Below are 140,322 nucleotides of genomic sequence, written 5' to 3'. Positions count from 1 at the left end.
AAAAATTCCTGCTCTACTCTCTCTGTTGCTGCTCAGCAGAGAGCGGGCACAGAGATGGTGGATTCAGCTGGTCTTTCAGGCAAAAAGGGAGGAGTGACAGCAATGTGTGTTGCAGAGTTGCAAAGCTCGCTGTGCGCTGAAGATGATCAGTGGGAACTTTCTGGACTGTCTCTTCTGCTCTTTTAGCATTGGCTAAAGGTTCCTGCTCTACTCTGCTTCTGCCCAGCAGGGAAAGGGCACAGAGATTTTGGATTCAATTGGACTTTGAGGTAGGAAAGTGCGGAGCGAGAGCAATATATGTGTCACAGTTGCAAAGCTGACTGCGTGCTGAAGATGCCCTGCCGGAGCTTTCACTCCGGGCTCTTCGGCTGTGGGAGCAGAGGCCAAGAGATCGTGTTCACCTGTCACTGCTGCTGTTCAAACGAGAGAGGGCAGGAGAGACCATGGATTCAAACGGATTATTAGGAGATGAAGTGAGGAGTGACAGCAATGTGTGTTTCAGAGTTGCAAAGCTCACTGTGCGCTGAAGATGATCTGCAAGGACTTTCCCTCCCTGCCCTTCGGAACTGGGAGCGGATTCCAAGCGCTCGTGCTCACCTGCCTCTGCTGCACTGGAAACGAGAGTGGAGACCAGAAACGCTGGATTCAAATGCACTTTTAGGAGCTACAATGAGGAGTGACAACAGTGTGTGTGTCAAAGTTGTAAAGCTCAGTGTGTTGAAGAAGCACAAGAGCAGCCTTCAGCCTGTCTCTTCCACTGCCTTACAGATTGCAGACATTCCTGCTCACTCTGCTGCTCAGCAGAGTGCTGGCAACGGAGTTCTTGGATTGAAATGGTCTTTTAGGAGAAAGAGTGAAGAGTGACAGCAATGTTTGTGTCACAGTTTAAAGCTCACTGTGTGCTAAACATGATCAGGAGGAGCTTTTTTGCAAGGCTCTTCTGCTGTTTTAGCCCAGTCTAAACATTCCTGCTCTACTCTCTCTGATGCTGCTCAGCAGAGAGTGGGCACAGAGATGTTGGAATCAATTGGTCTTCCAGGCAGGAGAAGGAGGAGTTACAGCAATGTGTTTTGCAGAGTTGCAAAGCTCACTGTGTGCTGAAGATGCCCTGCAGGAGTTTCCCTGCTGGCCCTTCGTCTGTGGGATTAGAGTCCAAGCGCTGCTCCTCCCCTGTCACAACTCCTCTCGAAACGAGAGAGCGCACCAGAAACTTTGGATTCAAATGCACTTTTAGGAGATAAAGTGAGGAGTGACAGCAATGTTTGTGTCACAGTTTAAAGCTCACTGTGTGCAAAACATGATCAAGCAGGAGATTTTTTTCAAGGCTCTTCTGCTGTTTTAGGCAGGTCTAAAAATTCCTGCTCTACTCTCTCTGTTGCTGCTCAGCAGAGAGCGGGCACAGAGATGGTGGATTCAGCTGGTCTTTCAGGCAAAAAGGGAGGAGTGACAGCAATGTGTGTTGCAGAGTTGCAAAGCTCGCTGTGTGCTGAAGATGATCAGTGGGAACTTTCTGGACTGTCTCTTCTGCTCTTTTAGCATTGGCTAAAGGTTCCTGCTCTACTCTGCTTCTGCCCAGCAGAGAAAGGGCACAGAGATTTTGGATTCAATTGGACTTTGAGGTAGGAAAGTGCGGAGCGAGAGCAATATATGTGTCACAGTTGCAAAGCTGACTGCGTGCTGAAGATGCCCTGCCGGAGCTTTCACTCCGGGCTCTTCGGCTGTGGGAGCAGAGGCCAAGAGATCGTGTTCACCTGTCACTGCTGCTGTTCAAACGAGAGAGGGCGGGAGAGACCATGGATTCAAACGGATTATTAGGAGATGAAGTGAGGAGTGACAGCAATGTGTGTTTCAGAGTTGCAAAGCTCACTGTGCGCTGAAGATGATCTGCAAGGACTTTCCCTCCCTGCCCTTCGGAACTGGGAGCGGATTCCAAGCGCTCGTGCTCACCTGCCTCTGCTGCTCTTGAAACGAGAGTGGAGACCAGAAACGCTGGATTCAAATGCACTTTTAGGAGCTACAATGAGGAGTGACAACAGTGTGTGTGTCACAGTTGTAAAGCTCAGTGTGTTGAAGAAGCACAAGAGCAGCCTTCAGGCCTGTCTCTTCCACTGCCTTATAGATTGCAGACATTCCTGCTCACTCTGCTGCTCAGCAGAGTGCTGGCAACGGAGTTCTTGGATTGAAATGGTCTTTTAGGAGAAAGAGTGAAGAGTGACAGCAATGTTTGTGTCACAGTTTAAAGCTCACTGTGTGCTAAACATGATCAGGAGGAGCTTTTTTGCAAGGCTCTTCTGCTGTTTTAGCCCAGTCTAAACATTCCTGCTCTACTCTCTCTGTTGCTGCTCAGCAGAGAGTGGGCACAGAGATGTTGGAATCCATTGGTCTTCCAGGCAGGAAAAGGAGGAGTTACAGCAATGTGTGTTGCAGAATTGCAAAGCTCACTGTGTGCTGAAGATGCCCTGCAGGCGTTTCCCTGCTGGCCCTTCGTCTGTGGGATTAGAGTCCAAGCGCTGCTCCTCCCCTGTCACAACTCCTCTCGAAACGTGAGAGCGCACCAGAAACTTTGGATTCAAATGCACTTTTAGGAGATAAAGTGAGGAGTGACAGCAATGTTTGTGTCACAGTTTAAAGCTCACTGTGTGCAAAACATGATCAAGCAGGAGATTTTTTGCAAGGCTCTTCTGCTGTTTTAGCCCAGGCTAAACATTCCTGCTCTACTCTCTCTGTTGCTGCTCAGCAGAGAGCGGGCACAGAGGTGTTGGAATCAATTGGTCTTTCAGGCAGGAAAAGAAGAGACAGCAATGTGTGTTGCAGAGTTGCAAAGCTCACTGTGTGCTGAAGATGATCAGTGGGAACTTTCTGGACTGTCTCTTCTGCTGTTTCAGCAGAGTCCAAACGTAAGTGCTATATTCTGCTACTGCTCACAAAGAGCAAGCACAGGAGATGTATTATTCAATTGGACTTTCAGGTAGGAAAGTGAGAGGTGACAGCAATATGTGTTTCAGAGTTGTGAATCTCAATGTGTGCTGAAGATGCCCAGCAGTAGTTTCCATGCTGGCCCTTCGGCTGTGAAATTAGAATCCAAGCGCTCGTCCTCCCCTGTCACAACTGCTCTCGAAGCGAGAGAGCGCACCAGAAACGTTGGCTTGAAATGCACTTTTGGGAGATAAAGTGAGGAGTGACAGCAATGTGTGTTTCAGAGTTGCAAAGCTCACTGTGCGCTGAAGATGATCTGCAAGGACTTTCCCTCCCTGCCCTTCGGAACTGGGAGCGGATTCCAAGCGCTCGTGCTCACCTTCCTCTGCTGCTCTTGAAACGAGAGTGGAGACCAGAAACACTGGATTCAAATGCACTTTTAGGAGCTACAATGAGGAGTGACAACAGTGTGTGTGTCACAGTTGTAAAGCTCAGTGTGTTGAAGAAGCACAAGAGCAGCCTTCAGGCCTGTCTCTTCCACTGCCTTACAGATTGCAGACATTCCTGCTCACTCTGCTGCTCAGCAGAGTGCTGGCAACGGAGTTCTTGGATTGAAATGGTCTTTTAGGAGAAAGAGTGAAGAGTGACAGCAATGTTTGTGTCACAGTTTAAAGCTCACTGTGTGCTAAACATGATCAGGAGGAGCTTTTTTGCAAGGCTCTTCTGCTGTTTTAGCCCAGTCTAAACATTCCTGCTCTACTCTCTCTGATGCTGCTCAGCAGAGAGTGGGCACAGAGATGTTGGAATCAATTGGTCTTCCAGGCAGGAGAAGGAGGAGTTACAGCAATGTGTTTTGCAGAGTTGCAAAGCTCACTGTGTGCTGAAGATGCCCTGCAGGAGTTTCCCTGCTGGCCCTTCGTCTGTGGTATTAGAGTCCAAGCGCTGCTCCTCCCCTGTCACAACTCCTCTCGAAACGAGAGAGCGCACACGAAACTTTGGATTCAAATGCACTTTTAGGAGATAAAGTGAGGAGTGACAGCAATGTTTGTGTCACAGTTTAAAGCTCACTGTGTGCAAAACATGATCAAGCAGGAGATTTTTTTCAAGGCTCTTCTGCTGTTTTAGGCAGGTCTAAAAATTCCTGCTCTACTATCTCTGTTGCTGCTCAGCAGAGAGCGGGCACAGAGATGGTGGATTCAGCTGGTCTTTCAGGCAAAAAGGGAGGAGTGACAGCAATGTGTGTTGCAGAGTTGCAAAGCTCGCTGTGCGCTGAAGATGATCAGTGGGAACTTTCTGGACTGTCTCTTCTGCTCTTTTAGCATTGGCTAAAGGTTCCTGCTCTACTCTGCTTCTGCCCAGCAGAGAAAGGGCACAGAGATTTTGGATTCAATTGGACTTTGAGGTAGGAAAGTGCGGAGCGAGAGCAATATATGTGTCACAGTTGCAAAGCTGACTGCGTGCTGAAGATGCCCTGCCGGAGCTTTCACTCCGGGCTCTTCGGCTGTGGGAGCAGAGGCCAAGAGATCGTGTTCACCTGTCACTGCTGCTGTTCAAACGAGAGAGGGCGGGAGAGACCATGGATTCAAACGGATTATTAGGAGATGAAGTGAGGAGTGACAGCAATGTGTGTTTCAGAGTTGCAAAGCTCACTGTGCGCTGAAGATGATCTGCAAGGACTTTCCCTCCCTGCCCTTCGGAACTGGGAGCGGATTCCAAGCGCTCGTGCTCACCTGCCTCTGCTGCACTGGAAACGAGAGTGGAGACCAGAAACGCTGGATTCAAATGCACTTTTAGGAGCTACAATGAGGAGTGACAACAGTGTGTGTGTGTCAAAGTTGTAAAGCTCAGTGTGTTGAAGAAGCACAAGAGCAGCCTTCAGCCTGTCTCTTCCACTGCCTTACAGATTGCAGACATTCCTGCTCACTCTGCTGCTCAGCAGAGTGCTGGCAACGGAGTTCTTGGATTGAAATGGTCTTTTAGGAGAAAGAGTGAAGAGTGACAGCAATGTTTGTGTCACAGTTTAAAGCTCACTGTGTGCTAAACATGATCAGGAGGAGCTTTTTTGCAAGGCTCTTCTGCTGTTTTAGCCCAGTCTAAACATTCCTTCTCGCTGTTGCTGCTCAGCAGAGAGTGGGCACAGAGATGTTGGAATCAATTGGTCTTCCAGGCAGGAAAAGGAGGAGTTACAGCAATGTGTGTTGCAGAATTGCAAAGCTCACTGTGTGCTGAAGATGCCCTGCAGGAGTTTCCCTGCTGGCCCTTCGTCTGTGGGATTAGAGTCCAAGCGCTGCTCCTCCCCTGTCACAACTCCTCTCGAAACGAGAGAGCGCACCAGAAACTTTGGATTCAAATGCACTTTTAGGAGATTAAGTGAGGAGTGACAGCAATGTTTGTGTCACAGTTTAAAGCTCACTGTGTGCAAAACATGATCAAGCAGGAGATTTTTTTCAAGGCTCTTCTGCTGTTTTAGGCAGGTCTAAAAATTCCTGCTCTACTATCTCTGTTGCTGCTCAGCAGAGAGCGGGCACAGAGATGGTGGATTCAGCTGGTCTTTCAGGCAAAAAGGGAGGAGTGACAGCAATGTGTGTTGCAGAGTTGCAAAGCTCGCTGTGCGCTGAAGATGATCAGTGGGAACTTTCTGGACTGTCTCTTCTGCTCTTTTAGCATTGGCTAAAGGTTCCTGCTCTACTCTGCTTCTGCCCAGCAGAGAAAGGGCACAGAGATTTTGGATTCAATTGGACTTTGAGGTAGGAAAGTGCGGAGCGAGAGCAATATATGTGTCACAGTTGCAAAGCTGACTGCGTGCTGAAGATGCCCTGCCGGAGCTTTCACTCCGGGCTCTTCGGCTGTGGGAGCAGAGGCCAAGAGATCGTGTTCACCTGTCACTGCTGCTGTTCAAACGAGAGAGGGCGGGAGAGACCATGGATTCAAACGGATTATTAGGAGATGAAGTGAGGAGTGACAGCAATGTGTGTTTCAGAGTTGCAAAGCTCACTGTGCGCTGAAGATGATCTGCAAGGACTTTCCCTCCCTGCCCTTCGGAACTGGGAGCGGATTCCAAGCGCTCGTGCTCACCTGCCTCTGCTGCTCTTGAAACGAGAGTGGAGACCAGAAACGCTGGATTCAAATGCACTTTTAGGAGCTACAATGAGGAGTGACAACAGTGTGTGTGTGTCAAAGTTGTAAAGCTCAGTGTGTTGAAGAAGCACAAGAGCAGCCTTCAGCCTGTCTCTTCCACTGCCTTACAGATTGCAGACATTCCTGCTCACTCTGCTGCTCAGCAGAGTGCTGGCAACGGAGTTCTTGGATTGAAATGCTCTTTTAGGAGAAAGAGTGAAGAGTGACAGCAATGTTTGTGTCACAGTTTAAAACTCACTGTGTGCTAAACATGATCAGGAGGAGCTTTTTTGCAAGGCTCTTCTGCTGTTTTAGCCCAGTCTAAACATTCCTGCTCTACTCTCTCTGATGCTGCTCAGCAGAGAGTGGGCACAGAGATGTTGAAATCAATTGGTCTTCCAGGCAGGAGAAGGAGGAGTTACAGCAATGTGTTTTGCAGAGTTGCAAAGCTCACTGTGTGCTGAAGATGCCCTGCAGGAGTTTCCCTGCTGGCCCTTCGTCTGTGGTATTAGAGTCCAAGCGCTGCTCCTCCCCTGTCACAACTCCTCTCGAAACGAGAGAGCGCACCAGAAACTTTGGATTCAAATGCACTTTTAGGAGATAAAGTGAGGAGTGACAGCAATGTTTGTGTCACAGTTTAAAGCTCACTGTGTGCAAAACATGATCAAGCAGGAGATTTTTTTCAAGGCTCTTCTGCTGTTTTAGGCAGGTCTAAAAATTCCTGCTCTACTATCTCTGTTGCTGCTCAGCAGAGAGCGGGCACAGAGATGGTGGATTCAGCTGGTCTTTCAGGCAAAAAGGGAGGAGTGACAGCAATGTGTGTTGCAGAGTTGCAAAGCTCGCTGTGCGCTGAAGATGATCAGTGGGAACTTTCTGGACTGTCTCTTCTGCTCTTTTAGCATTGGCTAAAGGTTCCTGCTCTACTCTGCTTCTGCCCAGCAGAGAAAGGGCACAGAGATTTTGGATTCAATTGGACTTTGAGGTAGGAAAGTGCGGAGCGAGAGCAATATATGTGTCACAGTTGCAAAGCTGACTGCGTGCTGAAGATGCCCTGCCGGAGCTTTCACTCCGGGCTCTTCGGCTGTGGGAGCAGAGGCCAAGAGATCGTGTTCACCTGTCACTGCTGCTGTTCAAACGAGAGAGGGCGGGAGAGACCATGGATTCAAACGGATTATTAGGAGATGAAGTGAGGAGTGACAGCAATGTGTGTTTCAGAGTTGCAAAGCTCACTGTGCGCTGAAGATGATCTGCAAGGACTTTCCCTCCCTGCCCTTCGGAACTGGGAGCGGATTCCAAGCGCTCGTGCTCACCTGCCTCTGCTGCACTGGAAACGAGAGTGGAGACCAGAAACGCTGGATTCAAATGCACTTTTAGGAGCTACAATGAGGAGTGACAACAGTGTGTGTGTGTCAAAGTTGTAAAGCTCAGTGTGTTGAAGAAGCACAAGAGCAGCCTTCAGGCCTGTCTCTTCCACTGCCTTACAGATTGCAGACATTCCTGCTCACTCTGCTGCTCAGCAGAGTGCTGGCAACGGAGTTCTTGGATTGAACTGGTCTTTTAGGAGAAAGAGTGAAGAGTGACAGCAATGTTTGTGTCACAGTTTAAAGCTCACTGTGTGCTAAACATGATCAGGAGGAGCTTTTTTGCAAGGCTCTTCTGCTGTTTTAGCCCAGTCTAAACATTCCTGCTCTACTCTCTCTGATGCTGCTCAGCAGAGAGTGGGCACAGAGATGTTGAAATCAATTGGTCTTCCAGGCAGGAGAAGGAGGAGTTACAGCAATGTGTTTTGCAGAGTTGCAAAGCTCACTGTGTGCTGAAGATGCCCTGCAGGAGTTTCCCTGCTGGCCCTTCGTCTGTGGTATTAGAGTCCAAGCGCTGCTCCTCCCCTGTCACAACTCCTCTCGAAACGAGAGAGCGCACCAGAAACTTTGGATTCAAATGCACTTTTAGGAGATAAAGTGAGGAGTGACAGCAATGTTTGTGTCACAGTTTAAAGCTCACTGTGTGCAAAACATGATCAAGCAGGAGATTTTTTTCAAGGCTCTTCTGCTGTTTTAGGCAGGTCTAAAAATTCCTGCTCTACTATCTCTGTTGCTGCTCAGCAGAGAGCGGGCACAGAGATGGTGGATTCAGCTGGTCTTTCAGGCAAAAAGGGAGGAGTGACAGCAATGTGTGTTGCAGAGTTGCAAAGCTCGCTGTGCGCTGAAGATGATCAGTGGGAACTTTCTGGACTGTCTCTTCTGCTCTTTTAGCATTGGCTAAAGGTTCCTGCTCTACTCTGCTTCTGCCCAGCAGAGAAAGGGCACAGAGATTTTGGATTCAATTGGACTTTGAGGTAGGAAAGTGCGGAGCGAGAGCAATATATGTGTCACAGTTGCAAAGCTGACTGCGTGCTGAAGATGCCCTGCTGGAGCTTTCACTCCGGGCTCTTCGGCTGTGGGAGCAGAGGCCAAGAGATCGTGTTCACCTGTCACTGCTGCTGTTCAAACGAGAGAGGGCGGGAGAGACCATGGATTCAAACGGATTATTAGGAGATGAAGTGAGGAGTGACAGCAATGTGTGTTTCAGAGTTGCAAAGCTCACTGTGCGCTGAAGATGATCTGCAAGGACTTTCCCTCCCTGCCCTTCGGAACTGGGAGCGGATTCCAAGCGCTCGTGCTCACCTGCCTCTGCTGCACTGGAAACGAGAGTGGAGACCAGAAACGCTGGATTCAAATGCACTTTTAGGAGCTACAATGAGGAGTGACAACAGTGTGTGTGTGTCAAAGTTGTAAAGCTCAGTGTGTTGAAGAAGCACAAGAGCAGCCTTCAGGCCTGTCTCTTCCACTGCCTTACAGATTGCAGACATTCCTGCTCACTCTGCTGCTCAGCAGAGTGCTGGCAACGGAGTTCTTGGATTGAACTGGTCTTTTAGGAGAAAGAGTGAAGAGTGACAGCAATGTTTGTGTCACAGTTTAAAGCTCACTGTGTGCTAAACATGATCAGGAGGAGCTTTTTTGCAAGGCTCTTCTGCTGTTTTAGCCCAGTCTAAACATTCCTGCTCTACTCTCTCTGATGCTGCTCAGCAGAGAGTGGGCACAGAGATGTTGGAATCAATTGGTCTTCCAGGCAGGAGAAGGAGGAGTTACAGCAATGTGTTTTGCAGAGTTGCAAAGCTCACTGTGTGCTGAAGATGCCCTGCAGGAGTTTCCCTGCTGGCCCTTCGTCTGTGGGATTAGAGTCCAAGCGCTGCTCCTCCCCTGTCACAACTCCTCTCGAAACGAGAGAGCGCACCAGAAACTTTGGATTCAAATGCACTTTTAGGAGATAAAGTGAGGAGTGACAGCAATGTTTGTGTCACAGTTTAAAGCTCACTGTGTGCAAAACATGATCAAGCAGGAGATTTTTTTCAAGGCTCTTCTGCTGTTTTAGGCAGGTCTAAAAATTCCTGCTCTACTCTCTCTGTTGCTGCTCAGCAGAGAGCGGGCACAGAGATGGTGGATTCAGCTGGTCTTTCAGGCAAAAAGGGAGGAGTGACAGCAATGTGTGTTGCAGAGTTGCAAAGCTCGCTGTGCGCTGAAGATGATCAGTGGGAACTTTCTGGACTGTCTCTTCTGCTCTTTTAGCATTGGCTAAAGGTTCCTGCTCTACTCTGCTTCTGCCCAGCAGAGAAAGGGCACAGAGATTTTGGATTCAATTGGACTTTGAGGTAGGAAAGTGCGGAGCGAGAGCAATATATGTGTCACAGTTGCAAAGCTGACTGCGTGCTGAAGATGCCCTGCCGGAGCTTTCACTCCGGGCTCTTCGGATGTGGGACCAGAGGCCAAGAGATCGTGTTCACCTGTCACTGCTGCTGTTCAAACGAGAGAGGGCGGGAGAGACCATGGATTCAAACGGATTATTAGGAGATGAAGTGAGGAGTGACAGCAATGTGTGTTTCAGAGTTGCAAAGCTCACTGTGCGCTGAAGATGATCTGCAAGGACTTTCCCTCCCTGCCCTTCGGAACTGGGAGCGGATTCCAAGCGCTCGTGCTCACCTGCCTCTGCTGCTCTTGAAACGAGAGTGGAGACCAGAAACGCTGGATTCAAATGCACTTTTAGGAGCTACAATGAGGAGTGACAACAGTGTGTGTGTGTCAAAGTTGTAAAGCTCAGTGTGTTGAAGAAGCACAAGAGCAGCCTTCAGCCTGTCTCTTCCACTGCCTTACAGATTGCAGACATTCCTGCTCACTCTGCTGCTCAGCAGAGTGCTGGCAACGGAGTTCTTGGATTGAAATGCTCTTTTAGGAGAAAGAGTGAAGAGTGACAGCAATGTTTGTGTCACAGTTTAAAACTCACTGTGTGCTAAACATGATCAGGAGGAGCTTTTTTGCAAGGCTCTTCTGCTGTTTTAGCCCAGTCTAAACATTCCTGCTCTACTCTCTCTGATGCTGCTCAGCAGAGAGTGGGCACAGAGATGTTGAAATCAATTGGTCTTCCAGGCAGGAGAAGGAGGAGTTACAGCAATGTGTTTTGCAGAGTTGCAAAGCTCACTGTGTGCTGAAGATGCCCTGCAGGAGTTTCCCTGCTGGCCCTTCGTCTGTGGTATTAGAGTCCAAGCGCTGCTCCTCCCCTGTCACAACTCCTCTCGAAACGAGAGAGCGCACCAGAAACTTTGGATTCAAATGCACTTTTAGGAGATAAAGTGAGGAGTGACAGCAATGTTTGTGTCACAGTTTAAAGCTCACTGTGTGCAAAACATGATCAAGCAGGAGATTTTTTTCAAGGCTCTTCTGCTGTTTTAGGCAGGTCTAAAAATTCCTGCTCTACTATCTCTGTTGCTGCTCAGCAGAGAGCGGGCACAGAGATGGTGGATTCAGCTGGTCTTTCAGGCAAAAAGGGAGGAGTGACAGCAATGTGTGTTGCAGAGTTGCAAAGCTCGCTGTGCGCTGAAGATGATCAGTGGGAACTTTCTGGACTGTCTCTTCTGCTCTTTTAGCATTGGCTAAAGGTTCCTGCTCTACTCTGCTTCTGCCCAGCAGAGAAAGGGCACAGAGATTTTGGATTCAATTGGACTTTGAGGTAGGAAAGTGCGGAGCGAGAGCAATATATGTGTCACAGTTGCAAAGCTGACTGCGTGCTGAAGATGCCCTGCCGGAGCTTTCACTCCGGGCTCTTCGGCTGTGGGAGCAGAGGCCAAGAGATCGTGTTCACCTCTCACTGCTGCTGTTCAAACGAGAGAGGGCGGGAGAGACCATGGATTCAAACGGATTATTAGGAGATGAAGTGAGGAGTGACAGCAATGTGTGTTTCAGAGTTGCAAAGCTCACTGTGCGCTGAAGATGATCTGCAAGGACTTTCCCTCCCTGCCCTTCGGAACTGGGAGCGGATTCCAAGCGCTCGTGCTCACCTGCCTCTGCTGCACTGGAAACGAGAGTGGAGACCAGAAACGCTGGATTCAAATGCACTTTTAGGAGCTACAATGAGGAGTGACAACAGTGTGTGTGTGTCAAAGTTGTAAAGCTCAGTGTGTTGAAGAAGCACAAGAGCAGCCTTCAGGCCTGTCTCTTCCACTGCCTTACAGATTGCAGACATTCCTGCTCACTCTGCTGCTCAGCAGAGTGCTGGCAACGGAGTTCTTGGATTGAACTGGTCTTTTAGGAGAAAGAGTGAAGAGTGACAGCAATGTTTGTGTCACAGTTTAAAGCTCACTGTGTGCTAAACATGATCAGGAGGAGCTTTTTTGCAAGGCTCTTCTGCTGTTTTAGCCCAGTCTAAACATTCCTGCTCTACTCTCTCTGATGCTGCTCAGCAGAGAGTGGGCACAGAGATGTTGGAATCAATTGGTCTTCCAGGCAGGAGAAGGAGGAGTTACAGCAATGTGTTTTGCAGAGTTGCAAAGCTCACTGTGTGCTGAAGATGCCCTGCAGGAGTTTCCCTGCTGGCCCTTCGTCTGTGGGATTAGAGTCCAAGCGCTGCTCCTCCCCTGTCACAACTCCTCTCGAAACGAGAGAGCGCACCAGAAACTTTGGATTCAAATGCACTTTTAGGAGATAAAGTGAGGAGTGACAGCAATGTTTGTGTCACAGTTTAAAGCTCACTGTGTGCAAAACATGATCAAGCAGGAGATTTTTTTCAAGGCTCTTCTGCTGTTTTAGGCAGGTCTAAAAATTCCTGCTCTACTCTCTCTGTTGCTGCTCAGCAGAGAGCGGGCACAGAGATGGTGGATTCAGCTGGTCTTTCAGGCAAAAAGGGAGGAGTGACAGCAATGTGTGTTGCAGAGTTGCAAAGCTCGCTGTGCGCTGAAGATGATCAGTGGGAACTTTCTGGACTGTCTCTTCTGCTCTTTTAGCATTGGCTAAAGGTTCCTGCTCTACTCTGCTTCTGCCCAGCAGAGAAAGGGCACAGAGATTTTGGATTCAATTGGACTTTGAGGTAGGAAAGTGCGGAGCGAGAGCAATATATGTGTCACAGTTGCAAAGCTGACTGCGTGCTGAAGATGCCCTGCCGGAGCTTTCACTCCGGGCTCTTCGGCTGTGGGAGCAGAGGCCAAGAGATCGTGTTCACCTGTCACTGCTGCTGTTCAAACGAGAGAGGGCGGGAGAGACCATGGATTCAAACGGATTATTAGGAGATGAAGTGAGGAGTGACAGCAATGTGTGTTTCAGAGTTGCAAAGCTCACTGTGCGCTGAAGATGATCTGCAAGGACTTTCCCTCCCTGCCCTTCGGAACTGGGAGCGGATTCCAAGCGCTCGTGCTCACCTGCCTCTGCTGCTCTTGAAACGAGAGTGGAGACCAGAAACGCTGGATTCAAATGCACTTTTAGGAGCTACAATGAGGAGTGACAACAGTGTGTGTGTCACAGTTGTAAAGCTCAGTGTGTTGAAGAAGCACAAGAGCAGCCTTCAGGCCTGTCTCTTCCACTGCCTTACAGATTGCAGACATTCCTGCTCACTCTGTTGCTCAGCAGAGTGCTGGCAACGGAGTTCTTGGATTGAAATGGTCTTTTAGGAGAAAGAGTGAAGAGTGACAGCAATGTTTGTGTCACAGTTTAAAGCTCACTGTGTGCTAAACATGATCAGGAGGAGCTTTTTTGCAAGGCTCTTCTGCTGTTTTAGCCCAGTCTAAACATTCCTTCTCTCTGTTGCTGCTCAGCAGAGAGTGGGCACAGAGATGTTGGAATCAATTGGTCTTCCAGGCAGGAAAAGGAGGAGTTACAGCAATGTGTGTTGCAGAATTGCAAAGCTCACTGTGTGCTGAAGATGCCCTGCAGGAGTTTCCCTGCTGGCCCTTCGTCTGTGGGATTAGAGTCCAAGCGCTGCTCCTCCCCTGTCACAACTCCTCTCGAAACGAGAGAGCGCACCAGAAACTTTGGATTCAAATGCACTTTTAGGAGATAAAGTGAGGAGTGACAGCAATGTTTGTGTCACAGTTTAAAGCTCACTGTGTGCAAAACATGATCAAGCAGGAGATTTTTTTCAAGGCTCTTCTGCTGTTTTAGGCAGGTCTAAAAATTCCTGCTCTACTATCTCTGTTGCTGCTCAGCAGAGAGCGGGCACAGAGATGGTGGATTCAGCTGGTCTTTCAGGCAAAAAGGGAGGAGTGACAGCAATGTGTGTTTCAGAGTTGCAAAGCTCACTGTGCGCTGAAGATGATCTGCAAGGACTTTCCCTCCCTGCCCTTCGGAACTGGGAGCGGATTCCAAGCGCTCGTGCTCACCTGCCTCTGCTGCACTGGAAACGAGAGTGGAGACCAGAAACGCTGGATTCAAATGCACTTTTAGGAGCTACAATGAGGAGTGACAACAGTGTGTGTGTGTCAAAGTTGTAAAGCTCAGTGTGTTGAAGAAGCACAAGAGCAGCCTTCAGGCCTGTCTCTTCCACTGCCTTACAGATTGCAGACATTCCTGCTCACTCTGCTGCTCAGCAGAGTGCTGGCAACGGAGTTCTTGGATTGAACTGGTCTTTTAGGAGAAAGAGTGAAGAGTGACAGCAATGTTTGTGTCACAGTTTAAAGCTCACTGTGTGCTAAACATGATCAGGAGGAGCTTTTTTGCAAGGCTCTTCTGCTGTTTTAGCCCAGTCTAAACATTCCTGCTCTACTCTCTCTGATGCTGCTCAGCAGAGAGTGGGCACAGAGATGTTGGAATCAATTGGTCTTCCAGGCAGGAGAAGGAGGAGTTACAGCAATGTGTTTTGCAGAGTTGCAAAGCTCACTGTGTGCTGAAGATGCCCTGCAGGAGTTTCCCTGCTGGCCCTTCGTCTGTGGGATTAGAGTCCAAGCGCTGCTCCTCCCCTGTCACAACTCCTCTCGAAACGAGAGAGCGCACCAGAAACTTTGGATTCAAATGCACTTTTAGGAGATAAAGTGAGGAGTGACAGCAATGTTTGTGTCACAGTTTAAAGCTCACTGTGTGCAAAACATGATCAAGCAGGAGATTTTTTTCAAGGCTCTTCTGCTGTTTTAGGCAGGTCTAAAAATTCCTGCTCTACTCTCTCTGTTGCTGCTCAGCAGAGAGCGGGCACAGAGATGGTGGATTCAGCTGGTCTTTCAGGCAAAAAGGGAGGAGTGACAGCAATGTGTGTTGCAGAGTTGCAAAGCTCGCTGTGCGCTGAAGATGATCAGTGGGAACTTTCTGGACTGTCTCTTCTGCTCTTTTAGCATTGGCTAAAGGTTCCTGCTCTACTCTGCTTCTGCCCAGCAGAGAAAGGGCACAGAGATTTTGGATTCAATTGGACTTTGAGGTAGGAAAGTGCGGAGCGAGAGCAATATATGTGTCACAGTTGCAAAGCTGACTGCGTGCTGAAGATGCCCTGCCGGAGCTTTCACTCCGGGCTCTTCGGCTGTGGGAGCAGAGGCCAAGAGATCGTGTTCACCTGTCACTGCTGCTGTTCAAACGAGAGAGGGCGGGAGAGACCATGGATTCAAACGGATTATTAGGAGATGAAGTGAGGAGTGACAGCAATGTGTGTTTCAGAGTTGCAAAGCTCACTGTGCGCTGAAGATGATCTGCAAGGACTTTCCCTCCCTGCCCTTCGGAACTGGGAGCGGATTCCAAGCGCTCGTGCTCACCTGCCTCTGCTGCTCTTGAAACGAGAGTGGAGACCAGAAACGCTGGATTCAAATGCACTTTTAGGAGCTACAATGAGGAGTGACAACAGTGTGTGTGTGTCAAAGTTGTAAAGCTCAGTGTGTTGAAGAAGCACAAGAGCAGCCTTCAGGCCTGTCTCTTCCACTGCCTTACAGATTGCAGACATTCCTGCTCACTCTGCTGCTCAGCAGAGTGCTGGCAACGGAGTTCTTGGATTGAACTGGTCTTTTAGGAGAAAGAGTGAAGAGTGACAGCAATGTTTGTGTCACAGTTTAAAGCTCACTGTGTGCTAAACATGATCAGGAGGAGCTTTTTTGCAAGGCTCTTCTGCTGTTTTAGCCCAGTCTAAACATTCCTTCTCTCTGTTGCTGCTCAGCAGAGAGTGGGCACAGAGATGTTGGAATCAATTGGTCTTCCAGGCAGGAAAAGGAGGAGTTACAGCAATGTGTGTTGCAGAATTGCAAAGCTCACTGTGTGCTGAAGATGCCCTGCAGGAGTTTCCCTGCTGGCCCTTCGTCTGTGGGATTAGAGTCCAAGCGCTGCTCCTCCCCTGTCACAACTCCTCTCGAAACGAGAGAGCGCACCAGAAACTTTGGATTCAAATGCACTTTTAGGAGATAAAGTGAGGAGTGACAGCAATGTTTGTGTCACAGTTTAAAGCTCACTGTGTGCAAAACATGATCAAGCAGGAGATTTTTTTCAAGGCTCTTCTGCTGTTTTAGGCAGGTCTAAAAATTCCTGCTCTACTATCTCTGTTGCTGCTCAGCAGAGAGCGGGCACAGAGATGGTGGATTCAGCTGGTCTTTCAGGCAAAAAGGGAGGAGTGACAGCAATGTGTGTTTCAGAGTTGCAAAGCTCACTGTGCGCTGAAGATGATCTGCAAGGACTTTCCCTCCCTGCCCTTCGGAACTGGGAGCGGATTCCAAGCGCTCGTGCTCACCTGCCTCTGCTGCACTGGAAACGAGAGTGGAGACCAGAAACGCTGGATTCAAATGCACTTTTAGGAGCTACAATGAGGAGTGACAACAGTGTGTGTGTGTCAAAGTTGTAAAGCTCAGTGTGTTGAAGAAGCACAAGAGCAGCCTTCAGGCCTGTCTCTTCCACTGCCTTACAGATTGCAGACATCCCTGCTCACTCTGCTGATCAGCAGAGTGCTGACAACGGAGTTCTTGGATTGAAATGGTCTTTTAGGAGAAAGAGTGAAGAGTGACAGCAATGTTTGTGTCACAGTTTAAAGCTCACTGTGTGCTAAACATGATCAGGAGGAGCTTTTTTGCAAGGCTCTTCTGCTGTTTTAGCCCAGTCTAAACATTCCTGCTCTACTCTCTCTGATGCTGCTCAGCAGAGAGTGGGCACAGAGATGTTGGAATCAATTGGTCTTCCAGGCAGGAGAAGGAGGAGTTACAGCAATGTGTTTTGCAGAGTTGCAAAGCTCACTGTGTGCTGAAGATGCCCTGCAGGAGTTTCCCTGCTGGCCCTTCGTCTGTGGGATTAGAGTCCAAGCGCTGCTCCTCCCCTGTCACAACTCCTCTCGAAACGAGAGAGCGCACCAGAAACTTTGGATTCAAATGCACTTTTAGGAGATAAAGTGAGGAGTGACAGCAATGTTTGTGTCACAGTTTAAAGCTCACTGTGTGCAAAACATGATCAAGCAGGAGATTTTTTTCAAGGCTCTTCTGCTGTTTTAGGCAGGTCTAAAAATTCCTGCTCTACTCTCTCTGTTGCTGCTCAGCAGAGAGCGGGCACAGAGATGGTGGATTCAGCTGGTCTTTCAGGCAAAAAGGGAGGAGTGACAGCAATGTGTGTTGCAGAGTTGCAAAGCTCGCTGTGCGCTGAAGATGATCAGTGGGAACTTTCTGGACTGTCTCTTCTGCTCTTTTAGCATTGGCTAAAGGTTCCTGCTCTACTCTGCTTCTGCCCAGCAGAGAAAGGGCACAGAGATTTTGGATTCAATTGGACTTTGAGGTAGGAAAGTGCGGAGCGAGAGCAATATATGTGTCACAGTTGCAAAGCTGACTGCGTGCTGAAGATGCCCTGCCGGAGCTTTCACTCCGGGCTCTTCGGCTGTGGGAGCAGAGGCCAAGAGATCGTGTTCACCTGTCACTGCTGCTGTTCAAACGAGAGAGGGCGGGAGAGACCATGGATTCAAACGGATTATTAGGAGATGAAGTGAGGAGTGACAGCAATGTGTGTTTCAGAGTTGCAAAGCTCACTGTGCGCTGAAGATGATCTGCAAGGACTTTCCCTCCCTGCCCTTCGGAACTGGGAGCGGATTCCAAGCGCTCGTGCTCACCTGCCTCTGCTGCTCTTGAAACGAGAGTGGAGACCAGAAACGCTGGATTCAAATGCACTTTTAGGAGCTACAATGAGGAGTGACAACAGTGTGTGTGTCACAGTTGTAAAGCTCAGTGTGTTGAAGAAGCACAAGAGCAGCCTTCAGGCCTGTCTCTTCCACTGCCTTACAGATTGCAGACATTCCTGCTCACTCTGTTGCTCAGCAGAGTGCTGGCAACGGAGTTCTTGGATTGAAATGGTCTTTTAGGAGAAAGAGTGAAGAGTGACAGCAATGTTTGTGTCACAGTTTAAAGCTCACTGTGTGCTAAACATGATCAGGAGGAGCTTTTTTGCAAGGCTCTTCTGCTGTTTTAGCCCAGTCTAAACATTCCTTCTCTCTGTTGCTGCTCAGCAGAGAGTGGGCACAGAGATGTTGGAATCAATTGGTCTTCCAGGCAGGAAAAGGAGGAGTTACAGCAATGTGTGTTGCAGAATTGCAAAGCTCACTGTGTGCTGAAGATGCCCTGCAGGAGTTTCCCTGCTGGCCCTTCGTCTGTGGGATTAGAGTCCAAGCGCTGCTCCTCCCCTGTCACAACTCCTCTCGAAACGAGAGAGCGCACCAGAAACTTTGGATTCAAATGCACTTTTAGGAGATAAAGTGAGGAGTGACAGCAATGTTTGTGTCACAGTTTAAAGCTCACTGTGTGCAAAACATGATCAAGCAGGAGATTTTTTTCAAGGCTCTTCTGCTGTTTTAGGCAGGTCTAAAAATTCCTGCTCTACTATCTCTGTTGCTGCTCAGCAGAGAGCGGGCACAGAGATGGTGGATTCAGCTGGTCTTTCAGGCAAAAAGGGAGGAGTGACAGCAATGTGTGTTGCAGAGTTGCAAAGCTCGCTGTGCGCTGAAGATGATCAGTGGGAACTTTCTGGACTGTCTCTTCTGCTCTTTTAGCATTGGCTAAAGGTTCCTGCTCTACTCTGCTTCTGCCCAGCAGGGAAAGGGCACAGAGATTTTGGATTCAATTGGACTTTGAGGTAGGAAAGTGCGGAGCGAGAGCAATATATGTGTCACAGTTGCAAAGCTGACTGCGTGCTGAAGATGCCCTGCCGGAGCTTTCACTCCGGGCTCTTCGGCTGTGGGAGCAGAGGCCAAGAGATCGTGTTCACCTGTCACTGCTGCTGTTCAAACGAGAGAGGGCGGGAGAGACCATGGATTCAAACGGATTATTAGGAGATGAAGTGAGGAGTGACAGCAATGTGTGTTTCAGAGTTGCAAAGCTCACTGTGCGCTGAAGATGATCTGCAAGGACTTTCCCTCCCTGCCCTTCGGAACTGGGAGCGGATTCCAAGCGCTCGTGCTCACCTGCCTCTGCTGCACTGGAAACGAGAGTGGAGACCAGAAACGCTGGATTCAAATGCACTTTTAGGAGCTACAATGAGGAGTGACAACAGTGTGTGTGTCACAGTTGTAAAGCTCAGTGTGTTGAAGAAGCACAAGAGCAGCCTTCAGGCCTGTCTCTTCCACTGCCTTACAGATTGCAGACATTCCTGCTCACTCTGCTGCTCAGCAGAGTGCTGGCAACGGAGTTCTTGGATTGAAATGGTCTTTTAGGAGAAAGAGTGAAGAGTGACAGCAATGTTTGTGTCACAGTTTAAAGCTCACTGTGTGCTAAACATGATCAGGAGGAGCTTTTTTGCAAGGCTCTTCTGCTGTTTTAGCCCAGTCTAAACATTCCTGCTCTACTCTCTCTGATGCTGCTCAGCAGAGAGTGGGCACAGAGATGTTGGAATCAATTGGTCTTCCAGGCAGGAAAAGGAGGAGTTACAGCAATGTGTTTTGCAGAGTTGCAAAGCTCACTGTGTGCTGAAGATGCCCTGCAGGAGTTTCCCTGCTGGCCCTTCGGCTGTGGTATTAGAGTCCAAGCGCTGCTCCTCCCCTGTCACAACTCCTCTCGAAACGAGAGAGCGCACACGAAACTTTGGATTCAAATGCACTTTTAGGAGATAAAGTGAGGAGTGACAGCAATGTTTGTGTCACAGTTTAAAGCTCACTGTGTGCAAAACATGATCAAGCAGGAGATTTTTTTCAAGGCTCTTCTGCTGTTTTAGGCAGGTCTAAAAATTCCTGCTCTACTATCTCTGTTGCTGCTCAGCAGAGAGCGGGCACAGAGATGGTGGATTCAGCTGGTCTTTCAGGCAAAAAGGGAGGAGTGACAGCAATGTGTGTTGCAGAGTTGCAAAGCTCGCTGTGCGCTGAAGATGATCAGTGGGAACTTTCTGGACTGTCTCTTCTGCTCTTTTAGCATTGGCTAAAGGTTCCTGCTCTACTCTGCTTCTGCCCAGCAGAGAAAGGGCACAGAGATTTTGGATTCAATTGGACTTTGAGGTAGGAAAGTGCGGAGCGAGAGCAATATATGTGTCACAGTTGCAAAGCTGACTGCGTGCTGAAGATGCCCTGCCGGAGCTTTCACTCCGGGCTCTTCGGCTGTGGGAGCAGAGGCCAAGAGATCGTGTTCACCTGTCACTGCTGCTGTTCAAACGAGAGAGGGCGGGAGAGACCATGGATTCAAACGGATTATTAGGAGATGAAGTGAGGAGTGACAGCAATGTGTGTTTCAGAGTTGCAAAGCTCACTGTGCGCTGAAGATGATATGCAAGGACTTTCCCTCCCTGCCCTTCGGAACTGGGAGCGGATTCCAAGCGCTCGTGCTCACCTGCCTCTGCTGCACTGGAAACGAGAGTGGAGACCAGAAACGCTGGATTCAAATGCACTTTTAGGAGCTACAATGAGGAGTGACAACAGTGTGTGTGTGTCAAAGTTGTAAAGCTCAGTGTGTTGAAGAAGCACAAGAGCAGCCTTCAGCCTGTCTCTTCCACTGCCTTACAGATTGCAGACATTCCTGCTCACTCTGCTGCTCAGCAGAGTGCTGGCAACGGAGTTCTTGGATTGAAATGGTCTTTTAGGAGAAAGAGTGAAGAGTGACAGCAATGTTTGTGTCACAGTTTAAAGCTCACTGTGTGCTAAACATGATCAGGAGGAGCTTTTTTGCAAGGCTCTTCTGCTGTTTTAGCCCAGTCTAAACATTCCTTCTCTCTGTTGCTGCTCAGCAGAGAGTGGGCACAGAGATGTTGGAATCCATTGGTCTTCCAGGCAGGAAAAGGAGGAGTTACAGCAATGTGTGTTGCAGAATTGCAAAGCTCACTGTGTGCTGAAGATGCCCTGCAGGAGTTTCCCTGCTGGCCCTTCGTCTGTGGGATTAGAGTCCAAGCGCTGCTCCTCCCCTGTCACAACTCCTCTCGAAACGAGAGAGCGCACCAGAAACTTTGGATTCAAATGCACTTTTAGGAGATAAAGTGAGGAGTGACAGCAATGTTTGTGTCACAGTTTAAAGCTCACTGTGTGCAAAACATGATCAAGCAGGAGATTTTTTTCAAGGCTCTTCTGCTGTTTTAGGCAGGTCTAAAAATTCCTGCTCTACTATCTCTGTTGCTGCTCAGCAGAGAGCGGGCACAGAGATGGTGGATTCAGCTGGTCTTTCAGGCAAAAAGGGAGGAGTGACAGCAATGTGTGTTGCAGAGTTGCAAAGCTCGCTGTGCGCTGAAGATGATCAGTGGGAACTTTCTGGACTGTCTCTTCTGCTCTTTTAGCATTGGCTAAAGGTTCCTGCTCTACTCTGCTTCTGCCCAGCAGAGAAAGGGCACAGAGATTTTGGATTCAATTGGACTTTGAGGTAGGAAAGTGCGGAGCGAGAGCAATATATGTGTCACAGTTGCAAAGCTGACTGCGTGCTGAAGATGCCCTGCCGGAGCTTTCACTCCGGGCTCTTCGGCTGTGGGAGCAGAGGCCAAGAGATCGTGTTCACCTGTCACTGCTGCTGTTCAAACGAGAGAGGGCGGGAGAGACCATGGATTCAAACGGATTATTAGGAGATGAAGTGAGGAGTGACAGCAATGTGTGTTTCAGAGTTGCAAAGCTCACTGTGCGCTGAAGATGATCTGCAAGGACTTTCCCTCCCTGCCCTTCGGAACTGGGAGCGGATTCCAAGCGCTCGTGCTCACCTGCCTCTGCTGCACTGGAAACGAGAGTGGAGACCAGAAACGCTGGATTCAAATGCACTTTTAGGAGCTACAATGAGGAGTGACAACAGTGTGTGTGTGTCAAAGTTGTAAAGCTCAGTGTGTTGAAGAAGCACAAGAGCAGCCTTCAGGCCTGTCTCTTCCACTGCCTTACAGATTGCAGACATTCCTGCTCACTCTGCTGCTCAGCAGAGTGCTGGCAACGGAGTTCTTGGATTGAAATGGTCTTTTAGGAGAAAGAGTGAAGAGTGACAGCAATGTTTGTGTCACAGTTTAAAGCTCACTGTGTGCTAAACATGATCAGGAGGAGCTTTTTTGCAAGGCTCTTCTGCTGTTTTAGCCCAGTCTAAACATTCCTGCTCTACTCTCTCTGATGCTGCTCAGCAGAGAGTGGGCACAGAGATGTTGGAATCAATTGGTCTTCCAGGCAGGAGAAGGAGGAGTTACAGCAATGTGTTTTGCAGAGTTGCAAAGCTCACTGTGTGCTGAAGATGCCCTGCAGGAGTTTCCCTGCTGGCCCTTCGTCTGTGGGATTAGAGTCCAAGCGCTGCTCCTCCCCTGTCACAACTCCTCTCCAAACGAGAGAGCGCACCAGAAACTTTGGATTCAAATGCACTTTTAGGAGATAAAGTGAGGAGTGACAGCAATGTTTGTGTCACAGTTTAAAGCTCACTGTGTGCAAAACATGATCAAGCAGGAGATTTTTTTCAAGGCTCTTCTGCTGTTTTAGGCAGGTCTAAAAATTCCTGCTCTACTCTCTCTGTTGCTGCTCAGCAGAGAGCGGGCACAGAGATGGTGGATTCAGCTGGTCTTTCAGGCAAAAAGGGAGGAGTGACAGCAATGTGTGTTGCAGAGTTGCAAAGCTCGCTGTGCGCTGAAGATGATCAGTGGGAACTTTCTGGACTGTCTCTTCTGCTCTTTTAGCATTGGCTAAAGGTTCCTGCTCTACTCTGCTTCTGCCCAGCAGAGAAAGGGCACAGAGATTTTGGATTCAATTGGACTTTGAGGTAGGAAAGTGCGGAGCGAGAGCAATATATGTGTCACAGTTGCAAAGCTGACTGCGTGCTGAAGATGCCCTGCCGGAGCTTTCACTCCGGGCTCTTCGGCTGTGGGAGCAGAGGCCAAGAGATCGTGTTCACCTGTCACTGCTGCTGTTCAAACGAGAGAGGGCGGGAGAGACCATGGATTCAAACGGATTATTAGGAGATGAAGTGAGGAGTGACAGCAATGTGTGTTTCAGAGTTGCAAAGCTCACTGTGCGCTGAAGATGATCTGCAAGGACTTTCCCTCCCTGCCCTTCGGAACTGGGAGCGGATTCCAAGCGCTCGTGCTCACCTGCCTCTGCTGCTCTTGAAACGAGAGTGGAGACCAGAAACGCTGGATTCAAATGCACTTTTAGGAGCTACAATGAGGAGTGACAACAGTGTGTGTGTCACAGTTGTAAAGCTCAGTGTGTTGAAGAAGCACAAGAGCAGCCTTCAGGCCTGTCTCTTCCACTGCCTTACAGATTGCAGACATTCCTGCTCACTCTGCTGCTCAGCAGAGTGCTGGCAACGGAGTTCTTGGATTGAAATGGTCTTTTAGGAGAAAGAGTGAAGAGTGACAGCAATGTTTGTGTCACAGTTTAAAGCTCACTGTGTGCTAAACATGATCAGGAGGAGCTTTTTTGCAAGGCTCTTCTGCTGTTTTAGCCCAGTCTAAACATTCCTGCTCTACTCTCTCTGTTGCTGCTCAGCAGAGAGTGGGCACAGAGATGTTGGAATCAATAGGTCTTCCAGGCAGGAAAAGGAGGAGTTACAGCAATGTGTTTTGCAGAGTTGCAAAGCTCATTGTGTGCTGAAGATGCCCTGCAGGAGTTTCCCTGCTGGCCCTTCGTCTGTGGGATTACAGTCCAAGCGCTGCTCCTCCCCTGTCACAACTCCTCTCCAAACGAGAGAGCGCACCAGAAACTTTGGATTCAAATGCACTTTTAGGAGATAAAGTGAGGAGTGACAGCAATGTTTGTGTCACAGTTTAAAGCTCACTGTGTGCAAAACATGATCAAGCAGGAGATTTTTTTCAAGGCTCTTCTGCTGTTTTAGGCAGGTCTAAAAATTCCTGCTCTACTCTCTCTGTTGCTGCTCAGCAGAGAGCGGGCACAGAGATGGTGGATTCAGCTGGTCTTTCAGGCAAAAAGGGAGGAGTGACAGCAATGTGTGTTGCAGAGTTGCAAAGCTCGCTGTGCGCTGAAGATGATCAGTGGGAACTTTCTGGACTGTCTCTTCTGCTCTTTTAGCATTGGCTAAAGGTTCCTGCTCTACTCTGCTTCTGCCCAGCAGAGAAAGGGCACAGAGATTTTGGATTCAATTGGACTTTGAGGTAGGAAAGTGCGGAGCGAGAGCAATATATGTGTCACAGTTGCAAAGCTGACTGCGTGCTGAAGATGCCCTGCCGGAGCTTTCACTCCGGGCTCTTCGGCTGTGGGAGCAGAGGCCAAGAGATCGTGTTCACCTGTCACTGCTGCTGTTCAAACGAGAGAGGGCAGGAGAGACCATGGATTCAAACGGATTATTAGGAGATGAAGTGAGGAGTGACAGCAATGTGTGTTTCAGAGTTGCAAAGCTCACTGTGCGCTGAAGATGATCTGCAAGGACTTTCCCTCCCTGCCCTTCGGAACTGGGAGCGGATTCCAAGCGCTCGTGCTCACCTGCCTCTGCTGCACTGGAAACGAGAGTGGAGACCAGAAACGCTGGATTCAAATGCACTTTTAGGAGCTACAATGAGGAGTGACAACAGTGTGTGTGTCAAAGTTGTAAAGCTCAGTGTGTTGAAGAAGCACAAGAGCAGCCTTCAGGCCTGTCTCTTCCACTGCCTTACAGATTGCAGACATTCCTGCTCACTCTGCTGCTCAGCAGAGTGCTGGCAACGGAGTTCTTGGATTGAAATGGTCTTTTAGGAGAAAGAGTGAAGAGTGACAGCAATGTTTGTGTCACAGTTTAAAGCTCACTGTGTGCTAAACATGATCAGGAGGAGCTTTTTTGCAAGGCTCTTCTGCTGTTTTAGCCCAGTCTAAACATTCCTGCTCTACTCTCTCTGATGCTGCTCAGCAGAGAGTGGGCACAGAGATGTTGGAATCAATTGGTCTTCCAGGCAGGAGAAGGAGGAGTTACAGCAATGTGTTTTGCAGAGTTGCAAAGCTCACTGTGTGCTGAAGATGCCCTGCAGGAGTTTCCCTGCTGGCCCTTCGTCTGTGGGATTAGAGTCCAAGCGCTGCTCCTCCCCTGTCACAACTCCTCTCGAAACGAGAGAGCGCACCAGAAACTTTGGATTCAAATGCACTTTTAGGAGATAAAGTGAGGAGTGACAGCAATGTTTGTGTCACAGTTTAAAGCTCACTGTGTGCAAAACATGATCAAGCAGGAGATTTTTTGCAAGGCTCTTCTGCTGTTTTAGCCCAGGCTAAATATTCCTGCTCAACTCTCTGTTGCTGCTCAGCAGAGAGTGGGCACAGAGATGTTGGAATCAATTGGTCTTTCAGGCAGGAAAAGAAGTGACAGCAATGTGTGTTGCAGAGTTGCAAAGCTCGCTGTTCGCTGAAGATGATCAGTGGGAACTTTCTGGACTGTCTCTTCTGCTGTTTCTTCAGAGTCCAAACGTAAGTGCTATATTCTGCTACTGCTCACAAAGAGCAAGCACAGGAGATGTAGGATTCAATTGGACTTTGAGGTAGGAAAGTGAGAGGTGACAGCTATTTGTGTTTCAGAGTTGCAAAGCTCACTGGGTGCTGAAGATGCCCTGCAGGAGTTTCCATGCTGGCAATTCGTCTGTGAAATTTGAGTCCAAACACTCGTCCTCCCCTGTGACATCTGCTCTCGAAACGAGAGAGCGCACCATAAACTTTGGATTCAAATGCACTTTTAGGAGATAAAGTGAGGAGTGACAGCAATGTTTGTGTCACAGTTTAAAGCTCACTGAGTGCAAAACATGATCAAGCAGGAGATTTTTTGCAAGGCTCTTCTGCTGTTTTAGCCCAGTCCAAACATTCCTGCTCTGCTCTCTCTGTTGTTGCTCAGCAGAGAGCGGGCACAGAGGTGTTGGAATCAATTGGTCTTTCAGGCAGGAAAAGAAGTGACAGCAATGTGTGTTGCAGAGTTGCAAAGCTCACTGTGTGCTGAAGATGATCAGTGGGAACTTTCTGGACTGTCTCTTCTGCTGTTTCAGCAGAGTCCAAACGTAAGTGCTATATTCTGCTACTGCTCACAAAGAGCAAGCACGGGAGATGTATTATTCAATTGGACTTTCAGGTAGTAAAGTGAGAGGTGACAGCAATATGTGTTTCAGAGTTGCGAATCTCAATGTGTGCTGAAGATGCCCAGCAGTAGTTTCCATGCTGGCCCTTCGGCTGTGAAATTAGAATCCAAGCGCTCGTCCTCCCCTGTCACAACTGCTCTCGAAGCGAGAGAGCGCACCAGAAACGTTGGCTTGAAATGCACTTTTAGGAGATAAAGTGAGGAGTGACAGCAATGTGTGTTTCAGAGTTGCAAAGCTCACTGTGCGCTGAAGATGATCTGCAAGGACTTTCCCTCCCCTGCCCTTCGGAACTGGGAGCGGATTCCAAGCGCTCGTGCTCACCTGCCTCTGCTGCACTGGAAACGAGAGTGGAGACCAGAAACGCTGGATTCAAATGCACTTTTAGGAGCTACAATGAGGAGTGACAACAGTGTGTGTGTCAAAGTTGTAAAGCTCAGTGTGTTGAAGAAGCACAAGAGCAGCCTTCAGGCCTGTCTCTTCCACTGCCTTACAGATTGCAGACATCCCTGCTCACTCTGCTGCTCAGCAGAGTGCTGGCAACGGAGTTCTTGGATTGAAATGGTCTTTTAGGAGAAAGAGTGAAGAGTGACTGCAATGTTTGTGTCACAGTTTAAAGCTCACTGTGTGCTAAACATGATCAGGAGGAGCTTTTTTGCAAGGCTCTTCTGCTGTTTTAGCCCAGTCTAAACATTCCTGCTCTACTCTCTCTGTTGCTGCTCAGCAGAGAGTGGGCACAGAGATGTTGGAATCAATTGGTCTTTCAGGCAAGAAAAGGAGGAGTGACAGCAATGTGTGTTGCAGAATTGCAAAGCTCACTGTGTGCTGAAGATGCTCTGCAGGAGTTTCCCTGCTGGCCCTTCGTCTGTGGGATTAGAGTCCAAGCGCTGCTCCTCCCCTGTCACAACTCCTCTCGAAACGAGAGAGCGCGCCAGAAACTTTGGATTCAAATGCACTTTTAGGAGATAAAGTGAGGAGTGACAGCAATGTTTGTGTCACAGTTTAAAGCTCACTGTGTGCAAAACATGATCAAGCAGGAGATTTTTTTCAAGGCTGTTCTGCTGTTTTAGGCAGGTCTAAACATTCCTGCTCTACTCTCTCTGTTGCTGCTCAGCAGAGAGCGGGCACAGAGATGGTGGATTCAGCTGGTCTTTCAGGCAAAAAGGGAGGAGTGACAGCAATGTGCGTTGCAGAGTTGCAAAGCTCGCTGTGCGCTGAAGATGATCAGTGGGAACTTTCTGGACTGTCTCTTCTGCTCTTTTAGCATTGGCTAAAGGTTCCTGCTCTACTCTGCTTCTGCCCAGCAGAGAAAGGGCACAGAGATTTTGGATTCAATTGGACTTTGAGGTAGGAAAGTGCGGAGCGAGAGAAATATATGTGTCACAGTTGCAAAGCTGACTGCGTGCTGAAGATGCCCTGCCGGAGCTTTCACTCCGGGCTCTTCGGCTGTGGGAGCAGAGGCCAAGAGATCGTGTTCACCTCTCACTGCTGCTGTTCAAACGAGAGAGGGCGGGAGAGACCATGGATTCAAACGGATTATTAGGAGATGAAGTGAGGAGTGACAGCAATGTGTGTTTCAGAGTTGCAAAGCTCACTGTGCGCTGAAGATGATCTGCAAGGACTTTCCCTCCCTGCCCTTCGGAACTGGGAGCGGATTCCAAGCGCTCGTGCTCACCTTCCTCTGCTGCTCTTGAAACGAGAGTGGAGACCAGAAACGCTGGATTCAAATGCACTTTTAGGAGCTACAATGAGGAGTGACAACAGTGTGTGTGTCACAGTTGTAAAGCTCAGTGTGTTGAAGAAGCACAAGAGCAGCCTTCAGGCCTGTCTCTTCCACTGCCTTACAGATTGCAGACATTCCTGCTCACTCTGCTGCTCAGCAGAGTGCTGGCAACGGAGTTCTTGGATTGAAATGGTCTTTTAGGAGAAAGAGTGAAGAGTGACAGCAATGTTTGTGTCACAGTTTAAAGCTCACTGTGTGCTAAACATGATCAGGAGGAGCTTTTTTGCAAGGCTCTTCTGCTGTTTTAGCCCAGTCTAAACATTCCTTCTCTCTGTTGCTGCTCAGCAGAGAGTGGGCACAGAGATGTTGGAATCAATTGGTCTTCCAGGCAGGAAAAGAAGGAGTTACAGCAATGTGTGTTGCAGAATTGCAAAGCTCACTGTGTGCTGAAGATGCCCTGCAGGAGTTTCCCTGCTGGCCCTTCGTCTGTGGGATTAGAGTCCAAGCGCTGCTCCTCCCCTGTCACAACTCCTCTCGAAACGAGAGAGCGCACACGAAACTTTGGATTCAAATGCACTTTTAGGAGATAAAGTGAGGAGTGACAGCAATGTTTGTGTCACAGTTTAAAGCTCACTGTGTGAAAAACATGATCAAGCAGGAGATTTTTTGCAAGGCTCTTCTGCTGTTTTAGCCCAGGCTAAACATTCCTGCTCTACTCTATCTGTTGCTGCTCAGCAGAGAGTGGGCACAGAGGTGTTGGAATCAATTGGTCTTTCAGGCAGGAAAAGAAGAGACAGCAATGTGTGTTGCAGAGTTGCAAAGCTCACTGTGTGCTGAAGATGATCAGTGGGAACTTTCTGGACTGTCTCTTCTGCTGTTTCAGCAGAGTCCAAACGTAAGTGCTATATTCTGCTACTGCTCACAAAGAGCAAGCACAGGAGATGTATTATTCAATTGGACTTTCAGGTAGGAAAGTGAGAGGTGACAGCAATATGTGTTTCAGAGTTGTGAATCTCAATGTGTGCTGAAGATGCCCAGCAGTAGTTTCCATGCTGGCCCTTCGGCTGTGAAATTAGAATCCAAGCGCTCGTCCTCCCCTGTCACAACTGCTCTCGAAGCGAGAGAGCGCACCAGAAACGTTGGCTTGAAATGCACTTTTAGGAGATAAAGTGAGGAGTGACAGCAATGTGTGTTTCAGAGTTGCAAAGCTCACTGTGCGCTGAAGATGATCTGCAAGGACTTTCCCTCCCTGCCCTTCGGAACTGGGAGCGGATTCCAAGCGCTCGTGCTCACCTGCCTCTGCTGCACTGGAAACGAGAGTGGTGACCAGAAACGCTGGATTCAAATGCACTTTTAGGAGCTACAATGAGGAGTGACAACAGTGTGTGTGTCACAGTTGTAAAGCTCAGTGTGTTGAAGAAGCACAAGAGCAGCCTTCAGGCCTGTCTCTTCCACTGCCTTACAGATTGCAGACATCCCTGCTCACTCTGCTGATCAGCAGAGTGCTGACAACGGAGTTCTTGGATTGAAATGGTCTTTTAGGAGAAAGAGTGAAGAGTGACAGCAATGTTTGTGTCACAGTTTAAAGCTCACTGTGTGCTAAACATGATCAGGAGGAGCTTTTTTGCAAGGCTCTTCTGCTGTTTTAGCCCAGTCTAAACATTCCTGCTCTACTCTCTCTGTTGCTGCTCAGCAGAGAGTGGGCACAGAGGTGTTGGAATCAATTGGTCTTTCAGGCAAGAAAAGGAGGAGTGACAGCAATGTGTGTTGCAGAATTGTAAAGCTCACTGTGTGCTGAAGATGCCCTGCAGGAGTTTCCCTGCTGGCCCTTCGTCTGTGGGATTAGAGTCCAAGCGCTGCTCCTCCCTTGTCACAATTCCTCTCCAAACGAGAGAGCGCACCAGAAACTTTGGATTCAAATGCACTTTTAGGAGATAAAGTGAGGAGTGACAGCAATGTGTGTTTCAGAATTGCAAAGCTCACTGTGCGCTGAAGATGCCCTGCAGGAGTTTCCCTGCTGGCCCTTCATCTGTGGGATTAGAGTCCAAGCGCTGCTCCTCCCCTGTCACAACTCCTATCGAAACGAGAGAGTGCACCAGTAACTTTGGATTCAAATGCACTTTTAGGAGATAAAGTGAGGAGTGACATCAATGTTTGTGTCACAGTTTAAAGCTCACTGTGTGCAAAACATGATCAAGCAGGAGATTTTTTGCAAGGCTCTTGTGCTGTTTTAGCCCAGGCTAAACATTCCTGCTCTACTCTCTCTGTTGCTGCTCAGCAGAGAGCGGGCACAGAGATGGTGGATTCAGCTGGTCTTTCAGGCAGGAAAAGAAGAGACAGCAATGTGTGTTGCAGAGTTGCAAAGCTCACTGTGTGCTGAAGATGATCAGTGGGAACTTTCTGGACTGTCTCTTCTGCTGTTTCAGCAGAGTCCAAACGTAAGTGCTATATTCTGCTACTGCTCACAAAGAGCAAGCACAGGAGATGTATTATTCAATTGGACTTTCAGGTAGGAAAGTGAGAGGTGACAGCAATATGTGTTTCAGAGTTGCGAATCTCAATGTGTGCTGAAGATGCCCAGCAGTAGTTTCCATGCTGGCCCTTCGGCTGTGAAATTAGAATCCAAGCGCTCGTCCTCCCCTGTCACAACTGCTCTCGAAGCGAGAGAGCGCACCAGAAACGTTGGCTTGAAATGCACTTTTAGGAGATAAAGTGAGGAGTGACAGCAATGTGTGTTTCAGAGTTGCAAAGCTCACTGTGCGCTGAAGATGATCTGCAAGGACTTTCCCTCCCTGCCCTTCGGAACTGGGAGCGGATTCCAAGCGCTCGTGCTCACCTGCCTCTGCTGCACTGGAAACGAGAGTGGAGACCAGAAATGCTGGATTCAAATGCACTTTTAGGAGCTACAATGAGGAGTGACAACAGTGTGTGTGTCACAGTTGTAAAGCTCAGTGTGTTGAAGAAGCACAAGAGCAGCCTTCAGGCCTGTCTCTTCCACTGCCTTACAGATTGCAGACATCCCTGCTCACTCTGCTGATCAGCAGAGTGCTGACAACGGAGTTCTTGGATTGAAATGGTCTTTTAGGAGAAAGAGTGAAGAGTGACAGCAATGTTTGTGTCACAGTTTAAAGCTCACTGTGTGCTAAACATGATCAGGAGGAGCTTTTTTGCAAGGCTCTTCTGCTGTTGTAGCCCAGTCTAAACATTCCTGCTCTCTGTTGCTGCTCAGCAGAGAGTGGGCACAGAGATGTTGGAATCAATTGGTCTTCCAGGCAGGAAAAGGAGTTACAGCAATGTGTGTTGCAGAATTGCAAAGCTCACTGTGTGCTGAAGATGCCCTGCAGGAGTTTCCCTGCTGGCCCTTCGTCTGTGGGATTAGAGTCCAAGCGCTGCTCCTCCCCTGTCACAACTCCTCTCGAAACGTGAGAGCGCACCAGAAACATTGGATTCAAATGCACTTTTAGGAGATAAAGTGAGAAGTGATATCAATGTTTGTGTCACAGTTTAAAGCTCACTGTGTGCAAAACATGATCAAGCAGGAGATTTTTTGCAAGGCTCTTCTGCTGTTTTAGCCCAGGCTAAACATTCCTGCTCTACTCTCTCTGTTGCTGCTCAGCAGAGAGTGGGCAGAAAGATGTTGGAATCAATAGGTCTTCCAGGCAGGATAAGGAGGAGTGACAGCAATGTGTTTTGCAGAGTTGCAAAGCTCACAGTGTGCTGAAGATGCCCTGCAGGAGTTTCCCTGCTGGCCCTTCATCTGTGGGATTAGAGTCCAAGCGCTGCTCCTCCCCTGTCACAACTCCTCTCCAAACGAGAGTGCGTACCAGAAACATTGGATTCAAATGCACTTTTAGGAGATAAAGTGAGAAGTGATATCAATGTTTGTGTCACAGTTTAAAGCTCACTGTGTGCAAAACATGATCAAGCAGGAGATTTTTTGCAAGGCTCTTCTGCTGTTTTAGGCAGGTCTAAAAATTCCTGCTCTACTCTCTCTGTTGCTGCTCAGCAGAGAGCGGGCACAGAGATGGTCGATTCAGCTGGTCTTTCAGGCAAAAAGGGAGGAGTGACAGCAATGTGTGTTGCAGAGTTGCAAAGCTCGCTGTGCGCTGAAGATGATCAGTGGGAACTTTCTGGACTGTCTCTTCTGCTCTTTTAGCATTGGCTAAAGGTTCCTGCTCTACTCTCTCTGCTTCTGCCCAGCAGAGAAAGGGCACAGAGATTTTGGATTCAATTGGACTTTGAGGTAGGAAAGTGCGGAGCAAGAGCAATATATGTGTCACAGTTGCAAAGCTGACTGCGTGCTGAAGATGCCCTGCCGGAGCTTTCACTCCGGGCTCTTCGGCTGTGGGAGCAGAGGCCAAGAGATCGTGTTCACCTGTCACTGCTGCTGTTCAAACGAGAGAGGGCGGGAGAGACCATGGATTCAAACGGATTATTAGGAGTTGAAGTGAGGAGTGACAGCAATGTGTGTTTCAGAGTTGCAAAGCTCACTGTGCGCTGAAGATGATCTGCAAGGACTTTCCCTCCCTGCCCTTCGGAACTGGGAGCGGATTCCAAGCGCTCGTGCTCACCTTCCTCTGCTGCTCTTGAAACGAGAGTGGAGACCAGAAACGCTGGATTCAAATGCACTTTTAGGAGCTACAATGAGGAGTGACAACAGTGTGTGTGTCACAGTTGTAAAGCTCAGTGTGTTGAAGAAGCACAAGAGCAGCCTTCAGGCCTGTCTCTTCCACTGCCTTACAGATTGCAGACATTCCTGCTCACTCTGCTGCTCAGCAGAGTGCTGGCAACGGAGTTCTTGGATTGAAATGGTCTTTTAGGAGAAAGAGTGAAGAGTGACAGCAATGTTTGTGTCACAGTTTAAAGCTCACTGTGTGCTAAACATGATCAGGAGGAGCTTTTTTGCAAGGCTCTTCTGCTGTTTTAGCCCAGTCTAAACATTCCTTCTCTCTGTTGCTGCTCAGCAGAGAGTGGGCACAGAGATGTTGGAATCAATTGGTCTTCCAGGCAGGAAAAGGAGTTACAGCAATGTGTGTTGCAGAATTGCAAAGCTCACTGTGTGCTGAAGATGCCCTGCAGGAGTTTCCCTGCTGGCCCTTCGTCTGTGGGATTAGAGTCCAAGCGCTGCTCCTCCCCTGTCACAACTCCTCTCCAAACGAGAGAGCGCACCAGAAACTTTGGATTCAAATGCACTTTTAGGAGATAAAGTGAGGAGTGACAGCAATGTTTGTGTCACAGTTTAAAGCTCACTGTGTGCAAAACATGATCAAGCAGGAGATTTTTTTCAAGGCTCTTCTGCTGTTTTAGGCAGGTCTAAAAATTCCTGCTCTACTCTCTCTGTTGCTGCTCAGCAGAGAGCGGGCTCAGAGATGGTGGATTCAGCTGGTCTTTCAGGCAAAAAGGGAGGAGTGACAGCAATGTGCGTTGCAGAGTTGCAAAGCTCGCTGTGCGCTGAAGATGATCAGTGGGAACTTTCTGGACTGTCTCTTCTGCTCTTTTAGCATTGGCTAAAGGTTCCTGCTCTACTCTCTCTGCTTCTGCCCAGCAGAGAAAGGGCACAGAGATTTTGGATTCAATTGGACTTTGAGGTAGGAAAGTGCGGAGCGAGAGCAATATATGTGTCACAGTTGCAAAGCTGACTGCGTGCTGAAGATGCCCTGCCGGAGCTTTCACTCCGGGCTCTTCGGCTGTGGGAGCAGAGGCCAAGAGATCGTGTTCACCTGTCACTGCTGCTGTTCAAACGAGAGAGGGCGGGAGAGACCATGGATTCAAACGGATTATTAGGAGATGAAGTGAGGAGTGACAGCAATGTGTGTTTCAGAGTTGTAAAGCTCACTGTGCGCTGAAGATGATCTGCAAGGACTTTCCCTCCCTGCCCTTCGGAACTGGGAGCGGATTCCAAGCGCTCGTGCTCACCTGCCTCTGCTGCACTGGAAACGAGAGTGGAGACCAGAAACGCTGGATTCAAATGCACTTTTAGGAGCTACAATGAGGAGTGACAACAGTGTGTGTGTCAAAGTTGTAAAGCTCAGTGTGTTGAAGAAGCACAAGGGCAGCCTTCAGGCCTGTCTCTTCCACTGCCTTACAGATTGCAGGCATCCCTGCTCACTCTGCTGCTCAGCAGAGTGCTGGCAACGGAGTTCTTGGATTGAAATGGTCTTTTAGGAGAAAGAGTGAAGAGTGACAGCAATGTTTGTGTCACAGTTTAAAGCTCACTGTGTGCTAAACATGATCAGGAGGAGCTTTTTTGCAAGGCTCTTCTGCTGTTTTAGCCCAGTCTAAACATTCCTGCTCTACTCTCTCTGTTGCTGCTCAGCAGAGAGTGGGCACAGAGATGTTGGAATCAATTGGTCTTTCAGGCAAGAAAAGGAGGAGTGACAGCAATCTGTGTTGCAGAATTGTAAAGCTCACTGTGTGCTGAAGATGCCCTGCAGGAGTTTCCCTGCTGGCCCTTCGTCTGTGGGATTAGAGTCCAAGCGCTGCTCCTCCCCTGTCACAACTCCTCTCGAAACGAGAGAGCGCACAAGAAACTTTGGATTCAAATGCACATTTAGGAGATAAAGTGAGGAGTGACAGCAATGTTTGTGTCACAGTTTAAAGCTCACTGTGTGCAAAACATGATCAAGCAGGAGATTTTTTTCAAGGCTCTTCTGCTGTTTTAGGCAGGTCTAAAAATTCCTGCTCTACTCTCTCTGTTGCTGCTCAGCAGAGAAAGGGCACAGAGATGGTCGATTCAGCTGGTCTTTCAGGCAAAAAGGGAGGAGTGACAGCAATGTGTGTTGCAGAGTTGCAAAGCTCGCTGTGCGCTGAAGATGATCAGTGGGAACTTTCTGGACTGTCTCTTCTGCTCTTTTAGCATTGGCTAAAGGTTCCTGCTCTACTCTCTCTGCTTCTGCCCAGCAGAGAAAGGGCACAGAGATTTTGGATTCAATTGGACTTTGAGGTAGGAAAGTGCGGAGCGAGAGCAATATATGTGTCACAGTTGCAAAGCTGACTGCGTGCTGAAGATGCCCTGCCGGAGCTTTCACTCCGGGCTCTTCGGCTGTGGGAGCAGAGGCCAAGAGATCGTGTTCACCTGTCACTGCTGCTGTTCAAACGAGAGAGGGCGGGAGAGACCATGGATTCAAACGGATTATTAGGAGATGAAGTGAGGAGTGACAGCAATGTGTGTTTCAGAGTTGCAAAGCTCACTGTGCGCTGAAGATGATCTGCAAGGACTTTCCCTCCCTGCCCTTCGGAACTGGGAGCGGATTCCAAGCGCTCGTGCTCACCTGCCTCTGCTGCTCTTGAAACGAGAGTGGAGACCAGAAACGCTGGATTCAAATGCACTTTTAGGAGCTACAATGAGGAGTGACAACAGTGTGTGTGTCACAGTTGTAAAGCTCAGTGTGTTGAAGAAGCACAAGAGCAGCCTTCAGGCCTGTCTCTTCCACTGCCTTACAGATTGCAGACATTCCTGCTCACTCTGCTGCTCAGCAGAGTGCTGGCAACGGAGTTCTTGGATTGAAATGGTCTTTTAGGAGAAAGAGTGAAGAGTGACAGCAATGTTTGTGTCACAGTTTAAAGCTCACTGTGTGCTAAACATGATCAGGAGGAGCTTTTTTGCAAGGCTCTTCTGCTGTTTTAGCCCAGTCTAAACATTCCTGCTCTCTGTTGCTGCTCAGCAGAGAGTGGGCACAGAGATGTTGGAATCAATTGGTCTTCCAGGCAGGAAAAGGAGTTACAGCAATGTGTGTTGCAGAATTGCAAAGCTCACTGTGTGCTGAAGATGCCCTGCAGGAGTTTCCCTGCTGGCCCTTCGTCTGTGGGATTAGAGTCCAAGCGCTGCTCCTCCCCTGTCACAACTCCTCTCGAAACGTGAGAGCGCACCAGAAACATTGGATTCAAATGCACTTTTAGGAGATAAAGTGAGAAGTGATATCAATGTTTGTGTCACAGTTTAAAGCTCACTGTGTGCAAAACATGATCAAGCAGGAGATTTTTTGCAAGGCTCTTCTGCTGTTTTAGCCCAGGCTAAACATTCCTGCTCTACTCTCTCTGTTGCTGCTCAGCAGAGAGTGGGCACAAAGATGTTGGAATCAATAGGTCTTCCAGGCAGGAAAAGGAGGAGTGACAGCAATGTGTTTTGCAGAGTTGCAAAGCTCACAGTGTGCTGAAGATGCCCTGCAGGAGTTTCCCTGCTGGCCCTTCATCTGTGGGATTAGAGTCCAAGCGCTGCTCCTCCCCTGTCACAACTCCTCTCCAAACGAGAGTGCGTACCAGAAACTTTGGATTCAAATGCACTTTTAGGAGATAAAGTGAGGAGTGACAGCAATGTTTGTGTCACAGTTTAAAGCTCACTGTGTGCAAAACATGATCAAGCAGGAGATTTTTTGCAAGGCTCTTCTGCTGTTTTAGGCAGGTCTAAAAATTCCTGCTCTACTCTCTCTGTTGCTGCTCAGCAGAGAGCGGGCACAGAGATGGTGGATTCAGCTGGTCTTTCAGGCAAAAAGGGAGGAGTGACAGCAATGTGCGTTGCAGTGTTGCAAAGCTCGCTGTGCGCTGATGATGATCAGTGGAAACTTTCTGGACTGTCTCTTCTGCTCTTTTAGCATTGGCTAAAGGTTCCTGCTCTACTATGCTTCTGCCCAGCAGAGAAAGGGCACAGAGATTTTGGATTCAATTGGACTTTGAGGTAGGAAAGTGCTGAGCGAGAGCAATATATGTGTCACAGTTGCAAAGCTGACTGCGTGCTGAAGATGCCCTGCCGGAGCTTTCACTCCGGGCTCTTCGGCTGTGGGAGCAGAGGCCAAGAGATCGTGTTCACCTGTCACTGCTGCTGTTCAAACGAGAGAGGGCGGGAGAGACCATGGATTCAAACGGATTATTAGGAGATGAAGTGAGGAGTGACAGCAATGTGTGTTTCAGAGTTGCAAAGCTCACTGTGCGCTGAAGATGATCTGCAAGGACTTTCCCTCCCTGCCCTTCGGAACTGGGAGCGGATTCCAAGCGCTCGTGCTCACCTTCCTCTGCTGCTCTTGAAACGAGAGTGGAGACCAGAAACGCTGGATTCAAATGCACTTTTAGGAGCTACAATGAGGAGTGACAACAGTGTGTGTGTCAAAGTTGTAAAGCTCAGTGTGTTGAAGAAGCACAAGAGCAGCCTTCAGGCCTGTCTCTTCCACTGCCTTACAGATTGCAGACATTCCTGCTCACTCTGCTGCTCAGCAGAGTGCTGGCAACGGAGTTCTTGGATTGAAATGGTCTTTTAGGAGAAAGAGTGAAGAGTGACAGCAATGTTTGTGTCACAGTTTAAAGGTCACTGTGTGCTAAACATGATCAGGAGGAGCTTTTTTGCAAGGCTCTTCTGCTGTTTTAGCCCAGTCTAAACATTCCTGCTCTACTCTCTCTGTTGCTGCTCAGCAGAGAGTGGGCACAGAGATGTTGGAATCAATTGGTCTTTCAGGCAAGAAAAGGAGGAGTGACAGCAATGTGTGTTTCAGAATTGTAAAGCTCACTGTGTGCTGAAGATGCCCTGCAGGAGTTTCCCTGCTGGCCCTTCGTCTGTGGGATTAGAGTCCAAGCGCTGCTCCTCCCCTGTCACAACTCCTATCGAAACGAGAGAGCGCAAGAGTAACTTTGGATTCAAATGCACTTTTAGGAGATAAAGTGAGGAGTGACAGCAATGTTTGTGTCACAGTTTAAAGCTCACTGTGTGCAAAACATGATCAAGCAGGAGATTTTTTGCAAGGCTCTTCTGCTGTTTTAGCCCAGGCTAAACATTCCTGCTCTACTCTCTCTGTTGCTGCTCAGCAGAGAGCGGGCACAGAGATGGTGGATTCAGCTGGTCTTTCAGGCAGGAAAAGAAGAGACAGCAATGTGTGTTGCAGAGTTGCAAAGCTCACTGTGTGCTGAAGATGATCAGTGGGAACTTTCTGGACTGTCTCTTCTGCTGTTTCAGCAGAGTCCAAACGTAAGTGCTATATTCTGCTACTGCTCACAAAGAGCAAGCACAGGAGATGTATTATTCAATTGGACTTTCAGGTAGGAAAGTGAGAGATGACAGCAATATGTGTTTCAGAGTTGTGAATCTCAATGTGTGCTGAAGATGCCCAGCAGTAGTTTCCATGCTGGCCCTTCGGCTGTGAAATTAGAATCCAAGCGCTCGTCCTCCCCTGTCACAACTGCTCTCGAAGCGAGAGAGCGCACCAGAAACGTTGGCTTGAAATGCACTTTTAGGAGATAAAGTGAGGAGTGACAGCAATGTGTGTTTCAGAGTTGCAAAGCTCACTGTGCGCTGAAGATGATCTGCAAGGACTTTCCCTCCCTGCCCTTCGGAACTGGGAGCGGATTCCAAGCGCTCGTGCTCACCTTCCTCTGCTGCACTGGAAACGAGAGTGGAGACCAGAAACGCTGGATTCAAATGCACTTTTAGGAGCTACAATGAGGAGTGACAACAGTGTGTGTGTCAAAGTTGTAAAGCTCAGTGTGTTGAAGAAGCACAAGAGCAGCCTTCAGGCCTGTCTCTTCCACTGCCTTACAGATTGCAGACATCCCTGCTCACTCTGCTGCTCAGCAGAGTGCTGGCAACGGAGTTCTGGGATTGAAATGGTCTTTTAGGAGAAAGAGTGAAGAGTGACACCAATGCTTGTGTCACAGTTTAAAGCTCACTGTGTGCTAAACATGATCAGGAGGAGCTTTTTTGCAAGGCTCTTCTGCTGTTTTAGCCCAGTCTAAACATTCCTGCTCTACTCTCTCTGTTGCTGCTCAGCAGAGAGTGGGCACAGAGATGTTGGAATCAATTGGTCTTTCAGGCAAGAAAAGGAGGAGTGACAGCAATGTGTGTTGCAGAATTGTAAAGCTCACTGTGTGCTGAAGATGCCCTGCAGGAGTTTCCCTGCTGGCCCTTCGTCTGTGGGATTAGAGTCCAAGCGCTGCTCCTCCCTTGTCACAACTCCTCTCCAAACGAGAGAGCGCACCAGAAACTTTGGATTCAAATGCACTTTTAGGAGATAAAGTGAGGAGTGACAGCAATACTTGTGTCACAGTTTAAAGCTCACTGTGTGCAAAACATGATCAAGCAGGAGATTTTTTTCAAGGCTCTTCTGCTGTTTTAGGCAGGTCTAAAAATTCCTGCTCTACTCTCTCTGTTGCTGCTCAGCAGAGAGCGGGCACAGAGATGGTGGATTCAGCTGGTCTTTCAGGCAAAAAGGGAGGAGTGACAGCAATGTGTGTTGCAGAGTTGCAAAGCTCGCTGTGCGCTGAAGATGATCAGTGGGAACTTTCTGGACTGTCTCTTCTGCTCTTTTAGCATTGGCTAAAGGTTCCTGCTCTACTCTCTCTGCTTCTGCCCAGCAGAGAAAGGGCACAGAGATTTTGGATTCAATTGGACTTTGAGGTAGGAAAGTGCGGAGCGAGAGCAATATATGTGTCACAGTTGCAAAGCTGACTGCGTGCTGAAGATGCCCTGCCGGAGCTTTCACTCCGGGCTCTTCGGCTGTGGGAGCAGAGGCCAAGAGATCGTGTTCACCTGTCACTGCTGCTGTTCAAACGAGAGAGGGCGGGAGAGACCATGGATTCAAACGGATTATTAGGAGATGAAGTGAGGAGTGACAGCAATGTGTGTTTCAGAGTTGCAAAGCTCACTGTGCGCTGAAGATGATCTGCAAGGACTTTCCCTCCCTGCCCTTCGGAACTGGGAGCGGATTCCAAGCGCTCGTGCTCACCTGCCTCTGCTGCACTGGAAACGAGGGTGGAGACCAGAAACGCTGGATTCAAATGCACTTTTAGGAGCTACAATGAGGAGTGACAACAGTGTGTGTGTCACAGTTGTAAAGCTCAGTGTGTTGAAGAAGCACAAGAGCAGCCTTCAGGCCTGTCTCTTCCACTGCCTTACAGATTGCAGACATTCCTGCTCACTCTGCTGCTCAGCAGAGTGCTGGCAACGGAGTTCTTGGATTGAAATGGTCTTTTAGGAGAAAGAGTGAAGAGTGACAGCAATGTTTGTGTCACAGTTTAAAGCTCACTGTGTGCTAAACATGATCAGGAGGAGCTTTTTTGCAAGGCTCTTCTGCTGTTTTAGCCCAGTCTAAACATTCCTGCTCTACTCTCTCTGTTGCTGCTCAGCAGAGAGTGGGCACAGAGATGTTGGAATCAATTGGTCTTTCAGGCAAGAAAAGGAGGAGTGACAGCAATATGTGTTGCAGAATTGCAAAGCTCACTGTGTGCTGAAGATGCCCTGCAGGATTTTCCCTGCTGGCCCTTCGTCTGTGGGATTAGAGTCCAAGCGCTGCTCCTCCCCTGTCACAACTCCTCTCGAAACGAGAGAGCGCACCAGAAACTTTGGATTCAAATGCACTTTTAGGAGATGAAGTGAGGAGTGACAGCAATGTGTGTTTCAGAGTTGCAAAGCTCACTGTGCGCTGAAGATGATCTGCAATGACTTTCCCTCCCCTACCCTTCGGAACTGGGAGCGGATTCCAAGCGCTCGTGCTCACCTTCCTCTGCTGCTCTTGAAACGAGAGTGGAGACCAGAAACGCTGGATTCAAATGCACTTTTAGGAGCTACAATGAGGAGTGACAACAGTGTGTGTGTCAAAGTTGTAAAGCTCAGTGTGTTGAAGAAGCACAAGAGCAGCCTTCAGGCCTGTCTCTTCCACTGCCTTACAGATTGCAGACATCCCTGCTCACTCTGCTGCTCAGCAGAGTGCTGGCAACGGAGTTCTGGGATTGAAATGGTCTTTTAGGAGAAAGAGTGAAGAGTGACAGCAATGTTTGTGTCACAGTTTAAAGCTCACTGTGTGCTAAACATGATCAGGAGGAGCTTTTTTGCAAGGCTCTTCTGCTGTTTTAGCCCAGTCTAAACATTCCTGCTCTACTCTCTCTGTTGCTGCTCAGCAGAGAGTGGGCACAGAGATGTTGGAATCAATTGGTCTTTCAGGCAAGAAAAGGAGGAGTGACAGCAATGTGTGTTGCAGAATTGCAAAGCTCACTGTGTGCTGAAGATGCTCTGCAGGAGTTTCCCTGCTGGCCCTTCGTCTGTGGGATTAGAGTCCAAGCGCTGCTCCTCCCCTGTCACAACTCCTCTCGAAACGAGAGAGCGCGCCAGAAACTTTGGATTCAAATGCACTTTTAGGAGATAAAGTGAGGAGTGACAGCAATGTTTGTGTCACAGTTTAAAGCTCACTGTGTGCAAAACATGATCAAGCAGGAGATTTTTTTCAAGGCTCTTCTGCTGTTTTAGGCAGGTCTAAAAATTCCTGCTCTACTCTCTCTGTTGCTGCTCAGCAGAGAGCGGGCACAGAGATGGTGGATTCAGCTGGTCTTTCAGGCAAAAAGGGAGGAGTGACAGCAATGTGCGTTGCAGAGTTGCAAAGCTCGCTGTGCGCTGAAGATGATCAGTGGGAACTTTCTGGACTGTCTCTTCTGCTCTTTTAGCATTGGCTAAAGGTTCCTGCTCTACTCTGCTTCTGCCCAGCAGAGAAAGGGCACAGAGATTTTGGATTCAATTGGACTTTGAAGTAGGAAAGTGCGGAGCGAGAGCAATATATGCGTCACAGTTGCAAAGCTGACTGCGTGCTGAAGATGCCCTGCCGGAGCTTTCACTCCGGGCTCTTCGGCTGTGGGAGCAGAGGCCAAGAGATCGTGTTCACCTGTCACTGCTGCTGTTCAAACGAGAGAGGGCGGGAGAGACCATGGATTCAAACGGATTATTAGGAGATGAAGTGAGGAGTGACAGCAATGTGTGTTTCAGAGTTGCAAAGCTCACTGTGCGCTGAAGATGATCTGCAAGAACTTTCCCTCCCTGCCCTTCGGAACTGGGAGAGGATTCCAAGCGCTCGTGTTCACCTTCCTCTGCTGCTCTTGAAACGAGAGTGGAGACCAGAAACGCTGGATTCAAATGCACTTTTAGGAGCTACAATGAGGAGTGACAACAGTGTGTGTGTCACAGTTGTAAAGCTCAGTGTGTTGAAGAAGCACAAGAGCAGCCTTCAGGCCTGTCTCTTCCACTGCCTTACAGATTGCAGACATTCCTGCTCACTCTGCTGCTCAGCAGAGTGCTGGCAACGGAGTTCTTGGATTGAAATGGTCTTTTAGGAGAAAGAGTGAAGAGTGACAGCAATGTTTGTGTCACAGTTTAAAGCTCACTGTGTGCTAAACATGATCAGGAGGAGCTTTTTTGCAAGGCTCTTCTGCTGTTTTAGCCCAGTCTAAACATTCCTTCTCTCTGTTGCTGCTCAGCAGAGAGTGGGCACAGAGATGTTGGAATCAATTGGTCTTCCAGGCAGGAAAAGGAGGAGTGACAGCAATGTGTGTTGCAGAATTGCAAAGCTCACTGTGTGCTGAAGATGCCCTGCAGGAGTTTCCCTGCTGGCCCTTCGTCTGTGGGATTAGAGTCCAAGCGCTGCTCCTCCCCTGTCACAACTCCTCTCGAAACGAGAGAGCGCACCAGAAACTTTGGATTCAAATGCACTTTTAGGAGATAAAGTGAGGAGTGACAGCAATGTTTGTGTCACAGTTTAAAGCTCACTGTGTGCAAAACATGATCAAGCAGGAGATTTTTTTCAAGGCTCTTCTGCTGTTTTAGGCAGGTCTAAAAATTCCTGCTCTACTCTCTCTGTTGCTGCTCAGCAGAGAGCGGGCACAGAGATGGTGGATTCAGCTGGTCTTTCAGGCAAAAAGGGAGGAGTGACATCAATGTGTGTTGCAGAGTTGCAAAGCTCGCTGTGCGCTGAAGATGATCAGTGGGAACTTTCTGGACTGTCTCTTCCGCTCTTTTAGCATTGGCTAAAGATTCCTGCTCTACTCTGCTTCTGCCCAGCAGAGAAAGGGCACAGAGATTTTGGATTCAATTGGACTTTGAGGTAGGAAAGTGCGGAGCGAGAGCAATATATGTGTCACAGTTGCAAAGCTGACTGCGTGCTGAAGATGCCCTGCCGGAGCTTTCACTCCGGGCTCTTCGGCTGTGGGAGCAGAGGCCAAGAGATCGTGTTCACCTGTCACTGCTGCTGTTCAAACGAGAGAGGGCGGGAGAGACCATGGATTCAAACGGATTATTAGGAGATGAAGTGAGGAGTGACAGCAATGTGTGTTTCAGAGTTGCAAAGCTCACTGTGCGCTGAAGATGATCTGCAAGGACTTTCCCTCCCTGCCCTTCGGAACTGGGAGCGGATTCCAAGCGCTCGTGCTCACCTTCCTCTGCTGCTCTTGAAACGAGAGTGGAGACCAGAAACGCTGGATTCAAATGCACTTTTAGGAGCTACAATGAGGAGTGACAACAGTGTGTGTGTCAAAGTTGTAAAGCTCAGTGTGTTGAAGAAGCACAAGAGCAGCCTTCAGGCCTGTCTCTTCCACTGCCTTACAGATTGCAGACATCCCTGCTCACTCTGCTGCTCAGCAGAGTGCTGGCAACGGAGTTCTGGGATTGAAATGGTCTTTTAGGAGAAAGAGTGAAGAGTGACAGCAATGTTTGTGTCACAGTTTAAAGCTCACTGTGTGCTAAACATGATCAGGAGGAGCTTTTTTGCAAGGCTCTTCTGCTGTTTTAGCCCAGTCTAAACATTCCTGCTCTACTCTCTCTGTTGCTGCTCAGCAGAGAGTGGGCACAGAGATGTTGGAATCAATTGGTCTTTCAGGCAAGAAAAGGAGGAGTGACAGCAATGTGTGTTGCAGAATTGCAAAGCTCACTGTGTGCTGAAGATGCTCTGCAGGAGTTTCCCTGCTGGCCCTTCGTCTGTGGGATTAGAGTCCAAGCGCTGCTCCTCCCCTGTCACAACTCCTCTCGAAACGAGAGAGCGCGCCAGAAACTTTGGATTCAAATGCACTTTTAGGAGATAAAGTGAGGAGTGACAGCAATGTTTGTGTCACAGTTTAAAGCTCACTGTGTGCAAAACATGATCAAGCAGGAGATTTTTTTCAAGGCTCTTCTGCTGTTTTAGGCAGGTCTAAAAATTCCTGCTCTACTCTCTCTGTTGCTGCTCAGCAGAGAGCGGGCACAGAGGTGTTGGAATCAATTGGTCTTTCAGGCAGGAAAAGAAGTGACAGCAATGTGTGTTGCAGAGTTGCAAAGCTCACTGTGTGCTGAAGATGATCAGTGGGAACTTTCTGGACTGTCTTTTCTGCTGTTTCAGCAGAGTCCAAACGTAAGTGCTATATTCTGCTACTGCTCACAAAGAGCAAGCACAGGAGATGTATTATTCAATTGGACTTTCAGGTAGGAAAGTGAGAGGTGACAGCAATATGTGTTTCAGAGTTGCGAATCTCAATGTGTGCTGATGATGCCCAGCAGTAGTTTGATGCTGGCCCTTCGGCTGTGAAATTAGAATCCAAGCACTCGTCCTCCCCTGTCACAACTGCTCTCGAAGCGAGAGAGCGCACCAGAAACGTTGGCTTGAAATGCACTTTTAGGAGATAAAGTGAGGAGTGACAGCAATGTGTGTTTCAGAGTTGCAAAGCTCACTGTGCGCTGAAGATGATCTGCAAGGACTTTCCCTCCCCTGCCCTTCGGAACTGGGAGCGGATTCCAAGCGCTCGTGCTCACCTTCCTCTGCTGCTCTTGAAACGAGAGTGGAGACCAGAAACGCTGGATTCAAATGCACTTTTAGGAGCTACAATGAGGAGTGACAACAGTGTGTGTGTCAAAGTTGTAAAGCTCAGTGTGTTGAAGAAGCACAAGAGCAGCCTTCAGGCCTGTCTCTTCCACTGCCTTACAGATTGCAGACATCCCTGCTCACTCTGCTGCTCAGCAGAGTGCTGGCAACGGAGTTCTTGGATTGAAATGGTCTTTTAGGAGAAAGATTGAAGAGTGACAGCAATGTTTGTGTCACAGTTTAAAGCTCACTGTGTGCTAAACATGATCAGGAGGAGCTTTTTTGCAAGGCTCTTCTGCTGTTTTAGCCCAGTCTAAACATTCCTGCTCTACTCTCTCTGTTGCTGCTCAGCAGAGAGTGGGCACAGAGATGTTGGAATCAATTGGTCTTTCAGGCAAGAAAAGGAGGAGTTACAGCAATGTGTTTTGCAGAGTTGCAAAGCTCACTGTGTGCTGAAGATGCCCTGCAGGAGTTTCCCTGCTGGCCCTTCGTCTGTGGGATTAGAGTCCAAGCGCTGCTCCTCCCCTGTCACAACTCCTCTCGAAACGTGAGAGAGTACCAGAAACTTTGGATTCAAATGAACTTTTAGGAGATAAAGTGAGGAGTGACAGCAATGTTTGTGTCACAGTTTAAAGCTCACTGTGTGCAAAACATGATCAAGCAGGAGATTTTTTTCAAGGCTCTTCTGCTGTTTTAGCCCAGGCTAAACATTCCTGCTCAACTCTCTGTTGCTACTCAGCAGAGAGTGGGCACAGAGATGTTGGAATCAATTGGTCCTTCAGGCAGGAAAAGAAGTGACAGCAATGTGTGTTGCAGAGTTGCAAAGCTCGCTGTTCGCTGAAGATGATCAGTGGGAATTTTCTGGACTGTCTCTTCTGCTGTTTCTTCAGAGTCCAAACGTAAGTGCTATATTCTGCTACTGCTCACAAAGAGCAAGCACAGGAGATGTAGGATTCAATTGGACTTTCAGGTAGGAAAGTGAGAGGTGACAGCAATGTGTGTTTCAGAGTTGCAAAGCTCACTGGGTGCTGAAGATGCCCAGCAGGATTTTCCATGCTGGCAATTCGTCTGTGAAATTAGAGTCCAAACGCTCGTCCTCCCCTGTGACATCTGCTCTCGAAACGAGAGAGCGCACCAGAAACTTTGGATTCAAATGCACTTTTAGGAGATAAAGTGAGGAGTGACAGCAATGTTTGTGTCACAGTTTAAAGCTCACTGAGTGCAAAACATGATCAAGCAGGAGATTTTTTGCAAGGCTCTTCTGCTGTTTTAGCCCAGGCTAAACATTCCTGCTCTACTCTCTCTGTTGCTGCTCAGCAGAGAGCGGGCACAGAGGTGTTGGAATCAATTGGTCTTTCCGGCAGGAAAAGAAGAGACAGCAATGTGTGTTGCAGAGTTGCAAAGCTCACTGTGTGCTGAAGATGATCAGTGGGAACTTTCTGGACTGTCTCTTCTGCTGTTTCAGCAGAGTCCAAACGTAAGTGCTATATTCTGCTACTGCTCACAAAGAGCAAGCACAGGAGATGTAGGATTCAATTGGACTTTCAGGTAGGAAAGTGAGAGGTGACAGCAATATGTGTTTCAGAGTTGAGAATCTCAGTGTGTGCTGAAGATGCCCAGCAGTAGTTTCCATGCTGGCCCTTCGGCTGTGAAATTAGAATCCAAGCGCTCGTCCTCCCCTGTCACAACTGCTCTCGAAGCGAGAGAGCGCACCAGAAACGTTGGCTTCAAATGCACTTTTAGGAGATAAAGTGAGGAGTGACAGCAATGTGTGTTTCAGAGTTGCAAAGCTCACTGTGTGCTGAAGATGATCTGCAAGGACTTTCCCTCCCCTGCCCTTCGGAACTGGGAGCGGATTCCAAGCGCTCGTGCTCACCTGCCTCTGCTGCACTGGAAACGAGAGTGGAGACCAGAAACCCTGGATTCAAATGCACTTTTAGGAGCTACAATGAGGAGTGACAACAGTGTGTGTGTCAAAGTTGTAAAGCTCAGTGTGTTGAAGAAGCACAAGAGCAGCCTTCAGGCCTGTCTCTTCCACTGCCTTACAGATTGCAGACATCCCTGCTCACTCTGCTGCTCAGCAGAGTGCTGGCAACGGAGTTCTTGGATTGAAATGGTCTTTTAGGAGAAAGAGTGAAGAGTGACAGCAATGTTTGTGTCACAGTTTAAAGCTCACTGTGTGCTAAACATGATCAGGAGGAGCTTTTTTGCAAGGCTCTTCTGCTGTTTTAGCCCAGTCTAAACATTCCTGCTCTACTCTCTCTGTTGCTGCTCAGCAGAGAGTGGGCACAGAGATGTTGGAATCAATTGGTCTTTCAGGCAAGAAAAGGAGGAGTGACAGCAATGTGTGTTGCAGAATTGCAAAGCTCACTGTGTGCTGAAGATGCCCTGCAGGAGTTTCCCTGCTGGCCCTTCGTCTGTGGGATTAGAGTCCAAGCGCTGCTCCTCCCCTGTCACAACTCCTCTCGAAACGAGAGAGCGCACCAGAAACTTTGGATTCAAATGCACTTTTAGGAGATAAAGTGAGGAGTGACAGCAATGTTTGTGTCACAGTTTAAAGCTCACTGTGTGCAAAACATGATCAAGCAGGAGATTTTTTTCAAGGCTCTTCTGCTGTTTTAGGCAGGTCTAAAAATTCCTGCTCTACTCTCTCTGTTGCTGCTCAGCAGAGAGCGGGCACAGATATGGTGGATTCAGCTGGTCTTTCAGGCAAAAAGGGAGGAGTGACAGCAATGTGTGTTGCAGAGTTGCAAAGCTCGCTGTGCGCTGAAGATGATCAGTGGGAACTTTCTGGACTGTCTCTTCTGCTCTTTTAGCATTGGCTAAAGGTTCCTGCTCTACTCTGCTTCTGCCCAGCAGAGAAAGGGCACAGAGATTTTGGATTCAATTGGACTTTGAGGTAGGAAAGTGCGGAGCGAGAGCAATATATGTGTCACAGTTGCAAAGCTGACTGCGTGCTGAAGATGCCCTGCCGGAGCTTTCACTCCGGGCTCTTCGGCTGTGGGAGCAGAGGCCAAGAGATCGTGTTCACCTGTCACTGCTGCTGTTCAAACGAGAGAGGGCGGGAGAGACCATGGATTCAAACGGATTATTAGGAGATGAAGTGAGGAGTGACAGCAATGTGTGTTTCAGAGTTGCAAAGCTCACTGTGCGCTGAAGATGATCTGCAAGGACTTTCCCTCCCTGCCCTTCGGAACTGGGAGCGGATTCCAAGCGCTCGTGCTCACCTTCCTCTGCTGCTCTTGAAACGAGAGTGGAGACCAGAAACCCTGGATTCAAATGCACTTTTAGGAGCTACAATGAGGAGTGACAACAGTGTGTGTGTCACAGTTGTAAAGCTCAGTGTGTTGAAGAAGCACAAGAGCAGCCTTCAGGCCTGTCTCTTCCACTGCCTTACAGATTGCAGACATTCCTGCTCACTCTGCTGCTCAGCAGAGTGCTGGCAACGGAGTTCTTGGATTGAAATGGTCTTTTAGGAGAAAGAGTGAAGAGTGACAGCAATGTTTGTGTCACAGTTTAAAGCTCACTGTGTGCTAAACATGATCAGGAGGAGCTTTTTTGCAAGGCTCTTCTGCTGTTTTAGCCCAGTCTAAACATTCCTGCTCTACTCTCTCTGTTGCTGCTCAGCAGAGAGTGGGCACAGAGATGTTGGAATCAATTGGTCTTTCAGGCAAGAAAAGGAGGAGTGACAGCAATGTGTGTTGCAGAATTGCAAAGCTCACTGTGTGCTGAAGATGCTCTGCAGGAGTTTCCCTGCTGGCCCTTCGTCTGTGGGATTAGAGTCCAAGCGCTGCTCCTCCCCTGTCACAACTCCTCTCGAAACGAGAGAGCGCGCCAGAAACTTTGGATTCAAATGCACTTTTAGGAGATAAAGTGAGGAGTGACAGCAATGTTTGTGTCACAGTTTAAAGCTCACTGTGTGCAAAACATGATCAAGCAGGAGATTTTTTGCAAGGCTCTTCTGCTGTTTTAGGCAGGTCTAAAAATTCCTGCTCTACTCTCTCTGTTGCTGCTCAGCAGAGAGCGGGCACAGAGGTGTTGGAATCAATTGGTCTTTCAGGCAGGAAAAGAAGTGACAGCAATGTGTGTTGCAGAGTTGCAAAGCTCACTGTGTGCTGAAGATGATCAGTGGGAACTTTCTGGACTGTCTTTTCTGCTGTTTCAGCAGAGTCCAAACGTAAGTGCTATATTCTGCTACTGCTCACAAAGAGCAAGCACAGGAGATGTATTATTCAATTGGACTTTCAGGTAGGAAAGTGAGAGGTGACAGCAATATGTGTTTCAGAGTTGCGAATCTCAATGTGTGCTGATGATGCCCAGCAGTAGTTTGATGCTGGCCCTTCGGCTGTGAAATTAGAATCCAAGCACTCGTCCTCCCCTGTCACAACTGCTCTCGAAGCGAGAGAGCGCACCAGAAACGTTGGCTTGAAATGCACTTTTAGGAGATAAAGTGAGGAGTGACAGCAATGTGTGTTTCAGAGTTGCAAAGCTCACTGTGCGCTGAAGATGATCTGCAAGGACTTTCCCTCCCCTGCCCTTCGGAACTGGGAGCGGATTCCAAGCGCTCGTGCTCACCTTCCTCTGCTGCTCTTGAAACGAGAGTGGAGACCAGAAACGCTGGATTCAAATGCACTTTTAGGAGCTACAATGAGGAGTGACAACAGTGTGTGTGTCAAAGTTGTAAAGCTCAGTGTGTTGAAGAAGCACAAGAGCAGCCTTCAGGCCTGTCTCTTCCACTGCCTTACAGATTGCAGACATCCCTGCTCACTCTGCTGCTCAGCAGAGTGCTGGCAACGGAGTTCTTGGATTGAAATGGTCTTTTAGGAGAAAGAGTGAAGAGTGACAGCAATGTTTGTGTCACAGTTTAAAGCTCACTGTGTGCTAAACATGATCAGGAGGAGCTTTTTTGCAAGGCTCTTCTGCTGTTTTAGCCCAGTCTAAACATTCCTGCTCTACTCTCTCTGTTGCTGCTCAGCAGAGAGTGGGCACAGAGATGTTGGAATCAATTGGTCTTTCAGGCAAGAAAAGGAGGAGTGACAGCAATGTGTGTTGCAGAATTGCAAAGCTCACTGTGTGCTGAAGATGCCCTGCAGGAGTTTCCCTGCTGGCCCTTCGTCTGTGGGATTAGAGTCCAAGCGCTGCTCCTCCCCTGTCACAACTCCTCTCGAAACGTGAGAGAGTACCAGAAACTTTGGATTCAAATGAACTTTTAGGAGATAAAGTGAGGAGTGACAGCAATGTTTGTGTCACAGTTTAAAGCTCACTGTGTGCAAAACATGATCAAGCAGGAGATTTTTTGCAAGGCTCTTCTGCTGTTTTAGCCCAGGCTAAACATTCCTGCTCAACTCTCTGTTGCTACTCAGCAGAGAGTGGGCACAGAGATGTTGGAATCAATTGGTCCTTCAGGCAGGAAAAGAAGTGACAGCAATGTGTGTTGCAGAGTTGCAAAGCTCGCTGTTCGCTGAAGATGATCAGTGGGAATTTTCTGGACTGTCTCTTCTGCTGTTTCTTCAGAGTCCAAACGTAAGTGCTATATTCTGCTACTGCTCACAAAGAGCAAGCACAGGAGATGTAGGATTCAATTGGACTTTCAGGTAGGAAAGTGAGAGGTGACAGCAATGTGTGTTTCAGAGTTGCAAAGCTCACTGGGTGCTGAAGATGCCCAGCAGGATTTTCCATGCTGGCAATTCGTCTGTGAAATTAGAGTCCAAACGCTCGTCCTCCCCTGTGACATCTGCTCTCGAAACGAGAGAGCGCACCAGAAACTTTGGATTCAAATGCACTTTTAGGAGATAAAGTGAGGAGTGACAGCAATGTTTGTGTCACAGTTTAAAGCTCACTGAGTGCAAAACATGATCAAGCAGGAGATTTTTTGCAAGGCTCTTCTGCTGTTTTAGCCCAGGCTAAACATTCCTGCTCTACTCTCTCTGTTGCTGCTCAGCAGAGAGCGGGCACAGAGGTGTTGGAATCAATTGGTCTTTCCGGCAGGAAAAGAAGAGACAGCAATGTGTGTTGCAGAGTTGCAAAGCTCACTGTGTGCTGAAGATGATCAGTGGGAACTTTCTGGACTGTCTCTTCTGCTGTTTCAGCAGAGTCCAAACGTAAGTGCTATATTCTGCTACTGCTCACAAAGAGCAAGCACAGGAGATGTAGGATTCAATTGGACTTTCAGGTAGGAAAGTGAGAGGTGACAGCAATATGTGTTTCAGAGTTGAGAATCTCAGTGTGTGCTGAAGATGCCCAGCAGTAGTTTCCATGCTGGCCCTTCGGCTGTGAAATTAGAATCCAAGCGCTCGTCCTCCCCTGTCACAACTGCTCTCGAAGCGAGAGAGCGCACCAGAAACGTTGGCTTCAAATGCACTTTTAGGAGATAAAGTGAGGAGTGACAGCAATGTGTGTTTCAGAGTTGCAAAGCTCACTGTGCGCTGAAGATGATCTGCAAGGACTTTCCCTCCCCTGCCCTTCGGAACTGGGAGCGGATTCCAAGCGCTCGTGCTCACCTGCCTCTGCTGCACTGGAAACGAGAGTGGAGACCAGAAACCCTGGATTCAAATGCACTTTTAGGAGCTACAATGAGGAGTGACAACAGTGTGTGTGTCAAAGTTGTAAAGCTCAGTGTGTTGAAGAAGCACAAGAGCAGCCTTCAGGCCTGTCTCTTCCACTGCCTTACAGATTGCAGACATCCCTGCTCACTCTGCTGCTCAGCAGAGTGCTGGCAACGGAGTTCTTGGATTGAAATGGTCTTTTAGGAGAAAGAGTGAAGAGTGACAGCAATGTTTGTGTCACAGTTTAAAGCTCACTGTGTGCTAAACATGATCAGGAGGAGCTTTTTTGCAAGGCTCTTCTGCTGTTTTAGCCCAGTCTAAACATTCCTGCTCTACTCTCTCTGTTGCTGCTCAGCAGAGAGTGGGCACAGAGATGTTGGAATCAATTGGTCTTTCAGGCAAGAAAAGGAGGAGTGACAGCAATGTGTGTTGCAGAATTGCAAAGCTCACTGTGTGCTGAAGATGCCCTGCAGGAGTTTCCCTGCTGGCCCTTCGTCTGTGGGATTAGAGTCCAAGCGCTGCTCCTCCCCTGTCACAACTCCTCTCGAAACGAGAGAGCGCACCAGAAACTTTGGATTCAAATGCACTTTTAGGAGATAAAGTGAGGAGTGACAGCAATGTTTGTGTCACAGTTTAAAGCTCACTGTGTGCAAAACATGATCAAGCAGGAGATTTTTTTCAAGGCTCTTCTGCTGTTTTAGGCAGGTCTAAAAATTCCTGCTCTACTCTCTCTGTTGCTGCTCAGCAGAGAGCGGGCACAGAGATGGTGGATTCAGCTGGTCTTTCAGGCAAAAAGGGAGGAGTGACAGCAATGTGTGTTGCAGAGTTGCAAAGCTCGCTGTGCGCTGAAGATGATCAGTGGGAACTTTCTGGACTGTCTCTTCTGCTCTTTTAGCATTGGCTAAAGGTTCCTGCTCTACTCTGCTTCTGCCCAGCAGAGAAAGGGCACAGAGATTTTGGATTCAATTGGACTTTGAGGTAGGAAAGTGCGGAGCGAGAGCAATATATGTGTCACAGTTGCAAAGCTGACTGCGTGCTGAAGATGCCCTGCCGGAGCTTTCACTCCGGGCTCTTCGGCTGTGGGAGCAGAGGCCAAGAGATCGTGTTCACCTGTCACTGCTGCTGTTCAAACGAGAGAGGGCGGGAGAGACCATGGATTCAAACGGATTATTAGGAGATGAAGTGAGGAGTGACAGCAATGTGTGTTTCAGAGTTGCAAAGCTCACTGTGCGCTGAAGATGATCTGCAAGGACTTTCCCTCCCTGCCCTTCGGAACTGGGAGCGGATTCCAAGCGCTCGTGCTCACCTTCCTCTGCTGCTCTTGAAACGAGAGTGGAGACCAGAAACGCTGGATTCAAATGCACTTTTAGGAGCTACAATGAGGAGTGACAACAGTGTGTGTGTCACAGTTGTAAAGCTCAGTGTGTTGAAGAAGCACAAGAGCAGCCTTCAGGCCTGTCTCTTCCACTGCCTTACAGATTGCAGACATTCCTGCTCACTCTGCTGCTCAGCAGAGTGCTGGCAACGGAGTTCTTGGATTGAAATGGTCTTTTAGGAGAAAGAGTGAAGAGTGACAGCAATGTTTGTGTCACAGTTTAAAGCTCACTGTGTGCTAAACATGATCAGGAGGAGCTTTTTTGCAAGGCTCTTCTGCTGTTTTAGCCCAGTCTAAACATTCCTTCTCTCTGTTGCTGCTCAGCAGAGAGTGGGCACAGAGATGTTGGAATCAATTGGTCTTCCAGGCAGGAAAAGGAGGAGTTACAGCAATGTGTGTTGCAGAATTGCAAAGCTCACTGTGTGCTGAAGATGCCCTGCAGGAGTTTCCCTGCTGGCCCTTCGTCTGTGGGATTAGAGTCCAAGCGCTGCTCCTCCCCTGTCACAACTCCTCTCGAAACGTGAGAGCGCACCAGAAACTTTGGATTCAAATGCACTTTTAGGAGATAAAGTGAGGAGTGACAGCAATGTTTGTGTCACAGTTTAAAGCTCACTGTGTGCAAAACATGATCAAGCAGGAGATTTTTTGCAAGGCTCTTCTGCTGTTTTAGCCCAGGCTAAAAATTCCTGCTCTACTCTCTCTGTTGCTGCTCAGCAGAGAGCAGGCACAGAGGTGTTGGAATCAATTGGTCTTTCAGGCAGGAAAAGAAGTGACAGCAATGTGTGTTGCAGAGTTGCAAAGCTCACTGTGTGCTGAAGATGATCAGTGGGAACTTTCTGGACTGTCTCTTCTGCTGTTTCAGCAGAGTCCAAACGTAAGTGCTATATTCTGCTACTGCTCACAAAGAGCAAGCACAGGAGATGTATTATTCAATTGGACTTTCAGGTAGGAAAGTGAGAGGTGACAGCAATATGTGTTTCAGAGTTGTGAATCTCAATGTGTGCTGAAGATGCCCAGCAGTAGTTTCCATGCTGGCCCTTCGGCTGTGAAATTAGAATCCAAGCGCTCGTCCTCCCCTGTCACAACTGCTCTCGAAGCGAGAGAGCGCACCAGAAACGTTGGCTTGAAATGCACTTTTAGGAGATAAAGTGAGGAGTGACAGCAATGTGTGTTTCAGAGTTGCAAAGCTCACTGTGTGCTGAAGATGATCTGCAAGGACTTTCCCTCCCTGCCCTTCGGAACTGGGAGCGGATTCCAAGCGCTCGTGCTCACCTTCCTCTGCTGCTCTGGAAACGAGAGTGGAGACCAGAAACGCTGGATTCAAATGCACTTTTAGGAGCTACAATGAGGAGTGACAACAGTGTGTGTGTCAAAGTTGTAAAGCTCAGTGTGTTGAAGAAGCACAAGAGCAGCCTTCAGGCCTGTCTCTTCCACTGCCTTACAGATTGCAGACATCCCTGCTCACTCTGCTGCTCAGCAGAGTGCTGGCAACGGAGTTCTGGGATTGAAATGGTCTTTTAGGAGAAAGAGTGAAGAGTGACAGCAATGTTTGTGTCACAGTTTAAAGCTCACTGTGTGCTAAACATGATCAGGAGGAGCTTTTTTGCAAGGCTCTTCTGCTGTTTTAGCCCAGTCTAAACATTCCTGCTCTACTCTCTCTGTTGCTGCTCAGCAGAGAGTGGGCACAGAGGTGTTGGAATCAATTGGTCTTTCAGGCAAGAAAAGGAGGAGTGACAGCAATGTGTGTTGCAGAATTGTAAAGCTCACTGTGTGCTGAAGATGCCCTGCAGGAGTTTCCCTGCTGGCCCTTCGTCTGTGGGATTAGAGTCCAAGCGCTGCTCCTCCCTTGTCACAACTCCTCTCCAAACGAGAGAGCGCACCAGAAACTTTGGATTCAAATGCACTTTTAGGAGATAAAGTGAGGAGTGACAGCAATGTTTGTGTCACAGTTTAAAGCTCACTGTGTGCAAAACATGATCAAGCAGGAGATTTTTTTCAAGGCTCTTCTGCTGTTTTAGGCAGGTCTAAAAATTCCTGCTCTACTCTCTCTGTTGCTGCTCAGCAGAGAGCGGGCACAGAGATGGTGGATTCAGCTGGTCTTTCAGGCAAAAAGGGAGGAGTGACAGCAATGTGTGTTGCAGAGTTGCAAAGCTCGCTGTGCGCTGAAGATGATCAGTGGGAACTTTCTGGACTGTCTCTTCTGCTCTTTTAGCATTGGCTAAAGGTTCCTGCTCTACTCTGCTTCTGCCCAGCAGAGAAAGGGCACAGAGATTTTGGATTCAATTGGACTTTGAGGTAGGAAAGTGCGGAGCGAGAGCAATATATGTGTCACAGTTGCAAAGCTGACTGCGTGCTGAAGATGCCCTGCCGGAGCTTTCACTCCGGGCTCTTCGGCTGTGGGAGCAGAGGCCAAGAGATCGTGTTCACCTGTCACTGCTGCTGTTCAAACGAGAGAGGGCGGGAGAGACCATGGATTCAAACGGATTATTAGGAGATGAAGTGAGGAGTGACAGCAATGTGTGTTTCAGAGTTGCAAAGCTCACTGTGCGCTGAAGATGATCTGCAAGGACTTTCCCTCCCTGCCCTTCGGAACTGGGAGCGGATTCCAAGCGCTCGTGCTCACCTGCCTCTGCTGCTCTTGAAACGAGAGTGGAGACCAGAAACGCTGGATTCAAATGCACTTTTAGGAGCTACAATGAGGAGTGACAACAGTGTGTGTGTCACAGTTGTAAAGCTCAGTGTGTTGAAGAAGCACAAGAGCAGCCTTCAGGCCTGTCTCTTCCACTGCCTTACAGATTGCAGACATTCCTGCTCACTCTGCTGCTCAGCAGAGTGCTGGCAACGGAGTTCTTGGATTGAAATGGTCTTTTAGGAGAAAGAGTGATGAGTGACAACAATGTTTGTGTCACAGTTTAAAGCTCACTGTGTGCTAAACATGATCAGGAGGAGCTTTTTTGCAAGGCTCTTCTGCTGTTTTAGCCCAGTCTAAACATTCCTTCTCTCTGTTGCTGCTCAGCAGAGAGTGGGCACAGAGATGTTGGAATCCATTGGTCTTCCAGGCAGGAAAAGGAGGAGTTACAGCAATGTGTGTTGCAGAATTGCAAAGCTCACTGTGTGCTGAAGATGCCCTGCAGGAGTTTCCCTGCTGGCCCTTCGTCTGTGGGATTAGAGTCCAAGCGCTGCTCCTCCCCTGTCACAACTCCTCTCGAAACGTGAGAGCGCACCAGAAACTTTGGATTCAAATGCACTTTTAGGAGATAAAGTGAGGAGTGACAGCAATGTTTGTGTCACAGTTTAAAGCTCACTGTGTGCAAAACATGATCAAGCAGGAGATTTTTTGCAAGGCTCTTCTGCTGTTTTAGCCCAGGCTAAAAATTCCTGCTCTACTCTCTCTGTTGCTGCTCAGCAGAGAGCAGGCACAGAGGTGTTGGAATCAATTGGTCTTTCAGGCAGGAAAAGGAGGAGTGACAGCAATGTGTGTTGCAGAATTGTAAAGCTCACTGTGTGTTGAAGATGCCCTGCAGGAGTTTCCCTGCTGGCCCTTCGTCTGTGGGATTAGAGTCCAAGCGCTGCTCCTCCCTTGTCACAACTCCTCTCCAAACGAGAGAGCGCACCAGAAACTTTGGATTCAAATGCACTTTTAGGAGATAAAGTGAGGAGTGACAGCAATATTTGTGTCACAGTTTAAAGCTCACTGTGTGCAAAACATGATCAAGCAGGAGATTTTTTTCAAGGCTCTTCTGCTGTTTTAGGCAGGTCTAAAAATTCCTGCTCTACTCTCTCTGTTGCTGCTCAGCAGAGAGCGGGCACAGAGATGGTCGATTCAGCTGGTCTTTCAGGCAAAAAGGGAGGAGTGACAGCAATGTGTGTTGCAGAGTTGCAAAGCTCGCTGTGCGCTGAAGATGATCAGTGGGAACTTTCTGGACTGTCTCTTCTGCTCTTTTAGCATTGGCTAAAGGTTCCTGCTCTACTCTCTCTGCTTCTGCCCAGCAGAGAAAGGGCACAGAGATTTTGGATTCAATTGGACTTTGAGGTAGGTAAGTGCGGGGTGCGAGAGCGATATATGTGTCACAGTTGCAAAGCTGACTGCGTGCTGAAGATGCCCTGCCGGAGCTTTCACTCCGGGCTCTTCGGCTGTGGGAGCAGAGGCCAAGAGATCGTGTTCACCTGTCACTGCTGCTGTTCAAACGAGAGAGGGCGGGAGAGACCATGGATTCAAACGGATTATTAGGAGATGAAGTGAGGAGTGACAGCAATGTGTGTTTCAGAGTTGCAAAGCTCACTGTGCGCTGAAGATGATCTGCAAGGACTTTCCCTCCCTGCCCTTCGGAACTGGGAGAGGATTCCAAGCGCTCGTGCTCACCTGCCTCTGCTGCACTGGAAACGAGAGTGGAGACCAGAAACGCTGAATTCAAATGCACTTTTAGGAGCTACAATGAGGAGTGACAACAGTGTGTGTGTCACAGTTGTAAAGCTCAGTGTGTTGAAGAAGCACAAGAGCAGCCTTCAGGCCTGTCTCTTCCACTGCCTTACAGATTGCAGACATTCCTGCTCACTCTGCTGCTCAGCAGAGTGCTGGCAACGGAGTTCTTGGATTGAAATGGTCTTTTAGGAGAAAGAGTGAAGAGTGACAGCAATGTTTGTGTCACAGTTTAAAGCTCACTGTGTGCTAAACATGATCAGGAGGAGCTTTTTTGCAAGGCTCTTCTGCTGTTTTAGCCCAGTCTAAACATTCCTTCTCTCTGTTGCTGCTCAGCAGAGAGTGGGCACAGAGATGTTGGAATCAATTGGTCTTCCAGGCAGGAAAAGGAGGAGTTACAGCAATGTGTGTTGCAGAATTGCAAAGCTCACTGTGTGCTGAAGATGCCCTGCAGGAGTTTCCCTGCTGGCCCTTCATCTGTGGGATTAGAGTCCAAGCGCTGCTCCTCCCCTGTCACAACTCCTCTCCAAACGAGAGAGCGCACCAGAAACTTTGGATTCAAATGCACTTTTAGGAGATAAAGTGAGGAGTGACAGCAATGTTTGTGTCACAGTTTAAAGCTCACTGTGTGCAAAACATGATCAAGCAGGAGATTTTTTTCAAGGCTCTTCTGCTGTTTTAGGCAGGTCTAAAAATTCCTGCTCTACTCTCTCTGTTGCTGCTCAGCAGAGAGCGGGCACAGAGATGGTGGATTCAGCTGGTCTTTCAGGCAAAAAGGGAGGAGTGACAGCAATGTGTGTTGCAGTGTTGCAAAGCTCGCTGTGCGCTGAAGATGATCAGTGGGAACTTTCTGGACTGTCTCTTCAGCTCTTTTAGCATTGGCTAAAGGTTCCTGCTCTACTCTGCTTCTGCCCAGCAGAGAAAGGGCGCAGAGATTTTGGATTCAATTGGACTTTGAGGTAGGAAAGTGCGGAGCGAGAGAAATATATGTGTCACAGTTGCAAAGCTGACTGCGTGCTGAAGATGCCCTGCCGGAGCTTTCACTCCGGGCTCTTCGGCTGTGGGAGCAGAGGCCAAGAGATCGTGTTCACCTGTCACTGCTGCTGTTCAAACGAGAGAGGGCGGGAGAGACCATGGATTCAAACGGATTATTAGGAGATGAAGTGAGGAGTGACAGCAATGTGTGTTTCAGAGTTGCAAAGCTCACTGTGCGCTGAAGATGATCTGCAAGGACTTTCCCTCCCTGCCCTTCGGAACTGGGAGCGGATTCCAAGCGCTCGTGCTCACCTTCCTCTGCTGCTCTTGAAACGAGAGTGGAGACCAGAAACGCTGGATTCAAATACACTTTTAGGAGCTACAATGAGGAGTGACAACAGTGTGTGTGTCACAGTTGTAAAGCTCAGTGTGTTGAAGAAGCACAAGAGCAGCCTTCAGGCCTGTCTCTTCCACTGCCTTACAGATTGCAGACATTCCTGCTCACTCTGCTGCTCAGCAGAGTGCTGGCAACGGAGTTCTTGGATTGAAATGGTCTTTTAGGAGAAAGAGTGAAGAGTGACAGCAATGTTTGTGTCACAGTTTAAAGCTCACTGTGTGCTAAACATGATCAGGAGGAGCTTTTTTGCAAGGCTCTTCTGCTGTTTTAGCCCAGTCTAAACATTCCTTCTCTCTGTTGCTGCTCAGCAGAGAGTGGGCACAGAGATGTTGGAATCCATTGGTCTTCCAGGCAGGAAAAGGAGGAGTTACAGCAATGTGTGTTGCAGAATTGCAAAGCTCACTGTGTGCTGAAGATGCCCTGCAGGAGTTTCCCTGCTGGCCCTTCGTCTGTGGGATTAGAGTCCAAGCGCTGCTCCTCCCCTGTCACAACTCCTCTCGAAACGTGAGAGCGCACCAGAAACTTTGGATTCAAATGCACTTTTAGGAGATAAAGTGAGGAGTGACAGCAATGTTTGTGTCACAGTTTAAAGCTCACTGTGTGCAAAACATGATCAAGCAGGAGATTTTTTGCAAGGCTCTTCTGCTGTTTTAGCCCAGGCTAAAAATTCCTGCTCTACTCTCTCTTTTGCTGCTCAGCAGAGAGCAGGCACAGAGGTGTTGGAATCAATTGGTCTTTCAGGCAGGAAAAGGAGGAGTGACAGCAATGTGTGTTGCAGAATTGTAAAGCTCACTGTGTGTTGAAGATGCCCTGCAGGAGTTTCCCTGCTGGCCCTTCGTCTGTGGGATTAGAGTCCAAGCGCTGCTCCTCCCTTGTCACAACTCCTCTCCAAACGAGAGAGCGCACCAGAAACTTTGGATTCAAATGCACTTTTAGGAGATAAAGTGAGGAGTGACAGCAATATTTGTGTCACAGTTTAAAGCTCACTGTGTGCAAAACATGATCAAGCAGGAGATTTTTTTCAAGGCTCTTCTGCTGTTTTAGGCAGGTCTAAAAATTCCTGCTCTACTCTCTCTGTTGCTGCTCAGCAGAGAGCGGGCACAGAGATGGTCGATTCAGCTGGTCTTTCAGGCAAAAAGGGAGGAGTGACAGCAATGTGTGTTGCAGAGTTGCAAAGCTCGCTGTGCGCTGAAGATGATCAGTGGGAACTTTCTGGACTGTCTCTTCTGCTCTTTTAGCATTGGCTAAAGGTTCCTGCTCTACTCTCTCTGCTTCTGCCCAGCAGAGAAAGGGCACAGAGATTTTGGATTCAATTGGACTTTGAGGTAGGTAAGTGCGGGGTGCGAGAGCGATATATGTGTCACAGTTGCAAAGCTGACTGCGTGCTGAAGATGCCCTGCCGGAGCTTTCACTCCGGGCTCTTCGGCTGTGGGAGCAGAGGCCAAGAGATCGTGTTCACCTGTCACTGCTGCTGTTCAAACGAGAGAGGGCGGGAGAGACCATGGATTCAAACGGATTATTAGGAGATGAAGTGAGGAGTGACAGCAATGTGTGTTTCAGAGTTGCAAAGCTCACTGTGCGCTGAAGATGATCTGCAAGGACTTTCCCTCCCTGCCCTTCGGAACTGGGAGAGGATTCCAAGCGCTCGTGCTCACCTGCCTCTGCTGCACTGGAAACGAGAGTGGAGACCAGAAACGCTGGATTCAAATGCACTTTTAGGAGCTACAATGAGGAGTGACAACAGTGTGTGTGTCACAGTTGTAAAGCTCAGTGTGTTGAAGAAGCACAAGAGCAGCCTTCAGGCCTGTCTCTTCCACTGCCTTACAGATTGCAGACATTCCTGCTCACTCTGCTGCTCAGCAGAGTGCTGGCAACGGAGTTCTTGGATTGAAATGGTCTTTTAGGAGAAAGAGTGAAGAGTGACAGCAATGTTTGTGTCACAGTTTAAAGCTCACTGTGTGCTAAACATGATCAGGAGGAGCTTTTTTGCAAGGCTCTTCTGCTGTTTTAGCCCAGTCTAAACATTCCTTCTCTCTGTTGCTGCTCAGCAGAGAGTGGGCACAGAGATGTTGGAATCAATTGGTCTTCCAGGCAGGAAAAGGAGGAGTTACAGCAATGTGTGTTGCAGAATTGCAAAGCTCACTGTGTGCTGAAGATGCCCTGCAGGAGTTTCCCTGCTGGCCCTTCATCTGTGGGATTAGAGTCCAAGCGCTGCTCCTCCCCTGTCACAACTCCTCTCCAAACGAGAGAGCGCACCAGAAACTTTGGATTCAAATGCACTTTTAGGAGATAAAGTGAGGAGTGACAGCAATGTTTGTGTCACAGTTTAAAGCTCACTGTGTGCAAAACATGATCAAGCAGGAGATTTTTTTCAAGGCTCTTCTGCTGTTTTAGGCAGGTCTAAAAATTCCTGCTCTACTCTCTCTGTTGCTGCTCAGCAGAGAGCGGGCACAGAGATGGTGGATTCAGCTGGTCTTTCAGGCAAAAAGGGAGGAGTGACAGCAATGTGTGTTGCAGTGTTGCAAAGCTCGCTGTGCGCTGAAGATGATCAGTGGGAACTTTCTGGACTGTCTCTTCAGCTCTTTTAGCATTGGCTAAAGGTTCCTGCTCTACTCTGCTTCTGCCCAGCAGAGAAAGGGCGCAGAGATTTTGGATTCAATTGGACTTTGAGGTAGGAAAGTGCGGAGCGAGAGAAATATATGTGTCACAGTTGCAAAGCTGACTGCGTGCTGAAGATGCCCTGCCGGAGCTTTCACTCCGGGCTCTTCGGCTGTGGGAGCAGAGGCCAAGAGATCGTGTTCACCTGTCACTGCTGCTGTTCAAACGAGAGAGGGCGGGAGAGACCATGGATTCAAACGGATTATTAGGAGATGAAGTGAGGAGTGACAGCAATGTGTGTTTCAGAGTTGCAAAGCTCACTGTGCGCTGAAGATGATCTGCAAGGACTTTCCCTCCCTGCCCTTCGGAACTGGGAGCGGATTCCAAGCGCTCGTGCTCACCTTCCTCTGCTGCTCTTGAAACGAGAGTGGAGACCAGAAACGCTGGATTCAAATACACTTTTAGGAGCTACAATGAGGAGTGACAACAGTGTGTGTGTCACAGTTGTAAAGCTCAGTGTGTTGAAGAAGCACAAGAGCAGCCTTCAGGCCTGTCTCTTCCACTGCCTTACAGATTGCAGACATTCCTGCTCACTCTGCTGCTCAGCAGAGTGCTGGCAACGGAGTTCTTGGATTGAAATGGTCTTTTAGGAGAAAGAGTGAAGAGTGACAGCAATGTTTGTGTCACAGTTTAAAGCTCACTGTGTGCTAAACATGATCAGGAGGAGCTTTTTTGCAAGGCTCTTCTGCTGTTTTAGCCCAGTCTAAACATTCCTTCTCTCTGTTGCTGCTCAGCAGAGAGTGGGCACAGAGATGTTGGAATCAATTGGTCTTCCAGGCAGGAAAAGGAGGAGTTACAGCAATGTGTGTTGCAGAATTGCAAAGCTCACTGTGTGCTGAAGATGCCCTGCAGGCGTTTCCCTGCTGGCCCTTCGTCTGTGGGATTAGAGTCCAAGCGCTGCTCCTCCCCTGTCACAACTCCTCTCGAAACGTGAGAGCGCACCAGAAACTTTGGATTCAAATGCACTTTTAGGAGATAAAGTGAGGAGTGACAGCAATGTTTGTGTCACAGTTTAAAGCTCACTGTGTGCAAAACATGATCAAGCAGGAGATTTTTTGCAAGGCTCTTCTGCTGTTTTAGCCCAGGCTAAACATTGCTGCTCTACTCTCTCTGTTGCTGCTCAGCAGAGAGCGGGCACAGAGGTGTTGGAATCAATTGGTCTTTCAGGCAGGAAAAGAAGTGACAGCAATGTGTGTTGCAGAGTTGCAAAGCTCACTGTGTGCTGAAGATGATCAGTGGGAACTTTCTGGACTGTCTCTTCTGCTGTTTCAGCAGAGTCCAAACGTAAGTGCTATATTCTGCTACTGCTCACAAAGAGCAAGCACAGGAGATGTATTATTCAATTGGACTTTCAGGTAGTAAAGTGAGAGGTGACAGCAATATGTGTTTCAGAGTTGCGAATCTCAATGTGTGCTGAAGATGCCCAGCAGTAGTTTCCATGCTGGCCCTTCGGCTGTGAAATTAGAATCCAAGCGCTCGTCCTCCCCTGTCACAACTGCTCTCGAAGCGAGAGAGCGCACCAGAAACGTTGGCTTCAAATGCACTTTTAGGAGATAAAGTGAGGAGTGACAGCAATGTGTGTTTCAGAGTTGCAAAGCTCACTGTGCGCTGAAGATGATCTGCAAGGACTTTCCCTCCCCCGCCCTTCGGAACTGGGAGCGGATTCCAAGCGCTCGTGCTCACCTGCCTCTGCTGCACTGGAAACGAGAGTGGAGACCAGAAACGCTGGATTCAAATGCACTTTTAGGAGCTACAATGAGGAGTGACAACAGTGTGTGTGTCAAAGTTGTAAAGCTCAGTGTGTTGAAGAAGCACAAGAGCAGCCTTCAGGCCTGTCTCTTCCACTGCCTTACAGATTGCAGACATCCCTGCTCACTCTGCTGCTCAGCAGAGTGCTGGCAACGGAGTTCTTGGATTGAAATGGTCTTTTAGGAGAAAGAGTGAAGAGTGACAGCAATGTTTGTGACACAGTTTAAAGCTCACTGTGTGCTAAACATGATCAGGAGGAGCTTTTTTGCAAGGCTCTTCTGCTGTTTTAGCCCAGTCTAAACATTCCTGCTCTACTCTCTCTGTTGCTGCTCAGCAGAGAGCGGGCACAGAGATGTTGGAATCAATTGGTCTTTCAGGCAAGAAAAGGAGGAGTGACAGCAATGTGTGTTGCAGAGTTGCAAAGCTCGCTGTGCGCTGAAGATGATCAGTGGGAACTTTCTGGACTGTCTCTTCTGCTCTTTTAGCATTGGCTAAAGGTTCCTGCTCTACTCTCTCTGCTTCTGCCCAGCAGAGAAAGGGCACAGAGATTTTGGATTCAATTGGACTTTGAGGTAGGAAAGTGCGGAGCGAGAGCAATATATGTGTCACAGTTGCAAAGCTGACTGCGTGCTGAAGATGCCCTGCCGGAGCTTTCACTCCGGGCTCTTCGGCTGTGGGAGCAGAGGCCAAGAGATCGTGTTCACCTGTCACTGCTGCTGTTCAAACGAGAGAGGGCGGGAGAGACCATGGATTCAAACAGATTATTAGGAGATGAAGTGAGGAGTGACAGCAATGTGTGTTTCAGAGTTGCAAAGCTCACTGTGCGCTGAAGATGATCTGCAAGGACTTTCCCTCCCTGCCCTTCAGAACTGGGAGCGGATTCCAAGCGCTCGTGCTCACCTTCCTCTGCTGCTCTTGAAACGAGAGTGGAGACCAGAAACGCTGGATTCAAATGCACTTTTAGGAGCTACAATGAGGAGTGACAACAGTGTGTGTGTCACAGTTGTAAAGCTCAGTGTGTTGAAGAAGCACAAGAGCAGCCTTCAGGCCTGTCTCTTCCACTGCCTTACAGATTGCAGACATTCCTGCTCACTCTGCTGCTCAGCAGAGTGCTGGCAACGGAGTTCTTGGATTGAAATGGTCTTTTAGGAGAAAGAGTGAAGAGTGACAGCAATGTTTGTGTCACAGTTTAAAGCTCACTGTGTGCTAAACATGATCAGGAGGAGCTTTTTTGCAAGGCTCTTCTGCTGTTTTAGCCCAGTCTAAACATTCCTTCTCTCTGTTTCTGCTCAGCAGAGAGTGGGCACAGAGATGTTGGAATCAATTGGTCTTCCAGGCAGGAAAAGGAGGAGTTACAGCAATGTGTGTTGCAGAATTGCAAAGCTCACTGTGTGCTGAAGATGCCCTGCAGGCGTTTCCCTGCTGGCCCTTCGTCTGTGGGATTAGAGTCCAAGCGCTGCTCCTCCCCTGTCACAACTACTCTCGAAACGTGAGAGCGCACCAGAAACTTTGGATTCAAATGCACTTTTAGGAGATGAAGTGAGGAGTTACGGCAATGTTTGTGTCACAGTTTAAAGCTCACTGTGTGCAAAACATGATCAAGCAGGAGATTTTTTGCAAGGCTCTTCTGCTGTTTTAGCCCAGGCTAAACATTCCTGCTCTACTCTCTCTGTTGCTGCTCAGCAGAGAGCGGGCACAGAGGTGTTGGAATCAATTGGTCTTTCAGGCAGGAAAAGAAGTGACAGCAATGTGTGTTGCAGAGTTGCAAAGCTCACTGTGTGCTGAAGATGATCAGTGGGAACTTTCTGGACTGTCTCTTCTGCTGTTTCAGCAGAGTCCAAACGTAAGTGCTATATTCTGCTACTGCTTACAAAGAGCAAGCACAGGAGATGTATTATTCAATTGGACTTTCAGGTAGGAAAGTGAGAGGTGACAGCAATATGTGTTTCAGAGTTGCGAATCTCAATGTGTGCTGAAGATGCCCAGCAGTAGTTTCCATGCTGGCCCTTCGGCTGTGAAATTAGAATCCAAGCGCTCGTCCTCCCCTGTCACAACTGCTCTCGAAGCGAGAGAGCGCCCCAGAAACGTTGGCTTGAAATGCACTTTTAGGAGATAAAGTGAGGAGTGACAGCAATGTGTGTTTCAGAGTTGCAAAGCTCACTGTGCGCTGAAGATGATCTGCAAGGACTTTCCCTCCCCTGCCCTTCGGAACTGGGAGCGGATTCCAAGCGCTCGTGCTCACCTTCCTCTGCTGCTCTTGAAACGAGAGTGGAGACCAGAAACGCTGGATTCAAATGCACTTTTAGGAGCTACAATGAGGAGTGACAACAGTGTGTGTGTCAAAGTTGTAAAGCTCAGTGTGTTGAAGAAGCAAAAGAGCAGCCTTCAGCCTGTCTCTTCCACTGCCTTACAGATTGCAGACATCCCTGCTCACTCTGCTGCTCAGCAGAGTGCTGGCAACGGAGTTCTTGGATTGAAATGGTCTTTTAGGAGAAAGAGTGAAGAGTGACAGCAATGTTTGTGTCACAGTTTAAAGCTCACTGTGTGCTAAACATGATCAGGAGGAGCTTTTTTGCAAGGCTCTTCTGCTGTTTTAGCCCAGTCTAAACATTCCTGCTCTACTCTCTCTGTTGCTGCTCAGCAGAGAGTGGGCACAGAGATGTTGGAATCAATTGGTCTTTCAGGCAAGAAAAGGAGGAGTGACAGCAATGTGTGTTGCAGAATTGCAAAGCTCACTGTGTGCTGAAGATGCTCTGCAGGAGTTTCCCTGCTGGCCCTTCGTCTGTGGGATTAGAGTCCAAGCGCTGCTCCTCCCCTGTCACAACTCCTCTCGAAACGAGACAGCGCGCCAGAAACTTTGGATTCAAATGCACTTTTAGGAGATAAAGTGAGGAGTGACAGCAATGTTTGTGTCACAGTTTAAAGCTCACTGTGTGCAAAACATGATCAAGCAGGAGATTTTTTTCAAGGCTCTTCTGCTGTTTTAGGCAGGTCTAAAAATTCCTGCTCTACTCTCTCTGTTGCTGCTCAGCAGAGAGCGGGCACAGAGATGGTGGATTCAGCTGGTCTTTCAGGCAAAAAGGGAGGAGTGACAGCAATGTGCGTTGCAGAGTTGCAAAGCTCGCTGTGCGCTGAAGATGATCAGTGGGAACTTTCTGGACTGTCTCTTCTGCTCTTTTAGCATTGGCTAAAGGTTCCTGCTCTACTCTGCTTCTGCCCAGCAGAGAAAGGGCACAGAGATTTTGGATTCAATTGGACTTTGAGGTAGGAAAGTGCGGAGCGAGAGCAATATATGTGTCACAGTTGCAAAGCTGACTGCGTGCTGAAGATGCCCTGCCGGAGCTTTCACTCCGGGCTCTTCGGCTGTGGGAGCAGAGGCCAAGAGATCGTGTTCACCTGTCACTGCTGCTGTTCAAACGAGAGAGGGCGGGAGAGACCATGGATTCAAACGGATTATTAGGAGATGAAGTGAGGAGTGACAGCAATGTGTGTTTCAGAGTTGCAAAGCTCACTGTGCGCTGAAGATGATCTGCAAGGACTTTCCCTCCCTGCCCTTCGGAACTGGGAGAGGATTCCAAGCGCTCGTGTTCACCTTCCTCTGCTGCTCTTGAAACGAGAGTGGAGACCAGAAACGCTGGATTCAAATGCACTTTTAGGAGCTACAATGAGGAGTGACAACAGTGTGTGTGTCACAGTTGTAAAGCTCAGTGTGTTGAAGAAGCACAAGAGCAGCCTTCAGGCCTGTCTCTTCCACTGCCTTACAGATTGCAGACATTCCTGCTCACTCTGCTGCTCAGCAGAGTGCTGGCAACGGAGTTCTTGGATTGAAATGGTCTTTTAGGAGAAAGAGTGAAGAGTGACAGCAATGTTTGTGTCACAGTTTAAAGCTCACTGTGTGCTAAACATGATCAGGAGGAGCTTTTTTGCAAGGCTCTTCTGCTGTTTTAGCCCAGTCTAAACATTCCTTCTCTCTGTTGCTGCTCAGCAGAGAGTGGGCACAGAGATGTTGGAATCAATTGGTCTTCCAGGCAGGAAAAGGAGGAGTTACAGCAATGTGTGTTGCAGAATTGCAAAGCTCACTGTGTGCTGAAGATGCCCTGCAGGAGTTTCCCTGCTGGCCCTTCGTTTGTGGAATTAGAGTCCAAGCGCTGCTCCTCCCCTGTCACAACTCCTCTCGAAACGTGAGAGCGCACCAGAAACTTTGGATTCAAATGCACTTTTAGGAGATAAAGTGAGGAGTGACAGCAATGTTTGTGTCACAGTTTAAAGCTCACTGTGTGCAAAACATGATCAAGCAGGAGATTTTTTGCAAGGCTCTTCTGCTGTTTTAGCCCAGGCTAAACATTCCTGCTCTACTCTCTCTGTTGCTGCTCAGCAGAGAGCGGGCACAGAGGTGTTGGAATCAATTGGTCTTTCAGGCAGGAAAAGAAGTGACAGCAATGTGTGTTGCAGAGTTGCAAAGCTCGCTGTGCGCTGAAGATGATCAGTGGGAACTTTCTGGACTGTCTCTTCTGCTGTTTCAGCAGAGTCCAAACGTAAGTGCTATATTCTGCTACTGCTCACAAAGAGCAAGCACAGGAGATGTAGGATTCAATTGGACTTTCAGGTAGGAAAGTGAGAGGTGACAGCAATATGTGTTTCAGAGTTGAGAATCTCAATGTGTGCTGAAGATGCCCAGCAGTAGTTTCCATGCTGGCCCTTCGGCTGTGAAATTAGAATCCAAGCGCTCGTCCTCCCCTGTCACAACTGCTCTCGAAGCGAGAGAGCGCACCAGAAACGTTGGCTTGAAATGCACTTTTAGGAGATAAAGTGAGGAGTGACAGCAATGTGTGTTTCAGAGTTGCAAAGCTCACTGTGCGCTGAAGATGATCTGCAAGGACTTTCCCTCCCCTGCCCTTCGGAACTGGGAGCGGATTCCAAGCGCTCGTGCTCACCTGCCTCTGCTGCACTGGAAACGAGAGTGGAGACCAGAAACGCTGGATTCAAATGCACTTTTAGGAGATAAAGTGAGGAGTGACAGCAATGTTTGTGTCACAGTTTAATGCTCACTGTGTGCAAAACATGATCAAGCAGGAGATTTTTTTCAAGGCTCTTCTGCTGTTTTAGGCAGGTCTAAAAATTCCTGCTCTACTCTCTCTGTTGCTGCTCAGCAGAGAGCGGGCACAGAGATGGTGGATTCAGCTGGTCTTTCAGGCAAAAAGGGAGGAGTGACAGCAATGTGCGTTGCAGAGTTGCAAAGCTCGCTGTGCGCTGAAGATGATCAGTGGGAACTTTCTGGACTGTCTCTTCTGCTCTTTTAGCATTGGCTAAAGGTTCCTGCTCTACTCTGCTTCTGCCCAGCAGAGAAAGGGCACAGAGATTTTGGATTCAATTGGACTTTGAGGTAGGAAAGTGCGGAGCGAGAGCAATATATGTGTCACAGTTGCAAAGCTGACTGCGTGCTGAAGATGCCCTGCCGGAGCTTTCACTCCGGGCTCTTCGGCTGTGGGAGCAGAGGCCAAGAGATCGTGTTCACCTGTCACTGCTGCTGTTCAAACGAGAGAGGGCGGGAGAGACCATGGATTCAAACGGATTATTAGGAGATGAAGTGAGGAGTGACAGCAATGTGTGTTTCAGAGTTGCAAAGCTCACTGTGCGCTGAAGATGATCTGCAAGGACTTTCCCTCCCTGCCCTTCGGAACTGGGAGCGGATTCCAAGCGCTCGTGCTCACCTTCCTCTGCTGCTCTTGAAACGAGAGTGGAGACCAGAAACGCTGGATTCAAATGCACTTTTAGGAGCTACAATGAGGAGTGACAACAGTGTGTGTGTCACAGTTGTAAAGCTCAGTGTGTTGAAGAAGCACAAGAGCAGCCTTCAGGCCTGTCTCTTCCACTGCCTTACAGATTGCAGACATTCCTGCTCACTCTGCTGCTCAGCAGAGTGCTGGCAACGGAGTTCTTGGATTGAAATGGTCTTTTAGGAGAAAGAGTGAAGAGTGACAGCAATGTTTGTGTCACAGTTTAAAGCTCACTGTGTGCTAAACATGATCAGGAGGAGCTTTTTTGCAAGGCTCTTCTGCTGTTTTAGCCCAGTCTAAACATTCCTGCTCTACTCTCTCTGTTGCTGCTCAGCAGAGAGTGGGCACAGAGATGTTAGAATCAATAGGTCTTCCAGGCAGGAAAAGGAGGAGTTACAGCAGTGTGTTTTGCAAAGTTGCAAAGCTCACTGTGTGCTGAAGATGCCCTGCAGGAGTTTCCCTGCTGGCCCTTCGTCTGTGGGATTAGAGTCCAAGCGCTGCTCCTCCCCTGTCACAACTCCTCTCCAAACGAGAGAGCGCACCAGAAACTTTGGATTCAAATGCACTTTTAGGAGATAAAGTGAGGAGTGACAGCAATGTTTGTGTCACAGTTTAAAGCTCACTGTGTGCAAAACATGATCAAGCAGGAGATTTTTTTCAAGGCTCTTCTGCTGTTTTAGGCAGGTCTAAAAATTCCTGCTCTACTCTCTCTGTTGCTGCTCAGCAGAGAGCGGGCACAGATATGGTGGATTCAGCTGGTCTTTCAGGCAAAAAGGGAGGAGTGACAGCAATGTGCGTTGCAGAGTTGCAAAGCTCGCTGTGCGCTGAAGATGATCAGTGGGAACTTTCTGGACTGTCTCTTCTGCTCTTTTAGCATTGGCTAAAGGTTCCTGCTCTACTCTGCTTCTGCCCAGCAGAGAAAGGGCACAGAGATTTTGGATTCAATTGGACTTTGAGGTAGGAAAGTGCGGAGCGAGAGCAATATATGTGTCACAGTTGCAAAGCTGACTGCGTGCTGAAGATGCCCTGCCGGAGCTTTCACTCCGGGCTCTTCGGCTGTGGGAGCAGAGGCCAAGATATCGTGTTCACCTGTCACTGCTGCTGTTCAAACGAGAGAGGGCGGGAGAGACCATGGATTCAAACGGATTATTAGGAGATGAAGTGAGGAGTGACAGCAATGTGTGTTTCAGAGTTGCAAAGCTCACTGTGCGCTGAAGATGATCTGCAAGGACTTTCCCTCCCTGCCCTTCGGAACTGGGAGAGGATTCCAAGCGCTCGTGTTCACCTTCCTCTGCTGCTCTTGAAACGAGAGTGGAGACCAGAAACGCTGGATTCAAATGCACTTTTAGGAGCTACAATGAGGAGTGACAACAGTGTGTGTGTCACAGTTGTAAAGCTCAGTGTGTTGAAGAAGCACAAGAGCAGCCTTCAGGCCTGTCTCTTCCACTGCCTTACAGATTGCAGACATTCCTGCTCACTCTGCTGCTCAGCAGAGTGCTGGCAACGGAGTTCTTGGATTGAAATGGTCTTTTAGGAGAAAGAGTGAAGAGTGACAGCAATGTTTGTGTCACAGTTTAAAGCTCACTGTGTGCTAAACATGATCAGGAGGAGCTTTTTTGCAAGGCTCTTCTGCTGTTTTAGCCCAGTCTAAACATTCCTTCTCTCTGTTGCTGCTCAGCAGAGAGTGGGCACAGAGATGTTGGAATCAATTGGTCTTCCAGGCAGGAAAAGGAGGAGTTACAGCAATGTGTGTTGCAGAATTGCAAAGCTCACTGTGTGCTGAAGATGCCCTGCAGGAGTTTCCCTGCTGGCCCTTCGTCTGTGGGATTAGAGTCCAAGCGCTGCTCCTCCCCTGTCACAACTCCTCTCGAAACGTGAGAGCGCACCAGAAACTTTGGATTCAAATGCACTTTTAGGAGATAAAGTGAGGAGTGACAGCAATGTTTGTGTCACAGTTTAAAGCTCACTGTGTGCAAAACATGATCAAGCAGGAGATTTTTTGCAAGGCTCTTCTGCTGTTTTAGCCCAGGCTAAACATTCCTGCTCTACTCTCTCTGTTGCTGCTCAGCAGAGAGCGGGCACAGAGGTGTTGGAATCAATTGGTCTTTCAGGCAGGAAAAGAAGTGACAGCAATGTGTGTTGCAGAGTTGCAAAGCTCGCTGTGCGCTGAAGATGATCAGTGGGAACTTTCTGGACTGTCTCTTCTGCTGTTTCAGCAGAGTCCAAACGTAAGTGCTATATTCTGCTACTGCTCACAAAGAGCAAGCACAGGAGATGTAGGATTCAATTGGACTTTCAGGTAGGAAAGTGAGAGGTGACAGCAATATGTGTTTCAGAGTTGAGAATCTCAATGTGTGCTGAAGATGCCCAGCAGTAGTTTCCATGCTGGCCCTTCGGCTGTGAAATTAGAATCCAAGCGCTCGTCCTCCCCTGTCACAACTGCTCTCGAAGCGAGAGAGCGCACCAGAAACGTTGGCTTGAAATGCACTTTTAGGAGATAAAGTGAGGAGTGACAGCAATGTGTGTTTCAGAGTTGCAAAGCTCACTGTGCGCTGAAGATGATCTGCAAGGACTTTCCCTCCCCTGCCCTTCGGAACTGGGAGCGGATTCCAAGCGCTCGTGCTCACCTGCCTCTGCTGCACTGGAAACGAGAGTGGAGACCAGAAACGCTGGATTCAAATGCACTTTTAGGAGATAAAGTGAGGAGTGACAGCAATGTTTGTGTCACAGTTTAAAGCTCACTGTGTGCAAAACATGATCAAGCAGGAGATTTTTTTCAAGGCTCTTCTGCTGTTTTAGGCAGGTCTAAAAATTCCTGCTCTACTCTCTCTGTTGCTGCTCAGCAGAGAGCGGGCACAGAGATGGTGGATTCAGCTGGTCTTTCAGGCAAAAAGGGAGGAGTGACAGCAATGTGCGTTGCAGACTTGCAAAGCTCGCTGTGCGCTGAAGATGATCAGTGGGAACTTTCTGGACTGTCTCTTCTGCTCTTTTAGCATTGGCTAAAGGTTCCTGCTCTACTCTCTCTGCTTCTGCCCAGCAGAGAAAGGGCACAGAGATTTTGGATTCAATTGGACTTTGAGGTAGGAAAGTGCGGAGCGAGAGCAATATATGTGTCACAGTTGCAAAGCTGACTGCGTGCTGAAGATGCCCTGCCGGAGCTTTCACTCCGGGCTCTTCGGCTGTGGGAGCAGAGGCCAAGAGATCGTGTTCACCTGTCACTGCTGCTGTTCAAACGAGAGAGGGCGGGAGAGACCATGGATTCAAACGGATTATTAGGAGATGAAGTGAGGAGTGACAGCAATGTGTGTTTCAGAGTTGCAAAGCTCACTGTGCGCTGAAGATGATCTGCAAGGACTTTCCCTCCCTGCCCTTCGGAACTGGGAGCGGATTCCAAGCGCTCGTGCTCACCTTCCTCTGCTGCTCTTGAAACGAGAGTGGAGACCAGAAACGCTGGATTCAAATGCACTTTTAGGAGCTACAATGAGGAGTGACAACAGTGTGTGTGTCACAGTTGTAAAGCTCAGTGTGTTGAAGAAGCACAAGAGCAGCCTTCAGGCCTGTCTCTTCCACTGCCTTACAGATTGCAGACATTCCTGCTCACTCTGCTGCTCAGCAGAGTGCTGGCAACGGAGTTCTTGGATTGAAATGGTCTTTTAGGAGAAAGAGTGAAGAGTGACAGCAATGTTTGTGTCACAGTTTAAAGCTCACTGTGTGCTAAACATGATCAGGAGGAGCTTTTTTGCAAGGCTCTTCTGCTGTTTTAGCCCAGTCTAAACATTCCTTCTCTCTGTTTCTGCTCAGCAGAGAGTGGGCACAGAGATGTTGGAATCAATTGGTCTTCCAGGCAGGAAAAGGAGGAGTTACAGCAATGTGTGTTGCAGAATTGCAAAGCTCACTGTGTGCTGAAGATGCCCTGCAGGCGTTTCCCTGCTGGCCCTTCGTCTGTGGGATTAGAGTCCAAGCGCTGCTCCTCCCCTGTCACAACTCCTCTCGAAACGTGAGAGCGCACCAGAAACTTTGGATTCAAATGCACTTTTAGGAGATGAAGTGAGGAGTTACGGCAATGTTTGTGTCACAGTTTAAAGCTCACTGTGTGCAAAACATGATCAAGCAGGAGATTTTTTGCAAGGCTCTTCTGCTGTTTTAGCCCAGGCTAAACATTCCTGCTCTACTCTCTCTGTTGCTGCTCAGCAGAGAGCGGGCACAGAGGTGTTGGAATCAATTGGTCTTTCAGGCAGGAAAAGAAGTGACAGCAATGTGTGTTGCAGAGTTGCAAAGCTCACTGTGTGCTGAAGATGATCAGTGGGAACTTTCTGGACTGTCTCTTCTGCTGTTTCAGCAGAGTCCAAACGTAAGTGCTATATTCTGCTACTGCTTACAAAGAGCAAGCACAGGAGATGTATTATTCAATTGGACTTTCAGGTAGGAAAGTGAGAGGTGACAGCAATATGTGTTTCAGAGTTGCGAATCTCAATGTGTGCTGAAGATGCCCAGCAGTAGTTTCCATGCTGGCCCTTCGGCTGTGAAATTAGAATCCAAGCGCTCGTCCTCCCCTGTCACAACTGCTCTCGAAGCGAGAGAGCGCACCAGAAACGTTGGCTTGAAATGCACTTTTAGGAGATAAAGTGAGGAGTGACAGCAATGTGTGTTTCAGAGTTGCAAAGCTCACTGTGCGCTGAAGATGATCTGCAAGGACTTTCCCTCCCCTGCCCTTCGGAACTGGGAGCGGATTCCAAGCGCTCGTGCTCACCTTCCTCTGCTGCTCTTGAAACGAGAGTGGAGACCAGAAACGCTGGATTCAAATGCACTTTTAGGAGCTACAATGAGGAGTGACAACAGTGTGTGTGTCAAAGTTGTAAAGCTCAGTGTGTTGAAGAAGCACAAGAGCAGCCTTCAGCCTGTCTCTTCCACTGCCTTACAGATTGCAGACATCCCTGCTCACTCTGCTGCTCAGCAGAGTGCTGGCAACGGAGTTCTTGGATTGAAATGGTCTTTTAGGAGAAAGAGTGAAGAGTGACAGCAATGTTTGTGTCACAGTTTAAAGCTCACTGTGTGCTAAACATGATCAGGAGGAGCTTTTTTGCAAGGCTCTTCTGCTGTTTTAGCCCAGTCTAAACATTCCTGCTCTACTCTCTCTGTTGCTGCTCAGCAGAGAGTGGGCACAGAGATGTTGGAATCAATTGGTCTTTCAGGCAAGAAAAGGAGGAGTGACAGCAATGTGTGTTGCAGAATTGCAAAGCTCACTGTGTGCTGAAGATGCTCTGCAGGAGTTTCCCTGCTGGCCCTTCGTCTGTGGGATTAGAGTCCAAGCGCTGCTCCTCCCCTGTCACAACTCCTCTCGAAACGAGACAGCGCGCCAGAAACTTTGGATTCAAATGCACTTTTAGGAGATAAAGTGAGGAGTGACAGCAATGTTTGTGTCACAGTTTAAAGCTCACTGTGTGCAAAACATGATCAAGCAGGAGATTTTTTTCAAGGCTCTTCTGCTGTTTTAGGCAGGTCTAAAAATTCCTGCTCTACTCTCTCTGTTGCTGCTCAGCAGAGAGCGGGCACAGAGATGGTGGATTCAGCTGGTCTTTCAGGCAAAAAGGGAGGAGTGACAGCAATGTGCGTTGCAGAGTTGCAAAGCTCGCTGTGCGCTGAAGATGATCAGTGGGAACTTTCTGGACTGTCTCTTCTGCTCTTTTAGCATTGGCTAAAGGTTCCTGCTCTACTCTGCTTCTGCCCAGCAGAGAAAGGGCACAGAGATTTTGGATTCAATTGGACTTTGAGGTAGGAAAGTGCGGAGCGAGAGCAATATATGTGTCACAGTTGCAAAGCTGACTGCGTGCTGAAGATGCCCTGCCGGAGCTTTCACTCCGGGCTCTTCGGCTGTGGGAGCAGAGGCCAAGAGATCGTGTTCACCTGTCACTGCTGCTGTTCAAACGAGAGAGGGCGGGAGAGACCATGGATTCAAACGGATTATTAGGAGATGAAGTGAGGAGTGACAGCAATGTGTGTTTCAGAGTTGCAAAGCTCACTGTGCGCTGAAGATGATCTGCAAGGACTTTCCCTCCCTGCCCTTCGGAACTGGGAGAGGATTCCAAGCGCTCGTGTTCACCTTCCTCTGCTGCTCTTGAAACGAGAGTGGAGACCAGAAACGCTGGATTCAAATGCACTTTTAGGAGCTACAATGAGGAGTGACAACAGTGTGTGTGTCACAGTTGTAAAGCTCAGTGTGTTGAAGAAGCACAAGAGCAGCCTTCAGGCCTGTCTCTTCCACTGCCTTACAGATTGCAGACATTCCTGCTCACTCTGCTGCTCAGCAGAGTGCTGGCAACGGAGTTCTTGGATTGAAATGGTCTTTTAGGAGAAAGAGTGAAGAGTGACAGCAATGTTTGTGTCACAGTTTAAAGCTCACTGTGTGCTAAACATGATCAGGAGGAGCTTTTTTGCAAGGCTCTTCTGCTGTTTTAGCCCAGTCTAAACATTCCTTCTCTCTGTTGCTGCTCAGCAGAGAGTGGGCACAGAGATGTTGGAATCAATTGGTCTTCCAGGCAGGAAAAGAAGGAGTTACAGCAATGTGTGTTGCAGAATTGCAAAGCTCACTGTGTGCTGAAGATGCCCTGCAGGAGTTTCCCTGCTGGCCCTTCGTCTGTGGAATTAGAGTCCAAGCGCTGCTCCTCCCCTGTCACAACTCCTCTCGAAACGTGAGAGCGCACCAGAAACTTTGGATTCAAATGCACTTTTAGGAGATAAAGTGAGGAGTGACAGCAATGTTTGTGTCACAGTTTAAAGCTCACTGTGTGCAAAACATGATCAAGCAGGAGATTTTTTGCAAGGCTCTTCTGCTGTTTTAGCCCAGGCTAAACATTCCTGCTCTACTCTCTCTGTTGCTGCTCAGCAGAGAGCGGGCACAGAGGTGTTGGAATCAATTGGTCTTTCAGGCAGGAAAAGAAGTGACAGCAATGTGTGTTGCAGAGTTGCAAAGCTCGCTGTGCGCTGAAGATGATCAGTGGGAACTTTCTGGACTGTCTCTTCTGCTGTTTCAGCAGAGTCCAAACGTAAGTGCTATATTCTGCTACTGCTCACAAAGAGCAAGCACAGGAGATGTAGGATTCAATTGGACTTTCAGGTAGGAAAGTGAGAGGTGACAGCAATATGTGTTTCAGAGTTGAGAATCTCAATGTGTGCTGAAGATGCCCAGCAGTAGTTTCCATGCTGGCCCTTCGTCTGTGAAATTAGAATCCAAGCGCTCGTCCTCCCCTGTCACAACTGCTCTCGAAGCGAGAGAGCGCACCAGAAACGTTGGCTTGAAATGCACTTTTAGGAGATAAAGTGAGGAGTGACAGCAATGTGTGTTTCAGAGTTGCAAAGCTCACTGTGCGCTGAAGATGATCTGCAAGGACTTTCCCTCCCCTGCCCTTCGGAACTGGGAGCGGATTCCAAGCGCTCGTGCTCACCTGCCTCTGCTGCACTGGAAACGAGAGTGGAGACCAGAAACGCTGGATTCAAATGCACTTTTAGGAGATAAAGTGAGGAGTGACAGCAATGTTTGTGTCACAGTTTAATGCTCACTGTGTGCAAAACATGATCAAGCAGGAGATTTTTTTCAAGGCTCTTCTGCTGTTTTAGGCAGGTCTAAAAATTCCTGCTCTACTCTCTCTGTTGCTGCTCAGCAGAGAGCGGGCACAGAGATGGTGGATTCAGCTGGTCTTTCAGGCAAAAAGGGAGGAGTGACAGCAATGTGCGTTGCAGAGTTGCAAAGCTCGCTGTGCGCTGAAGATGATCAGTGGGAACTTTCTGGACTGTCTCTTCTGCTCTTTTAGCATTGGCTAAAGGTTCCTGCTCTACTCTGCTTCTGCCCAGCAGAGAAAGGGCACAGAGATTTTGGATTCAATTGGACTTTGAGGTAGGAAAGTGCGGAGCGAGAGCAATATATGTGTCACAGTTGCAAAGCTGACTGCGTGCTGAAGATGCCCTGCCGGAGCTTTCACTCCGGGCTCTTCGGCTGTGGGAGCAGAGGCCAAGAGATCGTGTTCACCTGTCACTGCTGCTGTTCAAACGAGAGAGGGCGGGAGAGACCATGGATTCAAACGGATTATTAGGAGATGAAGTGAGGAGTGACAGCAATGTGTGTTTCAGAGTTGCAAAGCTCACTGTGCGCTGAAGATGATCTGCAAGGACTTTCCCTCCCTGCCCTTCGGAACTGGGAGCGGATTCCAAGCGCTCGTGCTCACCTTCCTCTGCTGCTCTTGAAACGAGAGTGGAGACCAGAAACGCTGGATTCAAATGCACTTTTAGGAGCTACAATGAGGAGTGACAACAGTGTGTGTGTCACAGTTGTAAAGCTCAGTGTGTTGAAGAAGCACAAGAGCAGCCTTCAGGCCTGTCTCTTCCACTGCCTTACAGATTGCAGACATTCCTGCTCACTCTGCTGCTCAGCAGAGTGCTGGCAACGGAGTTCTTGGATTGAAATGGTCTTTTAGGAGAAAGAGTGAAGAGTGACAGCAATGTTTGTGTCACAGTTTAAAGCTCACTGTGTGCTAAACATGATCAGGAGGAGCTTTTTTGCAAGGCTCTTCTGCTGTTTTAGCCCAGTCTAAACATTCCTGCTCTACTCTCTCTGTTGCTGCTCAGCAGAGAGTGGGCACAGAGATGTTGGAATCAATAGGTCTTCCAGGCAGGAAAAGGAGGAGTTACAGCAGTGTGTTTTGCAAAGTTGCAAAGCTCACTGTGTGCTGAAGATGCCCTGCAGGAGTTTCCCTGCTGGCCCTTCGTCTGTGGGATTAGAGTCCAAGCGCTGCTCCTCCCCTGTCACAACTCCTCTCGAAACGAGAGAGCGCACCAGAAACTTTGGATTCAAATGCACTTTTAGGAGATAAAGTGAGGAGTGACAGCAATGTTTGTGTCACAGTTTAAAGCTCACTGTGTGCAAAACATGATCAAGCAGGAGATTTTTTTCAAGGCTCTTCTGCTGTTTTAGGCAGGTCTAAAAATTCCTGCTCTACTCTCTCTGTTGCTGCTCAGCAGAGAGCGGGCACAGAGATGGTGGATTCAGCTGGTCTTTCAGGCAAAAAGGGAGGAGTGACAGCAATGTGCGTTGCAGAGTTGCAAAGCTCGCTGTGCGCTGAAGATGATCAGTGGGAACTTTCTGGACTGTCTCTTCTGCTCTTTTAGCATTGGCTAAAGGTTCCTGCTCTACTCTGCTTCTGCCCAGCAGAGAAAGGGCACAGAGATTTTGGATTCAATTGGACTTTGAGGTAGGAAAGTGCGGAGCGAGAGCAATATATGTGTCACAGTTGCAAAGCTGACTGCGTGCTGAAGATGCCCTGCCGGAGCTTTCACTCCGGGCTCTTCGGCTGTGGGAGCAGAGGCCAAGAGATCGTGTTCACCTGTCACTGCTGCTGTTCAAACGAGAGAGGGCGGGAGAGACCATGGATTCAAACGGATTATTAGGAGATGAAGTGAGGAGTGACAGCAATGTGTGTTTCAGAGTTGCAAAGCTCACTGTGCGCTGAAGATGATCTGCAAGGACTTTCCCTCCCTGCCCTTCGGAACTGGGAGCGGATTCCAAGCGCTCGTGCTCACCTTCCTCTGCTGCTCTTGAAACGAGAGTGGAGACCAGAAACGCTGGATTCAAATGCACTTTTAGGAGCTACAATGAGGAGTGACAACAGTGTGTGTGTCACAGTTGTAAAGCTCAGTGTGTTGAAGAAGCACAAGAGCAGCCTTCAGGCCTGTCTCTTCCACTGCCTTACAGATTGCAGACATTCCTGCTCACTCTGCTGCTCAGCAGAGTGCTGGCAACGGAGTTCTTGGATTGAAATGGTCTTTTAGGAGAAAGAGTGAAGAGTGACAGCAATGTTTGTGTCACAGTTTAAAGCTCACTGTGTGCTAAACATGATCAGGAGGAGCTTTTTTGCAAGGCTCTTCTGCTGTTTTAGCCCAGTCTAAACATTCCTGCTCTACTCTCTCTGTTGCTGCTCAGCAGAGAGTGGGCACAGAGATGTTGGAATCAATAGGTCTTCCAGGCAGGAAAAGGAGGAGTTACAGCAGTGTGTTTTGCAAAGTTGCAAAGCTCACTGTGTGCTGAAGATGCCCTGCAGGAGTTTCCCTGCTGGCCCTTCGTCTGTGGGATTAGAGTCCAAGCGCTGCTCCTCCCCTGTCACAACTCCTCTCGAAACGAGAGAGGGCACCAGAAACTTTGGATTCAAATGCACTTTTAGGAGATAAAGTGAGGAGTGACAGCAATGTTTGTGTCACAGTTTAAAGCTCACTGTGTGCAAAACATGATCAAGCAGGAGATTTTTTTCAAGGCTCTTCTGCTGTTTTAGGCAGGTCTAAAAATTCCTGCTCTACTCTCTCTGTTGCTGCTCAGAATAGAGCGGGCACAGAGATGGTGGATTCAGCTGGTCTTTCAGGCAAAAAGGGTGGAGTGACAGCAATGTGCGTTGCAGAGTTGCAAAGCTCGCTGTGCGCTGAAGATGATCAGTGGGAACTTTCTGGACTGTCTCTTCTGCTCTTTTAGAATTGGCTAAAGGTTCCTGCTCTACTCTGCTTCTGCCCAGCAGAGAAAGGGCACAGAGATTCTGGATTCAATTGGACTTTGAGGTAGGAAAGTGCGGAGCGAGAGCAATATATGTGTCACAGTTGCAAAGCTGACTGCGTGCTGAAGATGTCCTGCCGGAGCTTTCACTCCGGGCTCTTCGGCTGTGGGAGCAGAGGCCAAGGGATCGTGTTCACCTGTCACTGCTGCTGTTCAAACGAGAGAGGGCGGGAGAGACCATGGATTCAAACGGATTATTAGGAGATGAAGTGAGGAGTGACAGCAATGTGTGTTTCAGAGTTGCAAAGCTCACTGTGCGCTGAAGATGATCTGCAAGGACTTTCCCTCCCTGCCCTTCGGAACTGGGAGCGGATTCCAAGCGCTCGTGCTCACCTTCCTCTGCTGCTCTTGAAACGAGAGTGGAGACCAGAAACGCTGGATTCAAATGCACTTTTAGGAGCTACAATGAGGAGTGACAACAGTGTGTGTGTCACAGTTGTAAAGCTCAGTGTGTTGAAGAAGCACAAGAGCAGCCTTCAGGCCTGTCTCTTCCACTGCCTTACAGATTGCAGACATTCCTGCTCACTCTGCTGCTCAGCAGAGTGCTGGCAACGGAGTTCTTGGATTGAAATGGTCTTTTAGGAGAAAGAGTGAAGAGTGACAGCAATGTTTGTGTCACAGTTTAAAGCTCACTGTGTGCTAAACATGATCAGGAGGAGCTTTTTTGCAAGGCTCTTCTGCTGTTTTAGCCCAGTCTAAACATTCCTGCTCTACTCTCTCTGTTGCTGCTCAGCAGAGAGTGGGCACAGAGATGTTGGAATCAATAGGTCTTCCAGGCAGGAAAAGGAGGAGTTACAGCAGTGTGTTTTGCAAAGTTGCAAAGCTCACTGTGTGCTGAAGATGCCCTGCAGGAGTTTCCCTGCTGGCCCTTCGTCTGTGGGATTAGAGTCCAAGCGCTGCTCCTCCCCTGTCACAACTCCTCTCCAAACGAGAGAGCGCACCAGAAACTTTGGATTCATATGCACTTTTAGGAGATAAAGTGAGGAGTGACAGCAATGTTTGTGTCACAGTTTAAAGCTCACTGTGTGCAAAACATGATCAAGCAGGAGATTTTTTTCAAGGCTCTTCTGCTGTTTTAGGCAGGTCTTAAAATTCCTGCTCTACTCTCTCTGTTGCTGCTCAGCAGAGAGCGGGCACAGAGATGGTGGATTCAGCTGGTCTTTCAGGCAAAAAGGGAGGAGTGACAGCAATGTGCGTTGCAGAGTTGCAAAGCTCGCTGTGCGCTGAAGATGATCAGTGGGAACTTTCTGGACTGTCTCTTCTGCTCTTTTAGCATTGGCTAACGGTTCCTGCTCTACTCTGCTTCTGCCCAGCAGAGAAAGGGCACAGAGTTTTGGATTCAATTGGACTTTGAGGTAGGAAAGTGCGGAGCGAGAGCAATATATGTGTCACAGTTGCAAAGCTGACTGCGTGCTGAAGATGCCCTGCCGGAGCTTTCACTCCGGGCTCTTCGGCTGTGGGAGCAGAGGCCAAGAGATCGTGTTCACCTGTCACTGCTGCTGTTCAAACGAGAGAGGGCGGGAGAGACCATGGATTCAAACGGATTATTAGGAGATGAAGTGAGGAGTGACAGCAATGTGTGTTTCAGAGTTGCAAAGCTCACTGTGCGCTGAAGATGATCTGCAAGGACTTTTCCTCCCTGCCCTTCGGAACTGGGAGCGGATTCCAAGCGCTCGTGCTCACCTTCCTCTGCTGCTCTTGAAACGAGAGTGGAGACCAGAAACGCTGGATTCAAATGCACTTTTAGGAGCTACAATGAGGAGTGACAACAGTGTGTGTGTCAAAGTTGTAAAGCTCAGTGTGTTGAAGAAGCACAAGAGCAGCCTTCAGGCCTGTCTCTTCCACTGCCTTACAGATTGCAGACATCCCTGCTCACTCTGCTGCTCAGCAGAGTGCTGGCAACGGAGTTCTTGGATTGAAATGGTCTTTTAGGAGAAAGAGTGAAGAGTGACAGCAATGTTTGTGTCACAGTTTAAAGCTCACTGTGTGCTAAACATGATCAGGAGGAGCTTTTTTGCAAGGCTCTTCTGCTGTTTTAGCCCAGGCTAAACATTCCTGCTCTACTCTCTCTGTTGCTGCTCAGCAGAGAGCGGGCACAGAGATGTTGGAATCAATTGGTCTTCCAGGCAGGAGAAGGAGGAGTTACAGCAATGTGTGTTGCAGAATTGCAAAGCTCACTGTGTGCTGAAGATGCCCTGCAGGAGTTTCCCTGCTGGCCCTTCGTCTGTGGGATTAGAGTCCAAGCGCTGCTCCGCCCCTGTCACAACTCCTCTCGAAACGTGAGAGCGCACCAGAAACTTTGGATTCAAATGCACTTTTAGGAGATAAAGTGAGGAGTGACAGCAATGTTTGTGTCACAGTTTAAAGCTCACTGTGTGCAAAACATGATCAAGCAGGAGATTTTTTGCAAGGCTCTTCTGCTGTTTTAGCCCAGGCTAAACATTCCTGCTCTACTCTCTCTGTTGCTGCTCAGCAGAGAGCGGGCACAGAGGTGTTGGAATCAATTGGTCTTTCAGACAGGAAAAGAAGTGACAGCAATGTGTGTTGCAGAGTTGCAAAGCTCACTGTGCGCTGAAGATGATCATTGGGAACTTTCTGGACTGTCTCTTCTGCTGTTTCAGCAGAGTCCAAACGTAAGTGCTATATTCTGCTACTGCTCACAAAGAGCAAGCACAGGAGATGTATTATTCAATTGGACTTTCAGGTAGGAAAGTGAGAGGTGACAGCAATATGTGTTTCAGAGTTGCGAATCTCAATGTGTGTTGAAGATGCCCAGCAGTAGTTTCCATGCTGGCCCTTCGGCTGTGAAATTAGAATCCAAGCGCTCGTCCTCCCCTGTCACAACTGCTCTCGAATCGAGAGAGCGCACCAGAAACGTTGGCTTGAAATGCACTTTTAGGGGATAAAGTGAGGAGTGACAGCAATGTGTGTTTCAGAGTTGTAAAGCTCACTGTGCGCTGAAGATGATCTGCAAGGACTTTCCCTCCCTGCCCTTCGGAACTGGGAGCGGATTCCAAGCGCTCGTGCTCACCTGCCTCTGCTGCACTGGAAACGAGAGTGGAGACCAGAAACGCTGGATTCAAATGCACTTTTAGGAGCTACAATGAGGAGTGACAACAGTGTGTGTGTCACAGTTGTAAAGCTCAGTGTGTTGAAGAAGCACAAGAGCAGCCTTCAGGCCTGTCTCTTCCACTGCCTTACAGATTGCAGACATTCCTGCTCACTCTGCTGCTCAGCAGAGTGCTGGCAACGGAGTTCTTGGATTGAAATGGTCTTTTAGGAGAAAGAGTGAAGAGTGACAGCAATGTTTGTGTCACAGTTTAAAGCTCACTGTGTGCTAAACATGATCAGGAGGAGCTTTTTTGCAAGGCTCTTCTGCTGTTTTAGCCCAGTCTAAACATTCCTTCTCTCTGTTGCTGCTCAGCAGAGAGGGGGCACAGAGATGTTGGAATCAATTGGTCTTTCAGGCAGGAAAAGGAGGAGTGACAGCAATGTGTGTTGCAGAATTGCAAAGCTCACTGTGTGCTGAAGATGCCCTGCAGGAGTTTCCCTGCTGGCCCTTCGTCTGTGGGATTAGAGTCCAAGCGCTGCTCCTCCCCTGTCACAACTCCTCTCGAAACGTGAGAGCGCACCAGAAACTTTGGATTCAAATGCACTTTTAGGAGATAAAGTGAGGAGTGACAGCAATGCTTGTGTCACAGTTTAAAGCTCACTGTGTGCAAAACATGATCAAGCAGGAGATTTTTTGCAAGGCTCTTCTGCTGTTTTAGCCCAGGCTAAACATTCCTGCTCTACTCTCTCTGTTGCTGCTCAGCAGAGAGCGGGCACAGAGATGGTGGATTCAGCTGGTCTTTCAGGCAAAAAGGGAGGAGTGACAGCAATGTGTGTTGCAGAGTTGCAAAGCTCGCTGTGCGCTGAAGATGATCAGTGGGAACTTTCTGGACTGTCTCTTCTGCTCTTTTAGCATTGGCTAAAGGTTCCTGCTCTACTCTCTCTGCTTCTGCCCAGCAGAGAAACGGCACAGAGATTTTGGATTCAATTGGAAATTTGAGGTAGGAAAGTGCGGAGCCAGAGCAATATATGTGTCACAGTTGCAAAGCTGACTGCGTGCTGAAGATGCTCTGCCGGAGCTTTCACTCCGGGCTCTTCGGCTGTGGGAGCAGAGGCCGAGAGATCGTGTTCACCTGTCACTGCTGCTGTTCAAAAGAGAGAGGGCGGGAGAGACCATGGATTCATACGGATTATTAGGAGATGAAGTGAGGAGTGACAGCAATGTGTGTTTCAGAGTTGCAAAGCTCACTGTGCGCTGAAGATGATCTGCAAGGACTTTCCCTCCCTGCCCTTCGGAACTGGGAGCGGATTCCAAGCGCTCGTGCTCACCTTCCTCTGCTGCTCTTGAAACGAGAGTGGAGACCAGAAACGCTGGATTCAAATGCACTTTTAGGAGCTACAATGAGGAGTGACAACAGTGTGTGTGTCACAGTTGTAAAGCTCAGTGTGTTGAAGAAGCACAAGAGCAGCCTTCAGGCCTGTCTCTTCCACTGCCTTACAGATTGCAGACATTCCTGCTCACTCTGCTGCTCAGCAGAGTGCTGGCAACGGAGTTCTTGGATTGAAATGGTCTTTTAGGAGAAAGAGTGAAGAGTGACAGCAATGTTTGTGTCACAGTTTAAAGCTCACTGTGTGCTAAACATGATTAGCAGGAGCTTTTTTGCAAGGCTCTTCTGCTGTTTTAGCCCAGGCTAAACATTCCTTCTCTCTGTTGCTGCTCAGCAGAGAGGGGGCACAGAGATGTTGGAATCAATTGGTCTTTCAGGCAGGAAAAGGAGGAGCGACAGCAATGTGTGTAGCAGAATTGCACAGCTCACTGTGTGCTGAAGGTGCCCTGCAGGAGTTTCCCTGCTGGCCCTTCGTCTGTGGGATTAGAGTCCAAGCGCTGCTCCTCCCCTGTCACAACTCCTCTCGAAACAAGAGAGCGCACCAGAAACTTTGGATTCAAATGCACTTTTAGGAGATAAAGTGAGGAGTGACAGCAATGTTTGTGTCACAGTTTAAAGCTCACTGTGTGCAAAACATGATCAAGCAGGAGATTTTTTGCAAGGCTCTTCTGCTGTTTTAGCCCAGGCTAAACATTCCTGCTCTACTCTCTCTGTTGCTGCTCAGCAGAGAGTGGGCACAGAGATGTTGGAATCAATTGGTCTTTCAGGCAGGAAAAGAAGTGACAGCAATGTGTGTTGCAGAGTTGCAAAGCTCACTGTGTGCTGAATATATCAGTGGGAACTTTCTGGACTGTCTCTTCTGCTGTTTCAGCAGAGTCCAAACGTAAGTGCTATATTCTGCTACTGCTCACAAAGAGCAAGCACAGGAGATGTATTATTCAATTGGACTTTCAGGTAGGAAAGTGAGAGGTGACAGCAATATGTGTTTCAGAGTTGCGAATCTCGATGTGTGCTGAAGATGCCCAGCAGGAGTTTCCATGCTGGGCCTTCGGCTGTGAAATTAGAATCCAAGCGCTCGTCCACCCCTGTCACAAGTCCTCTCGAAACGAGAGAGCGCACCAGAAACGTTGGATTCAAATGCACTTTTAGGAGATATAGTGAGGAGTGACAGCAATGTGTGTTTCAGAGTTGCAAAGCTCACTGTGCGCTGAAGATGATCTGCAAGGACTTTCCCTCCCTTCCCTTCGGAAGTGGGAGCGGATTCCAAGCGCTCGTGCTCACCTGCCTCTGCTGCTCTTGATACGAGAGAGGAGACCAGAAATGCTGGATTCAAATGCACTTTTAGGAGCTACAATGAGGAGCGGCAACAGTGTGTCTGTCAAAGTTGTAAAGCTCAGTGTGTTGAAGAAGCACAAGAGCAGCCTTCAGGCCTGTCTCTTCCACTGCCTTACAGATTGCAGACATTCCTGCTCACTCTGCTGCTCAGCAGAGTGCTGGCAACGGAGTTCTTGGATTGAAATGGTCTTTTAGGAGAAAGAGTGAAGAGTGACAGCAATGTTTGTGTCACAGTTTAAAGCTCACTGTGTGCTAAACATGATCAGGAGGAGCTTTTTTGCAAGGCTCTTCTGCTGTTTTAGCCCAGTCTAAACATTCCTTCTCTCTGTTGCTGCTCAGCAGAGAGGGGGCACAGAGATGTTGGAATCAATTGGTCTTTCAGGCAGGAAAAGGAGGAGTGACAGCAATGTGTGTTGCAGAATTGCAAAGCTCACTGTGTGCTGAAGATGCCCTGCAGGAGTTTCCCTGCTGGCCCTTCGTCTGTGGGATTAGAGTCCAAGCGCTGCTCCTCCCCTGTCACAACTCCTCTCGAAACGAGAGAGCGCACCAGAAACGTTGGCTTCAAATGCACTTTTAGGAGATAAAGTGAGGAGTGACAGCAATGTTTGTGTCACAGTTTAAAGATCACTGTGTGCTAAACATGATTAGCAGGAGCTTTTTTTGCAATGCGCTTCTGCTGTTTTAGCCCAGGCTAAACATTCCTGCTCTACTCTCTCTGTTGCTGCTCAGTAGAGAGCGGGCACAGAGATGGTGGATTCAGTTGGTCTTTCTCTCAGGCAGGAAAGGGAGGAGTGACAGCAATGCGTGTTGCTGAGTTGCAAAGCTCGCTGTGCGCTGAAGATGATCAGTGGGTACTTTCTGGACTGTCTCTTCTGCTGTTTCATCAGAGTCCAAACGTAAGTGCTATATTCTGCTACTGCTCATAAAGAGCAAGCACAGGAGATGTAGGATTCAATTGGACTTTCAGGTAGGAAAGTGAGAGGTGACAGCAATGTGTGTTTCATAGTTGCAAAGCTCACTGTGTGCTGAAGATGCCCAGCAGGATTTTCCATGCTGGCCCTTCGGCTGTGGGATTAGAGTCCAAGCGCTCGTCCACCCCTGTCACAACTCCTCTCGAAACGAGAGAGCGCACCAGAAACGTTGGATTCAAATGCACTTTTAGGAGATAAAGTGAGGAGTGACAGCAATGTTTGTGTCACAGTTTAAAGCTCACTGTGTGCTAAACATGATCAGGAGGAGCTTTTTTTGCAATGCTCTTCTGCTGTTTTAGCCCAGTCTAAACATTCCTGCTCTACTCTCTCTGATGCTGCTCAGCAGAGAGTGGGCACAGAGATGTTGGAATCAATTGGTCTTCCAGGCAGGAAAAGGAGGAGTTACAGCAATGTGTTTTGCAGAGTTGCAAAGCTCACTGTGTGCTGAAGTTGCCCTGCAGGTGTTTCCCTGCTGGCCCTTGGTCTGCGGGATTAGAGTCCAAGCGCTCCTCCTCCCCAGTCACAACTCCTCTCGAAACGAGAGAGAGCACCAGAAACTTTGGATTCAAATGCACTTTTAGGAGATAAAGTGAGGAGTGACTGCAATGTTTGTGTCACAGTTTCAAAGCTCACTGTGTGCTAAACATGATAAGCAGGAGCTTTTTTGCAAGGCTCTTCTGCTGTTTTAGCCCAGTCTAAACATTCCTGGTCTACTCTCTCTGATGCTGCTCAGCAGAGAGTGGGCACAGAGATGTTGGAATCAATTGGTCTTCCAGGCAGGAGAAGGAGGAGTTACAGCAATGTGTTTTGCAGAGTTGCAAAGCTCATTGTGTGCTGAAGATGCCCTGCAGGAGTTTCCCTGCTGGCCCTTCGTCTGTGGGATTAGAGTCCAAGCGCTGCTCCTCCCCTGTCACAACTCCTCTCGAAACGAGAGAGCGCACCAGAAACTTTGGATTCAAATGCAGTTTTAGGAGATAAAGTGAGGAGTGACAGCAATGTTTGTGTCACAGTTGAAAGCTCACTGTGTGCAAAACATGATCAAGCAGGAGATTTTTTGCAAGGCTCTTCTGCTGTTTTAGCCCAGGCTAAACATTCCTGCTCTACTCTCTCTGTTGCTGCTCAGCAGAGAGCGGGCACAGAGATGGTGGATTCAGCTGGTCTTTCAGGCAAAAAGGGAGGAGTGACAGCAATGTGTGTTGCAGAGTTGCAAAGCTCGCTGTGCGCTGAAGATGATCAGTGGGAACTTTCTGGACTGTCTCTTCTGCTCTTTTAGCATTGGCTAAAGGTTCCTGCTCTACTCTGCTTCTGCCCAGCAGAGAAAGGGCACAGAGATTTTGGATTCAATTGGACTTTGAGGTAGGAAAGTGCGGAGCGAGAGCAATATATGTGTCACAGTTGCAAAGCTGACTGCGTGCTGAAGATGCCCTGCCGGAGCTTTCACTCCGGGCTCTTCGGCTGTGGGAGCAGAGGCCAAGAGATCGTGTTCACCTGTCACTGCTGCTGTTCAAACGAGAGAGGGCGGGAGAGACCATGGATTCAAACGGATTATTAGGAGATGAAGTGAGGAGTGACAGCAATGTGTGTTTCAGAGTTGCAAAGCTCACTGTGCGCTGAAGATGATCTGCAAGGACTTTCCCTCCCTGCCCTTCGGAACTGGGAGCGGATTCCAAGCGCTCGTGCTCACCTGCCTCTGCTGCACTGGAAACGAGAGTGGAGACCAGAAACGCTGGATTCAAATGCACTTTTAGGAGCTACAATGAGGAGTGACAACAGTGTGTGTGTCAAAGTTGTAAAGCTCAGTGTGTTGAAGAAGCACAAGAGCAGCCTTCAGGCCTGTCTCTTCCACTGCCTTACAGATTGCAGACATTCCTGCTCACTCTGCTGCTCAGCAGAGTGCTGGCAACGGAGTTCTTGGATTGAAATGGTCTTTTAGGAGAAAGAGTGAAGAGTGACAGCAATGTTTGTGTCACAGTTTAAAGCTCACTGTGTGCTAAACATGATCAGGAGGAGCTTTTTTGCAAGGCTCTTCTGCTGTTTTAGCCCAGGCTGAACATTCCTTCTCTCTGTTGCTGCTCAGCAGAGAGTGGGCACAGAGATGTTGGAATCAATTGGTCTTCCAGGCAGGAAAAGGAGTTACAGCAATGTGTGTTGCAGAATTGCAAAGCTCACTGTGTGCTGAAGATGCCCTGCAGGAGTTTCCCTGCTGGCCCTTCGTCTGTGGGATTAGAGTCCAAGCGCTGCTCCCCCCCTGTCACAACTCCTCTCGAAACGTGAGAGCGCACCAGAAACTTCGGATTCAAATGCACTTTTATTAGATAAAGTGAGGAGTGACAGCAATGTTTGTGTCACAGTTTAAAGCTCACTGTGTGCAAAACATGATAAAGCAGGAGATTTTTTGCAAGGCTCTTCTGCTGTTTTAGCCAAGGCTAAACATTCCTGCTCTACTCTCTCTGTTGCTGCTCAGCAGAGAGCGGGCACAGAGGTGTTGGAATCAATTGCTCTTTCAGGCAGGAAAAGAAGAGACAGCAATGTGTGTTGCAGAGTTGCAAAGCTCACTGTGTGCTGAAGATGATCAGTGGGAACTTTCTGGACTGTCTCTTCTGCTGTTTCAGCAGAGTCCAAACGTAAGTGCTATATTCTGCTACTGCTCACAAAGAGCAAGCACAGGAGATGTATTATTCAATTGGACTTTCAGGTAGGAAAGTGAGAGGTGACAGCAATATGTGTTTCAGAGTTGCGAATCTCAATGTGTGCTGAAGATGCCCAGCAGTAGTTTCCATGCTGGCCCTTCGGCTGTGAAATTAGAATCCAAGCGCTCGTCCTCCCCTGTCACAACTGCTCTCGAAGCGAGAGAGCGCACCAGAAACGTTGGCTTGAAATGCACTTTTAGGAGATAAAGTGAGGAGTGACAGCAATGTGTGTTTCAGAGTTGCAAAGCTCACTGTGCGCTGAAGATGATCTGCAAGGACTTTCCCTCCCTGCCCTTCGGAACTGGGAGCGGATTCCAAGCGCTCGTGCTCACCTGCCTCTGCTGCACTGGAAACGAGAGTGGAGACCAGAAACGCTGGATTCAAATGCACTTTTAGGAGCTACAATGAGGAGTGACAACAGTGTGTGTGTCAAAGTTGTAAAGCTCAGTGTGTTGAAGAAGCACAAGAGCAGCCTTCAGGCCTGTCTCTTCCACTGCCTTACAGATTGCAGACATTCCTGCTCACTCTGCTGCTCAGCAGAGTGCTGGCAACGGAGTTCTTGGATTGAAATGGTCTTTTAGGAGAAAGAGTGAAGAGTGACAGCAATGTTTGTGTCACAGTTTAAAGCTCACTGTGTGCTAAACATGATCAGGAGGAGCTTTTTTGCAAGGCTCTTCTGCTGTTTTAGCCCAGTCTAAACATTCCTGCTCTACTCTCTCTGTTGCTGCTCAGCAGAGAGTGGGCACAGAGATGTTGGAATCAATTGGTCTTCCAGGCAGGAAAAGGAGGAGTTACAGCAATGTGTTTTGCAGAGTTGCAAAGCTCACTGTGTGCTGAAGATGCCCTGCAGGAGTTTCCCTGCTGGCCCTTCGTCTGTGGTATTAGAGTCCAAGCGCTGCTCCTCCCCTGTCACAACTCCTCTCGAAACGAGAGAGCGCACCAGAAACTTTGGATTCAAATGCAGTTTTAGGAGATAAAGTGAGGAGTGACAGCAATGTTTGTGTCACAGTTTAAAGCTCACTGTGTGCAAAACATGATCAAGCAGGAGATTTTTTTCAAGGCTCTTCTCCTGTTTTAGGCAGGTCTAAAAATTCCTGCTCTACTCTCTCTGTTGCTGCTCAGCAGAGAGCGGGCACAGAGATGGTGGATTCAGCTGGTCTTTCAGGCAGGAAAGGGAGGAGTGAAAGCAATGTGTGTTGCAGAGTTGCAAAGCTCACTGTGTGCTGAAGATGATCAGTGGGAACTTTCTGGACTGTCTCTTCTGCTGTTTCAGCAGAGTCCAAACGTAAGTGCTATATTCTGCTACTGCTCACAAAGAGCAAGCACAGGAGATGTATTATTCAATTGGACTTTCAGGTAGGAAAGTGAGAGGTGACAGCAATATGTGTTTCAGAGTTGCGAATCACAATGTGTGCTGAAGATGCCCAGCAGTAGTTTCCATGCTGGCCCTTCGGCTGTGAAATTAGAATCTAAGCGCTCGTCCTCCCCTGTCACAACTGCTCTCGAAGCGAGAGAGCGCACCAGAAACTTTGGATTCAAATGCACTTTTAGGAGATAAAGTGAGGAGTGACAGCAATGTGTGTTTCAGAGTTGCAAAGCTCACTGTGCGCTGATGATCTGCAAGGACTTTCCCTCCCTGCCCTTCGGAACTGGGAGCGGATTCCAAGCGCTCGTGCTCACCTGCCTCTGCTGCACTGGAAACGAGAGTGGAGACCAGAAACGCTGGATTCAAATGCACTTTTAGGAGCTACAATGAGGAGTGACAACAGTGTGTGTGTCAAAGTTGTAAAGCTCAGTGTGTTGAAGAAGCACAAGAGCAGCCTTCAGACTGTCTCTTCCACTGCCTTACAGATTGCAGACATTCCTGCTCACTCTGCTGCTCAGCAGAGTGCTGGCAACGGAGTTCTTGGATTGAAATGGTCTTTTAGGACAAAGAGTGAAGAGTGACAGCAATGTTTGTGTCACAGTTTAAAGCTCACTGTGTGCTAAACATGATCAGGAGGAGCTTTTTTGCAAGGCTCTTCTGCTGTTTTAGCCCAGTCTAAACATTCCTGCTCTACTCTCTCTGTTGCTGCTCAGCAGAGAGTGGGCACAGAGATGTTGGAATCAATTGGTCTTCCAGGCAGGAGAAGGAGTTACAGCAATGTGTGTTGCAGAATTGCAAAGCTCACTGTGTGCTGAAGATGCCCTGCAGGAGTTTCCCTGCTGTCCCTTCGTCTGTGGGATTAGAGTCCAAGCGCTGCTCCTCCCCTGTCACAACTCCTCTCGAAACGTGAGAGCGCACCAGAAACTTTGGATTCAAATGCAGTTTTAGGAGATAAAGTGAGGAGTGACAGCAATGTTTGTGTCACAGTTTAAAGCTCACTGTGTGCAAAACATGATCAAGCAGGAGATTTTTTTCAAGGCTCTTCTCCTGTTTTAGGCAGGTCTAAAAATTCCTGCTCTACTCTCTCTGTTGCTGCTCAGCAGAGAGCGGGCACAGAGATGGTGGATTCAGCTGGTCTTTCAGGCAGGAAAGGGAGGAGTGAAAGCAATGTGTGTTGCAGAGTTGCAAAGCTCACTGTGTGCTGAAGATGATCAGTGGGAACTTTCTGGACTGTCTCTTCTGCTGTTTCAGCAGAGTCCAAACGTAAGTGCTATATTCTGCTACTGCTCACAAAGAGCAAGCACAGGAGATGTATTATTCAATTGGACTTTCAGGTAGGAAAGTGAGAGGTGACAGCAATATGTGTTTCAGAGTTGCGAATCACAATGTGTGCTGAAGATGCCCAGCAGTAGTTTCCATGCTGGCCCTTCGGCTGTGAAATTAGAATCCAAGCGCTCGTCCTCCCCTGTCACAACTGCTCTCGAAGCGAGAGAGCGCACCAGAAACGTTGGCTTGAAATGCACTTTTAGGAGATAAAGTGAGGAGTGACAGCAATGTGTGTTTCAGAGTTGCAAAGCTCACTGTGCGCTGAAGATGATCTGCAAGGACTTTCCCTCCCTGCCCTTCGGAACTGGGAGCGGATTCCAAGCGCTCGTGCTCACCTTCCTCTGCTGCTCTTGAAACGAGAGTGGAGACCAGAAACGCTGGATTCAAATGCACTTTTAGGAGCTACAATGAGGAGTGACAACAGTGTGTGTGTCACAGTTGTAAAGCTCAGTGTGTTGAAGAAGCACAAGAGCAGCCTTCAGGCCTGTCTCTTCCACTGCCTTACAGATTGCAGACATTCCTGCTCACTCTGCTGCTCAGCAGAGTGCTGGCAACGGAGTTCTTGGATTGAAATGGTCTTTTAGGAGAAAGAGTGAAGAGTGACAGCAATGTTTGTGTCACAGTTTAAAGGTCACTGTGTGCTAAACATGATCAGGAGGAGCTTTTTTGCAAGGCTCTTCTGCTGTTTTAGCCCAGTCTAAACATTCCTGCTCTCTGTTGCTGCTCAGCAGAGAGTGGGCACAGAGATGTTGGAATCAATTGGTCTTCCAGGCAGGAGAAGGAGTTACAGCAATGTGTGTTGCAGAATTGCAAAGCTCACTGTGTGCTGAAGATGCCCTGCAGGAGTTTCCCTGCTGGCCCTTCGTCTGTGGGATTAGAGTCCAAGCGCTGCTCCTCCCCTGTCACAACTCCTCTCGAAACGTGAGAGCGCACCAGAAACTTTGGATTCAAATGCAGTTTTAGGAGATAAAGTGAGGAGTGACAGCAATGTTTGTGTCACAGTTTAAAGCTCACTGTGTGCAAAACATGATCAAGCAGGAGATTTTTTTCAAGGCTCTTCTCCTGTTTTAGGCAGGTCTAAAAATTCCTGCTCTACTCTCTCTGTTGCTGCTCAGCAGAGAGCGGGCACAGAGATGGTGGATTCAGCTGGTCTTTCAGGCAGGAAAGGGAGGAGTGAAAGCAATGTGTGTTGCAGAGTTGCAAAGCTCACTGTGTGCTGAAGATGATCAGTGGGAACTTTCTGGACTGTCTCTTCTGCTGTTTCAGCAGAGTCCAAACGTAAGTGCTATATTCTGCTACTGCTCACAAAGAGCAAGCACAGGAGATGTATTATTCAATTGGACTTTCAGGTAGGAAAGTGAGAGGTGACAGCAATATGTGTTTCAGAGTTGTGAATCTCAATGTGTGCTGAAGATGCCCAGCAGTAGTTTCCATGCTGGCCCTTCGGCTGTGAAATTAGAATCCAAGCGCTCGTCCTCCCCTGTCACAACTGCTCTCGAAGCGAGAGAGCGCACCAGAAACGTTGGCTTGAAATGCACTTTTAGGAGATAAAGTGAGGAGTGACAGCAATGTGTGTTTCAGAGTTGCAAAGCTCACTGTGCGCTGAAGATGATCTGCAAGGACTTTCCCTCCCTGCCCTTCGGAACTGGGAGCGGATTCCAAGCGCTCGTGCTCACCTGCCTCTGCTGCACTGGAAACGAGAGTGGAGACCAGAAACGCTGGATTCAAATGCGCTTTTAGGAGCTACAATGAGGAGTGACAACAGTGTGTGTGTCACAGTTGTAAAGCTCAGTGTGTTGAAGAAGCACAAGAGCAGCCTTCAGGCCTGTCTCTTCCACTGCCTTACAGATTGCAGACATCCCTGCTCACTCTGCTGATCAGCAGAGTGCTGACAACGGAGTTCTTGGATTGAAATGGTCTTTTAGGAGAAAGAGTGAAGAGTGACAGCAATGTTTGTGTCACAGTTTAAAGCTCACTGTGTGCTAAACATGATCAGGAGGAGCTTTTTTGCAAGGCTCTTCTGCTGTTTTAGCCCAGTCTAAACATTCCTGCTCTACTCTCTCTGTTGCTGCTCAGCAGAGAGTGGGCACAGAGATGTTGGAATCAATAGGTCTTCCAGGCAGGAAAAGGAGGAGTTACAGCAATGTGTTTTGCAGAGTTGCAAAGCTCACTGTGTGCTGATGATGCTCTGCGGGCGTTTCCCTGCTGGCCCTTCGTCTGTGGGATTAGAGTCCAAGCGCTGCTCCTCCCCTGTCACAACTCCTCTCGAAACGAGAGAGCGCACAAGAAACTTTGGATTCAAATGCACTTTTAGGAGATAAAGTGAGGAGTGACAGCAATGTTTGTGTCACAGTTTAAAGCTCACTGTGTGCAAAACATGATCAAGCAGGAGATTTTTTTCAAGGCTCTTCTGCTGTTTTAGGCAGGTCTAAAAATTCCTGCTCTACTCTCTCTGTTGCTGCTCAGCAGAGAGCGGGCACAGAGATGGTGGAATCAATTGGTCTTTCAGGCAAAAAGGGAGGAGTGACAGCAATGTGTGTTGCAGAGTTGCAAAGCTCGCTGTGCGCTGAAGATGATCAGTGGGAACTTTCTGGACTGTCTCTTCTGCTCTTTTAGCATTGGCTAAAGGTTCCTGCTCTACTCTGCTTCTGCCCAGCAGAGAAAGGGCACAGAGATTTTGGATTCAATTGGACTTTGAGGTAGGAAAGTGCGGAGCGAGAGCAATATATGTGTCACAGTTGCAAAGCTGACTGCGTGCTGAAGATGCCCTGCCGGAGCTTTCACTCCGGGCTCTTCGGCTGTGGGAGCAGAGGCCAAGAGATCGTGTTCACCTGTCACTGCTGCTGTTCAAACGAGAGAGGGCGGGAGAGACCATGGATTCAAACGGATTATTAGGAGATGAAGTGAGGAGTGACAGCAATGTGTGTTTCAGAGTTGCAAAGCTCACTGTGCGCTGAAGATGATCTGCAAGGACTTTCCCTCCCTGCCCTTCGGAACTGGGAGCGGATTCCAAGCGCTCGTGCTCACCTGCCTCTGCTGCACTGGAAACGAGAGTGGAGACCAGAAACGCTGGATTCAAATGCACTTTTAGGAGCTACAATGAGGAGTGACAACAGTGTGTGTGTCAAAGTTGTAAAGCTCAGTGTGTTGAAGAAGCACAAGAGCAGCCTTCAGGCCTGTCTCTTCCACTGCCTTACAGATTGCAGACATCCCTGCTCACTCTGCTGCTCAGCAGAGTGCTGGCAACGGAGTTCTTGGATTGAAATGGTCTTTTAGGAGAAAGAGTGAAGAGTGACAGCAATGTTTGTGTCACAGTTTAAAGCTCACTGTGTGCTAAACATGATCAGGAGGAGCTTTTTTGCAAGGCTCTTCTGCTGTTTTAGCCCAGTCTAAACATTCCTGCTCTACTCTCTCTGTTGCTGCTCAGCAGAGAGTGGGCACAGAGATGTTGGAATCAATTGGTCTTCCAGGCAAGAAAAGGAGGAGTGACAGCAATGTGTTTTGCAGAGTTGCAAAGCTCACTGTGTGCTGAAGATGCCCTGCAGGAGTTTCCCTGCTGGCCCTTTGTCTGTGGTATTAGAGTCCAAGCGCTGCTCCTCCCCTGTCACAACTCCTCTCGAAACGTGAGAGCGCACAAGAAACTTTGGATTCAAATGCACTTTTAGGAGATAAAGTGAGGAGTGACAGCAATGTTTGTGTCACAGTTTAAAGCTCACTGAGTGCAAAACATGATCAAGCAGGAGATTTTTTGCAAGGCTCTTCTGCTATTTTAGCCCAGTCTAAACATTCCTGCTCTGCTCTCTCTGTTGCTGCTCAGCAGAGAGCGGGCACAGAGATGGTGGATTCAGCTGGTCTTTCAGGCAGGAAAGGGAGGAGTGAAAGCAATGTGTGTTGCAGAGTTGCAAAGCTCACTGTGTGCTGAAGATGATCAGTGGGAACTTTCTGGACTGTCTCTTCTGCTGTTTCAGCAGAGTCCAAACGTAAGTGCTATATTCTGCTACTGCTCACAAAGAGCAAGCACAGGAGATGTATTATTCAATTGGACTTTCAGGTAGGAAAGTGAGAGGTGACAGCAATATGTGTTTCAGAGTTGCGAATCACAATGTGTGCTGAAGATGCCCAGCAGTAGTTTCCATGCTGGCCCTTCGGCTGTGAAATTAGAATCTAAGCGCTCGTCCTCCCCTGTCACAACTGCTCTCGAAGCGAGAGAGCGCACCAGAAACTTTGGATTCAAATGCACTTTTAGGAGATAAAGTGAGGAGTGACAGCAATGTGTGTTTCAGAGTTGCAAAGCTCACTGTGCGCTGAAGATGATCTGCAAGGACTTTCCCTCCCTGCCCTTCGGAACTGGGAGCGGATTCCAAGCGCTCGTGCTCACCTGCCTCTGCTGCACTGGAAACGAGAGTGGAGACCAGAAACGCTGGATTCAAATGCACTTTTAGGAGCTACAATGAGGAGTGACAACAGTGTGTGTGTCAAAGTTGTAAAGCTCAGTGTGTTGAAGAAGCACAAGAGCAGCCTTCAGACTGTCTCTTCCACTGCCTTACAGATTGCAGACATTCCTGCTCACTCTGCTGCTCAGCAGAGTGCTGGCAACGGAGTTCTTGGATTGAAATGGTCTTTTAGGACAAAGAGTGAAGAGTGACAGCAATGTTTGTGTCACAGTTTAAAGCTCACTGTGTGCTAAACATGATCAGGAGGAGCTTTTTTGCAAGGCTCTTCTGCTGTTTTAGCCCAGTCTAAACATTCCTGCTCTCTGTTGCTGCTCAGCAGAGAGTGGGCACAGAGATGTTGGAATCAATTGGTCTTCCAGGCAGGAAAAGGAGGAGTTACAGCAATGTGTTTTGCAGAGTTGCAAAGCTCACTGTGTGCTGAAGATGCCCTGCAGGAGTTTCCCTGCTGGCCCTTCGTCTGTGGTGTTAGAGTCCAAGCGCTGCTCCTCCCCTGTCACAACTCCTCTCGAAACGAGAGAGCGCACCAGAAACTTTGGATTCAAATGCAGTTTTAGGAGATAAAGTGAGGAGTGACAGCAATGTTTGTGTCACAGTTTAAAGCTCACTGTGTGCTAAACATGATCAGGAGGAGCTTTTTTGCAAGGCTCTTCTGCTGTTTTAGCCCAGTCTAAACATTCCTGCTCTACTCTCTCTGTTGCTGCTCAGCAGAGAGCGGGCACAGAGATGGTGGATTCAGCTGGTCTTTCAGGCAGGAAAGGGAGGAGTGAAAGCAATGTGTGTTGCAGAGTTGCAAAGCTCACTGTGTGCTGAAGATGCCCTGCAGGAGTTTCCCTGCTGGCCCTTCGTCTGTGGGATTAGAGTCCAAGCGCTGCTCCTCCCCTGTCACAACTCCTCTCCAAACGTGAGAGCGCACCAGAAACTTTGGATTCAAATGCAGTTTTAGGAGATAAAGTGAGGAGTGACAGCAATGTTTGTGTCACAGTTTAAAGCTCACTGTGTGCAAAACATGATCAAGCAGGAGATTTTTTTCAAGGCTCTTCTCCTGTTTTAGGCAGGTCTAAAAATTCCTGCTCTACTCTCTCTGTTGCTGCTCAGCAGAGAGCGGGCACAGAGATGGTGGATTCAGCTGGTCTTTCAGGCAGGAAAGGGAGGAGTGAAAGCAATGTGTGTTGCAGAGTTGCAAAGCTCACTGTGTGCTGAAGATGATCAGTGGGAACTTTCTGGACTGTCTCTTCTGCTGTTTCAGCAGAGTCCAAACGTAAGTGCTATATTCTGCTACTGCTCACAAAGAGCAAGCACAGGAGATGTATTATTCAATTGGACTTTCAGGTAGGAAAGTGAGAGGTGACAGCAGTATGTGTTTCAGAGTTGCGAATCACAATGTGTGCTGAAGATGCCCAGCAGTAGTTTCCATGCTGGCCCTTCGGCTGTGAAATTAGAATCCAAGCGCTCGTCCTCCCCTGTCACAACTGCTCTCGAAGCGAGAGAGCGCACCAGAAACGTTGGCTTGAAATGCACTTTTAGGAGATAAAGTGAGGAGTGACAGCAATGTGTGTTTCAGAGTTGCAAAGCTCACTGTGCGCTGAAGATGATCTGCAAGGACTTTCCCTCCCTGCCCTTCGGAACTGGGAGGGGATTCCAAGCGCTCGTGCTCACCTGCCTCTGCTGCACTGGAAACGAGAGTGGAGACCAGAAACGCTGGATTCAAATGCACTTTTAGGAGCTACAATGAGGAGTGACAACAGTGTGTGTGTCAAAGTTGTAAAGCTCAGTGTGTTGAAGAAGCACAAGAGCAGCCTTCAGCCTGTCTCTTCCACTGCCTTACAGATTGCAGACATTCCTGCTCACTCTGCTGATCAGCAGAGTGCTGGCAACGGAGTTCTTGGATTGAAATGGTCTTTTAGGAGAAAGAGTGAAGAGTGACAGCAATGTTTGTGTCACAGTTTAAAGCTCACTGTGTGCTAAACATGATCAGGAGGAGCTTTTTTGCAAGGCTCTTCTGCTGTTTTAGCCCAGTCTAAACATTCCTGCTCTACTCTCTCTGATGCTGCTCAGCAGAGAGTCGGCACAGAGATGTTGGAATCAATTGGTCTTCCAGGCAGGAGAAGGAGGAGTTACAGCAATGTGTTTTGCAGAGTTGCAAAGCTCACTGTGTGCTGAAGATGCCCTGCAAGAGTTTCCCTGCTGGCCCTTCGTCTGTGGGATTAGAGTCCAAGCGCTGCTCCTCCCCTGTCACAACTCCTCTCCAAACGAGAGTGCGTACCAGAAACTTTGGATTCAAATGCACTTTTAGGAGATAAAGTGAGGAGTGACAGCAATGTTTGTGTCACAGTTTAAAGCTCACTGTGTGCAAAACATGATCAAGCAGGAGATTTTTTGCAAGGCTCTTCTGCTGTTTCAGCCCAGGCTAAATATTCCTGCTCAACTCTCTGTTGCTGCTCAGCAGAGAGTGGGCACAGAGATGTTGGAATCAATTGGTCTTTCAGGCAGGAAAGGAAGTGACTGCAATGTGTGTTGCAGAGTTGCAAAGCTCGCTGTTCGCTGAAGATGATCAGTGGGAACTTTCTGGACTGTCTCTTCTGCTGTTTCTTCAGAGTCCAAACGTAAGTGCTATATTCTGCTACTGCTCACAAAGAGCAAGCACAGGAGATGTAGGATTCAATTGGACTTTGAGGTAGGAAAGTGAGAGGTGACAGCTATTTGTGTTTCAGAGTTGCAAAGCTCACTGGGTGCTGAAGATGCCCTGCAGGAGTTTCCATGCTGGCAATTCGTCTGTGAAATTAGAGTCCAAACACTCGTCCTCCCCTGTGACATCTGCTCTCGAAACGAGAGAGCGCACCATAAACTTTGGATTCAAATGCACTTTTAGGAGATAAAGTGAGGAGTGACAGCAATGTTTGTGTCACAGTTTAAAGCTCACTGAGTGCAAAACATGATCAAGCAGGAGATTTTTTGCAAGGCTCTTCTGCTGTTTTAGCCCAGTCCAAACATTCCTGCTCTGCTCTGTCTGTTGTTGCTCAGCAGAGAGCGGGCACAGAGATGGTGGATTCAGTTGGTCGTTCAGGCAGGAAAGGGGGGAGTGACAGCAATGTGTGTTGCAGAGTTGCAAAGCTCACTGTGTGCTGAAGATGATCAGTGGGAACTTTCTGGACTGTCTCTTCTGCTGTTTCTTCAGAGTCCAAACGTAAGTGCTATATTCTGCTACTGCTCACAAAGAGCAAGCACAGGAGATGTATTATTCAATTGGACTTTCAGGTAGGAAAGTGAGAGGTGACAGCAATATGTGTTTCAGAGTTGCGAATCACAATGTGTGCTGAAGATGCCCAGCAGTAGTTTCCATGCTGGCCCTTCGGCTGTGAAATTAGAATCCAAGCTCTCGTCCTCCCCTGTCACAACTGCTCTCGAAGCGAGAGAGCGCACCAGAAACGTTGGCTTGAAATGCACTTTTAGGAGATAAAGTGAGGAGTGACAGCAATGTGTGTTTCAGAGTTGCAAAGCTCACTGTGCGCTGAAGATGATCTGCAAGGACTTTCCCTCCCTGCCCTTCGGAACTGGGAGCGGATTCCAAGCGCTCGTGCTCACCTGCCTCTGCTGCACTGGAAACGAGAGTGGAGACCAGAAACGCTGGATTCAAATGCACTTTTAGGAGCTACAATGAGGAGTGACAACAGTGTGTGTGTCAAAGTTGTAAAGCTCAGTGTGTTGAAGAAGCACAAGAGCAGCCTTCAGCCTGTCTCTTCCACTGCCTTACAGATTGCAGACATTCCTGCTCACTCTGCTGCTCAGCAGAGTGCTGGCAACGGAGTTCTTGGATTGAAATGGTCTTTTAGGAGAAAGAGTGAAGAGTGACAGCAATGTTTGTGTCACAGTTTAAAGCTCACTGTGTGCTAAACATGATCAGGAGGAGCTTTTTTGCAAGGCTCTTCTGCTGTTTTAGCCCAGGCTAAACATTCCTGCTCTACTCTCTCTGTTGCTGCTCAGCAGAGAGCGGGCACAGAGATGTTGGAATCAATTGGTCTTTCAGGCAAGAAAAGGAGGAGTGACAGCAATGTGTGTTTCAGAATTGTAAAGCTCACTGTGCGCTGAAGATGCCCTGCAGGAGTTTCCCTGCTGGCCCTTCGTCTGTGGGATTAGAGTCCAAGCGCTGCTCCTCCCCTGTCACAACTCCTCTCGAAACGAGAGAGCGCACCAGAAACTTTGGATTCAAATGCACTTTTAGGAGATAAAGTGAGGAGTGACAGCAATGTTTGTGTCACAATTTAAAGCTCACAGTGTGCAAAACATGATCAAGCAGGAGATTTTTTTCAAGGCTCTTCTGCTGTTTTAGGCAGGTCTAAAAATTCCTGCTCTACTATCTCTGTTGCTGCTCAGCAGAGAGCGGGCACAGAGATGGTGGATTCAGCTGGTCTTTCAGGCAAAAAGGGAGGAGTGACAGCAATGTGTGTTGCAGAGTTGCAAAGCTCGCTGTGCGCTGAAGATGATCAGTGGGAACTTTCTGGACTGTCTCTTCTGCTCTTTTAGCATTGGCTAAAGGTTCCTGCTCTACTCTGCTTCTGCCCAGCAGAGAAAGGGCACAGAGTTTTGGATTCAATTGGACTTTGAGGTAGGAAAGTGCGGAGCGAGAGCAATATATGTGTCACAGTTGCAAAGCTGACTGCGTGCTGAAGATGCCCTGCCGGAGCTTTCACTCCGGGCTCTTCGTTTGTGGGAGCAGAGGCCAAGAGATCGTGTTCACCTGTCACTGCTGCTGTTCAAACGAGAGAGGGCGGGAGAGACCATGGATTCAAACGGATTATTAGGAGATGAAGTGAGGAGTGACAGCAATGTGTGTTTCAGAGTTGCAAAGCTCACTGTGCGCTGAAGATGATCTGCAAGGACTTTCCCTCCCTGCCCTTCGGAAGTGGGAGCGGATTCCAAGCGCTCGTGCTCACCTTCCTCTGCTGCTCTTGAAACGAGAGTGGAGACCAGAAACCCTGGATTCAAATGCACTTTTAGGAGCTACAATGAGGAGTGACAACAGTGTGTGTGTCACAGTTGTAAAGCTCAGTGTGTTGAAGAAGCACAAGAGCAGCCTTCAGGCCTGTCTCTTCCACTGCCTTACAGATTGCAGACATTCCTGCTCACTCTGCTGCTCAGCAGAGTGCTGGCAACGGAGTTCTTGGATTGAAATGGTCTTTTAGGAGAAAGAGTGAAGAGTGACAGCAATGTTTGTGTCACAGTTTAAAGCTCACTGTGTGCTAAACATGATCAGGAGGAGCTTTTTTGCAAGGCTCTTCTGCTGTTTTAGCCCAGGCTAAACATTCCTGCTCTACTCTCTCTGTTGCTGCTCAGCAGAGAGTGGGCACAGAGATGTTGGAATCAATAGGTCTTCCAGGCAGGAAAAGGAGGAGTTACAGCAATGTGTTTTGCAGAGTTGCAAAGCTCACTGTGTGCTGAAGATGCCCTGCAGGAGTTTCCCTGCTGGCTCTTCGTCTGTGGGATTAGAGTCCAAGCGCTGCTCCTCCCCTGTCACAACTCCTCTCCAAACGAGAGTGCGTACCAGAAACTTTGGATTCAAATGCACTTTTAGGAGATAAAGTGAGGAGTGACAGCAATGTTTGTGTCACAGTTTAAAGCTCACTGTGTGCAAAACATGATCAAGCAGGAGATTTTTTTCAAGGCTCTTCTCCTGTTTTAGGCAGGTCTAAAAATTCCTGCTCTACTCTCTCTGTTGCTGCTCAGCAGAGAGCGGGCACAGAGATGGTGGATTCAGCTGGTCTTTCAGGCAGGAAAGGGAGGAGTGAAAGCAATGTGTGTTGCAGAGTTGCAAAGCTCACTGTGTGCTGAAGATGATCAGTGGGAACTTTCTGGACTGTCTCTTCTGCTGTTTCAGCAGAGTCCAAACGTAAGTGCTATATTCTGCTACTGCTCACAAAGAGCAAGCACAGGAGATGTATTATTCAATTGGACTTTCAGGTAGGAAAGTGAGAGGTGACAGCAATATGTGTTTCAGAGTTGCGAATCACAATGTGTGGTGAAGATGCCCAGCAGTAGTTTCCATGCTGGCCCTTCGGCTGTGAAATTAGAATCCAAGCGCTCGTCCTCCCCTGTCACAACTGCTCTCGAAGCGAGAGAGCGCACCAGAAACTTTGGATTCAAATGCACTTTTAGGAGATAAAGTGAGGAGTGACAGCAATGTGTGTTTCAGAGTTGCAAAGCTCACTGTGCGCTGAAGATGATCTGCAAGGACTTTCCCTCCCTGCCCTTCGGAACTGGGAGCGGATTCCAAGCGCTCGTGCTCACCTGCCTCTGCTGCACTGGAAACGAGAGTGGAGACCAGAAACGCTGGATTCAAATGCACTTTTAGGAGCTACAATGAGGAGTGACAACAGTGTGTGTGTCAAAGTTGTAAAGCTCAGTGTGTTGAAGAAGCACAAGAGCAGCCTTCAGGCCTGTCTCTTCCACTGCCTTACAGATTGCAGACATCCCTGCTCACTCTGCTGCTCAGCAGAGTGCTGGCAACGGAGTTCTTGGATTGAAATGGTCTTTTAGGAGAAAGAGTGAAGAGTGACAGCAATGTTTGTGTCACAGTTTAAAGCTCACTGTGTGCTAAACATGATCAGGAGGAGCTTTTTTGCAAGGCTCTTCTGCTGTTTTAGCCCAGTCTAAACATTCCTGCTCTACTCTCTCTGTTGCTGCTCAGCAGAGAGTGGGCACAGAGGTGTTGGAATCAATTGGTCTTCCAGGCAAGAAAAGGAGGAGTGACAGCAATGTGTTTTGCAGAGTTGCAAAGCTCACTGTGTGCTGATGATGCCCTGCAGGAGTTTCCCTGCTGGCCCTTTGTCTGTGGTATTAGAGTCCAAGCGCTGCTCCTCCCCTGTCACAACTCCTCTCGAAAGGAGAGAGCGCACCAGAAACTTTGGATTCAAATGCACTTTTAGGAGATAAAGTGAGGAGTGACAGCAATGTTTGTGTCACAGTTTAAAGCTCACTGTGTGCAAAACATGATCAAGCAGGAGATTTTTTTCAAGGCTCTTCTGCTGTTTTAGGCAGGTCTAAAAATTCCTGCTCTACTCTTTCTGTTGCTGCTCAGCAGAGAGCGGGCACAGAGATGGTGGATTCAGCTGGTCTTTCAGGCAAAAAGGGAGGAGTGACAGCAATGTGTGTTGCAGAGTTGCAAAGCTCGCTGTGCGCTGAAGATGATCAGTGGGAACTTTCTGGACTGTCTCTTCTGCTCTTTTAGCATTGGCTAAAGGTTCCTGCTCTACTCTCTCTGCTTCTGCCCAGCAGAGAAAGGGCACAGAGATTTTGGATTCAATTGGACTTTGAGGTAGGAAAGTGCGGAGCGAGAGCAATATATGTGTCACAGTTGCAAAGCTGACTGCGTGCTGAAGATGCCCTGCCGGAGCTTTCACTCCGGGCTCTTCGGCTGTGGGAGCAGAGGCCAAGAGATCGTGTTCACCTGTCACTGCTGCTGTTCAAACGAGAGAGGGCGGGAGAGACCATGGATTCAAACGGATTATTAGGAGATGAAGTGAGGAGTGACAGCAATGTGTGTTTCAGAGTTGCAAAGCTCACTGTGCGCTGAAGATGATCTGCAAGGACTTTCCCTCCCTGCCCTTCGGAACTGGGAGCGGATTCCAAGCGCTCGTGCTCACCTACCTCTGCTGCTCTTGAAACGAGAGTGGAGACCAGAAACGCTGGATTCAAATGTGTTGGAGTCGCGGGAGACAAGCCTCATGCTCTCATGGTCAGCAAGCCTCGTTTATTTAGCAAGACACATCCACTTTTATAGCTTGCAGGGTTAGTTACATTGTCTGATAAGATACAGCAAAATCATTGGTCAGCCTGTGTCGATGCAGGGGTCTCCAGGTAACTGTGACCACTTCTTGTTTCAACATGTCTCGACATGTCCCAACTTGCCCAAGCAAGACCATTGTGCTATTCCAGCAAGATACCCTTGCTCTTATCTCAGCAAGATGCATATCCTGTTTCTTAAGCAAATCAGGGTAAACATTAACCACGAGATTGCTGTGCCCTGGGGGCCTACATTTCCACCAGCTGCACGGTATCATGCCCTTTGTTACTTAGCCATTCAGTTGTTAAGCTCTCTACACTTCCCCTGTTTTCTTTAACAGCAAGCATAGCCATTTTATGATTAAAAGCGTTCGATATCATTTTTTGTAAACACTGCATAATACACGGCAAAAGCAATACTGCTAATAATATTACAACCACCACCAAAACAATTTTTTCTATTAGGGTAACAAGCCAGGCCTATTTGAGGAAACATTTACTGTGTTATGTGGAAGCCCAAAAGGGTCCTTCCAAGAGTCAAAGTGAAAACAATATTGTGCAGGCGCAGAACCAAGCAGGTGAAAATCTTGGATTTCAGAGACATTTTTTCTTATATTGAGCTGAAAGGTAAAATTGGCTGGGACGCCTATCAAACAGGTTCTAAAGGGGTCAGAAGCTTTAGCAAGAGCAAGGCATAAACTACTTTGGTTAACTTTTTCAGCCCAAGTGACCCACATGTTTTTTCGTTCCTCTATTTTGTTTAGAGTGTCCCAAGCTCCTGTGTTGAGGCCGGAAACGGCGACAAGCACGATCCCAATCTTCAGGTTTAACTTGCCACAAAAGCGGAATACCCACATCTTTACCGCACTTAATCTCTAGAGGCACTGTGGCTAGTGTGGTTTGAATCTGGGAGAGAATCTCCTGAACCCGATATTTCAAATATCGTTGCTCCAGATCTTCCCGATTCTCGACTAATAGATACGTTAAGGGTAGATTTATGGGAGGAGTTATACCTGCCTCCGCCAGCAGTGCTCTATAAGGATTGTAATTATGATGGGGATTCCAGGTACAGTTTACACAAGCACCATGTGCCTGTAATTGGCTTTGGGACACCCAAACCTTTTGGTGACAATTTCCACACTTAATTTTGATCCAAGCCCTATGATAATCTTGTAAACACGCTAAACAATAACGAGTAGGAGACAAAATCCGATCAAATGTTCTCATAAGTTCCCAAAACAAATGGAGTTCTGCCTCTTCTTGAGTCGAATAGGAAAAGCGAATCCCAAAATGTCTTTCAAGTGGTTCCAGCAACGGACGAAGGATCAGCTGCAGACGATGACGACGACGGAGCTCTGGGCTGTCCATTCGATTGAGCAGCTCGAGTCCAGCGAGCAGGGATCCACTTGGGTCCAAACACCAGGGGCCTGACAGTCGCGACGAATGTGGCCTAATTTTCCGCATCGAAAACACTTCATTCGGGTGGCTGGAGCTGCTGGGCGAGTCTGCGCAACTGCCGCCTGAAGAGGTGCAAGGGCTGCCAAAATTTGGCTTTGAACTTTAGACTGGGCGTTAAGGCCTTCACCAATTTTGTTAAGGGCTTCCACTACAAAAATTTGACTGCTTAAGGGGAGAGTATTTGCTTTATCTAAGAGGTCTTGAATTACCCAGTTGCCAGGAGCAGTAGCGATAAGGGAGCGTGTGACTTGATTACCATTTTGTATAACACACTGCTTTAGGAGTGCGTCCTGCATGTGCTCCGCAACACCAGCTTTAGAAAGGGCTTGCATCAATTTGTCAATGAATGACCCAAGGGGTTCCTCTCGGCCTTGTTTAATGTTCATATACATAGGGGGCCCCCCCGGCTCCCGAATTTTGTCCATTGCCCTTTTTGCCACCCGCATGACCTCTCTTAATTTTTCTACTCCTATACCAGCCTGGGCATCTGTTCGAGTATAATCACCGTTTCCTAGTAATTCATTCATTGTAATTCCAAAAAGGGGGTCTCCTTGGGCACGAGGTAATGCTACTGAAGCAGCCGCTTCCTCCCCCCATCTTGCATCAAATGTAAGTTTCTGATGAGGGGTATAAATTAAACGAGCGATACCCTTGATGTCTACAGGCAGGAGAATCATTGAATTAAATAAGTAATCAAGCATCTGCTTGGCCGGTTCACTAGTAACCCCGAATTGAGAGACTGTAGCTCGGAGTTGTGCCAATATTTTCCAATCCATTTGAGTGATATCTACCCTATGACCGCCGCCTGGTCGAGGGTGGAAAATAACAGGAAAGGCCATAGAAGTAGCAACATGGTCTTGTGCCGCGTCGGCAAGGACCCTGTCTCCGTTTTCGACTCCGTGGCGTGCCAGAGCAGCCCAAACTTCCCGTCTCTGACTTGCCATAGCCTCCGCGAGGTCCGAAAGGGCTCCGGGGAACGGCTCCGTGGCATTAGGAGACAAAGGAAGGGAGTTTGGAGGAGACTCAGATGGTCCGTTTTCCATAATAGAGGCAGACGGGGGAGAGGGAAGAGGGGGAGGAGGAGGGGGGGGGGGGTATCCGAGGGGGGAGGGGGGGGGGGGGGTATCTCGACTGTCGAAACGGTCGGCGGATTAGGGGCAGAAGGATCATAGTGACGATTTTGATTTTGTGCCAGACGGGCACTTTCGGCCGCACGTTTCTCTGCCTGTACCATCAAGAGTTCGTTATGTATCAAGCGCCATAATTTGGATAATTTTTTAGCAATTTTATCATCGTCTATCGTAAGGTCCCATAATTTATCGCCGTAGCGGCGCCATTCCGATAATTGGTGAATAGAGTGGGGGTCACTAAAAATACCGAGGGACCGAGCATGGGAAAGAAGGGCAGGGAGGTCCTTATCAAAATCTAAGCCTTTTACCCCCCGACGACGGAGGAAGGCAGTAAAAAGATCATACGCCGCTTGCCTGTCCATATTTACCGGATCCGTTGCACCCTCCAGGCGTCGGCAGCGCGTAGCAGCAGAGCCTGCCGATGCAGCACTCTGGGCCAAAGCAGGAGACGAGCAGCCCACCGATGTAGCACTCCCGTTCTGCAGAAGCCGTCTTTAAATCGAGACCTGCACCCAACGCAACTCCTTCAGGCAAAGGGAAGTGTCCCTGTTCGGGCGCCAGTTGTTGGAGTCGCGGGAGACAAGCCTCAAGCTCTCATGGTCAGCAAGTCTCGTTTATTTAGCAAGATGTTGTTGGAGTCGCGGGAGACAAGCCTCATGCTCTCATGGTCAGCAAGCCTTGTTTATTTAGCAAGACACATCCACTTTTATAGCTTGCAGGGTTAGTTACATTGTCTGATAAGATACAGCAAAATCATTGGTCAGCCTGTGTCGATGCAGGGGTCTCCAGGTAACTGTGACCACTTCTTGTTTCAACATGTCTCCACATGTCCCAACTTGCCCAAGCAAGACCATTGTGCTATTCCAGCAAGATACCCTTGCTCTTATCTCAGCAAGATGCATATCCTGTTTCTTAAGCAAATCAGGGTAAACATTAACCACGAGATTGCTGTGCCCTGGGGGCCTACATTTCCACCAGCTGCACGGTATCATGCCCTTTGTTACTTAGCCATTCAGTTGTTAAGCTCTCTACACAAATGCACTTTTAGGAGCTACAATGAGGAGTGACAACAGTGTGTGTGTCAAAGTTGTAAAGCTCAGTGTGTTGAAGAAGCACAAGAGCAGCCTTCAGCCTGTCTCTTCCACTGCCTTACAGATTGCAGACATTCCTGCTCACTCTGCTGCTCAGCAGAGTGCTGGCAACGGAGTTCTTGGATTGAAATGGTCTTTTAGGAGAAAGAGTGAAGAGTGACAGCAATGTTTGTGTCACAGTTTAAAGCTCACTGTGTGCTAAACATGATCAGGAGGAGCTTTTTTGCAAGGCTCTTCTGCTGTTTTAGCCCAGTCTAAACATTCCTGCTCTACTCTCTCTGTTGCTGCTCAGCAGAGAGTGGGCACAGAGATGTTGGAATCAATAATGTCTTCCAGGCAGGAAAAGGAGGAGTTACAGCAATGTGTTTTGCAGAGTTGCAAAGCTCACTGTGTGCTGAAGATGCCCTGCAGGAGTTTCCCTGCTGGCCCTTCGTCTGTGGGATTAGAGTCCAAGCGCTGCTCCTCCCCTGTCACAACTCCTCTCCAAACGAGAGTGCGTACCAGAAACTTTGGATTCAAATGCACTTTTAGGAGATAAAGTGAGGAGTGACAGGAATGTTTGTGTCACAGTTTAAAGCTCACTGTGTGCAAAACATGATCAAGCAGGAGATTTTTTGCAAGGCTCTTCTGCTGTTTTAGCCCAGGCTAAATATTCCTGCTCAACTCTCTGTTGCTGCTCAGCAGAGAGTGGGCACAGAGATGTTGGAATCAATTGGTCTTTCAGGCAGGAAAAGAAGTGACAGCAATGTGTGTTGCAGAGTTGCAAAGCTCGCTGTTCGCTGAAGATGATCAGTGGGAACTTTCTGGACTGTCTCTTCTGCTGTTTCTTCAGAGTCCAAACGTAAGTGCTATATTCTGCTACTGCTCACAAAGAGCAAGCACAGGAGATGTAGGATTCAATTGGACTTTGAGGTAGGAAAGTGAGAGGTGACAGCTATTTGTGTTTCAGAGTTGCAAAGCTCACTGGGTGCTGAAGATACCCTGCAGGAGTTTCCATGCTGCCAATTCGTCTGTGAAATTAGAGTCCAAACACTCGTCCTCCCCTGTGACATCTGCTCTCGAAACGAGAAAGCGCACCATAAACTTTGGATTCAAATGCACTTTTAGGAGATAAAGTGAGGAGTGACAGCAATGTTTGTGTCACAGTTTAAATCTCACTGAGTGCAAAACATGATCAAGCAGGAGATTTTTTGCAAGGCTCTTCTGCTGTTTTAGCCCAGTCCAAACATTCCTGCTCTGCTCTCTCTGTTGTTGCTCAGCAGAGAGCGGGCACAGAGATGGTGGATTCAGTTGGTCTTTCAGACAGGAAAGGGGGGAGTGACAGCAATGTGTGTTGCAGAGTTGCAAAGCTCACTGTGTGCTGAAGATGATCAGTGGGAACTTTCTGGACTGTCTCTTCTGCTGTTTCAGCAGAGTCCAAACGTAAGTGCTATATTCTGCTACTGCTCACAAAGAGCAAGCACAGGAGATGTATTATTCAATTGGACTTTCAGGTAGGAAAGTGAGAGGTGACAGCAATATGTGTTTCAGACTTGCGAATCACAATGTGTGCTGAAGATGCCCAGCAGTAGTTTCCATGCTGGCCCTTCGGCTGTGAAATTAGAATCCAAGCGCTCGTCCTCCCCTGTCACAACTGCTCTCGAAGCGAGAGAGCGCACCAGAAACGTTGGCTTGAAATGCACTTTTAGGAGATAAAGTGAGGAGTGACAGCAATGTGTGTTTCAGAGTTGCAAAGCTCACTGTGCGCTGAAGATGATCTGCAAGGACTTTCCCTCCCTGCCCTTCGGAACTGGGAGCGGATTCCAAGCGCTCGTGCTCACCTGCCTCTGCTGCTCTTGAAACGAGAGGGGAGACCAGAAACGCTGGATTCAAATGCACTTTTAGGAGCTACAATGAGGAGTGACAACAGTGTGTGTGTCACAGTTGTAAAGCTCAGTGTGTTGAAGAAGCACAAGAGCAGCCTTCAGGCCTGTCTCTTCCACTGCCTTACAGATTGCAGACATTCCTGCTCACTCTGCTGCTCAGCAGAGTGCTGGCAACGGAGTTCTTGGATTGAAATGGTCTTTTAGGAGAAAGAGTGAAGAGTGACAGCAATGTTTGTGTCACAGTTTAAAGCTCACTGTGTGCTAAACATGATCAGGAGGAGCTTTTTTGCAAGGCTCTTCTGCTGTTTTAGCCCAGTCTAAACATTCCTGCTCTACTCTCTCTGATGCTGCTCAGCAGAGAGTGGGCACAGAGATGTTGGAATCAATTGGTCTTCCAGGCAGGAAAAGGAGGAGTTACAGCAATGTGTTTTGCAGAGTTGCAAAGCTCATTGTGTGCTGAAGATGCCCTGCAGGAGTTTCCCTGCTGGCCCTTCGTCTGTGGTATTAGAGTCCAAGCGCTGCTCCTCCCCTGTCACAACTCCTCTCGAAACGAGAGAGCGCACAAGAAACTTTGGATTCAAATGCACTTTTAGGAGATAAAGTGAGGAGTGACAGCAATGTTTGTGTCACAGTTTAAAGCTCACTGTTTGCAAAACATGATCAAGCAGGAGATTTTTTTCAAGGCTCTTCTGCTGTTTTAGGCAGGTCTAAAAATTCCTGCTCTACTATCTCTGTTGCTGCTCAGCAGAGAGCGGGCACAGAGATGGTGGATTCAGCTGGTCTTTCAGGCAAAAAGGGAGGAGTGACAGCAATGTGTGTTGCAGAGTTGCAAAGCTCGCTGTGCGCTGAAGATGATCAGTGGGAACTTTCTGGACTGTCTCTTCTGCTCTTTTAGCATTGGCTAAAGTTTCCTGCTCTACTCTGCTTCTGCCCAGCAGAGAAAGGGCACAGAGTTTTGGATTCAATTGGACTTTGAGGTAGGAAAGTGCGGAGCGAGAGCAATATATGTGTCACAGTTGCAAAGCTGACTGCATGCTGAAGATGCCCTGCCGGAGCTTTCACTCCGGGCTCTTCGGCTGTGGGAGCAGAGGCCAAGAGATCGTGTTCACCTGTCACTGCTGCTGTTCAAACGAGAGAGGGCGGGAGAGACCATGGATTCAAACGGATTATTAGGAGATGAAGTGAGGAGTGACAGCAATGTGTGTTTCAGAGTTGCAAAGCTCACTGTGCGCTGAAGATGATCTGCAAGGACTTTCCCTCCCTGCCCTTCGGAACTGGGAGCGGATTCCAAGCGCTCGTGCTCACCTGCCTCTGCTGCTCTTGAAACGAGAGTGGAGACCAGAAACGCTGGATTCAAATGCACTTTTAGGAGCTACAATGAGGAGTGACAACAGTGTGTGTGTCACAGTTGTAAAGCTCAGTGTGTTGAAGAAGCACAAGAGCAGCCTTCAGGCCTGTCTCTTCCACTGCCTTACAGATTGCAGACATTCCTGCTCACTCTGCTGCTCAGCAGAGTGCTGGCAACGGAGTTCTTGGATTGAAATGGTCTTTTAGGAGAAAGAGTGAAGAGTGACAGCAATGTTTGTGTCACAGTTTAAAGCTCACTGTGTGCTAAACATGATCAGGAGGAGCTTTTTTGCAAGGCTCTTCTGCTGTTTTAGCCCAGTCTAAACATTCCTGCTCTACTCTCTCTGATGCTGCTCAGCAGAGAGTGGGCACAGAGATGTTGGAATCAATTGGTCTTCCAGGCAGGAGAAGGAGGAGTTACAGCAATGTGTTTTGCAGAATTGCAAAGCTCACTGTGTGCTGAAGATGCCCTGCAGGAGTTTCCCTGCTGGCCCTTCGTCTGTGGGATTAGAGTCCAAGCGCTGCTCCTCCCCTGTCACAACTCCTCTCGAAACGAGAGAGCGCACAAGAAACTTTGGATTCAAATGCACTTTTAGGAGATAAAGTGAGGAGTGACAGCAATGTTTGTGTCACAGTTTAAAGCTCACTGTGTGCAAAACATGATCAAGCAGGAGATTTTTTTCAAGGCTCTTCTGCTCTTTTAGGCAGGTCTAAAAATTCCTGCTCTACTCTCTCTGTTGCTGCTCAGCAGAGAGCGGGCACAGAGATGGTGGATTCAGCTGGTCTTTCAGGCAAAAAGGGAGGAGTGACAGCAATGTGTGTTGCAGAGTTGCAAAGCTCGCTGTGCGCTGAAGATGATCAGTGGGAACTTTCTGGACTGTCTCTTCTGCTCTTTTAGCATTGGCTAAAGGTTCCTGCTCTACTCTGCTTCTGCTCAGCAGAGAAAGGGCACAGTGTTTTTGGATTCAATTGGACTTTGAGGTAGGAAAGTGCGGAGCGAGAGCAATATATGTGTCACAGTTGCAAAGCTGACTGCGTGCTGAAGATGCCCTGCCGGAGCTTTCACTCCGGGCTCTTCGGCTGTGGGAGCAGAGGCCAAGAGATCGTGTTCACCTGTCACTGCTGCTGTTCAAACGAGAGAGGGCGGGAGAGACCATGGATTCAAAAGGATTATTAGGAGATGAAGTGAGGAGTGACAGCAATGTGTGTTTCAGAGTTGCAAAGCTCACTGTGCGCTGAAGATGATCTGCAAGGACTTTCCCTCCCTGCCCTTCGGAACTGGGAGCGGATTCCAAGCGCTCGTGCTCACCTGCCTCTGCTGCTCTTGAAACGAGAGTGGAGACCAGAAACGCTGGATTCAAATGCACTTTTAGGAGCTACAATGAGGAGTGACAACAGTGTGTGTGTGTCAAAGTTGTAAAGCTCAGTGTGTTGAAGAAGCACAAGAGCAGCCTTCAGCCTGTCTCTTCCACTGCCTTACAGATTGCAGACATTCCTGCTCACTCTGCTGCTCAGCAGAGTGCTGGCAACGGAGTTCTTGGATTGAAATGGTCTTTTAGGAGAAAGAGTGAAGAGTGACAGCAATGTTTGTGTCACAGTTTAAAGCTCACTGTGTGCTAAACATGATCAGGAGGAGCTTTTTTGCAAGGCTCTTCTGCTGTTTTAGCCCAGTCTAAACATTCCTGCTCTACTCTCTCTGATGCTGCTCAGCAGAGAGTGGGCACAGAGATGTTGAAATCAATTGGTCTTCCAGGCAGGAGAAGGAGGAGTTACAGCAATGTGTTTTGCAGAGTTGCAAAGCTCACTGTGTGCTGAAGATGCCCTGCAGGAGTTTCCCTGCTGGCCCTTCGTCTGTGGGATTAGAGTCCAAGCGCTGCTCCTCCCCTGTCACAACTCCTCTCCAAACGAGAGAGCGCACCAGAAACTTTGGATTCAAATGCACTTTTAGGAGATAAAGTGAGGAGTGACAGCAATGTTTGTGTCACAGTTTAAAGCTCACTGTGTGCAAAACATGATCAAGCAGGAGATTTTTTTCAAGGCTCTTCTGCTGTTTTAGGCAGGTCTAAAAATTCCTGCTCTACTCTCTCTGTTGCTGCTCAGCAGAGAGCGGGCACAGAGATGGTGGATTCAGCTGGTCTTTCAGGCAAAAAGGGAGGAGTGACAGCAATGTGTGTTGCAGAGTTGCAAAGCTCGCTGTGCGCTGAAGATGATCAGTGGGAACTTTCTGGACTGTCTCTTCTGCTCTTTTAGCATTGGCTAAAGGTTCCTGCTCTACTCTGCTTCTGCCCAGCAGAGAAAGGGCACAGAGATTTTGGATTCAATTGGACTTTGAGGTAGGAAAGTGCGGAGCGAGAGCAATATATGTGTCACAGTTGCAAAGCTGACTGCGTGCTGAAGATGCCCTGCCGGAGCTTTCACTCCGGGCTCTTCGGCTGTGGGAGCAGAGGCCAAGAGATCGTGTTCACCTGTCACTGCTGCTGTTCAAACGAGAGAGGGCGGGAGAGACCATGGATTCAAACGGATTATTAGGAGATGAAGTGAGGAGTGACAGCAATGTGTGTTTCAGAGTTGTAAAGCTCACTGTGCGCTGAAGATGATCTGCAAGGACTTTCCCTCCCTGCCCTTCGGAACTGGGAGCGGATTCCAAGCGCTCGTGCTCACCTGCCTCTGCTGCACTGGAAACGAGAGTGGAGACCAGAAACGCTGGATTCAAATGCACTTTTAGGAGCTACAATGAGGAGTGACAACAGTGTGTGTGTGTCAAAGTTGTAAAGCTCAGTGTGTTGAAGAAGCACAAGAGCAGCCTTCAGCCTGTCTCTTCCACTGCCTTACAGATTGCAGACATTCCTGCTCACTCTGCTGCTCAGCAGAGTGCTGGCAACGGAGTTCTTGGATTGAAATGGTCTTTTAGGAGAAAGAGTGAAGAGTGACAGCAATGTTTGTGTCACAGTTTAAAGCTCACTGTGTGCTAAACATGATCAGGAGGAGCTTTTTTGCAAGGCTCTTCTGCTGTTTTAGCCCAGTCTAAACATTCCTGCTCTACTCTCTCTGATGCTGCTCAGCAGAGAGTGGGCACAGAGATGTTGGAATCAATTGGTCTTCCAGGCAGGAGAAGGAGGAGTTACAGCAATGTGTTTTGCAGAGTTGCAAAGCTCACTGTGTGCTGAAGATGCCCTGCAGGAGTTTCCCTGCTGGCCCTTCGTCTGTGGTATTAGAGTCCAAGCGCTGCTCCTCCCCTGTCACAACTCCTCTCGAAACGAGAGAGCGCACAAGAAACTTTGGATTCAAATGCACTTTTAGGAGATAAAGTGAGGAGTGACAGCAATGTTTGTGTCACAGTTTAAAGCTCACTGTGTGCAAAACATGATCAAGCAGGAGATTTTTTTCAAGGCTCTTCTGCTGTTTTAGGCAGGTCTAAAAATTCCTGCTCTACTCTCTCTGTTGCTGCTCAGCAGAGAGCGGGCACAGAGATGGTGGATTCAGCTGGTCTTTCAGGCAAAAAGGGAGGAGTGACAGCAATGTGTGTTGCAGAGTTGCAAAGCTCGCTGTGCGCTGAAGATGATCAGTGGGAACTTTCTGGACTGTCTCTTCTGCTCTTTTAGCATTGGCTAAAGGTTCCTGCTCTACTCTGCTTCTGCCCAGCAGAGAAAGGGCACAGAGATTTTGGATTCAATTGGACTTTGAGGTAGGAAAGTGCGGAGCGAGAGCAATATATGTGTCACAGTTGCAAAGCTGACTGCGTGCTGAAGATGCCCTGCCGGAGCTTTCACTCCGGGCTCTTCGGCTGTGGGAGCAGAGGCCAAGAGATCGTGTTCACCTGTCACTGCTGCTGTTCAAACGAGAGAGGGCGGGAGAGACCATGGATTCAAACGGATTATTAGGAGATGAAGTGAGGAGTGACAGCAATGTGTGTTTCAGAGTTGCAAAGCTCACTGTGCGCTGAAGATGATCTGCAAGGACTTTCCCTCCCTGCCCTTCGGAACTGGGAGCGGATTCCAAGCGCTCGTGCTCACCTACCTCTGCTGCTCTTGAAAAGAGAGTGGAGACCAGAAACGCTGGATTCAAATGCACTTTTAGGAGCTACAATGAGGAGTGACAACAGTGTGTGTGTCACAGTTGTAAAGCTCAGTGTGTTGAAGAAGCACAAGAGCAGCCTTCAGCCTGTCTCTTCCACTGCCTTACAGATTGCAGACATTCCTGCTCACTCTGCTGCTCAGCAGAGTGCTGGCAACGGAGTTCTTGGATTGAAATGGTCTTTTAGGAGAAAGAGTGAAGAGTGACAGCAATGTTTGTGTCACAGTTTAAAGCTCACTGTGTGCTAAACATGATCAGGAGGAGCTTTTTTGCAAGGCTCTTCTGCTGTTTTAGCCCAGTCTAAACATTCCTGCTCTACTCTCTCTGATGCTGCTCAGCAGAGAGTGGGCACAGAGATGTTGGAATCAATTGGTCTTCCAGGCAGGAGAAGGAGGAGTTACAGCAATGTGTTTTGCAGAGTTGCAAAGCTCACTGTGTGCTGAAGATGCCCTGCAGGAGTTTCCCTGCTGGCCCTTCGTCTGTGGGATTAGAGTCCAAGCGCTGCTCCTCCCCTGTCACAACTCCTCTCGAAACGAGAGAGCGCACAAGAAACTTTGGATTCAAATGCACTTTTAGGAGATAAAGTGAGGAGTGACAGCAATGTTTGTGTCACAGTTTAAAGCTCACTGTGTGCAAAACATGATCAAGCAGGAGATTTTTTTCAAGGCTCTTCTGCTGTTTTAGGCAGGTCTAAAAATTCCTGCTCTACTCTCTCTGTTGCTGCTCAGCAGAGAGCGGGCACAGAGATGGTGGATTCAGCTGGTCTTTTAGGCAAAAAGGGAGGAGTGACAGCAATGTGTGTTGCAGAGTTGCAAAGCTCGCTGTGCGCTGAAGATGATCAGTGGGAACTTTCTGGACTGTCTCTTCTGCTCTTTTAGCATTGGCTAAAGGTTCCTGCTCTACTCTGCTTCTGCCCAGCAGAGAAAGGGCACAGAGATTTTGGATTCAATTGGACTTTGAGGTAGGAAAGTGCGGAGCGAGAGCAATGTATGTGTCACAGTTGCAAAGCTGACTGCGTGCTGAAGATGCCCTGCCGGAGCTTTCACTCCGGGCTCTTCGGCTGTGGGAGCAGAGGCCAAGAGATCGTGTTCACCTGTCACTGCTGCTGTTCAAACGAGAGAGGGCGGGAGAGACCATGGATTCAAACGGATTATTAGGAGATGAAGTGAGGAGTGACAGCAATGTGTGTTTCAGAGTTGCAAAGCTCACTGTGCGCTGAAGATGATCTGCAAGGACTTTCCCTCCCTGCCCTTCGGAACTGGGAGCGGATTCCAAGCGCTCGTGCTCACCTGCCTCTGCTGCTCTTGAAACGAGAGTGGAGACCAGAAACGCTGGATTCAAATGCACTTTTAGGAGCTACAATGAGGAGTGACAACAGTGTGTGTGTCACAGTTGTAAAGCTCAGTGTGTTGAAGAAGCACAAGAGCAGCCTTCAGGCCTGTCTCTTCCACTGCCTTACAGATTGCAGACATTCCTGCTCAGTCTGCTGCTCAGCAGAGTGCTGGCAACGGAGTTCTTGGATTGAAATGGTCTTTTAGGAGAAAGAGTGAAGAGTGACAGCAATGTTTGTGTCACAGTTTAAAGCTCACTGTGTGCTAAACATGATCAGGAGGAGCTTTTTTGCAAGGCTCTTCTGCTGTTTTAGCCCAGTCTAAACATTCCTGCTCTACTCTCTCTGATGCTGCTCAGCAGAGAGTGGGCACAGAGATGTTGGAATCAATTGGTCTTCCAGGCAGGAGAAGGAGGAGTTACAGCAATGTGTTTTGCAGAGTTGCAAAGCTCACTGTGTGCTGAAGATGCCCTGCAGGAGTTTCCCTGCTGGCCCTTCGTCTGTGGGATTAGAGTCCAAGCGCTGCTCCTCCCCTGTCACAACTCCTCTCGAAACGAGAGAGCGCACAAGAAACTTTGAATTCAAATGCACTTTTAGGAGATAAAGTGAGGAGTGACAGCAATGTTTGTGTCACAGTTTAAAGCTCACTGTGTGCAAAACATGATCAAGCAGGAGATTTTTTTCAAGGCTCTTCTGCTGTTTTAGGCAGGTCTAAAAATTCCTGCTCTACTATCTCTGTTGCTGCTCAGCAGAGAGCGGGCACAGAGATGGTGGATTCAGCTGGTCATTCAGGCAAAAAGGGAGGAGTGACAGCAATGTGTGTTGCAGAGTTGCAAAGCTCGCTGTGCGCTGAAGATGATCAGTGGGAACTTTCTGGACTGTCTCTTCTGCTCTTTTAGCATTGGCTAAAGGTTCCTGCTCTACTCTGCTTCTGCCCAGCAGAGAAAGGGCACAGAGATTTTGGATTCAATTGGACTTTGAGGTAGGAAAGTGCGGAGCGAGAGCAATATATGTGTCACAGTTGCAAAGCTGACTGCGTGCTGAAGATGCCCTGCCGGAGCTTTCACTCCGGGCTCTTCGGCTGTGGGAGCAGAGGCCAAGAGATCGTGTTCACCTGTCACTGCTGCTGTTCAAACGAGAGAGGGCGGGAGAGACCATGGATTCAAACGGATTATTAGGAGATGAAGTGAGGAGTGACAGCAATGTGTGTTTCAGAGTTGCAAAGCTCACTGTGCGCTGAAGATGATCTGCAAGGACTTTCCCTCCCTGCCCTTCGGAACTGGGAGCGGATTCCAAGCGCTCGTGCTCACCTACCTCTGCTGCTCTTGAAACGAGAGTGGAGACCAGAAACGCTGGATTCAAATGCACTTTTAGGAGCTACAATGAGGAGTGACAACAGTGTGTGTGTCACAGTTGTAAAGCTCAGTGTGTTGAAGAAGCACAAGAGCAGCCTTCAGGCCTGTCTCTTCCACTGCCTTACAGATTGCAGACATTCCTGCTCACTCTGCTGCTCAGCAGAGTGCTGGCAACGGAGTTCTTGGATTGAAATGGTCTTTTAGGAGAAAGAGTGAAGAGTGACAGCAATGTTTGTGTCACAGTTTAAAGCTCACTGTGTGCTAAACATGATCAGGAGGAGCTTTTTTGCAAGGCTCTTCTGCTGTTTTAGCCCAGTCTAAACATTCCTGCTCTACTCTCTCTGATGCTGCTCAGCAGAGAGTGGGCACAGAGATGTTGGAATCAATTGGTCTTCCAGGCAGGAGAAGGAGGAGTTACAGCAATGTGTTTTGCAGAGTTGCAAAGCTCACTGTGTGCTGAAGATGCCCTGCAGGAGTTTCCCTGCTGGCCCTTCGTCTGTGGGATTAGAGTCCAAGCGCTGCTCCTCCCCTGTCACAACTCCTCTCGAAACAAGAGAGCGCACAAGAAACTTTGAATTCAAATGCACTTTTAGGAGATAAAGTGAGGAGTGACAGCAATGTTTGTGTCACAGTTTAAAGCTCACTGTGTGCAAAACATGATCAAGCAGGAGATTTTTTTCAAGGCTCTTCTGCTGTTTTAGGCAGGTCTAAAAATTCCTGCTCTACTCTCTCTGTTGCTGCTCAGCAGAGAGCGGGCACAGAGATGGTGGATTCAGCTGGTCTTTTAGGCAAAAAGGGAGGAGTGACAGCAATGTGTGTTGCAGAGTTGCAAAGCTCGCTGTGCGCTGAAGATGATCAGTGGGAACTTTCTGGACTGTCTCTTCTGCTCTTTTAGCATTGGCTAAAGGTTCCTGCTCTACTCTGCTTCTGCCCAGCAGAGAAAGGGCACAGAGTTTTGGATTCAATTGGACTTTGAGGTAGGAAAGTGCGGAGCGAGAGCAATGTATGTGTCACAGTTGCAAAGCTGACTGCGTGCTGAAGATGCCCTGCCGGAGCTTTCACTCCGGGCTCTTCGGCTGTGGGAGCAGAGGCCAAGAGATCGTGTTCACCTGTCACTGCTGCTGTTCAAACGAGAGAGGGCGGGAGAGACCATGGATTCAAACGGATTATTAGGAGATGAAGTGAGGAGTGACAGCAATGTGTGTTTCAGAGTTGCAAAGCTCACTGTGCGCTGAAGATGATCTGCAAGGACTTTCCCTCCCTGCCCTTCGGAACTGGGAGCGGATTCCAAGCGCTCGTGCTCACCTGCCTCTGCTGCTCTTGAAACGAGAGTGGAGACCAGAAACGCTGGATTCAAATGCACTTTTAGGAGCTACAATGAGGAGTGACAACAGTGTGTGTGTCACAGTTGTAAAGCTCAGTGTGTTGAAGAAGCACAAGAGCAGCCTTCAGGCCTGTCTCTTCCACTGCCTTACAGATTGCAGACATTCCTGCTCACTCTGCTGCTCAGCAGAGTGCTGGCAACGGAGTTCTTGGATTGAAATGGTCTTTTAGGAGAAAGAGTGAAGAGTGACAGCAATGTTTGTGTCACAGTTTAAAGCTCACTGTGTGCTAAACATGATCAGGAGGAGCTTTTTTGCAAGGCTCTTCTGCTGTTTTAGCCCAGTCTAAACATTCCTGCTCTACTCTCTCTGATGCTGCTCAGCAGAGAGTGGGCACAGAGATGTTGGAATCAATTGGTCTTCCAGGCAGGAGAAGGAGGAGTTACAGCAATGTGTTTTGCAGAGTTGCAAAGCTCACTGTGTGCTGAAGATGCCCTGCAGGAGTTTCCCTGCTGGCCCTTCGTCTGTGGGATTAGAGTCCAAGCGCTGCTCCTCCCCTGTCACAACTCCTCTCGAAACGAGAGAGCGCACAAGAAACTTTGAATTCAAATGCACTTTTAGGAGATAAAGTGAGGAGTGACAGCAATGTTTGTGTCACAGTTTAAAGCTCACTGTGTGCAAAACATGATCAAGCAGGAGATTTTTTTCAAGGCTCTTCTGCTGTTTTAGGCAGGTCTAAAAATTCCTGCTCTACTATCTCTGTTGCTGCTCAGCAGAGAGCGGGCACAGAGATGGTGGATTCAGCTGGTCTTTCAGGCAAAAAGGGAGGAGTGACAGCAATGTGTGTTGCAGAGTTGCAAAGCTCGCTGTGCGCTGAAGATGATCAGTGGGAACTTTCTGGACTGTCTCTTCTGCTCTTTTAGCATTGGCTAAAGGTTCCTGCTCTACTCTGCTTCTGCCCAGCAGAGAAAGGGCACAGAGATTTTGGATTCAATTGGACTTTGAGGTAGGAAAGTGCGGAGCGAGAGCAATATATGTGTCACAGTTGCAAAGCTGACTGCGTGCTGAAGATGCCCTGCCGGAGCTTTCACTCCGGGCTCTTCGGCTGTGGGAGCAGAGGCCAAGAGATCGTGTTCACCTGTCACTGCTGCTGTTCAAACGAGAGAGGGCGGGAGAGACCATGGATTCAAACGGATTATTAGGAGATGAAGTGAGGAGTGACAGCAATGTGTGTTTCAGAGTTGCAAAGCTCACTGTGCGCTGAAGATGATCTGCAAGGACTTTCCCTCCCTGCCCTTCGGAACTGGGAGCGGATTCCAAGCGCTCGTGCTCACCTACCTCTGCTGCTCTTGAAACGAGAGTGGAGACCAGAAACGCTGGATTCAAATGCACTTTTAGGAGCTACAATGAGGAGTGACAACAGTGTGTGTGTCACAGTTGTAAAGCTCAGTGTGTTGAAGAAGCACAAGAGCAGCCTTCAGCCTGTCTCTTCCACTGCCTTACAGATTGCAGACATTCCTGCTCACTCTGCTGCTCAGCAGAGTGCTGGCAACGGAGTTCTTGGATTGAAATGGTCTTTTAGGAGAAAGAGTGAAGAGTGACAGCAATGTTTGTGTCACAGTTTAAAGCTCACTGTGTGCTAAACATGATCAGGAGGAGCTTTTTTGCAAGGCTCTTCTGCTGTTTTAGCCCAGTCTAAACATTCCTGCTCTACTCTCTCTGATGCTGCTCAGCAGAGAGTGGGCACAGCGATGTTGGAATCAATTGGTCTTCCAGGCAGGAGAAGGAGGAGTTACAGCAATGTGTTTTGCAGAGTTGCAAAGCTCACTGTGTGCTGAAGATGCCCTGCAGGAGTTTCCCTGCTGGCCCTTCGTCTGTGGGATTAGAGTCCAAGCGCTGCTCCTCCCCTGTCACAACTCCTCTCGAAACGAGAGAGCGCACAAGAAACTTTGAATTCAAATGCACTTTTAGGAGATAAAGTGAGGAGTGACAGCAATGTTTGTGTCACAGTTTAAAGCTCACTGTGTGCAAAACATGATCAAGCAGGAGATTTTTTTCAAGGCTCTTCTGCTGTTTTAGGCAGGTCTAAAAATTCCTGCTCTACTATCTCTGTTGCTGCTCAGCAGAGAGCGGGCACAGAGATGGTGGATTCAGCTGGTCTTTCAGGCAAAAAGGGAGGAGTGACAGCAATGTGTGTTGCAGAGTTGCAAAGCTCGCTGTGCGCTGAAGATGATCAGTGGGAACTTTCTGGACTGTCTCTTCTGCTCTTTTAGCATTGGCTAAAGGTTCCTGCTCTACTCTGCTTCTGCCCAGCAGAGAAAGGGCGCAGAGTTTTGGATTCAATTGGACTTTGAGGTAGGAAAGTGCGGAGCGAGAGCAATATATGTGTCACAGTTGCAAAGCTGACTGCGTGCTGAAGATGCCCTGCCGGAGCTTTCACTCCGGGCTCTTCGGCTGTGGGAGCAGAGGCCAAGAGATCGTGTTCACCTGTCACTGCTGCTGTTCAAACGAGAGAGGGCGGGAGAGACCATGGATTCAAACGGATTATTAGGAGATGAAGTGAGGAGTGACAGCAATGTGTGTTTCAGAGTTGCAAAGCTCACTGTGCGCTGAAGATGATCTGCAAGGACTTTCCCTCCCTGCCCTTCGGAACTGGGAGCGGATTCCAAGCGCTCGTGCTCACCTGCCTCTGCTGCTCTTGAAACGAGAGTGGAGACCAGAAACGCTGGATTCAAATGCACTTTTAGGAGCTACAATGAGGAGTGACAACAGTGTGTGTGTCACAGTTGTAAAGCTCAGTGTGTTGAAGAAGCACAAGAGCAGCCTTCAGCCTGTCTCTTCCACTGCCTTACAGATTGCAGACATTCCTGCTCACTCTGCTGCTCAGCAGAGTGCTGGCAAAGGAGTTCTTGGATTGAAATGGTCTTTTAGGAGAAAGAGTGAAGAGTGACAGCAATGTTTGTGTCACAGTTTAAAGCTCACTGTGTGCTAAACATGATCAGGAGGAGCTTTTTTGCAAGGCTCTTCTGCTGTTTTAGCCCAGTCTAAACATTCCTGCTCTACTCTCTCTGATGCTGCTCAGCAGAGAGTGGGCACAGAGATGTTGGAATCAATTGGTCTTCCAGGCAGGAGAAGGAGGAGTTACAGCAATGTGTTTTGCAGAGTTGCAAAGCTCACTGTGTGCTGAAGATGCCCTGCAGGAGTTTCCCTGCTGGCCCTTCGTCTGTGGTATTAGAGTCCAAGCGCTGCTCCTCCCCTGTCACAACTCCTCTCGAAACGTGAGAGCGCACCAGAAACTTTGGATTCAAATGCACTTTTAGGAGATAAAGTGAGGAGTGACAGCAATGTTTGTGTCACAGTTTAAAGCTCACTGTGTGCAAAACATGATCAAGCAGGAGATTTTTTGCAAGGCTCTTCTGCTGTTTTAGCCCAGGCTAAACATTCCTGCTCTACTCTCTCTGTTGCTGCTCAGCAGAGAGCGGGCACAGAGGTGTTGGAATCAATTGGTCTTTCAGGCAGGAAAAGAAGAGACAGCAATGTGTGTTGCAGAGTTGCAAAGCTCACTGTGTGCTGAAGATGATCAGTGGGAACTTTCTGGACTGTCTCTTCTGCTGTTTCAGCAGAGTCCAAACGTAAGTGCTATATTCTGCTACTGCTCACAAAGAGCAAGCACAGGAGATGTTTTATTCAATTGGACTTTCAGGTAGGAAAGTGAGAGGTGACAGCAATATGTGTTTCAGAGTTGTGAATCTCAATGTGTGCTGAAGATGCCCAGCAGTAGTTTCCATGCTGGCCCTTCGGCTGTGAAATTAGAATCCAAGCGCTCGTCCTCCCCTGTCACAATTGCTCTCGAAGCGAGAGAGCGCACCAGAAACGTTGGCTTGAAATGCACTTTTAGGAGATAAAGTGAGGAGTGACAGCAATGTGTTTCAGAGTTGCAAAGCTCACTGTGCGCTGAAGATGATCTGCAAGGACTTTCCCTCCCTGCCCTTCGGAACTGGGAGCGGATTCCAAGCGCTCGTGCTCACCTGCCTCTGCTGCACTGGAAACGAGAGTGGAGACCAGAAACGCTGGATTCAAATGCACTTTTAGGAGCTACAATGAGGAGTGACAACAGTGTGTGTGTCAAAGTTGTAAAGCTCAGTGTGTTGAAGAAGCACAAGAGCAGCCTTCAGGCCTGTCTCTTCCACTGCCTTACAGATTGCAGACATCCCTGCTCACTCTGCTGCTCAGCAGAGTGCTGGCAACGGAGTTCTGGGATTGAAATGGTCTTTTAGGAGAAAGAGTGAAGAGTGACAGCAATGTTTGTGTCACAGTTTAAAGCTCACTGTGTGCTAAACATGATCAGGAGGAGCTTTTTTGCAAGGCTCTTCTGCTGTTTTAGCCCAGTCTAAACATTCCTGCTCTACTCTCTCTGTTGCTGCTCAGCAGAGAGTGGGCACAGAGGTGTTGGAATCAATTGGTCTTTCAGGCAAGAAAAGGAGGAGTGACAGCAGTGTGTGTTGCAGAATTGTAAAGCTCACTGTGTGCTGAAGATGCCCTGCAGGAGTTTCCGTGCTGGCCCTTCGGCTGTGGGATTAGAGTCCAAGCGCTGCTCCTCCCCTGTCACAACTCCTCTCGAAACGAGAGAGCGCACCAGAAACTTTGGATTCAAATGCACTTTTAGGAGATAAAGTGAGGAGTGACAGCAATGTTTGTGTCACAGTTTAAAGCTCACTGTGTGCAAAACATGATCAAGCAGGAGATTTTTTTCAAGGCTCTTCTGCTGTTTTAGGCAGGTCTAAAAATTCCTGCTCTACTCTCTCTGTTGCTGCTCAGCAGAGAGCGGGCACAGAGATGGTGGATTCAGCTGGTCTTTCAGGCAAAAAGGGAGGAGTGACAGCAATGTGTGTTGCAGAGTTGCAAAGCTCGCTGTGCGCTGAAGATGATCAGTGGGAACTTTCTGGACTGTCTCTTCTGCTCTTTTAGCATTGGCTAAAGGTTCCTGCTCTATTCTCTCTGCTTCTGCCCAGCAGAGAAAGGGCACAGAGATTTTGGATTCAATTGGACTTTGAGGTAGGAAAGTGCGGAGCGAGAGCAATATATGTGTCACAGTTGCAAAGCTGACTGCGTGCTGAAGATGCCCTGCCGGAGCTTTCACTCCGGGCTCTTCGGCTGTGGGAGCAGAGGCCAAGAGATCGTGTTCACCTGTCACTGCTGCTGTTCAAACGAGAGAGGGCGGGAGAGACCATGGATTCAAACGGATTATTAGGAGATGAAGTGAGGAGTGACAGCAATGTGTGTTTCAGAGTTGCAAAGCTCACTGTGCGCTGAAGATGATCTGCAAGGACTTTCCCTCCCTGCCCTTCGGAACTGGGAGCGGATTCCAAGCGCTCGTGCTCACCTGCCTCTGCTGCACTGGAAACGAGAGTGGAGACCAGAAACGCTGGATTCAAATGCACTTTTAGGAGCTACAATGAGGAGTGACAACAGTGTGTGTGTCAAAGTTGTAAAGCTCAGTGTGTTGAAGAAGCACAAGAGCAGCCTTCAGGCCTGTCTCTTCCACTGCCTTACAGATTGCAGACATTCCTGCTCACTCTGCTGCTCAGCAGAGTGCTGGCAACGGAGTTCTTGGATTGAAATGGTCTTTTAGGAGAAAGAGTGAAGAGTGACAGCAATGTTTGTGTCACAGTTTAAAGCTCACTGTGTGCTAAACATGATCAGGAGGAGCTTTTTTGCAAGGCTCTTCTGCTGTTTTAGCCCAGTCTAAACATTCCTTCTCTCTGTTGCTGCTCAGCAGAGAGTGGGCACAGAGATGTTGGAATCCATTGGTCTTCCAGGCAGGAAAAGGAGGAGTTACAGCAATGTGTGTTGCAGAATTGCAAAGCTCACTGTGTGCTGAAGATGCCCTGCAGGCGTTTCCCTGCTGGCCCTTCGTCTGTGGGATTAGAGTCCAAGCGCTGCTCCTCCCCTGTCACAACTCCTCTCGAAACGTGAGAGCGCACCAGAAACTTTGGATTCAAATGCACTTTTAGGAGATAAAGTGAGGAGTGACAGCAATGTTTGTGTCACAGTTTAAAGCTCACTGTGTGCAAAACATGATCAAGCAGGAGATTTTTTGCAAGGCTCTTCTGCTGTTTTAGCCCAGGCTAAACATTCCTGCTCTACTCTCTCTGTTGCTGCTCAGCAGAGAGCGGGCACAGAGGTGTTGGAATCAATTGGTCTTTCAGGCAGGAAAAGAAGAGACAGCAATGTGTGTTGCAGAGTTGCAAAGCTCACTGTGTGCTGAAGATGATCAGTGGGAACTTTCTGGACTGTCTCTTCTGCTGTTTCAGCAGAGTCCAAACGTAAGTGCTATATTCTGCTACTGCTCACAAAGAGCAAGCACAGGAGATGTATTATTCAATTGGACTTTCAGGTAGGAAAGTGAGAGGTGACAGCAATATGTGTTTCAGAGTTGTGAATCTCAATGTGTGCTGAAGATGCCCAGCAGTAGTTTCCATGCTGGCCCTTCGGCTGTGAAATTAGAATCCAAGCGCTCGTCCTCCCCTGTCACAACTGCTCTCGAAGCGAGAGAGCGCACCAGAAACGTTGGCTTGAAATGCACTTTTAGGAGATAAAGTGAGGAGTGACAGCAATGTGTGTTTCAGAGTTGCAAAGCTCACTGTGCGCTGAAGATGATCTGCAAGGACTTTCCCTCCCTGCCCTTCGGAACTGGGAGCGGATTCCAAGCGCTCGTGCTCACCTGCCTCTGCTGCACTGGAAACGAGAGTGGAGACCAGAAACGCTGGATTCAAATGCGCTTTTAGGAGCTACAATGAGGAGTGACAACAGTGTGTGTGTCACAGTTGTAAAGCTCAGTGTGTTGAAGAAGCACAAGAGCAGCCTTCAGGCCTGTCTCTTCCACTGCCTTACAGATTGCAGACATCCCTGCTCACTCTGCTGATCAGCAGAGTGCTGACAACGGAGTTCTTGGATTGAAATGGTCTTTTAGGAGAAAGAGTGAAGAGTGACAGCAATGTTTGTGTCACAGTTTAAAGCTCACTGTGTGCTAAACATGATCAGGAGGAGCTTTTTTGCAAGGCTCTTCTGCTGTTTTAGCCCAGTCTAAACATTCCTGCTCTACTCTCTCTGTTGCTGCTCAGCAGAGAGTGGGCACAGAGATGTTGGAATCAATAGGTCTTCCAGGCAGGAAAAGGAGGAGTTACAGCAATGTGTTTTGCAGAGTTGCAAAGCTCACTGTGTGCTGATGATGCTCTGCGGGCGTTTCCCTGCTGGCCCTTCGTCTGTGGGATTAGAGTCCAAGCGCTGCTCCTCCCCTGTCACAACTCCTCTCGAAACGAGAGAGCGCACAAGAAACTTTGGATTCAAATGCACTTTTAGGAGATAAAGTGAGGAGTGACAGCAATGTTTGTGTCACAGTTTAAAGCTCACTGTGTGCAAAACATGATCAAGCAGGAGATTTTTTTCAAGGCTCTTCTGCTGTTTTAGGCAGGTCTAAAAATTCCTGCTCTACTCTCTCTGTTGCTGCTCAGCAGAGAGCGGGCACAGAGATGGTGGAATCAATTGGTCTTTCAGGCAAAAAGGGAGGAGTGACAGCAATGTGTGTTGCAGAGTTGCAAAGCTCGCTGTGCGCTGAAGATGATCAGTGGGAACTTTCTGGACTGTCTCTTCTGCTCTTTTAGCATTGGCTAAAGGTTCCTGCTCTACTCTGCTTCTGCCCAGCAGAGAAAGGGCACAGAGATTTTGGATTCAATTGGACTTTGAGGTAGGAAAGTGCGGAGCGAGAGCAATATATGTGTCACAGTTGCAAAGCTGACTGCGTGCTGAAGATGCCCTGCCGGAGCTTTCACTCCGGGCTCTTCGGCTGTGGGAGCAGAGGCCAAGAGATCGTGTTCACCTGTCACTGCTGCTGTTCAAACGAGAGAGGGCGGGAGAGACCATGGATTCAAACGGATTATTAGGAGATGAAGTGAGGAGTGACAGCAATGTGTGTTTCAGAGTTGCAAAGCTCACTGTGCGCTGAAGATGATCTGCAAGGACTTTCCCTCCCTGCCCTTCGGAACTGGGAGCGGATTCCAAGCGCTCGTGCTCACCTGCCTCTGCTGCACTGGAAACGAGAGTGGAGACCAGAAACGCTGGATTCAAATGCACTTTTAGGAGCTACAATGAGGAGTGACAACAGTGTGTGTGTCAAAGTTGTAAAGCTCAGTGTGTTGAAGAAGCACAAGAGCAGCCTTCAGGCCTGTCTCTTCCACTGCCTTACAGATTGCAGACATTCCTGCTCACTCTGCTGCTCAGCAGAGTGCTGGCAACGGAGTTCTTGGATTGAAATGGTCTTTTAGGAGAAAGAGTGAAGAGTGACAGCAATGTTTGTGTCACAGTTTAAAGCTCACTGTGTGCTAAACATGATCAGGAGGAGCTTTTTTGCAAGGCTCTTCTGCTGTTTTAGCCCAGTCTAAACATTCCTTCTCTCTGTTGCTGCTCAGCAGAGAGTGGGCACAGAGATGTTGGAATCCATTGGTCTTCCAGGCAGGAAAAGGAGGAGTTACAGCAATGTGTGTTGCAGAATTGCAAAGCTCACTGTGTGCTGAAGATGCCCTGCAGGCGTTTCCCTGCTGGCCCTTCGTCTGTGGGATTAGAGTCCAAGCGCTGCTCCTCCCCTGTCACAACTCCTCTCGAAACGTGAGAGCGCACCAGAAACTTTGGATTCAAATGCACTTTTAGGAGATAAAGTGAGGAGTGACAGCAATGTTTGTGTCACAGTTTAAAGCTCACTGTGTGCAAAACATGATCAAGCAGGAGATTTTTTGCAAGGCTCTTCTGCTGTTTTAGCCCAGGCTAAACATTCCTGCTCTACTCTCTCTGTTGCTGCTCAGCAGAGAGCGGGCACAGAGGTGTTGGAATCAATTGGTCTTTCAGGCAGGAAAAGAAGAGACAGCAATGTGTGTTGCAGAGTTGCAAAGCTCACTGTGTGCTGAAGATGATCAGTGGGAACTTTCTGGACTGTCTCTTCTGCTGTTTCAGCAGAGTCCAAACGTAAGTGCTATATTCTGCTACTGCTCACAAAGAGCAAGCACAGGAGATGTATTATTCAATTGGACTTTCAGGTAGGAAAGTGAGAGGTGACAGCAATATGTGTTTCAGAGTTGTGAATCTCAATGTGTGCTGAAGATGCCCAGCAGTAGTTTCCATGCTGGCCCTTCGGCTGTGAAATTAGAATCCAAGCGCTCGTCCTCCCCTGTCACAACTGCTCTCGAAGCGAGAGAGCGCACCAGAAACGTTGGCTTGAAATGCACTTTTAGGAGATAAAGTGAGGAGTGACAGCAATGTGTGTTTCAGAGTTGCAAAGCTCACTGTGCGCTGAAGATGATCTGCAAGGACTTTCCCTCCCTGCCCTTCGGAACTGGGAGCGGATTCCAAGCGCTCGTGCTCACCTGCCTCTGCTGCACTGGAAACGAGAGTGGAGACCAGAAACGCTGGATTCAAATGCGCTTTTAGGAGCTACAATGAGGAGTGACAACAGTGTGTGTGTCACAGTTGTAAAGCTCAGTGTGTTGAAGAAGCACAAGAGCAGCCTTCAGGCCTGTCTCTTCCACTGCCTTACAGATTGCAGACATCCCTGCTCACTCTGCTGATCAGCAGAGTGCTGACAACGGAGTTCTTGGATTGAAATGGTCTTTTAGGAGAAAGAGTGAAGAGTGACAGCAATGTTTGTGTCACAGTTTAAAGCTCACTGTGTGCTAAACATGATCAGGAGGAGCTTTTTTGCAAGGCTCTTCTGCTGTTTTAGCCCAGTCTAAACATTCCTGCTCTACTCTCTCTGTTGCTGCTCAGCAGAGAGTGGGCACAGAGATGTTGGAATCAATAGGTCTTCCAGGCAGGAAAAGGAGGAGTTACAGCAATGTGTTTTGCAGAGTTGCAAAGCTCACTGTGTGCTGATGATGCTCTGCGGGCGTTTCCCTGCTGGCCCTTCGTCTGTGGGATTAGAGTCCAAGCGCTGCTCCTCCCCTGTCACAACTCCTCTCGAAACGAGAGAGCGCACAAGAAACTTTGGATTCAAATGCACTTTTAGGAGATAAAGTGAGGAGTGACAGCAATGTTTGTGTCACAGTTTAAAGCTCACTGTGTGCAAAACATGATCAAGCAGGAGATTTTTTTCAAGGCTCTTCTGCTGTTTTAGGCAGGTCTAAAAATTCCTGCTCTACTCTCTCTGTTGCTGCTCAGCAGAGAGCGGGCACAGAGATGGTGGAATCAATTGGTCTTTCAGGCAAAAAGGGAGGAGTGACAGCAATGTGTGTTGCAGAGTTGCAAAGCTCGCTGTGCGCTGAAGATGATCAGTGGGAACTTTCTGGACTGTCTCTTCTGCTCTTTTAGCATTGGCTAAAGGTTCCTGCTCTACTCTGCTTCTGCCCAGCAGAGAAAGGGCACAGAGATTTTGGATTCAATTGGACTTTGAGGTAGGAAAGTGCGGAGCGAGAGCAATATATGTGTCACAGTTGCAAAGCTGACTGCGTGCTGAAGATGCCCTGCCGGAGCTTTCACTCCGGGCTCTTCGGCTGTGGGAGCAGAGGCCAAGAGATCGTGTTCACCTGTCACTGCTGCTGTTCAAACGAGAGAGGGCGGGAGAGACCATGGATTCAAACGGATTATTAGGAGATGAAGTGAGGAGTGACAGCAATGTGTGTTTCAGAGTTGCAAAGCTCACTGTGCGCTGAAGATGATCTGCAAGGACTTTCCCTCCCTGCCCTTCGGAACTGGGAGCGGATTCCAAGCGCTCGTGCTCACCTGCCTCTGCTGCACTGGAAACGAGAGTGGAGACCAGAAACGCTGGATTCAAATGCACTTTTAGGAGCTACAATGAGGAGTGACAACAGTGTGTGTGTCAAAGTTGTAAAGCTCAGTGTGTTGAAGAAGCACAAGAGCAGCCTTCAGGCCTGTCTCTTCCACTGCCTTACAGATTGCAGACATCCCTGCTCACTCTGCTGCTCAGCAGAGTGCTGGCAACGGAGTTCTTGGATTGAAATGGTCTTTTAGGAGAAAGAGTGAAGAGTGACAGCAATGTTTGTGTCACAGTTTAAAGCTCACTGTGTGCTAAACATGATCAGGAGGAGCTTTTTTGCAAGGCTCTTCTGCTGTTTTAGCCCAGTCTAAACATTCCTGCTCTACTCTCTCTGTTGCTGCTCAGCAGAGAGTGGGCACAGAGATGTTGGAATCAATTGGTCTTCCAGGCAAGAAAAGGAGGAGTGACAGCAATGTGTTTTGCAGAGTTGCAAAGCTCACTGTGTGCTGAAGATGCCCTGCAGGAGTTTCCCTGCTGGCCCTTTGTCTGTGGTATTAGAGTCCAAGCGCTGCTCCTCCCCTGTCACAACTCCTCTCGAAACGTGAGAGCGCACAAGAAACTTTGGATTCAAATGCACTTTTAGGAGATAAAGTGAGGAGTGACAGCAATGTTTGTGTCACAGTTTAAAGCTCACTGAGTGCAAAACATGATCAAGCAGGAGATTTTTTGCAAGGCTCTTCTGCTATTTTAGCCCAGTCTAAACATTCCTGCTCTGCTCTCTCTGTTGCTGCTCAGCAGAGAGCGGGCACAGAGATGGTGGATTCAGCTGGTCTTTCAGGCAGGAAAGGGAGGAGTGAAAGCAATGTGTGTTGCAGAGTTGCAAAGCTCACTGTGTGCTGAAGATGATCAGTGGGAACTTTCTGGACTGTCTCTTCTGCTGTTTCAGCAGAGTCCAAACGTAAGTGCTATATTCTGCTACTGCTCACAAAGAGCAAGCACAGGAGATGTATTATTCAATTGGACTTTCAGGTAGGAAAGTGAGAGGTGACAGCAATATGTGTTTCAGAGTTGCGAATCACAATGTGTGCTGAAGATGCCCAGCAGTAGTTTCCATGCTGGCCCTTCGGCTGTGAAATTAGAATCTAAGCGCTCGTCCTCCCCTGTCACAACTGCTCTCGAAGCGAGAGAGCGCACCAGAAACTTTGGATTCAAATGCACTTTTAGGAGATAAAGTGAGGAGTGACAGCAATGTGTGTTTCAGAGTTGCAAAGCTCACTGTGCGCTGAAGATGATCTGCAAGGACTTTCCCTCCCTGCCCTTCGGAACTGGGAGCGGATTCCAAGCGCTCGTGCTCACCTGCCTCTGCTGCACTGGAAACGAGAGTGGAGACCAGAAACGCTGGATTCAAATGCACTTTTAGGAGCTACAATGAGGAGTGACAACAGTGTGTGTGTCAAAGTTGTAAAGCTCAGTGTGTTGAAGAAGCACAAGAGCAGCCTTCAGACTGTCTCTTCCACTGCCTTACAGATTGCAGACATTCCTGCTCACTCTGCTGCTCAGCAGAGTGCTGGCAACGGAGTTCTTGGATTGAAATGGTCTTTTAGGACAAAGAGTGAAGAGTGACAGCAATGTTTGTGTCACAGTTTAAAGCTCACTGTGTGCTAAACATGATCAGGAGGAGCTTTTTTGCAAGGCTCTTCTGCTGTTTTAGTCCAGTCTAAACATTCCTGCTCTCTGTTGCTGCTCAGCAGAGAGTGGGCACAGAGATGTTGGAATCAATTGGTCTTCCAGGCAGGAGAAGGAGGAGTTACAGCAATGTGTTTTGCAGAGTTGCAAAGCTCACTGTGTGCTGAAGATGCCCTGCAGGAGTTTCCCTGCTGGCCCTTCGTCTGTGGGATTAGAGTCCAAGCGCTGCTCCTCCCCTGTCACAACTCCTCTCCAAACGAGAGTGCGTACCAGAAACTTTGGATTCAAATGCACTTTTAGGAGATAAAGTGAGGAGTGACAGCAATGTTTGTGTCACAGTTTAAAGCTCACTGTGTGCAAAACATGATCAAGCAGGAGATTTTTTGCAAGGCTCTTCTGCTGTTTTAGCCCAGGCTAAACATTCCTGCTCTACTCTCTCTGTTGCTGCTCAGCAGAGAGCGGGCACAGAGATGGTGGATTCAGCTGGTCTCTCAGGCAGGAAAAGAAGAGACAGCAATGTGTGTTGCAGAGTTGCAAAGCTCGCTGTTCGCTGAAGATGATCAGTGGGAACTTTCTGGACTGTCTCTTCTGCTGTTTCTTCAGAGTCCAAACGTAAGTGCTATATTCTGCTACTGCTCACAAAGAGCAAGCACAGGAGATGTAGGATTCAATTGGACTTTGAGGTAGGAAAGTGAGAGGTGACAGCTATTTGTGTTTCAGAGTTGCAAAGCTCACTGGGTCCTGAAGATGCCCTGCAGGAGTTTCCATGCTGGCAATTCGTCTGTGAAATTAGAGTCCAAACACTCGTCCTCCCCTGTGACATCTGCTCTCGAAACGAGAGAGCGCACCATAAACTTTGGATTCAAATGCACTTTTAGGAGATAAAGTGAGGAGTGACAGCAATGTTTGTGTCACAGTTTAAAGCTCACTGAGTGCAAAACATGATCAAGCAGGAGATTTTTTGCAAGGCTCTTCTGCTGTTTTAGCCCAGTCCAAACATTCCTGCTCTGCTCTCTCTGTTGTTGCTCAGCAGAGAGCGGGCACAGAGATGGTGGATTCAGTTGGTCGTTCAGGCAGGAAAGGGGGGAGTGACAGCAATGTGTGTTGCAGAGTTGCAAAGCTCACTGTGTGCTGAAGATGATCAGTGGGAACTTTCTGGACTGTCTCTTCTGCTGTTTCAGCAGAGTCCAAACGTAAGTGCTATATTCTGCTACTGCTCACAAAGAGCAAGCACAGGAGATGTATTATTCAATTGGACTTTCAGGTAGGAAAGTGAGAGGTGACAGCAATATGTGTTTCAGAGTTGCGAATCACAATGTGTGCTGAAGATGCCCAGCAGTAGTTTCCATGCTGGCCCTTCGGCTGTGAAATTAGAATCCAAGCGCTCGTCCTCCCCTGTCACAACTGCTCTCGAAGCGAGAGAGCGCACCAGAAACGTTGGCTTGAAATGCACTTTTAGGAGATAAAGTGAGGAGTGACAGCAATGTGTGTTTCAGAGTTGCAAAGCTCACTGTGCGCTGAAGATGATCTGCAAGGACTTTCCCTCCCTGCCCTTCGGAACTGGGAGCGGATTCCAAGCGCTCGTGCTCACCTTCCTCTGCTGCTCTTGAAACGAGAGTGGAGACCAGAAACGCTGGATTCAAATGCACTTTTAGGAGCTACAATGAGGAGTGACAACAGTGTGTGTGTCACAGTTGTAAAGCTCAGTGTGTTGAAGAAGCACAAGAGCAGCCTTCAGGCCTGTCTCTTCCACTGCCTTACAGATTGCAGACATCCCTGCTCACTCTGCTGCTCAGCAGAGTGCTGGCAACGGAGTTCTTGGATTGAAATGGTCTTTTAGGAGAAAGAGTGAAGAGTGACAGCAATGTTTGTGTCACAGTTTAAAGCTCACTGTGTGCTAAACATGATCAGGAGGAGCTTTTTTGCAAGGCTCTTCTGCTGTTTTAGCCCAGTCTAAACATTCCTGCTCTCTGTTGCTGCTCAGCAGAGAGTGGGCACAGAGATGTTGGAATCAATAGGTCTTCCAGGCAGGAGAAGGAGTTACAGCAATGTGTGTTGCAGAATTGCAAAGCTCACTGTGTGCTGAAGATGCCCTGCAGGAGTTTCCCTGCTGGCCCTTCGTCTGTGGGATTAGAGTCCAAGCGCTGCTCCTCCCCTGTCACAACTCCTCTCGAAACGTGAGAGCGAACCAGAAACTTCGGATTCAAATGCACTTTTATTAGATAAAGTGAGGAGTGACAGCAATGTTTGTGTCACAGTTTAAAGCTCACTGTGTGCAAAACATGATCAAGCAGGAGATTTTTTTCAAGGCTCTTCTCCTGTTTTAGGCAGGTCTAAAAATTCCTGCTCTACTCTCTCTGTTGCTGCTCAGCAGAGAGCGGGCACAGAGATGGTGGATTCAGCTGGTCTTTCAGGCAGGAAAGGGAGGAGTGAAAGCAATGTGTGTTGCAGAGTTGCAAAGCTCACTGTGTGCTGAAGATGATCAGTGGGAACTTTCTGGACTGTCTCTTCTGCTGTTTCAGCAGAGTCCAAACGTAAGTGCTATATTCTGCTACTGCTCACAAAGAGCAAGCACAGGAGATGTATTATTCAATTGGACTTTCAGGTAGGAAAGTGAGAGGTGACAGCAATATGTGTTTCAGAGTTGCGAATCACAATGTGTGGTGAAGATGCCCAGCAGTAGTTTCCATGCTGGCCCTTCGGCTGTGAAATTAGAATCCAAGCGCTCGTCCTCCCCTGTCACAACTGCTCTCGAAGCGAGAGAGCGCACCAGAAACTTTGGATTCAAATGCACTTTTAGGAGATAAAGTGAGGAGTGACAGCAATGTGTGTTTCAGAGTTGCAAAGCTCACTGTGCGCTGAAGATGATCTGCAAGGACTTTCCCTCCCTGCCCTTCGGAACTGGGAGCGGATTCCAAGCGCTCGTGCTCACCTGCCTCTGCTGCACTGGAAACGAGAGTGGAGACCAGAAACGCTGGATTCAAATGCACTTTTAGGAGCTACAATGAGGAGTGACAACAGTGTGTGTGTCAAAGTTGTAAAGCTCAGTGTGTTGAAGAAGCACAAGAGCAGCCTTCAGGCCTGTCTCTTCCACTGCCTTACAGATTGCAGACATCCCTGCTCACTCTGCTGCTCAGCAGAGTGCTGGCAACGGAGTTCTTGGATTGAAATGGTCTTTTAGGAGAAAGAGTGAAGAGTGACAGCAATGTTTGTGTCACAGTTTAAAGCTCACTGTGTGCTAAACATGATCAGGAGGAGCTTTTTTGCAAGGCTCTTCTGCTGTTTTAGCCCAGTCTAAACATTCCTGCTCTACTCTCTCTGTTGCTGCTCAGCAGAGAGTGGGCACAGAGGTGTTGGAATCAATTGGTCTTCCAGGCAAGAAAAGGAGGAGTGACAGCAATGTGTTTTGCAGAGTTGCAAAGCTCACTGTGTGCTGATGATGCCCTGCAGGAGTTTCCCTGCTGGCCCTTTGTCTGTGGTATTAGAGTCCAAGCGCTGCTCCTCCCCTGTCACAACTCCTCTCGAAAGGAGAGAGCGCACCAGAAACTTTGGATTCAAATGCACTTTTAGGAGATAAAGTGAGGAGTGACAGCAATGTTTGTGTCACAGTTTAAAGCTCACTGTGTGCAAAACATGATCAAGCAGGAGATTTTTTTCAAGGCTCTTCTGCTGTTTTAGGCAGGTCTAAAAATTCCTGCTCTACTCTCTCTGTTGCTGCTCAGCAGAGAGCGGGCACAGAGATGGTGGATTCAGCTGGTCTTTCAGGCAAAAAGGGAGGAGTGACAGCAATGTGTGTTGCAGAGTTGCAAAGCTCGCTGTGCGCTGAAGATGATCAGTGGGAACTTTCTGGACTGTCTCTTCTGCTCTTTTAGCATTGGCTAAAGGTTCCTGCTCTACTCTCTCTGCTTCTGCCCAGCAGAGAAAGGGCACAGAGATTTTGGATTCAATTGGACTTTGAGGTAGGAAAGTGCGGAGCGAGAGCAATATATGTGTCACAGTTGCAAAGCTGACTGCGTGCTGAAGATGCCCTGCCGGAGCTTTCACTCCGGGCTCTTCGGCTGTGGGAGCAGAGGCCAAGAGATCGTGTTCACCTGTCACTGCTGCTGTTCAAACGAGAGAGGGCGGGAGAGACCATGGATTCAAACGGATTATTAGGAGATGAAGTGAGGAGTGACAGCAATGTGTGTTTCAGAGTTGCAAAGCTCACTGTGCGCTGAAGATGATCTGCAAGGACTTTCCCTCCCTGCCCTTCGGAACTGGGAGCGGATTCCAAGCGCTCGTGCTCACCTACCTCTGCTGCTCTTGAAACGAGAGTGGAGACCAGAAACGCTGGATTCAAATGTGTTGGAGTCGCGGGAGACAAGCCTCATGCTCTCATGGTCAGCAAGCCTCGTTTATTTAGCAAGACACATCCACTTTTATAGCTTGCAGGGTTAGTTACATTGTCTGATAAGATACAGCAAAATCATTGGTCAGCCTGTGTCGATGCAGGGGTCTCCAGGTAACTGTGACCACTTCTTGTTTCAACATGTCTCGACATGTCCCAACTTGCCCAAGCAAGACCATTGTGCTATTCCAGCAAGATACCCTTGCTCTTATCTCAGCAAGATGCATATCCTGTTTCTTAAGCAAATCAGGGTAAACATTAACCACGAGATTGCTGTGCCCTGGGGGCCTACATTTCCACCAGCTGCACGGTATCATGCCCTTTGTTACTTAGCCATTCAGTTGTTAAGCTCTCTACACTTCCCCTGTTTTCTTTAACAGCAAGCATAGCCATTTTATGATTAAAAGCGTTCGATATCATTTTTTGTAAACACTGCATAATACACGGCAAAAGCAATACTGCTAATAATATTACAACCACCACCAAAACAATTTTTTCTATTAGGGTAACAAGCCAGGCCTATTTGAGGAAACATTTACTGTGTTATGTGGAAGCCCAAAAGGGTCCTTCCAAGAGTCAAAGTGAAAACAATATTGTGCAGGCGCAGAACCAAGCAGGTGAAAATCTTGGATTTCAGAGACATTTTTTCTTATATTGAGCTGAAAGGTAAAATTGGCTGGGACGCCTATCAAACAGGTTCTAAAGGGGTCAGAAGCTTTAGCAAGAGCAAGGCATAAACTACTTTGGTTAACTTTTTCAGCCCAAGTGACCCACATGTTTTTTCGTTCCTCTATTTTGTTTAGAGTGTCCCAAGCTCCTGTGTTGAGGCCGGAAACGGCGACAAGCACGATCCCAATCTTCAGGTTTAACTTGCCACAAAAGCGGAATACCCACATCTTTACCGCACTTAATCTCTAGAGGCACTGTGGCTAGTGTGGTTTGAATCTGGGAGAGAATCTCCTGAACCCGATATTTCAAATATCGTTGCTCCAGATCTTCCCGATTCTCGACTAATAGATACGTTAAGGGTAGATTTATGGGAGGAGTTATACCTGCCTCCGCCAGCAGTGCTCTATAAGGATTGTAATTATGATGGGGATTCCAGGTACAGTTTACACAAGCACCATGTGCCTGTAATTGGCTTTGGGACACCCAAACCTTTTGGTGACAATTTCCACACTTAATTTTGATCCAAGCCCTATGATAATCTTGTAAACACGCTAAACAATAACGAGTAGGAGACAAAATCCGATCAAATGTTCTCATAAGTTCCCAAAACAAATGGAGTTCTGCCTCTTCTTGAGTCGAATAGGAAAAGCGAATCCCAAAATGTCTTTCAAGTGGTTCCAGCAACGGACGAAGGATCAGCTGCAGACGATGACGACGACGGAGCTCTGGGCTGTCCATTCGATTGAGCAGCTCGAGTCCAGCGAGCAGGGATCCACTTGGGTCCAAACACCAGGGGCCTGACAGTCGCGACGAATGTGGCCTAATTTTCCGCATCGAAAACACTTCATTCGGGTGGCTGGAGCTGCTGGGCGAGTCTGCGCAACTGCCGCCTGAAGAGGTGCAAGGGCTGCCAAAATTTGGCTTTGAACTTTAGACTGGGCGTTAAGGCCTTCACCAATTTTGTTAAGGGCTTCCACTACAAAAATTTGACTGCTTAAGGGGAGAGTATTTGCTTTATCTAAGAGGTCTTGAATTACCCAGTTGCCAGGAGCAGTAGCGATAAGGGAGCGTGTGACTTGATTACCATTTTGTATAACACACTGCTTTAGGAGTGCGTCCTGCATGTGCTCCGCAACACCAGCTTTAGAAAGGGCTTGCATCAATTTGTCAATGAATGACCCAAGGGGTTCCTCTCGGCCTTGTTTAATGTTCATATACATAGGGGGCCCCCCCGGCTCCCGAATTTTGTCCATTGCCCTTTTTGCCACCCGCATGACCTCTCTTAATTTTTCTACTCCTATACCAGCCTGGGCATCTGTTCGAGTATAATCACCGTTTCCTAGTAATTCATTCATTGTAATTCCAAAAAGGGGGTCTCCTTGGGCACGAGGTAATGCTACTGAAGCAGCCGCTTCCTCCCCCCATCTTGCATCAAATGTAAGTTTCTGATGAGGGGTATAAATTAAACGAGCGATACCCTTGATGTCTACAGGCAGGAGAATCATTGAATTAAATAAGTAATCAAGCATCTGCTTGGCCGGTTCACTAGTAACCCCGAATTGAGAGACTGTAGCTCGGAGTTGTGCCAATATTTTCCAATCCATTTGAGTGATATCTACCCTATGACCGCCGCCTGGTCGAGGGTGGAAAATAACAGGAAAGGCCATAGAAGTAGCAACATGGTCTTGTGCCGCGTCGGCAAGGACCCTGTCTCCGTTTTCGACTCCGTGGCGTGCCAGAGCAGCCCAAACTTCCCGTCTCTGACTTGCCATAGCCTCCGCGAGGTCCGAAAGGGCTCCGGGGAACGGCTCCGTGGCATTAGGAGACAAAGGAAGGGAGTTTGGAGGAGACTCAGATGGTCCGTTTTCCATAATAGAGGCAGACGGGGGAGAGGGAAGAGGGGGAGGAGGAGGGGGGGGGGGTATCCGAGGGGGGAGGGGGGGGGGGGGGGTATCTCGACTGTCGAAACGGTCGGCGGATTAGGGGCAGAAGGATCATAGTGACGATTTTGATTTTGTGCCAGACGGGCACTTTCGGCCGCACGTTTCTCTGCCTGTACCATCAAGAGTTCGTTATGTATCAAGCGCCATAATTTGGATAATTTTTTAGCAATTTTATCATCGTCTATCGTAAGGTCCCATAATTTATCGCCGTAGCGGCGCCATTCCGATAATTGGTGAATAGAGTGGGGGTCACTAAAAATACCGAGGGACCGAGCATGGGAAAGAAGGGCAGGGAGGTCCTTATCAAAATCTAAGCCTTTTACCCCCCGACGACGGAGGAAGGCAGTAAAAAGATCATACGCCGCTTGCCTGTCCATATTTACCGGATCCGTTGCACCCTCCAGGCGTCGGCAGCGCGTAGCAGCAGAGCCTGCCGATGCAGCACTCTGGGCCAAAGCAGGAGACGAGCAGCCCACCGATGTAGCACTCCCGTTCTGCAGAAGCCGTCTTTAAATCGAGACCTGCACCCAACGCAACTCCTTCAGGCAAAGGGAAGTGTCCCTGTTCGGGCGCCAGTTGTTGGAGTCGCGGGAGACAAGCCTCAAGCTCTCATGGTCAGCAAGTCTCGTTTATTTAGCAAGATGTTGTTGGAGTCGCGGGAGACAAGCCTCATGCTCTCATGGTCAGCAAGCCTTGTTTATTTAGCAAGACACATCCACTTTTATAGCTTGTAGGGTTAGTTACATTGTCTGATAAGATACAGCAAAATCATTGGTCAGCCTGTGTCGATGCAGGGGTCTCCAGGTAACTGTGACCACTTCTTGTTTCAACATGTCTCCACATGTCCCAACTTGCCCAAGCAAGACCATTGTGCTATTCCAGCAAGATACCCTTGCTCTTATCTCAGCAAGATGCATATCCTGTTTCTTAAGCAAATCAGGGTAAACATTAACCACGAGATTGCTGTGCCCTGGGGGCCTACATTTCCACCCGCTGCACGGTATCATGCCCTTTGTTACTTAGCCATTCAGTTGTTAAGCTCTCTACACAAATGCACTTTTAGGAGCTACAATGAGGAGTGACAACAGTGTGTGTGTCAAAGTTGTAAAGCTCAGTGTGTTGAAGAAGCACAAGAGCAGCCTTCAGCCTGTCTCTTCCACTGCCTTACAGATTGCAGACATTCCTGCTCACTCTGCTGCTCAGCAGAGTGCTGGCAACGGAGTTCTTGGATTGAAATGGTCTTTTAGGAGAAAGAGTGAAGAGTGACAGCAATGTTTGTGTCACAGTTTAAAGCTCACTGTGAGCTAAACATGATCAGGAGGAGCTTTTTTGCAAGGCTCTTCTGCTGTTTTAGCCCAGTCTAAACATTCCTGCTCTACTCTCTCTGTTGCTGCTCAGCAGAGAGTGGGCACAGAGATGTTGGAATCAATAGGTCTTCCAGGCAGGAAAAGGAGGAGTTACAGCAATGTGTTTTGCAGAGTTGCAAAGCTCACTGTGTGCTGAAGATGCCCTGCAGGAGTTTCCCTGCTGGCCCTTCGTCTGTGGGATTAGAGTCCAAGCGCTGCTCCTCCCCTGTCACAACTCCTCTCCAAACGAGAGTGCGTACCAGAAACTTTGGATTCAAATGCACTTTTAGGAGATAAAGTGAGGAGTGACAGCAATGTTTGTGTCACAGTTTAAAGCTCACTGTGTGCAAAACATGATCAAGCAGGAGATTTTTTTCAAGGCTCTTCTGCTGTTTTAGGCAGGTCTAAAAATTCCTGCTCTACTCTCTCTGTTGCTGCTCAGCAGAGAGCGGGCACAGAGATGGTGGATTCAGCTGGTCTTTCAGGCAAAAAGGGAGGAGTGACAGCAATGTGTGTTGCAGAGTTGCAAAGCTCGCTGTGCGCTGAAGATGATCAGTGGGAACTTTCTGGACTGTCTCTTCTGCTCTTTTAGCATTGGCTAAAGGTTCCTGCTCTACTCTCTCTGCTTCTGCCCAGCAGAGAAAGGGCACAGAGATTTTGGATTCAATTGGACTTTGAGGTAGGAAAGTGCGGAGCGAGAGCAATATATGTGTCACAGTTGCAAAGCTGACTGCGTGCTGAAGATGCCCTGCCGGAGCTTTCACTCCGGGCTCTTCGGCTGTGGGAGCAGAGGCCAAGAGATCGTGTTCACCTGTCACTGCTGCTGTTCAAACGAGAGAGGGCGGGAGAGACCATGGATTCAAACGGATTATTAGGAGATGAAGTGAGGAGTGACAGCAATGTGTGTTTCAGAGTTGCAAAGCTCACTGTGCGCTGAAGATGATCTGCAAGGACTTTCCCTCCCTGCCCTTCGGAACTGGGAGCGGATTCCAAGCGCTCGCGCTCACCTTCCTCTGCTGCTCTTGAAACGAGAGTGGAGACCAGAAACGCTGGATTCAAATGCACTTTTAGGAGCTACAATGAGGAGTGACAACAGTGTGTGTGTCACAGTTGTAAAGCTCAGTGTGTTGAAGAAGCACAAGAGCAGCCTTCAGGCCTGTCTCTTCCACTGCCTTACAGATTGCAGACATTCCTGCTCACTCTGCTGCTCAGCAGAGTGCTGGCAACAGAGTTCTCGGATTGAAATGGTCTTTTAGGAGAAAGAGTGAAGAGTGACAGCAATGTTTGTGTCACAGTTTAAAGCTCACTGTGTGCTAAACATGATCAGGAGGAGCTTTTTTGCAAGGCTCTTCTGCTGTTTTAGCCCAGTCTAAACATTCCTGCTCTACTCTCTCTGTTGCTGCTCAGCAGAGAGTGGGCACAGAGATGTTGGAATCAATAGGTCTTCCAGGCAGGAAAAGGAGGAGTTACAGCAATGTGTTTTGCAGAGTTGCAAAGCTCACTGTGTGCTGAAGATGCCCTGCAGGAGTTTCCCTGCTGGCCCTTCGTCTGTGGGATTAGAGTCCAAGCGCTGCTCCTCCCCTGTCACAACTCCTCTCCAAACGAGAGTGCGTACCAGAAACTTTGGATTCAAATGCACTTTTAGGAGATAAAGTGAGGAGTGACAGCAATGTTTGTGTCACAGTTTAAAGCTCACTGTGTGCA

Source organism: Lathamus discolor, chromosome W (genome assembly GCF_037157495.1).
Source record: "Lathamus discolor isolate bLatDis1 chromosome W, bLatDis1.hap1, whole genome shotgun sequence".
In the NCBI taxonomy this organism is placed as follows: domain Eukaryota; kingdom Metazoa; phylum Chordata; class Aves; order Psittaciformes; family Psittacidae; genus Lathamus; species Lathamus discolor.
This window is presented reverse-complemented; position numbering follows the sequence as displayed.